General features: G+C 40.6%; 1 protein-coding gene across 4 annotated transcripts; it reads right to left on the bottom strand.

Moving 5' to 3' along the window:
- Positions 1 to 37,337: 37,337 nt before the first annotated feature.
- On the bottom strand, positions 37,338 to 131,819 carry mus312 (mutagen-sensitive 312). Of its 4 annotated transcripts, XM_076198829.1 has the most exons (13): positions 131,441 to 131,817; positions 117,789 to 118,248; positions 117,065 to 117,551; positions 108,976 to 109,167; positions 101,423 to 101,621; positions 96,910 to 97,118; positions 85,815 to 85,982; positions 78,791 to 82,036; positions 74,254 to 74,416; positions 64,087 to 64,252; positions 60,251 to 60,336; positions 37,635 to 37,798; positions 37,338 to 37,483 (listed from the first exon to the last, which is right to left on the bottom strand). In XM_076198829.1, exons 2-13 carry the CDS (start codon positions 117,893 to 117,895, stop codon positions 37,412 to 37,414), a joined length of 5,259 nt encoding a protein of 1,752 aa, XP_076054944.1. In that variant the 5' UTR covers positions 117,896 to 118,248; positions 131,441 to 131,817; the 3' UTR covers positions 37,338 to 37,411. The 4 variants fall into 4 exon arrangements, with proteins under 4 accessions (XP_076054944.1, XP_076054947.1, XP_076054946.1 ...); XM_076198831.1 differs by lacking the exons at positions 37,338 to 37,483; positions 37,635 to 37,798 and adding an exon at positions 40,313 to 40,350 and having other exon boundaries at positions 131,441 to 131,818; XM_076198830.1 differs by lacking the exons at positions 37,338 to 37,483; positions 37,635 to 37,798 and adding an exon at positions 59,155 to 59,266 and having other exon boundaries at positions 131,441 to 131,819.
- Positions 131,820 to 144,179: the final 12,360 nt, after the last annotated feature.

Below are 144,179 nucleotides of genomic sequence, written 5' to 3'. Positions count from 1 at the left end.
CGACACAACTTGAATCTGATAAGAAACCACACCTCATCACCCAACCAGAACTCAATGATCTAGTTCGTGATCTAACACTTACTAAGCAACAGAGTGAACTCCTGGCCTCACGTTTGCAACAATGGCACCTGTTGGGTGAAGAAGCTCGAATTACAGTATTTAGGAAGCGTTCTGCAAATCTACAGGATTTCTTCACTTTGGAAAACAACTTGACTTATTGTAATGATATCAGAGGCCTATTCAGTACCCTTGAGCTGTCCTATGAACCCAATGAGTGGAGGCTATTCATAGATGGATCCCTTTACAGCATAAAAGCAGTTCTGTTGCACATTGGGAACACCATGCCTTCAGTTCCAGTTGCTTACTCAGTCATTTTAAGAGAGACATATGAGAACCTTGCTTTTATTCTAGACCGCATAAGTTACAAAGAGCATGAGTGGTTAATTTGTGCAGACTTGAAAGTAGTAGCCATACTTAATGGGCTACAAACTGGATACACTAAATTTATGTGCTTTCTTTGCAAGTGGGACAGTAGGGCCAGATCAGAACATTATATACGCTCAGAATGGCCATCTCGGGAATCTATGACGCTTGGATGCCATAATGTAATTCATGAGCCACTAGTTAAGAAGGAGAAAATCATTTTGCCACCACTGCATATAAAACTAGGCCTAATGAAGCAATTTACCAAAGCACTGCAACATAACAAGCCATGTTTCCAGTATCTCAAAGGGATCTTCCCTAAAATTAGTGATGCCAAGATTAAAGAGGGTATATTTGTAGGCCCTCAGATTCGCAAGCTTATAAATGATGAGGATCTTTGAGGCGACAATGGATGAACCTGAGCTAGCGGCCTGGCATGCATTCAAAGATGTATGCAAAGGGCTTCTGGGAAAGCACCAAGAGTCCCAGCGAGAGCGTAAAGTGGAGAGGCTAATCAAATGCTACCAAGATCTCGGATGCAATATGTCACTGAAGATACACTTTCTTCATTCTCATCTGTCCTTCTTCCCAGAGAATGCAGCAGATGTGAGTGATGAACATGGAGAGAGGTTCCATCAAGATATAGCGTCAATGGAAAACAGGTACAAGGGAAAATGGAGCCCTGCTATGCTGGCTGACTTCTGTTGGAACCTGAAGCGTGACACGCCTGAGACGTCTTATAAAAGAAGAAGTAAATAATAGATTGTAGGTTAATACATCATATAAAGCTAACAAACATGCCGATTCATTATATATTAATTAAATAAATACAATGAAGACATTTAATCTGACTTTGGGAGCAAAATACATTTATGGAACCTTGGAAATCTCTATTAATTGCATAATTATTAAAACAGCGATTTACAAAAAATTGTGACGTGGCATGAAATTTTTGTTATCAAATTTGAATTCAGCACACTGAACTTCATAATAAAACGCACATGAGAACTATGTTTTTTTCTTAATCCTGAAATTTGTTGTACAGTGTTATTATTGTGAAATTGTATCATACATGTTCCCTTTTATTAAATTTATGTATATATTTATATATACTCATATACATACATACATACATACATACATACATATATATATATATATATATTTCTGGGGCACAGGTTTTCTCTAAGGCAATTCTGGTTGAAATCAACTGCACTAGTTGCTTTAACAATCTTCAAGACTGTATTCTTTAACCTGGAGAATACTTTCCTATTAGCAACTGAGAGGGACAGGAAGTAGTCATTCATGACTCTCAAAAGAATATACACAGTGTATGCCAACTGATATATTTTTGCATAGTAATAGTATTGAACAACTATTGACTCCACCGAAACTATAGTTTTTCGCCTCGTCGTGAGGCGTCTTCAGGGTGAGGACTGCTTTGTATGATGCTCTGCTATATTGAAGGTCTTCCAACGAATAATGACCGCTGGTTGGATGGGCGGGCTTATAAGGCTCAGCCTGCCTAGCTCAGATGGAATACTGGCCTCTCAGCCAATGAGAGGCCAGTATTCCGTCTGAGCTAGGCAGGCTGAGCCTTATAAGCCCGCCCATCCAACCAGCGGTCATTATTCGTTGGAAGACCTTCAATATAGCAGAGCATCATACAAAGCAGTCCTCACCCTGAAGACGCCTCACGACGAGGCGAAAAACTATAGTTTCGGTGGAGTCAATAGTTGTTCAATACTATTACTATGCAAAAATATATCAGTTGGCATACACTGTGTATATTCTTTTGAGAGTCATGAATGACTACTTCCTGTCCCTCTCAGTTGCTAATAGGAAAGTATTCTCCAGGTTAAAGAATACAGTCTTGAAGATTGTTAAAGCAACTAGTGCAGTTGATTTCAACCAGAATATATATATATATATGTATATATACATATATATATATATGTATATATATATACATATATATATATATATACATATATATATATATACAGTATATATATACAATATGTATATATATATATATATATATATATATATATTTAGGGGGGGGAGGGATATGTGTGTTTATGTGAGGGTAATGTGCCTTGTGAATCTGTTATGTAATATTACGTTAATTATTGCACACGTATCCTAGTGGATACGTGTGTTTGTAGGAGGCTAATGTGCCTTGCGAGATCTATAATTCTTATTACGTTAAGTCTTTCACACGTATCCTTCCGTTTTTTTTATTTTTTTTTTATTTTTTTATTTCAGCTAGGGGGAAAGGTTAGGGTCTTAACCAAGAATGGTTTTTAATCGTGGCCACCATTTGTGGTCTTGTATTCTTTTGGTGCTTGTTGGGGGCGGTGGTAATGTGTTGTTTTCTAGAATGGTATCCCAGGCTTTACTCTTATTAATCTTTCGTGTATTGTTTCTAGTTTTGTTGTTTTGTGAAGTTGCTGTGTGGTTTCTAAGTAAGGGGGTTTGTGTTTTAGTATTTTTCGTATTGTTTTATTTTGTAGTTTTTGCATTTTCTTGATGTCTGTAGGTGTGCTTGTGACTGTAATTATAGGAGGGTATTCAAGTTGTGGTCTTGTATAGCTGTATTTGTGTTTTTGTGTTGAGTCCTCGGAAACGTCTTAGTCTGTTTAGTGTGGTTTCTGTTGTTTGTATTCTGTTTTTTATATGTTTTTTGTTCCTTGTGATGTAGGTGAGACCTAGGATGTGTACTTGATTATTGTATGGTATTATGGTGTTGTTAATCTTGATTGGTGGTGGTTGTCGTGTTGAAATGGCTAGGAGTTGGAATTTGTTTGTGTTAGTTGAGATTTTCCATTGTTTTTCGTAGGTGTTTATTTTGTGTATTTCGTGTTGTGCTTTCCTGGCAAGCATTTGTTTTGCTGTGGTGTTTGGGTAGGTGATGATTTGTGTGACATCGTCTGCATATTGTATAGTGTAGCTTCCATGTGATGGTGGAGGGGTGTCTGCCGTGTATAAGTTAAATAGTGTTGGAGAAATGACGCTTCCTTGTGGTACTCCACTATGGAGTGGGAAAGCTGGTCCGATGTATTGATTTATTTTGATTTTTGCTGTTCTGTTGTCGAGGAAGCTACATAGTGTTTTTGTAATGGTGTCAGGAAGTTGTGTTTGTAGTATTTTGTATTTAAGACCTTCGTGCCAAACTTTGTCGAAGGCCTTAGAGATGTCTCGTGATATGATTATGCATGCTTGTTTGTGTCTTTGTGTGTCTGCTATTGTTTCGTATAAGGTGGCGAGTGCGGTGTGTGTTCCCTTGCCAGGAGTGAATCCGTGTTGGTGTGGGTTTAGCATGTCGTGTTCGTGTAGGTGTGCCATTAGTCTGTTTGTAATGATTCTTTCGAATATTTTCCCTGGTGTTTCGAGTAGTGAAATGGGTCTGTAGTTTTGTATTTGTGTTGTGTTTTTGTTTTGTTTTGGTATGAATGTGATTATTGAGTTTTTATTTTTTGTGTGGAAAGTATCCTAGGCTCAGTGTCTCGTTGAATATGTCCCACACGAAAGACTACTTACTAAATTAGCTTTGCATGGAATATGTGGTAGCCTATTAGGTTGGAATAGTAATTGGTTGAATGGTCGAAAACAGAGAGTTGTTTTAAATGGAAAAACTTCTGGATGGAAAAGTGTTGCAAGTGGAGTTCCTCAGGGTTCCGTTCTTGGGCCACTTCTATTCATAGTATATATAAATTATATAGACCATGGACTAAAATCTACTATTTCCAAATTTCCTGATGATACAAAACTGTGCGGAGTGACAAATGATCACTCAAACCAATTAGATATTCAAGAAGATTTAGATCAATTACAGCAATGGTCTGAAAAGTGGATAATGAAATTTAACACAAGTAAATGCAAGGTAATGCACATAGGTAAAAATAACAGTAAGTACGATTACAAGTTATTTGGTAATTCGTTAACAAAAGTGGATAGTGAAAAAGATCTCGGCGTAATTACACAGAACAAAAATTTTTTTTTACTGGAGATGTGTAAAGTGATTTAGACTAATTTGGGTACGCTGATTTCAAAAATCATAACCGTTTTGCTGTATCACGTCAGGATTTTCAGTGACAGAAATATTCCCATTGCCTAGAAGTCAGGATTTCAATGAAATTTACAAAAATTCATTTATACATTTATTTCATCATGAATGCTTCAAAATTATAGAAATTACAAAAAAACTCCACTAGAATGTAATTAAAAATGCTTTAGTTATTTGGCTTTGCGTTTGTGCTGCTCTGTGTCAGTTTCACGATGCAGGAACCAGCAGAAGTCGCCCATCATGTTCGGGTTGTGCCGCCCTTGGTAACGCGTCTCCATGAGTGAAATCTCTTGGTGGAATCGCTCGCCGTGCTCGTCCGAGACAGCTCCCAAGTTGTCAGGGAAGAAGTTCAGGTGCTGGTGTAGGAAATGGATTTTCAGGGACATCCTGGAGCCAAGTTTCCTGAAGGACTCCAGCAGCTGCTGCACTATTTTTTTCATAGTTGTCCGCGCGCTCGTTCCCCAAGAAGTTGTCCGTCACAGCTTTGAAGCTCCTCCACGCTGCCAGCTCTTTGGGGTTTAGAGTTGTCGGAAAAGTTTCGTCCTTCATAATCTGTCGGATTTGGGGTCCAACAAAGACACCAGCCTTGATCTTGGCCTCCGATAAGGTGTTGCCAAACTTCTTGAGGTATAAAAACCCACGCCCATTCAGATCCATTGCCCGTACAAAACTTATCAAGCCGAGCTTTATGTGGAGTGGTGGAAGGAAAATCTTGGCTGGGTCGACAAGGGCGACATGCTTCACGTTGTGTCGACCAGGTACATGCTCCTTTCGCTCTTCCCAATCTTTCTTCGTCCAGTGATTCTTGTCGTCTCTGCTATCCCAGAGACAAAGGAAGCACATGTATTTCGTGTAGCCTGACTGCAGCCCTAACAACAGCGCCACCACTTTCAAGTCTCCGCAGATGTGCCAGTTGAAGTCATTGTACTTGATGGAATCAAGCAGCTGCCGCATAGTCTCATAGGTCTCTGTCATGCCGAACGCGAGAGCCAGTGGGACTGATGGTTTCTCGTTGCCATTGTGGAGCAAAACAGCCTTCAAGCTGTTCTTCCCCGAGTCGATGAAGAGGCGCCAGTCTGCAGGATCGTGATCACACCCAAGTTCTTCCAACAGACCGTTGATGTCACTGCAGAATGTCATCGTGTCTTCCATCTCAAAGAACTCAGCCATGTCTCTGTGACGTGCTCTGAACAAGGATATCTTGGTGTTACGTTCAAGTAGATTCCACTGCTGCAGCCTTGATCCAAGCAGCTCTGCCTTCGCCTTTGACAGCGAGAGATCTCTTACAAGATCATTTAAGTCTCCCTGGTTCAGAAGGTGTGGTTCTTGAGTGTCGGGTTCAAAAGGTTCATCATCACCATCCTCTTCACCACTGCTTACAGCTATGTTCTGATCAGCTGGAGGTGTTGGAACGGGGTTCTCGTCATCATGAGGCACAGGTTTACGAGCAGAGACGCAGTCAGCGTACTTGATGTGGCCTTTATTCTTCTTGTTGAAGCCGGCGATGCTTGTGCAGCAGAAATAACAATCATCATGATGATTCTGCGGCTCACGCCATATCATGGGCACCACAAATGGCATGCTCGCGCGCTTGCCCACCAACCACTGAGTCAAGGCTATGTGGCAGCTTGTGCAGCAGATGTGTGGTGCCCAGCTCTGTTCTTGGTCCCCCACCTTACACCCGAAGTAGTGAAAGTAGGCGGCCTTCATTTTCACTACTGTAGATATACTTCGCCGTTGATCTTTTTTGGTATACCGACCACAGACATAACAGAAGTTGTCAGGATGATTGGTACAGGAACGCCTACTCATCTTTATCTGAAAGAAAGAAATATAACACAAGTTAACAACAATTGTACGAAATAGACATGTTAAAGACATATGCAAATTTCATTGAAATCCTGACTTCTAGGCAATGGGAATATTTCTGTCACTGAAAATCCTGACGTGATACAGCAAAACGGTTATGATTTTTGAAATCAGCGTACCCAAATTAGTCTAAATCACTTTACACATCTCCAGTAATTTTTTTTGTTTTTTTAATTTGTTGTTCAGTGTTATCAGTAACGACCTCAAATCATCCAAGCAGTGTATTTCAGCCTCTGAGAAAGCAAATAAGATTCTGGGACTGATTGCGCGATCTTTTGATTTCAAAAGTCCATCACTCATTAACAAGCTATATAAATCGTTAGTTCGTCCACATTTGGAATATGCTGTTTCTGTATGGTCACCGAATCTCATTAAAGACATTGACAGACTGGAAAAAGTACAACGGCGAGCCACAAAACTGATTCCAAATATCAAAAATAAATCATACGAAAATCGACTAAAACACATGAATCTGTTTTCCCTAAAAAAGCGTAGACTCAGAGGTGACTTGATACAGGTCTTTAAGATTTTAAAGGAAATTGACAACATCAAAAGTGACAAAATTTTCACATTGAATGAGAATCAGACAAGAAACAATGGTCTCAAACTATCCGGAAATAGATTCAATTTGGAAGTAGGTAGAAACAACTTTGCCAACCGTGTAGTAAATGAATGGAATAAACTTCCTGCACAGGTAGTGCAATGTAGTTCAGTTCGAAGCTTTAAGAATCAGTTAGATAAATACCTAAGTAAGATGCTGTAATGATTATAATTTATGTTATATTATTTGCTTTTGTTTTGTTATCATTTGTCTGTCTGATTTTCATTTATTATTAGTTATATGTCAATTTATTATTATTTACTATTTACCTGTTTGTTTATTATTTAACTATACCTATGCATTTATTTATGTATTTTATTTGTTATTTACATTATTATAGTTTTTATTTATTGTTTTATTATTAATATGATTTTTTTTTTTCGCATCCGACCTAGATATGGATCAAAAGGTCTCCTGTCGGCATGCTCCGCCTTTGTAATCCTTTGTAATCCTTTGTGAGTAATTGTTTTGTTATTTTTGGTGTGTGTGCGAGTATTTGTTTAGTGATTCCGGATTCTCCAGGTGTTTTGTTTTTGTGTGTGTTTTATTATGCTTGTGACGTCTTCGAGTTGTAGTGTAGTTGTCGGTGTTTAATCTGTTTAGGTCTATGTTTGTGTATGGTTGTGTGTGATGGAGGTGTTGTGTTATGTGGGCGAGTATTTTTGTTTCGTGGTTTGTGTCAAAGTGCATGTTTTCCTCTGGTGTGATTTGGAATATGTTTTACCATACTTGTCTGAATGCGGTTTCTTTGTTTTTGTCGTCGTGTAATTTGTCGTTGTTGTGTATTATGTATGGCGTGTTGGATCCTAAGAGTTGTTTTATTTTGTTCCAGAATTCTTGTGGTTTTTTGGGGTTGAATTTGATGTTTGATATTATGTTGTTCCATGTGTCTTCGTAATTTTGTTTGCTTTCTTCAAGTATTGGTGTTTGTATTTGTCTGATTGTTTTCATTGTGTGTGGGGTCCAGTTGTTTTCAAGTGTGGCTTTGTTTTTTATGTAGTTTGCCTGCCATATTAGTTGTTTCAGTTTTTTGGATGTCTTGGGTGTAGGGATTTGTTTCTGTCGTGTTATGGGTATGCTTTGTGTGATTGCTTCGTTTATGAGTTTGTACCATATGTTAGTTTATTGTCTATGTAATTTGTGTCTTTTGTTTGGGTATTTGTGTTTTATTTTTCTATGGTTATGTATTCGTTTGTTGTTGATTCTAATATTGTTTTGAATTTTTTCCAATCTGCTTGTTTGTATGATAGCTTGGGTTCTGTGGGGATAATGATGGCTGTGGTGGAAAGTGTGAGGTTGAGAGGTATGTGATCTGAAGATGTTATGTCTCCAGGGTGTATTCTGTATGTAAGGTGGTGGTGTCTGTTGGTGAAAATCAAGTCAGGGTTGCTTGTTCCTAAGGGAGTTATGGTTGTGGGGAAGTCTGGTCCGAGGAAGGTGAGATGGTTTTGTGTTATGAGGTGATGTATGCTTTTTCCTATTTGATTGTTGTATGAGTGGTTTAGTGTTTGGTGTTTTGCGTTGAGGTCTCCTATAATGTATGTTGGTTGTGGTTTTTGTGTAATTTTTAATATGTCTTGTTTTGGTATGTATGGTCTGCGTGGTGGAATGTATAGTGTGGCTATGATAATGGGTTCTCTGTTTGTGTCTATTTCTATTACAAGTGTGTCTTCTTCAAAGTCGTCTAGAAGTTTGTGTTTTATGTTCTTTTTTATGGATATAGCTATGCCTGCATTGTCTTCGTTGTATGTGTTTTTTGTGTATGTGTTGTAGTTAAGTATTTTGACTGCGTGTTTTCCAATGGAATTGAGTAGTAAGATGTCAGGTGAGTGTGTTAGGTAGTAGTTGCTTAGTTCGTGTTGTCTGTGTGTAATCCAGGATCTTACGTTATGTTGCATTATGTGTATGGTGTTCATGTGTGTTTGTTTTATTGACAGTTGACTGTCCAGTGTGGTGTATCTGTTGGTTTTTGTTTACGTGTTTCGTAATATCCTTGTTTTTTTTTCTTGTTTTTTTGTATCTTGCTTCGGTCAGTCTTTGTATGGGTGCTTTGGTCAAGTCTATCAGTCTTTGTTTTATTAGTGTTTCTACTGTTTCTTCTGGTATTTCCTTGGTGTAGATGTATTTGATTTTGCCTGCTTGTAGGAGTGTGTGCGTGTTCTGGTGTATTGTGTCGTCTGTCATGTCATTGGTGTCTGGTGTTATTATTTGTATGGGTACATTTTCTTGTTCAGTTTTCTTTGCTTTGGAGGGTTGTTCTGTTTCCGATGTGTATTCTGAGGTGTGTGGCCTTTTGTTACGTTGTTCTTCTGTTTCCATGTCTTCTTGTTCTGTGTGGGAGTGTTTAGTGTTGTTTATCATGTTATTTATTGCTGTTGGATTGATTACTGTTGGTGGAATGATTACGGTGGGGAGTCCGTTTGCCTTGTAAAATTCGTCTATTGTGTGTTGGTAAGTGCCTGGTATAGCTGCTTCTGTGATGTTTGCGTGAATGATGGCGGTGTTAATGACTGTTAAGTGTTTAAGTGTTATGGGGTTGGGTGTTGGTGTGGATGTAGATTGAGCAGTATTGCCTGAGGTTGCTGTGGCGTATGAGGTGTTTATGTGTGTGGTTAGTTGTTGCTCCTTATTTTCTTGTGTCTTCTTGATGAGTTCCTTCTTGACAGGGCATCTTGCAGCGTATGTGGGATGATTTTGTCCACAGGCGATACATTTCTTGATAGCATTGTGACAATTATTTACTCTATGTTCTGTTGAGCAACATCCAGAGCAGATAGTGTAGGTGTCAGGTCGTGTACATTGTCTGAGTGTATGTTCGTAAGAATAGCATCGGGTGAATTGTGGAATTTGTATGTATATTTCTTGGTTAAGGGCGTGGGGGGGGAATGACTGGCTGAAGATTAAGAGTCCTGTTTCAGTACTACGTTTGACCATAGCTGACGTTTCCATTTTGACTTTCAGGATGCTTCTTGTACTTGGTAGCTTGATGACGTTTGTTACCTTCACGTTGTTGAGTCTCTCGATTTCGTGTTTTATATCTTCTGGGTCTTTCTCGGAGATGTGGTCATCTACCTGCTTGATCACAAAGGTTTTCTTTGCGTTCAGTTCTGGTGGGTCGGTGATTTCCAAACCCTCTTTTGTGAATGCCGTTTTAGAGGATTTTTTGGTGAGCTCTTCGATAGTCGTGTCATCCGCTATGATTGTATGCAGGGGTCCATTGGTGTAAAGTTTGTGTATGTGGATGTTTAAGTTGGTTAGGGTTTTCCAGATTAGGTGTCTTTTACTGGAGCAGGCCGTAGGCCGGCTTTCTCTAATCTTTATCCTGCCCATTACGCCGAAGTACATTGGGCTTTTAAGAGTGTAAGTGTGTTTGGATAAGTGTGTATGTTAACGTTAAGAAAAGAGGAATAAGGAAAAAGGAATATGGTGTAGGGGAGGGGGGTTGCAGGGGTTCGGTCTATTCTCGCGTAATTGAGTGGCTGGCGACGGTTAGGGGAAAGCGGCAGCGTGGGCTGGTACCCGTGTGTCTATTGGTAGCGTTGGAATTGGCTCGGTCGCCTAGTTATCGCGGCCTATGCCGGGTCCGCTATAGGAGCGGGAAACCGGGAGGGGGGTTCCCTTCCCCACCAGTCGACTGAACAAATTTTACAGACCACAGAGGCTATGTTCAGTCGAAAGGGGGGTTATCAAGAGCATAAGCCGTCAGAGCGAGAGGCGAAGAGAATGCCCTTAGCTCGGGTAACGGCGTTGGAGAAATCTTCGTTGGTGCACGTTGGGAGGTAGCGATCACACGTCCTTCCTCGGTGGTGTCCGAATTATCTCTCTATCTCTCTCTGTGAGCCGACGAATTTCTGTTCTGTTAAATTCGGGAGTGAAGCTCCCACGGGCTTTTAGTGTGAGCCCGTTTGGAGGGTGATTAACTTATGAGTGTGTGTGGGCCCAACCACACACACTCGTACATTCACAAGATGTGCATACTCATGTAAATTGCGTATGCACATCCCGGCGAATGCACCCTTCATGATGTATCAGTGTTGGTGTTGCAAGTGATGATGTTACAAGTGAATACTTTAGTGAATGGTGCTAAGTGAAGACATACATACATACATACATACATACATACATATATATATATATATATATATATATATATATATATTTATAGGGGGGGGGCTGACACTCCACCAGCCGACGCAGTTCATAATCGCTTAAGTGGCGGCATAGGCGACGCACAAGACCCTCAGATGTTGTCGGAGGCCCTCTCCTCAGAAAAGCAGTTGCGGGGGCAATGCTGGAGGTAGTGCTTGAGGGTGGCTTCAGGGTGGCTACAGTGGTGGCATCTTCTTTCTGCAGGTGTTGAATCTCTCTTGATTTCCCAGAAACAAAGGTCCTCCAGACGCAGACGGAAGAGAAGAGTTTCCACTTTTCTAGGTGAGCCGACGAATCCCGACCTAGACATTTATTGATCACAAGAAATACATTTTGCCTGGGTCTCTACCCACTACTCTTAGAGTCGTGTCAATTGTTGAAGTGCTGCACGGTCCTGGTCGGTCCCCACGGTCCAGCCGACGTGGTTAGTGTCCTCTGTGTCCGTCGCGTCCCATCCGGTCCAGCCGACGTGGTTAGTTTCCTGCACCCGTCGCGTCCCATCCGGTTGGGCCAAGGCATCATGCGCAGTTACCTAGGTGAAAAAAAGGAGAAGGTATTAGTCCTTTGGCTTAAATTGTGGTGGTGTGTCATAACTCAATATCACAAGTGAGTACAGTTAAGAACCCATCCGTATCCTCTGGGGCTGGCACTTGAAGGAGACGTCCCAGCCGACGTGGTTGGTATCCTTTGCACCCGTCGCGTCTCATCCGGTCGGTTCGAGGCATCCTGCGCAGTTACCTAGGTGAAAAAGAGAAGGCATTAGTCCTTGGCTTAAGTTGGTGATGTATCATAAGTCAAAAATCAGCAAGTGAGTACAGTCAAACCCATCCGTATCATCTGGGGGGCGGCACTTGAAGGAGGCGTCCCAGCTGATACGAGGTAAGTGTCCTTGACAGTCGACGGATGAGTCCCCCGGCCGAGGTCCTGGGGCCCGCACGCAGAAAACTGGTTGCTGGGCAGAGGGCCACATAATGATTTAGCCCGTTTGCCCCCTCCTCTCCACAGTGGATGCAGGCCTCCGGCTGTCCCGTCACCTCCGAGAAACACCGATATCCAAGACGGAGGCGGTGAAGGGTGACTTCCTCTATCCTGGAGAGACGGACTCCAGGGGTCAGCCGCTCACACGCTGTGGCAACTTGGTACCAGCGTGCTGACAGCCTCTGGGCTGCCAGGTTCCTGTGGGTTTGCAGCTCCCTCTTGGCCATCGTTCTCGTTATTTAGCTATACCTATGCATTTATTTATGTATTTTATTTGTTATTTACATTATTATAGTTTTTATTTATGATTTTATTATTATGATTTTTTTTCGCATCCGACCTAGATATGGACCCAAAGGTCTCCTGTCGGCATGCTCCGCCTTTGTAATCCTTTGTAATGGCCAAGATCTCAGTTCGGCTCGGGAGGACAACGATTCCGCCTTCCATGTCCCCTGTGGCCGCTCTTCTGGCCACCCTGTCTGCCGCTTCATTCCCTTGGATGCCGATGTGTCCCGGCACCCAGTTGAGGACGACTGATCTCCCTTGCTGACGGAGGGCCTTGAGCTGAAATAACAACGAGGTCATTAAGTGTTTATGGTCACTGTGATAAATTCTAGATATTAATTGTAATAGAGCTAGACTATCTGTGTGCACAACTACATTATGTTGGTGGGTGTTGAGAGCATGGGTCAATGCTAGACCCACTGCAACACCCTCTGCTTGCGTCGAGCAGCGAGTGCCCAACACCCTTACTCCCTGTTGCACGTCCTTCGTGACAAACGCTGCACCTGCCACGTTGTGTACGGGATCCACGGAGCCGTCTGTGAAATAGACGACGCAGTTTTCCGGGGCGACAGATCTCATTGTGTCCTCCGCATCCGCCCGCAGGCGCGGCAGCGGCGTACCGCGTCGTGACGCCATCACACTGATTCTGGCCGGTGGATTCTCCCAGGGGGGAGACTGCACATAACCTTCCACCGGCACATCCCTCCTCTTCTGAAGGATAAGGTCATGCAGGTGAAGGTCCCTTATGCGGTGTGCAACCCTCGCTGACCACCTCTTCTGCGGGAAGAGATCCGGATCTTGCTGGAGGGCGCTGATTAGCCTTCGCCGCAGGAACGAGTCATGTTCCCTCTGAATGACTCTTATGGCGAAGGCTACCACCAGTCCTGAGATCCTCGCACTGATAGGCAACAGTCTCGCTTCTTGCTGCAAATTGGCGACCAGAGTCCAGCGCGGCGCGCCCAGTATTACGCGCAGCGCCTGGTTCTGTACTGCCTCCAAGCCAGCCAACCGTGTTGCGGATAGACCAGCCAGAGCACTGCTGGCATAGTCTATCACCGCTGACGTAGAATGTCCGGAGGACAGCGCTGTTGGCATCTGTCTCTCTGGTCGCCAAGGACTTCAATACGTTAATCCGGCTGAGGGCCCTTTCCCGGATGTAGGCCACTTCAGTCTGGAAGGACAGCCTGGAGTCAAGCCAGACGCCAAAGTACATGTGCGTGCTGACCCACTCTACCTCATGTCCCTGCAGCAGAAGCCTGTCCCTCGGCGTCACGCTAGTGCCAAAACACGTGGCTTTTTTATATTACCCATAGTTAGCAAGTGTAGTCAGCAAGGACGTCCTAGCGCAAGGCAACTGACCAATCAGGAGCTCGGAAAACTTGCCGGAGACCGGTCGGCATACGACTCGACCTAGGCCTATGTACCGCTAGCTATAGTTGCCAAGCCAAGCATAGTTAGCAAAGACGTTCACACCAAAACTAGACGGACCAATCAGGAGCCCGAAAAGTTAGCATGTTTTATTTATTTATATATATATTTATCTATTTATTCATCTATTTATTGCAAGTATATACAAAAGAAAACTTGCGCGGGTCACAACCCGCTACCTCCTAGGAAGTCTGAAGGACTTTTATAATAAATTACAGTACTAAGAGTGTATGTTCAAGACACACTGCAGGACCTCCAAGGAGTGAGGCGCCATAGTGTTGAGGACATGGTGAGTCGGTCGGATGATACTGACACTAGCTTTACGCTTCAGGAGCTACGGGTCACACACAGGACCAGCTCAGATACGGCACCTGGAGAGGACCTCATCACCTATTCCATGCTGACTCATCTTGGGCTAGCGGGTGACGAGGCACTTCTAAGGGTGATAAACGCGTCTTGGAGGACTGGCAAGCTACCAACAGCCTGGAAGACGGCAATCATAACGCCAATTCCAAAGCCGAAGGAACCTGGTGCTTACCGCCCCATCAGCCTGACATGCTGCATGGGGAAGACAGCGGAGAGGATGGTGCTAAACAGGCTGCTGTGGAAACTGGGCCCAATGCATGAGCATATACATGCTTACTGCAAGGGCACTGGCACAGCAAACAGTATAGCAACACTCCTCAATGCTGTCAGTGGCACACCGTCCATCGTGGTCTTTTTGGATTTGGAAAAGGCGTTTGAGCTGGCCAGTCCACTTGTGATATTGGACACCCTTGCCCGCAAGGGTGTAAAAGGCAAACTGCTTTCTTGGATTGCTGACTATCTCAGTCACCGGTCTGCGAAAGTAAGATTTCAGGGTCACATATCAGAGGCCAGAATGCTGGAGAATGGCACTCCGCAGGGGGTCCTCAGCCCCACTCTGTTCAATGTGCTCGTCTCCAACATTCTGGAACTACCTCTACCAAATGGGTGCAAGGTTATCTCTTATGCAGATGACATTGCGCTCATAATTACTGGGAAACGGCGGTGCTTCAGCAGGGCCCAGCGCTGCTTGAGCACTGTAGCGACGGAGTGTTGCAGGTTAGGGTTAAAGATCTCCCCTACAAAATCGAAGGCCATGGCATTAAGACTCTGGAAAGAGGGGGAACACCTCACCATCCAGGACCTTAGGCTGGACTGGGCTCACAGTTTCAGTACCTAGGGGTCTGGACTGATGAGAGGCTCACCTTTCAGAAGGAACTAGCCTATCTCAAGTAGAGACTGAAGGCAAAAACCACAGTTATAAGAGCAATGACGGGGAAGGCACTTGGTGCCACGCATCAGGTCCTTCACACGTTCTATGTGCAAGCAGTCCGCAGTTTGGTGGACTACGCTGCCCCAGCTCTCATAAATGTGGAGACTGCCAAGCTTGAAGACCTGGAGCTTTGCCAAAATGCCACAGCAAGGATTATCCTAGGAGCTCAACCTTGGACCAAGATTGTTAACCTCCAGATGGAGGCTTCATTGCCTTCATTAACATCACGGATCAGAAGGCTGGAGGTGGACTTTCTTGCCAAGGTAGTCCAGAGCCCCAGAATAACTGAGATGAGTCAGAGCCTTGTGATAGCTCTGGGACGTGTGGATACTCTTATCCATGCCGGTACCTGGCTATCTCAGGCTCGCCAGCGTTCTCCTTGAGAAGGGTAGGGACTCTCCACACCCAGAGTTCAAGCCCCCACCACCATGGCTGTCGATACCTGCAACCTTCGTTGTCACAAAGCTTCCCAGTAAGAAGAAGTTATGTGATCAGGAAAGAGTACGAGCGCAGGCCCTACAAGGCATTCGCGCACTATCGGAACCTGGAATGGCGGTCTATTACACGGATGGCTCCGTAGACCCCAACAGGCCTCGTAGTGCGGGGGCTGCTTTCGTGACAGATGGTTTGACCTTCGGCAGGAGAGTATCTGATCATGCGTCCACTCTCCAAGCTGAGGCCATAGCAGTCCAAGGAGCGTTAGAGCATGCTCTAATATCACGAACTGGTCCTGTGGTGATCCACACGGATTCACAGTCTCTGCTAGGCAGCTTGGAATCGACACAGCCCAGCGACAATGTACGCCTACTGACCTCCATCCTAGCACTCCTGCTGAAGCTGTATCAGCAAGGCAGGAGTGTTACGCTCAACTGGGTGCCGAGCCATATGGGCGTCCCAGGAAATGAGCTAGCTGACGCCGCAGCAGAAGCGGCGCCCCAAAGACCCGAAGTCGATGTTGTCGTCCCTCTCAGCAGAAATCAGTTGCGCCTACGCACCAGGACTCTTAACCAGGTACAACGGTTCCTTCAGCACAGACTGGAGGCAGAGGTGTCAGAAAGGGCGAGGTGGTACAGGGCAGTCACAGGCTACGAGCCCCTTGTACTTCCTCGCTCCACACCTAGAAAGGTGGAAACTCTGCTCTTCCGTCTGCGGCTGGAGGACCGTTGTTTCTGGCAAATCAAGAACAACCCCACGACCGAAGAGAGAAGATGTCAACATTGCCGCCACCCTGAAGCCACCCTTGACCACTACCTCAAGCATTGCCCCGCAACTGCTTTTCTGAGGAGAGGGCCTCCGACAACATCTGAGGGTCTTGTGCGCCGCCTATGCAGCCACTTAAGTCCGTACGAACTGCGTCGGCTGGTGGAGTGTCAGCCCCCCCCCCTTTAAATTCCTTATATTGTGCTTTTGTTTGTATACTCCGTTCATGTCAGGAAGGTTGAATTCACCGGGATGTGCATACGTATTTCACATAGGTATGCACATCCAATAAATGTATGAGTGGGCGCGGCCAAAGCCACACACACGCATACATTGAATCACCCTCCCCCCTTAAAATTATTACACTATTAGCTATACACACATATCCACTGCATACATTGATTATATTAGAAAGGGTGCATTCACCGAGATGTGCATACGTATATCACATACGTATCACATCTTGTGAGTGTATGAGTGTGTGTGGTTAAACCCACACACACTCATAATTTAAAAATCACCCTCCGAACGGGCTCACCCTAAAAGCCCGTGGGAATTTAATTTCCCAATTTCACACACAAGAGTGTATGGTGTCAGCCATCTATCCGTTGCTCTTCTGCCTCTCGGTCTGATGTGTGTCTTGCCTCAGTCCATGCCCTCCGGGATCCCAGGTAAGGATGGCCAGTCGTCCTTGCTGTAAAGAAACAAAGTCATGGTGAGCGGATATGCTTTGTGGCATATAGGTTATATACTCAGTGTATATTCATCAAGGAAAGTAAGAGAAAAAAAAAGTATGGGGAACATTATCTAGGAGGTGACACTTCCATTAGGCGCCGAAGCCGGTATGGGTTGAGCACGCCCAACAGCCTCCTCACTAGACCCTCCGGTGAAGTGGCGGGACCCGCTCGAAGAAATCCAGACGCTGGACAGGTAGCCAGGTCCTTTATAACGAGGGGGACCAAGCCGAGACGAACAGTTCACTCCATAACCAACATAGCGCTCGCAGAGGTCAGACTTCTCTCTCCGCTCCAGCTCACTACCAATCGCCCCTAGCATCGCTCCATACTTACTCGCATCGCTTGAACACAGCAAAACTAATAACTTCAACGATACCAACGCTTCTTCAGTCTCCGTAAGTAGACAAACTCTCAGGGTAAACAAAGACATAAAAGTGCTTAATATCCATTGTTATTCAGTGGTGTACTTTATTTACACAAACATTTCCGAAATCACGTAATCGCTCTCTGTTTTCAGAGTCGTGCTTTCGTAAAAAAGAGAAAAAACACAAACACTTAACTGTACCTGCATCTAGGTCACAGCTAACACATAAGACACTAGTAACAAGCTTTTGGCTTGCTAAAGTCAATACACAATTACACTGCCCCCCTTCTGTACCTTCTTCTCTTAGCGCCTAACAAAAATCGTGTCTACAGTCTTCTCCGAAGGTGCTTTTTCTCTTTTTACTTTTTCCTTTTTCTGACGTGTCTGATTCTCATCTACTGGTTACCGTCAAGCGCCCTCAACATGAGAACTAACTTTCAACTGGTTTTTGTGAAAGTCAACTCGCGCCCGGATGGCGTCTCGCTCATTGACGATGCCAACCAATTAAGCGGTGTGATAGGCAGTGCCCCTGTGCGCTTCGCCCAGACGGAAGGGACTAATATCCTTTTCCATCTAATGGATCAGGAAAGTCTTGACGTCTGTTTTGAGAAAAAGACTGTCGGAAGACTGGAGAAGCTGGGATTCTCTCCCCGAAGGGTCACTCCCACTCATGCTCATGTGAGAGCGTCCATATACGTGGGCAGGATGGTCCTTGACTCGCTAGGAGATAAGGACGCCATTCTGCGTGACTTAAAGGAGAAGAATACGGATGTTGACTTTGTCGACGCCTTCCGGCCTCCGGCCTCTGGCATCGTCAAGATTTCTCTAAAGTCTAAGTCAGATCTAGAGAAAGTTCTTCAGGTAGGACTTAAAATAAGTTTCATGTTTTTACCCCCATCAGAAATCAGAGGGGTAACGGAGCTCAAGGTCAGGCAATGCTTGATCTGCTACTCCTTAAAGCATACATCCCGTTCTTGTCCTTAACTCAAGCTCACTAGGTGTTCCAAGTGTGCTTCCGATGGACATCGCTATAGGGAATGCACAGCCGCGAGACTCAAGTGTCTTCTATGTGGATGAACCCACAGTGCCATCTCCGATTCTTGTCCTGAAAGGAGAAAGGCACCTGACACTACGCAGCCCGCACCACCGTTGGCGAGGTCAATTCCCATCACCCGCTCCCTGATTGCGCAACCCTCTAATCCTCTGCCTCAAGCCAAGACCTCCTCCACTCCCTACTCCTCTTCCGCCACCCCTCCACTCCCTCCTCCTCTTCCGCCACCTCCTCCCCGACCCAAGGCAAAATCCCTCAACCCCCCACCCCCAAACCCAGAACCCACCCAGGTGTAAAGAGGAGGGCGAGCTCCCTGCTGCGGCCCCAGACCAGGAGCCTTCTTGTGCCCACAAGGAGCAGCGGACACAGAGAACGAAGACCAAACGTTCTCGAAAGGATGCGAGCAAGCCCTCTACCTGTACCGGATGCCCTTATACGGTCTCATCTATTATTGGCAGTACCTTAGAAAGGGAAGCAGTCGGTTATCTCCAGTGCCCGTCTGGAGATACAAGATGCAACCAAGCAAGGGATGCTCACGTGCTTGTTCTGAGCATTGTTTACTCAGCAATGCTCATGTCCAAGAGCAAGGAGCAGGTGCAGAAGATGCTGTCGACAGCACTCACTCACCTCGGTTTACCTGCCTTCCCCATTCCGCCGCACATCCTAGAAGTTATTCCCTTTGGTCCCAACCACCCATCCTATCCCCACCCAGCCCCTACCCTTCCCACCACCGCTCCTGTTTTTCCTTCAACCTCCTCCGCCTCCCCCCCCTTCCGTTCCAACCCTCTCTCCCTCCACTCCCCCTTCCCTCTGACTCCTCCTCCTCCTCCTCCACCTCCTCCCCCAAGAAGGCTGCGCAAGAACCTAACCCTAAGCAATCACGCCCCAAGTCCAGGGCATCCAAATACGAATCCTTCCAGCGTAGCAATCGCTCACGCTCCCCAATCCTGAGCCTCGCTCCTCCTCGTCAGAGGCAACCAAAACCTCCTCCGGGCTCCCGCGCTGTGTGGCCATATCACGAGCCAGCTCGACCGGGAAGCCTAAGTTGAACCTGACCAAGCTCACAAAGGAAACGTTGAGAGACATAATCCCCTTCACCAGCACTACTCCTGACACAGTCCAGTCTAACGGTAGTGCATCCTCATCCTCCACCGACAGCGAAATGCTTACCTTCCAAGCCCCTAAGGCTAACTAAATTTCCTTCCAAAATTCCCTCCAACTAGTTGGACTCACTGAAGCCAACTATCCCTATGGATAGACTGGATTTACGTGTGCTCTACCAGAACGTCCGTAACTGGACCCCACAAAGGACCAGCACCTTGTTAGAGATTGCCAGACACGGTCCTGATGCCATATGCTTGACTTCGATGGGTGATCCAGTCCCCGACTCTCTCCCCAAGATCCAAGGCTTCAACACATGGAGTTGGGGTCTTGCTTTGCACTCGGGCGTCTGTATTCTTGTAAGGAAGTCCCTTCAGGCAACAATACTTGATCAATTTCACTATGAGCAGATGCTCGCGATCAAGTTGAGCACTATTCGCGGTCCCATCCTCCCCGTATCCCCTTCCTCCCCTTTATTGACATTGCCAAGGTGATGTCATACAAAGTCCCAACTTTCTTCATTGGCGACTTCAACTGCAGACATGCTGCCTGGAGCCCTGGAACGCACAGCAGCAGCTCAGTGAGTCGGCAAATGCATTCTCTCACTATACTTCACCGGCTGAAGGTCCCAGGTCCGGACTTTCCCACATTCATAGGTCATGGATTGCAGGGTAAGCCCGACCTGGTGTTCTCCAACAGCCGAGCTTTCTTCTCAACTCAACTATCTCACCCGGTGCCCCCACCCTCTCCGACCATATACCCTTAATCCTTCGCATCTCCACCTCACCCATCCTTATCCCCAGTGAGCCTCGGTTACGCTACAGTCAGGCCGACTGGGAAGGTTTCAAAAACACACTTACGACATACACCAACACAAACATGAACAATGCTCCACATGCAGCAATAGAGCAGGAATGGCGCTTACTTACAAAGTTTGTCAAAAACGCTGTAAAAAAGCACATTCCTAGATCAAAGCACCGCAAGTTTGCCACGTTCACAGCTTCTATGCGCACTAACAGACTACGCATTGCACTACAGAACAAATTTACAGACCTATTACAAGCACCCCTAGAGGCCCGTGAGGCTATCCTACAAGACATGCACTGGCTACAGAGGAGCCTGAGGAAGTCCCTCTACATCGATTCACATCGTGAGGAGGAGCAACTGATGGAGGAGTGCTCTGCGCCTCCACCCAAGGTCATCAACCATCTGAACCACTCTGCACACTCCCCCCAACACCAAGCTGATCTTCTGGCGTCAGCATGGAGTGAGGTCTTTAAACCCCATCCTGTGCAAGGACCACATTGCTTTAGCACCTTGCACAATGTTAACCCTCTCATGAATAGATGTAGTGACCTCATTCCCGTCGAGACTATTGATCTCTCTCAGTTAGATGAAGATAATCCCCATATCTGCCCCATCGTTTTGGAGGAGGTAAAGGGGGTTATCTCGGCTTTAAAATTCAAATCCCCAGGCCCTTCAGGCATCGATGCACACCTACTCAAACGTATGCCAGACAACATAACGTCACACATGACGACACTATACAATAGCTCACTAGCCTCTGGGTACTTCCCAAACTTTTCAAGGCCTCCCACACCATTCTCATTCCCAAACCCCAGAAACCCGTCTCCGCCCCCCTTTCATACCGGCCGATCTCCCTTCTGGAGTACTTTGGTAAGGTGTTTGAGCACGTCCTCTTCCGTCGCCTGACCGTGTACCTGGAGACGGAGAATGTGCTGAGGGATTGCCAGTTTGGTTTTCGGCCGGGGCGCGGTGCAGACGACGTCATTTTCATGATCACTCAATGGGTTCAAAGACCGCCATCGGTCGCCCTGGTAAGGCCATTTTGGTTTGTAAGGATGTGGAGAAGGCATTCGATACTGTCTGGCATGAAGGCCTTAAGTACAAATTTTACCTCAATTTCGACTTTGCCCTGCCGTTCACAAGGTTGCTCTGCAGCTACCTGGACGACAGGACAATAAGAATAAAGTGGCGGGGCTGTCTGTCGCAATCTTTTGTGCCGAAGGCTGGAGTACCGCAAGGGTCAGTCCTTGCCCCCACTCTGTACAATCTACATACGAATGACCTGCCAGAGCCAGCTTATCCGCGCAACCGAGCTCTAACTCTTTCGTTTGCGGACGACACTAATCACATTAGCAGACACAAAACGCTGAAGGGAGCTTTACACGTAATGCAAAACATCCTAGACGGGGCACACGCGTGGGAGCAACAGTGGCGCATTAAGACTAACACGTAGAAATACAAAGCTGTATACTTCTGCTGCAAACGAACCAACAGAATAATCACGAACACTCCTCTTAAAATAAACAACACAAACGTCCCAGTGAAAGACCATGCCTGTGTGCAGTGTGCTGGGTAACACACTGGATAGTGGCCTTACCTGGACCCCACACTTCCGCAAACAGGGAGCGAAGGCTAGGGCTGTGCTGGGAAAGCTAAGACGCTTCAAAACTGCAACACTGACCACCAAACGTCGATTGTACCTAGCCCTCATCAGACCGATTCTGTGCCAGTCCCCGGGACTAAGCCAGCTGACATGTCCCACTAACAACTACGACCATCAGAGGGTTCAGAATGCCGGTGTCAAGTTCATCACGGGTTCGCGATGGAGCGACTTCAGAACCGCGGAGTCCCTACACCGAATTTCCAACATCCATCCACTCAACCAACACAAAAACAAACTTCACACGAGACACCTATAAAAACTGTACGGCAGACGCAAACACCTAATACAACATATTACACCTAGACCACATCGTACAGACTACCTGTCAGCTACGCCCCTCCCACGTGCGGTGTACACGATAACTCGTGTATAGCCGCGCTTATCAATAATGCATCCTCTCACCAGCTTTGACTGGTGATAACAGCAATAATAATTATAGTGATAATGATAATCTAATAACAGCAACAACAACAATAATATTAATAATAATAGTAGTAGTAATAATAATAATAATAACAACAACAACAACAACAACAACAACAACAACAATAATAATAATAATAACAATAATAATAATGCATGTAGCCCATTAATTGTCAGGCTATAAGCATACACGTTGGGGGCATCAACCGGCCTCTATGTGTAGAATACACACAAAACCATACCGCAAACAAAACTAACACAACTACATAAACTTTTTCTCCTACTGAAATTATTTTAATTTCTAACTTTCTCTCCTACTACATCTCATTTCAGTTTACCTATCACTAAAATTATTTCCAATTTCTCTATCTTTCCCTAAGACTAAGGATAAGAAGAATGAATATTCCCACGTAACCTAACGGTTACACATTAATTCTAGTCTCCAACCCCAAGTCTCCTGCCCATACCTCCAAAACCACGACACCACGAAATAAATATCCCTAAACGCCCGGTGGCAAAAGCCCTATTTTATTATACACTACAATCTTTTCATTTTCTTACAGACATTCTTCCCCTCCCACAAAAACCGATCCCGCGCGAGCGGGTGGTCTTACCTAGCTAATCCATAATCCATGATCCGTTCACTCCAGGACACGACATCTTCAGCAGCTCTCCTCTCCAAGCAGTACTCCTCTTCAAGCAGCTCTCCACTCCAAGCAGCAGTTCTCTCCAGCAAGCCTCGGGACCAGTTCTCTCCAGCAAGCCTCGGGACCAGTTCTCTCCAGCAAGCCCCCTCGGGACCAGTTCTCTCCAGCAAGCCTCGGGACCATTTCTCTCCAGCAAGCCTCGGGACCAGTTCTCTCCAGCAAGCCTCGGGACCAGTTCTCTCCAGCAAGCCGCCTCGGGACCAGTCCTCTCCAGCAAGCTGCCTCGGGACCAGTTCTCTCCAGCAAGCCCCCTCGGGACCAGTCCTCTCCAGCAAGCCGCCTCGGGACCAGTTCGCTCCAGCAAGCCGCCGGCAAGTCGCCTCATTCCCTCCTGTGGCTCTTCGCTCAAAGCCACGACGCTTGATGAGGCCCTCACTGACCTTCTCCAAACGAGACCTCGTCCGAACCCTCCAAGCCTATTAACCATTAAACCTTAGTGTTAAATGTTAATGTGAGTTTCATTTCCCTAGCTTGTCCGAACCATATCACTACAATACCATCGCAGCTTATCCTTCTAGATATTATCTAGAATATATTTGACCCACGTACAGTTCTCGTATACTATTGTTTTGTATTCTGTCAAAGCTTATCATTCCTTTCATGGTTCTTCATACTTTCATTTCTGAGTTTTGTTGGCTTCTGAGTCCACAAAAATATGAGGGTTCAGATTCTTTTTCTTTTTCTTTTTAATTGTATCTTATGTATCATTGGTCAGGCCTGGATACCTTAAATGTAGTTTTAATGACCAATCATTTAGATATATTACATTTATAGATTCATGATAGTTTATTGGAATTGATTTATATTTCTATATCTTACAATACGAATTAAAAAAAGGGGGAAATAATGAAAATTATACTTGATTTTTTTTAGTGATGAGATCACAGACTTCTGTTCACCATACTCCGTTTATAAATCCTCAGATGCAGTGATATTCTGCTGGGCTGCTAACCTGGCAACTGACCGGTGTCAAAGTCAGACTCATTTACTGGTTCCTTGAAGTGTTAGACATGAATACTCGCATGACGTATTGTATATCAATGCTTTGATAGTACATAAAACATCTTTGCACTATGCAACTATGTATGCTATAGGACTGACCAACTGCACAATTGAAATATTGCTCGGTTTTATTTTCCTTTTATTTTGAAATTTGTCTTTATATATATATATATATATATATATATATATATATATATATATATATATATATATATATATATATATAGTGAAGGAAAGAGTGAAGAAAGATTAGTAAAAGAGGTGTTGAAAGCAGAAGTGGATGGAGTGAACTTAAGGGGATGTCCAAAGATGATATGGATATATGGGGTGAGAGGGGGTTTGAGAAAGAGGACAATGTCTGTTGAACAAGCAAGGGAAAGGGCAGGGGATAGGGGTGGGTGCAATATGGTTGTTTATGGATGATATTTTGACAGCCCGAAGTGGGGACAGGGAGGGTCACTGTGTAAGTGAAGTGGCCCTGATGTGGATGTGTTGTGTCTTGCTGTATTGCTTCCAACCCGGGCAGTGGGCAGGATACAGGGATGGCCCTTCATCCACGAAGAACTAAGAGAGGAACAAGGGTGGTGGATGGGAGTGGAATAGGTGGGGAGGGGTGGATGCATATTTTTGACTTGGCTACCTCCCTTATAATGGGGATGATTATATTTCCTATACTGTCTGCCCAAGCAGTTTCGTCTCCCTGGGGAAAGCCATAGCTGGAACGAGGTTTTATAGATCCCTTATAGAGTATATATTGTGTTGTCGGCGTGCGTTTAGTATGGGTTGAAGTGTTACATCCTGGACAGATATCAAGATCCATTCATCCATCCGGCTCTGGTAACTCAGAAGGGTTAGATGGTAGCTGCACCACAGCCTGGCCAGGTGGACTTTGTCCTATTAGGGCAGAGAGGATTCAGAGGGATGGATGTCAGGAGGTCTGGCATGCAGTAGTGTGTTGTCTTTCAGTCTGTTGATGGAGCAGTGACATGATAATGGATATGCTTCTGGAGGTGGAGGAAGATAAGAGATTATTTGTGTGTGATTGTCACGACCCACCTATGGGCCAAGCTAATCGTGACACGAAAACTATAACTAAATAAATAAGGCCGTGCGCAGCTCGGACGAGTGACAGAGTTCAGGCAGGATATTTAAACTCTTCGTTAAAACTAATTATTTACAATAGTATAATAGGCACAAACAACAGAAATTGACTTAGAATAAAAAAGACAACATACATAAAATATATATGAAAATTTACATGAATTATAAATGGGCATTAAATCAGTTACCAGGTAGAGTAGCTTGGTGTACGCTTGTATGCACCACGTAAGAACAGGTGGGCGAATGAAATCTTGATTATGGTGTAGACGAGTCTTGATTCTGGTTGCTAGAAGTCGCACCAACGGAAAGTCGTCTGGTCCGATCTTCAAGTCTCGGGAACAAATGAGTTGTTTGAGGAGAGGCTGATGCACGATAACTTCTGGTAGGGGAATCTTCTGGTAGTCGGGAACACGTAGGAGATTTGTTGATGTTTCGTAGTCGAGAAATAACAGAATGTAGAGTCGCACTTAGATTCAGTCCAGCAGCAGTCTGGATGATGACTGAAACAAATTGAAAAAAAACAAAAAAAAAAACGATGGCTTTACGCTTTGCGTGGAGATTGCCAATTCACGGGTTCGGTACTTGAAGATTGCTTACTGCAATCATAGAGGTCCAAAGGATTTGTTTAGTTGAGTTGTCGAATCTACGAATGCAGAAAATGTTCTATGTAGATTCAGATGAACCATGGGCATCTGCTTCTTTTCTTGCCATCTCTCTCCGCTATCAGTTTTCTCCGCTTGGATCTCCGCTTTAGTTCTCTCTCTTTGGGGTCTCTCTGCCCGATCTTATATAGCCCAGGAATAAGTGATTAGATTACGTTTCCTGGACGTCAAAACGTATTTAAAGTGGGTAGTTCAGCCACCTCCAACCAATGGAAAAGAAGAGCATGCTTTCGCACCTAATTATGTAACGTTTTCTGAGTTTGGTGTCATCTGACAAAACGTATTTGAAACACGCCCCAACAGACGGCTATTGCGCAATGATTTACTTTAAAACATACATATTATGAAATATATCAAAATTTTCTTTCCACAAGTGTCAATAATAACAATAATAATACACAACACATATTCATGCAAGGCGTGCCTTATAAACACAAACAGGAGACTTTATTCATGCAAGGTTGTGACACAGCACAACCCCAGGACTTTATTCACGCTAGAGACGTGACACCTTCGCCCTTTCAAGTCAATTTAGTGTTGGTGTTCTGCCATGTGGTGTAGTGGGTGGGGTGTGTTTGTGGAGGCTGTGGCAAGCATTTGTGTGTCTCTCATGCCAAGGTGATAACTGACTTTAAGGACATTCGTTAAATTGTGTAGGTGGACTGTAGGTGTTGTATTTGTCTATATATCAAGGGCTTCTTCCCCTTATAAGGGAGGTAGCCAAAGTCAAAGGCATGCACCCACTCTCACTCATTCCACGCCTATCCACCAGCCTTGTTTCCCTCTCATCTTAGCTCCTCATTGATAAAGGGTCATCCCTGACCCCTGTCCACTGCATGGGTCAGAAACAATGCAGCAAGACACAGCATATACACGGGAAGGCCACTTCACTTAATCAATTACCCCCCCCCTGTCCCCTTTGAGCTTTGCAAAAATATCATCTACACACAACCACTACCTTCCTTGCTTGACAGCCATAGAAAAGATAAAAGATGGGGGAGCAAATCTCTTGGGGCTACAACAAAGATTCATCCATACACAACCATTCTCTACTCACCCCTATCCCCTGCCTTCTCCTTTCCTTGCTCAACAGACATTCCCATCTTGCTCAAAGCCCCTTTCATTGTATCCATCAATCTCATTTACAAAGGAATTACAAAGGAAGAGCATGTCGACGGAGACCTTTTGGTCCATAACTTGGTGGAATGCAAAAAAAAACTAAAACAAATACATAGATTATTAGATAATAATGAATAAACAGATAAATAATAATCTATAATAAGGAAGAGCATGTTGACAGGAGACCTTTTGGTTCATAATTTGGTCAGATGCAGAAAAATCATAATACAGTAATAAGTAAAATAAACAAACATATCATGAAAAATAATAAACAAATAATAAATGAAAATTATAAATAATAATTCATCATGAATAATAAACAATAGAGAATAAAACAGATACATGGTAATGTATGAATGAAATTGTAGTGACGCAGCCACAGGCGGTCACACACTTCCCATAGTTGGCAAGAGGTGAATATGAGCTAGCCAATCAGGAGCCAGCAAATGGTTCTCGAGCGGCTAGCGACCTCTCTTGCCAACTACGCTGAGCCGCGAGCGACCCTTAAATAGGGCAGCGGCGGCCAGTCAGAACAGAATAGTAGTAGCCACGGCAGCAGCAACAACATCTCGTCCAGTCTTGTAGCAGTCCCATCGAGCCTCGCCGTCATCAGCCGCCACCGCCTCTGACGTTAGGCTCACCGTCCAGCTACGACTGATCAGATCCACTAAGCAGTGGCTATTACTTGTGGTTGTTTTACCAAAGAGATTAGAATAAGAGACCAAAGTGAATTTCATTTTCCCTGGCTTGTTCGAACCAAACCACTACAAATTGGTGACCCCGGTGAAGGACAACCAGGATTATGGAAAACTCACAAGTGAAACTTCCCAGTTTCTCCCGTGACTTGGAGAGCTGGCTACTTCACACAGAAGCCTATTTAGCCACTCAAGGTGACGTTCCGGACCACCAAGCCTTCGGCGCGTACATCGCCGCTCTACCAACGGACGTCATCGCCCTTGTCCGTAACGCCGTCTCTTCTCCTCCGGAAGAAGGCAAGTGTGCCGCCCTCAAGACTGCCTTTCGGAAGCTATGCGCCAGGCCTGACGACCAGCTCTACCGAGATATCCAGCAGAGCGAACTCGGCGACACCACCCCCTCACAGCTATACACCCGTATGGCCAACCTCAACACCCGGGCAAAGGTGTCATTGCCCAAGGAACTCCTCCGCTCCATTCACCTCTCCAAGATGCCGGACGCCCTCCACTTACACCTGGAAGCTCTAGCCGGCGATAAGGACGACGAACAATACTGCGAAATAGCAGATAGGTTGTTCCAGCGACATACCTCGGTACACAAACCAGTGCATAGTGTTCGTGCAAAGTGTAGTGACAACCCAGGTGTTACTGACCATAGTGCTGTGAGTGAAAACATTCCCATGTCATATAGTGCCAGTGACCAGAGTATGCAGCAGCTACGGCAGGAAGTCGCCGACATGAAGACCTTGCTCAACCACCACCTAGCCCCGCTCCACGACAGGATACTGCCTCCTGTTGGTACCATACCCGCTTCGGAGCCAAGGCGCTCAGATGCACACAACCATGCAGCTGGTCGCGGGGAAACGCCAAACGCGGGGGTCGGTAAGCACTCCTACCCCCGCTAACCATACTCACACCCTCCTCTCAGTGCGTGATCGCCACTCTGGCCTATCTTTCCTGGTAGACACGGGCTCAGCCGTCAGCATCATACCCCCGACGGAAGAACCCAACCACGGTACACGGTGGCCATCCTACGACCTGCTTGCAGCCAACGGTACGCCCATTGCAACGTACGGCAGCCACCACAGCGTCCTGGACCTCCACGATGTCAAGTTCCCTTGGACATTCGTCATAGCAGCGGTCCAGCACCCCATTCTTGGCTACGACTTCCTCCAGCATTACAATATGGTAGTTAGCGCCAAGGATAACTGCTTGTACCACGGCACGACAAGCATACCGGGAACCACCACTAACGCCAAATCCCACCAGATATCGTCCCTCCAGTCCGCTGGCGATTATGTACGCATCCTGCAGGAGTTTCCCCAGCTAACATCGCCAGACAAGACCAACACCACCACCACCCCTCACAACATCATGCACCACATCCAGACATCTGGACCGCCAGTATACAGCAAGCCTCGACGACTTTCCCCAGAGAAGTTGGCCGCTGCCAAACAGGAGTTCCAAGAACTCCTAGACCAGGACATCATCCAACCATCGGAGAGTGCTTGGGCATCACCACTCCACATGGTTCCCAAGCCACCCCCACCGCCCAACCAATGGCGGGCTTGCGGTGACTACCGTCAACTAAACCGCATCACGAAGCCCGACCGCTACCCCATCCCTCACGCTCAAGACTTCCACTTCAAGCTTCACGGGAAGCAGGTCTTCTCCAAAATTGACCTGGTCAGGGCGTTTCATCAAATCCCTGTAGCGCCGGAAGACGTCCAGAAGACAGCCATAGCCACTCCGTTCGGCCTCTTTGAGTGGAAGATGATGGCCTTTGGCCTCCGGAATGCCGCCCAGACGTTCCAGAGGTTCATAGACCATGCCCTCAGAGACTTCGACTTCATCACCGTTTACATCGACGACATCCTCGTAGCCTCCGATACCCACGACCAACACCGCCAACACCTCCGCCTCCTCTTCCGCCGCCTCCAAGATTATGGCCTCCGGGTACATCCGTCCAAGTGTCTCCTCGGAGTTTCATCTCTCGACTTCCTCGGACACCGCATCTCAACAGCAGGTCTGTATCCTCTCCCTCAGAAAGTAGACACAATCCAAGATTTCCCACAGCCAACAACCATCAAGATGCTCCGACGATTCCTAGGAATCGTCAATTATTACCACAGATTCATCCCCAACGCAGCTGCAAAACTCGCTCCCTTGAACGACCTCACCAAGAACCATTCTAAGCGGTCGCTCAAACCTGTGAGATGGTCTTCCGAAGCGACCCAGGCATTCGGGCAAGCCAAGGCGGCAATCGCTGAAGCCGCCCGCTTGTCCTACCCAGTAGCTCACGCGCCCACATTCCTTACCACTGATGCCTCCTCCACAGCAATTGGCGCCGTCCTCCAACAGAAGATCAACGGCCAGCTCCAGCCTATCGCCTTTTTCTCCAAACGTCTGGACCCTCCTCAAATTCGCTACAGCGCCTTTGACAGGGAACTGCTAGCCATAGTCTCGGCTGTCAAGCACTTCCTTTACTTCCTGGAAGGCCGGCCTTTCGTTATCCTTACAGACCACAAGCCACTCGCCCATGCCCTAGACAGAGTCTCCGACCATCACTCCCCAAGAGTCTCCCGGCAGCTGTCCTTCCTCTCCCAATTTGATACTCGCATTGAATACATCAAGGGAGAGGATAACCAGGTAGCCGACGCCTTGTCTAGAATCACCTCCAGCATCCTCCCTAACCACATAGACTACGCACGCATCGCCGCATCTCAGAACAACGACGGTGAACTCCGCCTCCTACGTATGCACGACACCTCATCCCTACAGCTAAGACAGCTTCCCAACAACCCCGTACCATTGTGGTGTGACATCTCCACAGGCAAACCCCGTCCGTACATCCCCGCCTGTCACCGTAAGGACGTCTTCTCCTCCTTCCATGACCACAGTCATCCGGGCATCCGCGCGACACAACGCCTCATCACGGATCGAGTCGTCTGGCCAGGCATCAACAAGGATGTCAGACAATGGACCCGGACCTGCCTCCCCTGCCAGACGGCCAAGGTTACGCGCCACGTCCACGCACCACTCCAGCGTTTTCCTGCACCAACGGCACGTTTCCAGTCAGTTCATGTGGACATTGTGGGCCCCCTTCCGCCTTCTCGCGGCATGCGTTACCTCCTTACGTGTATCGACAGATACACCAGATGGCCAGAAGCGATCCCCCTTCCGGATATATCCGCCGAGACGACCGCCCGTGCTTTCCTCTCTGGATGGGTATCCAGATTCGGCGCACCTCACATCATTGTCACCGATAGGGGCCCCCAGTTCGAATCTGACCTATGGTCCAGCCTCCTCAAGTTCCTTGGCACCAAACGTAACCGGACCACCGCTTACCACCCCCAAGCCAATGGACTCGTGGAACGGTTCCACCGCCAACTGAAGGAGTCGCTGAAGGCACAACCCTCATGCGACTGGGTCGACGCCCTTCCCCTGGTGCTTCTCACGATCCGCGTCACACCTAAGGTCGACAATGACATTTCCCCATCGCAGCTACTTTACGCTGAGAACCTTCGCCTCCCTGGGGAAATTGCCACGCCTGCCGTCGGCGATCCGGATCGTCACGCCCTCCTCCAACTCATCAAGGACACATTCGCCAACACCCGTCCAACACCCCCTCGTCCACCACAACCACAGCCGGAGCACCTTCCCCCGGCCCTGTCTACAAGTGACTACGTCTTCGTCAGGAAAGACTCCACACGAGCTCCTCTTCAGCGCCCATACGACGGCCCCTTCCGAGTCCTCAGCAGATCACCAAAGTACTTCGTGATCAACCGAGGTGCCAAACCGGATAGCGTCTCCATCGACAGGCTCAAGCCGGCCCATCTCCCCATCAATCCCCCTACCAAACCTCCAGGGCCACTACAATACATCTTACAACATGGTCCTAACCCCATCCTCACCACCGAACCAAGTCATTCCTCACCCCCCGAAACACTCTCCCTTCCAAACCAACACTCCCCTCCTGCCCCTGACTCTTCACCATACACAGATCACACGCACACGACAGCGAACCCTTCTCCTTCTCCCACCCCGCAACCACATCCTTCTACAACTGTTCCCGGCACCCCGCAAGATCCTCCCCACCCTACGCCCCCACTCTACCATGCAATGCAACAGCTCTCATCCAACCATATGTCTCCACAGCTCCATACTCAACCGACCCTACCTCGCAAGGCATCTGACTTAGACCACACTACTATTCTTTCGAGCCCCCCTCCATCAAGGCCCTCCTCGCCAGACATGCCCCCTGATGGAATGACCACACGTTTTGGGCGAGTGATACGAAGGCCACACCGATTCAACCACGTCGCGCGCGTCGCTCCCTATCTCCCTCGACGCCCGCTCTCGAAGAGAGGGGGAGTGGTGTAGTGACGCAGCCACAGGCGGTCACACACTTCCCATAGTTGGCAAGAGGTGAATATGAGCTAGCCAATCAGGAGCCAGCAAATGGTTCTCGAGCGGCTAGCGACCTCTCTTGCCAACTACGCTGAGCCGCGAGCGACCCTTAAATAGGGCAGCGGCGGCCAGTCAGAACAGAATAGTAGTAGCCACGGCAGCAGCAACAACATCTCGTCCAGTCTTGTAGCAGTCCCATCGAGCCTCGCCGTCATCAGCCGCCACCGCCTCTGACGTTAGGCTCACCGTCCAGCTACGACTGATCAGATCCACTAAGCAGTGGCTATTACTTGTGGTTGTTTTACCAAAGAGATTAGAATAAGAGACCAAAGTGAATTTCATTTTCCCTGGCTTGTTCGAACCAAACCACTACAAAATCAATAAAATAAATGGCAGGTATTACAACATTTTGCTTAGGTGTTTGTCTAAATGAATCTTAAAAATTTGAACTGTATTAAATTGCACTGCCTCTGCAAGAAGTTTAATTGGTTGTCTCCTAAAGTTCACTCCACCCACCTCTGCCTTCCACACCTCTTTTGCTAATCTTTTTTCATTCATTCTTTCCATGTGTCCAAACCATCTCAATAATCTTTCACCAGCCCTATCTACCATCTTCTATTCCATCCCCACTCTCCTCCTCATCTTTCACTCTATCCAGCCATACTTCTCAGGCACTTCATCTTAAATGCATTTCAACTACTCTTTTCTGTCTCTCTTAACTTCCTAGTCCCCATACAACTTGCTGCCATCCTCTCACCTTGCTTTTATCCATATGTACCTTCAATTTTCTCCTATCGCATACCTTTCCAAACTCTGTCACTGCCTTAATCCCTCCTTTGAACCTACCACAGGAGCAGTGTCGTCTGCAAACAACAGCTGGCTCACCTCTCACTTTTCTCTATCCATCTCCAGTCCCCTCCCACAGCGCCTTCCTGTCTACCCTGTCATAATCCTTCTCTAAATCCATAAAGGCCCAAAAAATCCTTACCTTTTGTCAATGCCTTCTCATTAATCTGCCTTACCACAAAAATCTGATCCACACATCCTCTACCTTTCCTAAACCCACACTGCTCCTCACCAATTATTCTCTGGTCCTCTCCTAGTCCTTTTGATTAAAACTCTCCCAACTACACTCAACATACTGATTCCTCTAAAAATACTACACTTACATTTGTCCCCTTATCCCTTGTATAGCAGAACTATATAGGTACTCCAATCCTCCAGCACTCTACCTTCCCCTAGACACACATTAGCCAACCCATAAAGGCCCAAAAAAATCCTTACCTTTTGTCAATACCTTCTCATAAATCTGCCTTACCACAAAAATCTGATCCACACATCCTCTACCTTTCCTAAACCCACACTGCTCCTCAACAATTATTCTCTGGTCCTCTCCTAGACCTTTTAATTAAAACCCTCCCAACTACACTCAAAATACTGATCCCTCTAAAACTACTACACTTACATTTGCCCCCTTTTCCCTTGTATAGCAGAACTATACAGGTACTCCAATCCTCTACCTTCCCCTTGACACACATTAAACAACCTTATTAGCCAACCCACTATTAATGTACCTCCATTTTCTGACACTCTGTATGACACCCTTCCAACCCAGGTGCCTTACCTCCTCTCATCATTTCTAAAACTCCTACCTCATCTTTTCTTATATCTCTTCCATTTTGCTCTCCCACCATAATTTTCTTAGGCTGGGGCGAGAGTGAGACAGAGTGGCGCATCGGGAGTGGTGGCAAATTCGACTGGGTGCGTGGCGGGCGAGATTTGAATATCGAATTGTCGAGTCTGGCTGTCGAACCTTGAGGGTTGGGTATAAATTAGCTACTGTCGAATTCGCGATAATTCGAATTGCGAACGGTCGAATTGTGGTGACCCCCTGTATTTAAATATCATTCCATTACTATTATCATTAAAATAATTAAAATTTGAAGCATCCCGAAGGGATTTCTCCCTGTCTTCTCCTTTTATGCATGGAGGGATGGAGAGGGCGGGTCGCCGATTAAATGAAGTGGCCTTCCTGTGGATGTGCTGTGTCTTGCAACACTGCTTCTGACCCAGGGCAGTAGACAAGGTGCAGGGATGACCCGTTATCCAGGAGGTGCTAAGATGAGAGGGAGGGTGGAGGGGTGTGGAGTGTATTCAGGGATGGAATGGGTGGGAATGATTTATGCCTTTTCCTTTTTGGCTACCTCCCTTGTAAGGGAAAAAAGCCTTGGTATATGTATGTATGTATGTACTAGTATTATCAATATACAGTATTTAAATATTATTCCATGTGAAGGAGGATAGGGAGGGAAAGATAGCTGCAGTGGGAAATGCTAAGAAAATGACCGTGATGAGTGAGGAAAATGGAGGAGAAATAAGGAAGGATGAAGTAAAGGCAGTTGTTAAGATGATGAAAGCAGGTAAGGCACCTGGTCTGGTTGGATGTCATGCAGAATGTCTAAAAAAAGGAGGTACAGTGATGGTGGACTGGCTGGTGAAGTTATTTAATGTTTGCTGGAGAGAGGGTAGAGTGCCGGAGGACTGGAGGAGTGCCTGTATAGTTCCACTTTACAAGGGAAAAGGGGACAAGTGTGAATGTAGTAGTTTCAGAGGGATTAGCTTGTTAAGTGTAGTTGGGAAGGCTTATGGGAGGATCTTGATTGAGAGGATTAGGAGAGGAACAGAGGGAGTAATTGGTGAGGAGCAGTGTGGATTTAGGATGGGTAGAGGTTGTGTAGATCAGATTTTTGTGGTAAGACAGATATATGAGAAAGCTATAGGAAAGGGGAAGGATGTTTTTTGGGCTTTTATGGATCTGGAAAAGGCTTACGACAGGATAGAGAGAAAGACACTGTGGGAGGTTTTGCGGATATACGGATAGGAGGAAAGCTTCTAGGAGCTGTCAAGAGTTTTTATGAGAGTAGTAGAGCTTGTGTCAGGATTAGAAATGGAGAGAGTGAGTGGTTCAAGGTAAAGGTGGGACTTCATCAGGGATGTGTTATGTCGCCCTGGCTGTTCAACTTGTACATGGATGGGGTAATGCGAGAGGTAAATGCAAGGGTGGTGGGTCAGGGATTGGAGATGGTTAAAGAAAATGGAGAAAAGTGGGAGGTGAGCCAGCTGTTGTTTGCAGACGACACTGCACTTGTGGCAGGATCGGAGGAGGGATTGAGGAAGTTGGTGACAGAGTTTAGGAGAGTATGTGATAGAAGAAAGCTGAAGATAAATGTGGGTAAAATTAAGGTGATGAGATCTTCAAGGGGTGAAAGCAGCAGCAGACTGGAAGTGAGCATTAAGGGAGAGCGACTGGAGGAAGTGGATAGTTTTAGATACTTGGGTGCAAATGTGGCAGCAAAAGGTGCAGTGAAGGTGGAGGTAGAATGTAGATTGAGAGAAGTGAGTAAATGCCTTGGTGGATTAAAAAGTGTAATGAGGAATAGACTTTTGGGAATGGATGCTAAGAGGAGACTGTATGAAGGAGTGATTGTGCCAACAGCACTGTATGGGGCAGAAACATGGAACATAAGAAAAGAAGAGAGAATGAGTTTGAATGTGTTTGAGATGAGGTGTCTGAGAAGTATGATGGGGGTTACTAGGCTAGATAGAGTGAGAAATGAGGAGGTGAGAAGGAAAACAGGGGTGGAAAGGGAGTTGGGAGATAAGGTTGATGAAAGAGTATTAGGATGGTTTGGACACATGGAAAGAATGAGTGAAGAAAGACTAGTAAAAGAGGGATGGAAGGCAGATGTGGAGGGAGTGAACATGAGGGGATGTCCTAGGATGAGGTGGATGGATGGGGTGAAGGGGGGTTTGGGGAAGAGGGGAATGTTGGTTGAGGAAGGACGGGAGAGGACAGAAGACAGGGGTGGATGGAGAATGGTTGTATATGGATGATGTGATGCATGAGGTGGAATGGGAGGTGAGGTAGTATGTGTAAGCAAAATTTGACACAGCCCGAAGGGATTTCTCCCCGTCTTCTCCTTTTATGCATGGGGGGATGGAAAGTGGGGGTCGCCAATTTAATGAAGCGGCCTTACTGTGGATGTGCTGTGTCTTGCGACACTGCTTCTGACCCAGGGCAGTGGACTAGGTGCAGGGATGACCCGTCATCCAGGAGGTGCTAAGATAAGAGGGAGGGTGGAGGGGTGTGGAGTATATTCAGGGATGAAATGGGTGGGAATAATTTTATGCCTTTTCCTTTTTGGCTACCTCCCTTGTAAGGGGGAAAAAGCCTTGGTATATTTATGTATGATTATTCCATTGTATCAATATACCCTGGCAGATATCTGAGCACTCTATAAGGTACATACATACATATACCAAAGCCTTTTCCCCCCTTACAAGGGAGGCAGCAAAAAAACAATGGCATAAAAACAATTCCCACCCATTCCACCCCCAATACACTCCACTCCCCTCCCTCTTATCTTAGCACCTCCTGGATGATGGGTCATCCCTGTATCTTGTCCACTGCCCTGGGTATTTGTTTTAAAACCCCATTTCAGCAATGGCATTCCTCAGTGAGACAGGATTGCTTAGCCACATTAGTCTAGGGAATGACAACGACAATAACAACAGATTGACTGATTGACCACATGGAGTTGCTGGAAACTACCAGCAATTTCTTAAGATGAGTGTTTTTTGGCACTATAGTATGCTTCCCTAACCAATTCAAGGACAATATTAAACATTTATTATAATTCATCTCCTCACTAATATAATAATAATAACACACTTGCTTGGGAGTCTTTGGTGTTTAAGTGTGACATCTGGTATAGTTTAGATAAAAATAGCTCTCTTTTACCAGTGAGACACATGCAATTTGATCCAGGATTTCCAATCTTACAAGTGAGGCACCTGTGCTTTAGAAGTTCCAAATGTAATCTCTACACAGAAAACACAGAATATATTATCCTACACTGCTCTGTTCTCACTTCAGACAAAGACATAAATTCTTTTCACTGAAAGACTTACAAGCAAACCTGCAACTGTGGTCCCATTCCTCAGGGATGCTGATCTACCCAGGAGAAGAAAGCTGGGGCAATGGATTAATGCCTCTCCTAGTAAATGAATTTTTCGTTACATTGTAACAGTTGTGGAAAGATCCCTTAGATTACAAGATGAGCACCCCAGAATGTTTTGTAGACATACATGATCACAAGGAAAAAGTGTTCAATGCTGTTAAATAAAGTCTTCAAGTATCTTATGTACAATATATTTGACAATTTTTTTTAATGTACAACAAACACAGGCAATATTTTAATTTGTTATATTTATTTCTTTCTTTTATGTTTGGAGTTTCTTCTTGTTCGAGTTTTGTTTTGTTTAGTTCTGAATGTAATACACTGCAAAGAAAGAAAAGAATGGTTTAAAAAAAATTATACATAACCAAAAACATGTTTATACATGAGTATACCAAAGGCTCTTTCCCCTTTAAAAAAGGGATGGCCAAACACAATACATTTCATTCTATGAAAAAATTATTAATGACCCAACCTTTTCATCTAAATAATCTAATAAAGTACGCATATTGCACTTGATTCCATTTTCTTTCAAATCTGAATGTAGTTCTTCAATCCAAATGGGTTCATACAACAAAATCTTATTGTGAAGGTCAATGTTGCTCACCAAAAAGTTTGTGATACAACTCTGAATATCATCTGAAAAATAAAAGAGGTATTAACTTCTTATCCTAAAAAACATTACGTGATATATCTTAATATTTTTGTTGTTCTTCAGTTACTGATTAATGTATGTTTAAGTACATAACATCACTGGTAAGGTACTAACAATTTGTAGTGAATTATACATATAAGTGACATGCATTGATACAGTTAATACATCAAAAAATAAGTACAACAAGGGTGTACATACATGCAGTACAACAGTTATGAGCAGGGTAGTAAGAAGTTGGAGTGAATAATTCGTCTCTACCTTATGAAAAATCTGCAAATTTGTGTACCTCCCAAAGTGGAAGCAGCAAATTCACCTAGTTGTATTATACGGGAAGGGAGCTATGCTCGTTGTGACCTGTCTTTGTATCTCTCAGCATCAAGTTTTTTCTTAAAATCTTGTATAGTGTTTGCACACACTGTTTCATTATCTAATTTATTCCATGTATCTATCACTCTGTGTGGGAAGCAGTTCCTTTTTAAATTTCTTCTGTAACTATCTGTTTTTAGTTTCTTTTCGTGTCCTCTCGTTTTACCGTTGTCCCATATTAACAAGTCATCCCTATCTAAAACTTTCATTCCTTTCATTATTCTGTAGATAGTTGGAGGTTAGGTGTGTGAGTGTGTATTTACCTAATTATAATACTAGTATACAGGAAAAGAGCAATGCTCATTATGTCCTGGCTCTTACTTTCCAATTATTATACAGTACATAGTTTCACATTCATGTGTGATTCCAACTTGGGCTATATCCTTAACCTCTAATTATCATATTTAGATTTGAATTCATGTGTTGTCTCAGCTTGGGTTTTGAAACTAAGCCCCCCCTCTCCCCATCCCACCACAACCCCACTCATGAAGCAGTCTGAGTAACCCAAGACAAAATACCACCCCCAAACAGTAATGTGACATTAATAAGCAATTCTCCAAAACTAGTCTTCAAGCCCACTATATGAAAAAAAAGGAAAATAATCAAAGAAATGTGTAAAATCAAACTTGACAAAAATATCAGCCCCTTTTCCATAGAAAAGACACAGGAGGAGCAATAAAGAAACTAAAAAGCTCCACAGCTGAAGGTCCAGACAATATCTCAAACATCCACCTTAAACACCTTGGCCAACTAATAGCTGAACAATAACATCCCAAACATCTGAAAAAAAATAATATAATACCAATTTTGAAACCAAACAAACCACCAGAAAACCCCACATCATACAGACTAATTTAATTATTATCCACAAAATCCAAGATGATGGAAAGATTGGTTGTACAAGTAGTCGTCGACTTACGACCTATGCGACTTATGACTGATCGACTTTACGACCACGAGATGGTGCAATAATATCTAACATTTAATAGAGTAATAGAATTGCAATGTTATGCCTGGCAGTGCAGTACATTACTCCGCACGCTGCGAGACGCGAGTACGATAGTTTTGGCAGGCTGCCGGCAGCGTCAGCATCCCAGCCAGCTAAATATTCTTTCATTTTGTTTGTTTGAAGTAAAATGTTTCCTAATTTTGCATTGCATTTTGTATGTTTTGCAATTAATAAAATATAACAAACTTTTTATGCCTAGGCTAGTTTGTTGTCGATAACAATATGTTCGGTACAGTACTTAAACGAAAAGAATGTGTTTTGTTGAAATAAAAAAAATCCTAATTTTGCCTTACATTTTGTATTTTCATGTTTTGCAATTAATAAAATGTAACAGTATTTTTTTTATGCCTAGTCTGTTGTCGATGACAAAATCTTCGGCACAGCATTTTGTATTTTTATGTTTTGCGATTAATAAAATGTAGCAGTAAACTTTGTTTATGCCTAGTCTGTTGTCGATAACAATATTTTTGGTACAGTACGTAAACGAAAAGAATGTGTTTCGAATTTTTTTTTTTTCCTAATTTTGCTTTACAATGATTTTAATGTAACCAACAAAAAAGGATTTGTAGGTCAAAGATGACAGGACTTTATTCAGTATGCGTAGGCCTAGGCTACGTTTCCTAACGAAAATGATAAAAAGTTAATGTATATTAAACAACGTAGCTCAAAGATAATAAGATTTTATTCAGTATGCATACGTTTCCTAAAGAAAGTCTGATGGTAAAATAATACAAAGGTTAACAAATACAGTATTAAATATCATAGGTCAAAGATGATAGGATTTTATTCAATATGCTTAGGCCTAGGCTACGTTTCCCAAAGAAAATCAGATGAAATTATAAAAAGGTTAAAAATACTATACAACATAGTTCAAAGATGCTAAGATTATTTCAGTATGCTAAATATACAATATATATATATATATATATATATATATATATATATATATATATATATATATTATATAAAGGGTAATATATACTGTATATATATATAGACCGACTTGCGTCCAGATCGACTTACGACCTGTCTGTCGGAACCGAACTCGGTCGTAAGTCGACGACTACCTGTAGTTAGAATCAACCAACCTTCCCCAATCAATGTAGTTTCAAGGAGGGCCACACTACCAGCACTCTGCTCATAAACATTGCACAACATGTACTGGAATGATTCAATAAAAAAGTCACACCGGAGAGAATAGTTATGGTAGACACTGACATAAACAAAGCTTTTGACAAGGTCTAGATACATAGCATTCAAAAAGATTATTAAGACAGATATCCATAACAATAGCATGAAGTGGTTAACCAACTTTATAGCAGGATGACAATGTAGAACCCATAACCATATCTCAGGTACAAAAAGACTATACAATAGAGTCCCTAATGGTGCAATACTTTCACCGTTACTGTTCAACCTTTTCTTGAAGTAGAACTAAACATCAAGGTTCTCTCATATGCAGATAAATTGACAATAATAACCCAGCCCAGTACATATCATTCAATGTCAGATGAGGCAGCTGTCCTCCTACTGGTACCATGTAACCCAGTACTAACTACTATGTGGTCAGACCATTGGTAACTAAACTGGCTCCTACACTGGTCACCTACCAATGTGAAGGGTGTGTTGGACACCCAGATGGATAAAAAAGAAAACCATCACAAGGGCAAATGAACTTTTTGATTCAATAGCCACTAAACACCATTATGGGTCATTAACCCACATGTATGCTGTGTGTGGTATCCCTGGAGGGCCTGAATATATGAGTCCTGGAGGCTGAGTGATGTCCCAGTGCTGTGGTTGTACTCAGGTGTCCCCCTAGAAGCAACACACCTCTTTGGTCCTCTATTTAGGCCAGAACAAGTGGCCCCTCTTGTCTTGGAGTAGCTAATCAGCTGGGCTGCCTGCCTCAAATCTTTGGATAGGTATGCCCAGAGTCTAGCAACTACTGCCTGGGCCAACACTGTACAGTCCATGGCTGTCTCCCCTAGTGTCAAGGTGGTGTATTTACCTAGTTGTATTATACAGGAAGGGAGCTATGCTTGTGGTGACCCGTCTTTGTATCTCTCAGCATCAAGTTTTTTCTTAAAATCTTGTATAGTGTTTGCACACACTATTTCATTGTCTAATTTATTCCATGTATCTATCACTCTGTGTGGGAAGCTGTTCCTTTTTAAATTTCTTCTGTAACTATCTTTTTTTTAGTTTCTTTTCGTGTCCTCTTGTTTTACCGTTGTCCCATATTAACAAGTCATCTCTACCTAAAACTTCCATCCCTTTCATTATTCTGTAGATAGTCAGCAGGTCAACTCTTTCTCTTCTCTGTTCCAAAGTTGGTAGTTCTAATTTGGACAGTCTTTGCTCATATGTTAGTTCGGAAAGAGTTGGTGCAGTTTGGTTTTTGCTCTTTGTAACCTTTCTAGTTTTTTAATGTTCTTTTTGGTACTGGGTGTCCAGAGTGCTGCTGCGTACTTGAGTTTTGGCCTTATAAGTGTAGTTAGGATTTTCTTTATCATTTCTTCGTCCAAATAGGCAAACGCCACTTTGATTGATCTCAATAAATTGTAGGTTTCTCTGAATATTTTGTTAATATGCTTCTCTGGTGTCATGTCCTTGCCAATCATCACTCCAAGATCTTTCTCTGAGTTTACTTTTTTCACCTTTTCTTCAACAATTTTGTAATCTTTTGATATTCTGTTTTTACTCTTTCCAAACTCCATTATACTACATTTTTTTATATTGAATTTTACTTCCCACTTTTGGGTCCAATTCCAGATCTTATCCAAAATATTGTTGCAATGAGTTGCAGTCTTCCTCCGTTTTTATCTTCTAAAGTATCTTTGCATCATCTGCAAAGAAATTCATATAACACTCTACACCTTCATCATGTCATTAATGTATATGGCAAACATGATCGGGGCCAGTACTGATCCCTGCGGGACACTGCTTTTCATTTCTTCCTAGTTTGAGAATTTTCCTCCCCCATGACCACTAGGTTAACATGTATACTCAAATCCAAGAAAATGGTAAAAATTGAGAGGTGAGCCAGTTGTTGTTTGCTGATAACACTGCATTTGTGGCAGGGTCAGAGGGAGGATTATGGGAGTTAGTGACGGAGTTTGGGAAGGTATGTGATAGGAGAAATTTGAAGGTAAATGTGGGTAAAAGTAAAGTGGTGAGATGTACAAGGGAGAGTATGGCAGAGAGTTGGAAGTAAGTCTTAAAGGAGAGAGGCTGGAGGAAGTGGAGAGGTATTTAGGGTCACATGTGGCAGGAAAGGGAGGTGTGTAGGTAAATTGTAGATTGAGAGAAGCAAGTAAATGACTTTGGGGACTAAAAAGTGTCATGAGAAATAAGCATTTGGGACTGCATGCAAAGACGAGATTATATGAAGAGGTGATTGTGCTGCTGACACTGTATGGGGTGGAGACTTGGAATCTGAGAGAGGCAGAGAGAAGTTTAAATGTGTTCAAAATTTAATGTCTGAGAAGTATGGCAGGGGTTACAAGGTTGGAAAGCATGAGAAATAAGGTGAGGAGGAGAGTGGGGGTGGAAAAGGAGATGGCAGATAGGGTTGATTTGGACACATGGAGAAAAAAAGAAGTGTGGAAAGCAGAAGTGTGGAAAGCAGAGGCAGAGGTGGATAGAGTGAACTTGAAGGGATGACTGAGGATGAGATGGACAGATGGGGTGAAAGGGGCTTTGAGCAAGAGGGAATGTCTGTTGAGCATGGGAGAAGGCAATAGATACAGGTGAGGGGAAAATGGCTATGTACAGATGATACTGTAATGCAAGGAAGGGAGAGGGCTGATGGTAGGGTGGGTGTTAGTAGGGAGTGTTTATGTGTGAATGATATTTTGATGCATCCCAAAGGAATTTCTCCTTGTTTTCTCTGTTTTTTAAAAGAAGGGACTGAGAGACTGTGAGAGTGGGGGGGAGAGAGAAAGAGAAGGGGTCACCAATTAAGTAAAGTAGCCTTGCTGTGGATGTGCTGTGTCTTGCTCTGTTGCTTCTGACCCAGGGCAGTGGGGAGGATACAGGGATGACCTATCATCCACAAGGAGATAAGATAAAAAGGAGGTAAGGGTGGTGGATGGGAGTGGCATAGATGAGAGTGGGTGCATGTCTTTTGACTTGGCTACCTCCCTTGTAAGGGAAAAAAGCCATTGGTGTATATGTATATGGATAGAAATCCTACTCTCCCCTAATTGGGCTTGGTGGCAGGTGGGGGCTTGGGAGGGTGAATGGTAGATATATGTACATGGCAGCCATATTTGACACTTATGGTGGGGGTGGGCTTACAACCTATCCCTGTCAAAATCACCAAGCCTACTGTGCAGGGTGCCTGGGTTTTGCAAATGAGACATAAACATGTTGCGCCAGGCCCAGGGTGAACCTTTTGCAGGCTATCTGTGTGGGGGTCTGGAACCTTCTTTCTCTCTTCCAGGATGACCAACTACTCTTTCATTGGAGGAGCTCAGGAAGCTCAGATTGGATATAGTGGCTCTCTGAGGTCAGATGATCAGACAGTGGCAAGATCAGTAATGAGGGTTACATCTTCTGGTTGGGCTGAACCGATGGGACCCACCTTGCAGGAGTAGCTGTCAGCAAATCAAGCCAACTACAACATGCTATTATAAAGGTTACTCTGACTGATGAGCATATGATACTAGTGAGGCTAAAGCACACCTTATACTACATCTCTTTTATTGCAGTATATGCTCCTACTGAGGTGTATGAACCTGAAGAGAAAGATGTTCTATGTCAAGCTTGAATCTATAATTGACCAGTTCCTGCCACAAGACACACTTGTTATTTTAGGAGATTTCAATGTGGTTACTGGTACGGACAGAGTTGGCTATGAAGTAAGTAATGGCCTCTATGGCTCTGGAATCAGGAACATTAACAATTCTGTCTTGAACTTTGCAAATTCCAAAAGGTTGAGGATTGCTGGCTTCTGGTTCCAGAGATGTGAGTCACCCTGATGAGCATCATAAAGTAGTGCCATAGGAGTGGTCAAGGAGACTCATCATATACTTCTTAGTACTTGATGGAAGATGCTCTAGAACTGCAGGGTTTATTGGAATGCTGAATTCTTTAGGACTGATCACAGACTTATGGTCACCACACTCAAACTGCATATCAAGTCCACAAGAATCCTGAGATGTAACCCACTTAGGTTTCATCTAGAAAAACTCAGGGATAAGGCATGTGCCCCAGAGTATGTAGTAGTAATCTCCAATCAGTTTGAAGTACTTGGCACTTGGGGACCATGGAGAACTGTGGGACACCTTTATACATGAAACTCTGAAAGCTGCTGAGGAATGCCTTGGAGAGCATTCAAGGTTATGGAATTGTGTGGCATCAAAGGAGACACTGTAGAGTACAGAGTTAAGCTGTGTTGCCAGAATGGCTGGGGACCTGGATCAATACAGGACTCTGAAATTGTAGATTAGAGATCTCATGAGGTTGGACAATGAGAGGTATGTCAGGGGTATTGCTGAAGATGTTAAGGGCTATTCTAATGAAAAATTACCCCAGGCCTTCTTACTAAGTCCTGAAGAAACTGCTCCAAATTTGTGACCTAATGGAACATTGTCTAAACAGCTAATGGTGAACTAGTGTACCCCCTTTGCTGAATACTTTGAGCAGTTGGTCATTGGTAACCCTCTAAACGGAGAGCCTCTTGATGGTGTTTGAGTGGCAATTGCTGATCCACCTATAGACAAATCTCTGCCCTCTCTGACACAAGTCAAAGTTGTACGTTGAAGAGTAGAAAAGCAGATGGCATCTGCAATATCAGTGTGGAGTTGCTGAAAGATGGTGGTGAGGCCATGATCTATGGGTTGCATGCAGTACTGTCTGTTGTCTAGCAGTCTAGTACCATTCCCTCTGAGTGGAAAAAGGATATGGTCATCCCTATCTGGAAGGGGAAAAGGGACTGGCAGGACTGCAACAATTACTGTGCTATTACAATGCTCAGTGTGCCATGAAAAGTGTTTGCCCATCTGCTGCTAACACTAGTTCATTCACATCTGCTAAAGTTTCAGAGGCCTGGGACAGAGACTGCTTTAAGTATGGAGGGGGCTTGTCTAGTTTTTTTCATGTTAATTCAGGAGTGAGACAAGGGTGTGTCCTCTCCTCAACACTTTTCAGCAGTGTGAGCAAAAACAATACAAGAATTTAAGAAAAAAGTAGATGCTGAGATATACAAAGATGGGTCACTATGAGCATACTCTCTTCCCGTATAATACAACTTGGTAAATACATAGACTGGGTATTGGACAGAGTTGTTGATCAATGTCATTGGAGAATATCTACTGACAACACTAAAGTCAATGATATTGCCTTTGCTGATGATGCTGTACTTCTTGTAGAGTTGTTGAAAGTTGTAGTCCTTGAGTCACTGCACAAGAGGCAAGATTGCTTAGACTTCAGGTCTCCTGGAGCAAGACCAAGGTCCAGGCATTTGGAGGCTTACTGGATAACAGTTCAGTCTATCCGTGCATGTGGCAAGGTCATTGAGATCTTGGAAAGCTTCACATAGCTTGGTAGTGCAGTGCATAACAACAGACAGTTATGTCAGGAAGTCCTTTGAAGAATTGGCATTGCCCATGGTGTTGCAGTCACTCTCGACCAGAGTATATGGCATCAATATTTATGCAGGGCTAATATCTGAATCTTCGTCACTTGTGTTCCCTGTCTTGATGAATGGCTGTGAGACATGGACAGTGAATGCTGGCTTGAAGAGGCATCTCAATGTCTTTGGTACCAAATGCCTCCAAAGAATCACCAGATATCTTTGGAATGACTTTGTACCAAACTGGAGACTATATTGTGAGACTCAGTCTAGGCCAGTTACCATCATAGTTAGTGATCATCAACTCTGGTTATATTGGTATGTGGCACATTTCCCTGACAGTGATCCCACTCACAGGATTGTCTCCACAAGAAATGGAGGAGACGAACCTGTCAAGAGCTGTTTGGAGTGGGAAGAGTGGGTGCATGAGAGTTGCCCAGAGAGACTGTGAGCAAAGCAACACACTCCTTGGCATATGCTCCAAATTGATGATGATGATAACAGTAATACAAAATAGCGGCAAAGAACAGCCAAGACTACTTGTACAAACTGGAACAGTTCCTCAGAAAAAACAGAATGGATGCTATGCTCCAGACACCAACAGTAACAGTGCTCACTTCAGATAAACATATATATATATATATATATATATATATATATATATATAAATATATACACACACACACACTTCAACGAACGGATGGCTTAGAGGACGTTCTGAAGAAAAAGTGAAATTTCGTTGATCCCAAAGCAAAGGAAGTACCGTATATACTCGTCTATAGGTCGATCTCGTGTAAAGGTCGACCCCCCCATTTTTGGCAAAAAATCTGGGATTTTCCATATACCTCATGTATAGGTCGAGTGGCTTGTTTTTGTTTTGGTGCTGTAAGCATTCCACTGTCTTAATGCTTTGAAGTGGCGTGGCTTGCCTGGTATAGCAATTGATTATTATGGTTTTTCACTTCATTAATTCTGATGTATTTTGGTGTACAGTAAACTTTCACTTATCCGAACTCCAAGGGGGATTAGAAATGTCCGATTAACCGAAATGTTCGGTTAATCCGACTTTGTATTTTTCATTCCTGTAGAGTTTTATGCGGTAATGTCGTCTGCAATATTCGTACCTGTAAACTTAACATACACATGGAAATGCTTATAATAGTTCATAAACATATTCTATAGAGTATAAACAGCCGATCAGGTGTAAACATGGAGTGTGCTGCCACCGTGTGAGCACTTGGTGAAGCTTGCGGGTGGCGCTGGGGTGGCGGAAGAGGCGGCGGGCTGTTTGAATGTTCGGTTGAGATCCAAATACGTTCGGTTGAAGCGATGGCTACCGTATTGAGAAAATGTTCGGTTAATGCGATTATTCGGTTAAAACGCGTTCGGATAAGCACGAGTTTACTGTATGTTTTTTCAAGTTCACTGATTTTGATATCTAATAAGTTTCACTGAAGTTGCCATTTCAGCAGAGTGAAAAACTTGAACAGATTACCAAGTTGTTGTTTTTTCATGAAAGTAGCAGTTGCCGACAAGACTGACGAATTAAACACCATATGAGGACGGAGCCTTTATTTGTTCGACGTTTCGCTTATTACAGCCTTTTCAAGTACAAGTTGAGATACATATGCTTGAGATTAAATAAGGGGAAAGGAGAGAACGGGGAGAGAAAAGAAGTAGGGGGAAGGGAGAGGGGGATTGAACACTGGGAAAGGTTGAGAATGCTGGCCCAAACGTCCGTGGGCAAAATGTTCACAAAGGGTGGTTTAAAAAAAAAAAAAAAAAAAAAAAAAAAAAAAAAAAAAAAAAAAAAAAAAAAATTGCTGGCCATGGGTATTAGGGGAATTATGTGGGGCAAGATGTTGAACATGCCCCTATTTTGTTCAATAGTGTTCGTTCCTTGAATGATCGCTGCTTCTAAACACTTCCTGCGGATTTTGTCTGGTTCTCGTATGAACAGCTCTGCATTCTTCCAGTCCATAAGATGGTTTTCCTTGTTTCTATGTGTCACACATGCATTGGTGGTGACATCATGCCTGACGTCGGAACGGTGTTCACGTATTCGTGTATTCAGGTTGCATGACGTTTCTCCGATGTAAACTTTATCACATCCTGATCACGGAATACGATAAACACCAGCTTTGGTGCCCGGTGTTTGGTTGTTGTGTATTTTCGTCTTCGTGATGTCTTTTATCGTCCTGCTTGTCTGGCACACTACTTCCAAATTGGTGGTTCTTAAAATATGGTTGGCAACACGAGACGTCTTGTGCAGCAGGACAGCACAACAAGACGTCTCGTGTTGCCAACCAGCGATGTTGCTACCCACCTGACACATATTTTAAGAACCACCAATTTGGAAGTAGTGTGCCAGACAAGCAGGACGATAAAAGACATCACGAAGACGAAAATACACAACAACCAAACACCGGGCACCAAAGCCGGTGTTTATCGTATTCCGTATGGGGTTACCGTATCTAGAAGAAGTTTCACATGTTTTGGTACGTACCGTGTATTTTATGTCCCCATTGTTTACTGGTAGTAACTAGTAGGTAAATATTTTGATTTCTGAACCTAAAGAAAAGGTAAGAGTTCTTCCTAGCCTAAGAAGGATATAAGCATGAAGAATGTCACATATGGGAACAATACAGTAGAGATGATTATGATAGAAGTAGAAGATAGAGATAAGAAGAGCAGAAAATTTGTAATAAACTATGTGCCCCCAAAAACAGCCTCGTGGGAAGAGAATGAACATAAAAGCATGTTAGAAGACACAAGAATAACACTAAACAAGATAATGGAAGATGAAGAATAGTTATGATGGGCGACTATAATTGCAAAGAAATATGCTGGGAAGAGATGACCGTAAAGGATGGAGAAGACTCATGGGGAAGTGTTCTACTTGAGATGATTACTGACCACACAATGATACAATGGATCCAAGAGAACACTAGGTATAGAAATGAAGAAGAACCATCGAGACTAGACCTAATATTCACATCAGAACCTGAAATAGTGGAAAAGATAGAATACCAGGCACCAATGGGCAAAAGTGACCACATATTGATAGAACTAGAACTAAATGAGAAAAAATACATAAAAAAAATGAACAATATAGAAAAGGAAGATTGATGTATGAAAAAGCAAACTTTGATAAATTAAGAGAATTCTTCCAAAATGAAAACTGGGAAAGAATACACAAAGAAGATACAACAGTAGAAGAGAAATGGAATATTTTGACAAAAATCTATAAAAAGGGAGTAGAAAAGTATGTCCCAAGACAAAAACAAGAAAAAGAATATATAAAGTGCTGGTACAAGAAAAGTTGTAGGGAGATAAAAGACAAAAGAGACAAAGCTTGGGCTAAATGGAAAAAAAACAAAAGACCAGAAAAATGGAAAATATATACTTGTTATAGAAATGAATATGTACAAGCGTGCAGAGAGGAAAAGAGAAAATATGAAAAAGATGTCATAGAAAAATGTAAAGATCAACCAAAACTATTCTACAGATTTGTAAACAACAAACTGAAAAACAAACAAGATTTGGAGAAATTAAGACAAGGAGGAATTGAATACACAGAGGAAATTGAAATGGCGGAAATTATGAACGAACATTTTAAATCTGTGTTTACAAGGGAGAACATACAACCTGAAGAGATTGAATGGAAAGAGAAAGTCCCCCCTATGAAAGAAATAGAAGTAACAAAGAATGAAATATTGAAACACTTGAGTAATCTTGATGTCAGAAAATCGCATGGATCAGATGAAATAGCAAACTGGATTTTGAAAGAATGCAGGAATGAACTGGCAGACATAATACATAGCATAATAAACAGTTCCTTGAAAGAAGGTAAAGTTCCAGAAGATTGGAAAAAAAGCAAATATAGTACCTATATATAAAGGAGGAAATAAAGAAGACCCTAACAACTATAGGCCAGTCTCTCTAACAAGTACAATAGCAAAAATTTGTGAAAGAATTGTAAAAAATAGATGGGTAAAATATTTAGAAAAAAACAACGTGCTAAATCCAAGACAATTTGGATTCAGACAAGGACGATCATGCATCACCAATTTAATATGTTTCTATTCAAGGCTAATAGATATAATACAAGAAAGAGATGGATGGGCTGATTGTGCATTTCTAGACCTAAAAAAAGCTTTTGACAAAGTACCACATAAAAAGTTGCTTAAGAAATTAGAAACTGAAGGAGGAATACAGGGCAAACTACTAAATTGGATGGAAGACTTTTTGCAAGAAAGAAAAATGAGAGTAGTGATAAGAGACCAACACTCAAACTGGGATGAAGTAATAAGCGGTGTTCCACAAGGAACGGTCCTGGCCCCAATAATGTTTGCTATATATATTAATGATATGGAGGAAGGAATTGAAAGCTATATGAGCTTCTTTGCAGATGATGCAAAACTATTGAAAAAAGTGAACATGGAAGAAGATTGTGAATCACTACAGAGAGATCTAAACAAAGTACAGTAATGGAGTAGGAAGTGGGAAATGGAGTTCAATACAAAGAAGTGTAGTATAATGGAATTTGGAAAAAGTAAAAACAGAATAACAGGATCATATAAATTGGGAGAAGAAGGAATAAAAAAAGTAGAATATGAAAAGGACCTGGGAGTCATTGTTATGAGTAATATGTCACCTGAGAAACATATAAATAAGATTTTTGGAGAAACCTATAATTTAATAAGAACAATCAAAGTTGCATTTACATATCTGGATGAAGAAATGGTGAAGAAAATTCTAATCACCCTGATAAGACCAAGATTGGAATATGCAGCAACGATATGGTCACCAAGTACAAAAAAATGTATAAAAAAAACTTGAAAGAATACAAAGAGCAATTACAAAATTGGCACATACACTCACAAAACTATCATATGAAGAGAGACTAGCAAAACTTGAACTACAGACACTAGAGCAAAGAAGAGAGAGAGGAGATTTGATAACTATTTACAGAATCATGAAAGGCATAGAAATTACTGATAAAGAGAATCTGATAAAATGGGATGATAGAAATACAAGAGGACATGGAAATAAAATAAAAAAGGACAGCTATAGAAGAGACCTGAAAAAGAACAGCTTTCCTCACAGAGTAATAGACAGTTGGAACAAGTTAGATGAGAAAGTGGTGTGTGCAAAAACAATACATGAAGTTAAAAATAGTTTAGATAAAATGAGATATGAAAACGGGACACCACAAGCATAGCTCCCCTTCCCGTAAAATACAACTAGGTAAATACACACACACTTTCGTTGGATGGACGGCGAGAATTGGAATTCCGAAGAAAAAGGAAAAGCTACGTAGATCTCAAAGTCAAGGAAGTACCTTATTGTATTTATAGGGAAGGGGAAAGCTCGTGGTGGTGGGAAAGTGATAAAAAAGGAGAAGGGGAGGGATTATTGAGGGAAATGAAAGGAAATGAGAAAGAGGGGGACATGGTCCAGGAGGCCAGGCATCTTGTAAACAAAAGACGGACTGATGATGATGATTTCGGTGATGACGGGATCAACAAAAATGTAAAGATTAGAAATATAGATAAGAGCAGCACAGTGGAAGGTGATGATAATAGTTTCCAGGGATTTAAAGAGGGTGGGGGGATACCAACCTCCCCCAATTAGCAAGACTAGAGGAAAAACTTAATAAAATGACCCGAGCATTGGGAAAATACGTTCGGTAACATAGCCAAGATTGCGCAGAGAGTTGAAAGATTGGAAGAACTAGAGAAGGCGAACAAAAACTTAACTTTAGAAATAGAAGAATTAAAAAGACAGTTAAAAGAAATTAAAGAGAATGAGGAATTAAAGAGGAATAATAAAGACAATAAAGAGGCCATAGCAAAGGAAGCACAGGGCTGGAAAAAAAATCCAAGAAAACAGTAAAGTTCCATTTACTGACATAATTAAGCAACAAATGAAAGAACAAACTGAAGACTCAAGTTATTAAAGTGATGAGACAGAAGGAGAATATAGTAAGAGACTTAGAAGACAAAAAGAAATGTATAATTATATTAGGAATGGAAGAGAAATTTAACCAAAATAGAACCACAAGAATTAAAGAGGAAAAAAAAAAAGTAAACAGTTTATTAGAATTAGTTCAGGAAGATGAACCTGAAATAATGAAACAAATTGAAGAGATGTTTAGACTCGGAAAATATAGTACAGATAAGACCAGACCAATTAAGATTAAATTCAGGTCACAAACAACAGCAGAGAATATCTTAGCAAAAACAGGGAAGCTAGCAGCAAGTGAACAATATAAAAAGGTATGGATAAAAAGAGAAATGAATAAAGAGGAGAGGAAGAAAAAATGAAAAGGCAAGAACCTAAAGAAAAAAACGAGAACAGAATGGAGTCAGAAAAAGAAGAATTTTATTGGAGAGTAGTGAATATGAAAGTGAGGAAATGGACCATAACAGAAAAAAAAAAATATATATACAATGGAAATAACAGAAAGTTAAGAGTGTCCTACACAAATATAGATGGATTAATAACAGGACTGAATGAAATGAACGAGTATCTGAAGGAAAAAGAACCGGACATAATGGGAATTGTAGAGACAAAATTAAAAGTTCCACTACCACCCAACAGCGTAGGACACAATGCATATAATTATTGGATTAGAAACAGAGAGATAAAACAAGGGGCTGGAGTTATGTTCCTGACTAAGAAGGATATAAACGTGAAGAGTGTCACATATGGAAAGAATAGAGTAGAGATGATTATGATAGAAGTAGAAGATAGAGATAAAAAGAGCAGAAATTTTGTAATAAACTACGTGCCCCCAAAAACAGCCTCGTGGGAAGAGAGTGAACATAAATGTGTGTTAGAAGACACAAGAATAACATTAAACAAGATAATGGAAGATGGAGGAAGAATAGTTATGATGGGCAACTTTAATTCCATAGAAGTCTGCTGGGAAGAGATGACAGTAAAGGGTGGAGAAGACTCATGGGGAAATGTTCTACTTCAGATGATTATTGACCACACAATGATACAATGGATCCAAGAGAACACTAGGTATAGAAATGAAGAAGAACCATCGAGACTAGACCTAATAATCACATCAGAACCTGAAATAGTGGAAAAGATAGAATACCAGGCACCAATAAGTAAAAGTGACCACATATTGATAGAACTAGAACTAAATGAAGAAAAATACATGAAAAGAAATGAACAATATAGAAAAGGAAGATAGATGTATGAAAAAACAAATTTTGATAAAATAAGAGAATTCTTCCAAAATGAAAACTGGAAAAGAATATACAAAGAAGATACAACAGAAGAGAAATGGAATATTTTGACAAAAATTTATAAAAAAGGAGTGGAAAAGTATGTCGCAAGACAAAAACAAGAAAAAGAATATGTAAACTGCTGGTGCAACAAAAGTTGTAAGGAGTTAAAAGACAAAAGAGATAAAGCTTGGACCAAATCGAAGAAAGACAAAAGACCTGAAAAATGGAAAATATATACTAGTTATAGAAATGAATGTACAAGTGTGCAGAGACGAAAAAAGAAAATATGAAAAAGATGTCATAGAAAAATGTAAGGTTCAACCAAAACTATTCTACAGATTTGTAAACAACAAACTGAAAAACAAACGAGAATTAGAGAAATTACGACAAGGAGGAGTTGAATACACAGAGGAAATAGAAATGGCAGAAATTATGAACAAGCATTTTAAATCGGTGTTTACAAGGGAGAACATACAACCTGGAGAGATTGAATGGGAAGAGAAAGTCCCCCCTATGAAAGAAATAGAAGTAACAAAGTATGAAATAATGAAACACTTGAGTAATCTTGATGTCAGAAAATCGCATGGATCAGATGAAATAGCAAACTGGATTTTGAAAGAATGCAAGAATGAACTGGCAGACAAAATACAAAGCATAATAAACAGGTCCTTGAAAGAAGGAAAAGTTCCAAAAGATTGGAAAAAAGCAAATATAGTACCTATATATAAAGGAGGAAATAAAGAGGACCCTACAAACTATAGACCAGTCTCTCTAACAAGTACAATAGCAAAAATTTGTGAAAGAATTATCAAAAGTAGATGGGTAAAGTATTTAGAAAAAAAAAAAAAACATACTAAATCCAAGGCAGTTTGGATTCAGACAAGGACGATCATGCGTCACCAATTTAATATGTTTCTATTCAAGGCTAATAGATAATACAAGAAAGAGATGGATGGGCTGATTGTGCATTTCTAGACCTAAAAAAAGCTTTTGACAAAGTACCAAATAAGAAGTTACTTAAGAAATTAGAAACTGAAGGAGGAATACAGGGCAAACTGCTTAAATGGATGGAAGACTTTTTGCAAGAAAGAAAAATGAGAGTAGTGATAAGAGACAAACACTCTAACTGGGATGAAGTAATAAGCGGTGTTCCCCAAGGAACAGTTTTGCCCCCAATAATGTTTGCTATATATATTAATGATATGGATAAAGAAATTGAAAGTTACATGAGCTTCTTTGTTTTTGTTAAAAAAAGTGAACACGGAAGAAGATTGTGAGTCACTACAGAGTGATCTCAATAAAGTATGGGAATGGAGTAGGAAGTGGGAGATGGAGTTCAATACCAAAAAGTGTAGTATAATGGAATTTGGAAAAAACAAAAACAAAAAAAGAATAACAGGATCATATAAATTGGAAGAAGGAATAAAAAAGTAGAAAATGAGAAGGACCTGGGAGTCATTATTATGAATAATATGTCACCTGAGAAACATATAAATAAGATTTTTGGAGAAACTTATGATTTAATAAGAACAATCAAAGTGGCATTTACATACCTGGATGAAGAAATGGTGAAGAAAATATTAATCACTTTGATAAGACCAAGATTGGAATATGCAGCAATGATGTGGTCACCAAATACAAAAAAATGTATAAAAAAACTTGAAAGAATACAAAGAGCAATTACAAAATTGGCACCAACACTCTCAAAACTATCATATGAAGAGAGACTAGCAAAACTTGAGCTACAGACACTAGAGCAAAGAAGAGAGAGAGGAGATTTGATAACTATTTACAGAATTATGAAAGGCATAGAAATTATTGATAGAGAGGATCTAATAAAATGGGATGAAAGAAATGCAAGAGGACATGGAAAGAAAATCAAGAAAGACAGCTATAGAAAAGATCTGAAAAAGAACAGCTTTCCTCAGAGTGATAGACATTTGGAACAAGTTAGATGAGAAAGTAGTGTGTGCAAAAACAATACATGAAGTTAAAAATAGTTTAGATAAAATGAGATATGAAGACGGGACACCAAGAGCATAGCTTCCCTTCCCATAAAATACAACCAGGTAAATACACCAAGGGCTTTTTCCCCCTTGCAATGGAGGTAGCCAAAGTTATCCCCACATACTCCACTCCCATTCACCACCTCTCCCTCTCTCTTGGCTCCTCCTGGCTGATGGGTCATCCCAGCACCTCGCTCACTGCCCTGGGTCAGAATATTCAGCAAGACATAGCATAACCACAGCAATTCCACTTCATTTAATCGGCAACTCCCCTCATGCAGAAAAAGAGAAAATGGAGAGAAATCCCTTTGGGCTGTGTCAAAACGTCGTTCACACATCCTCACCTCTCCCATCCCCCATCCACTCCCCTCCATGCATCACAGCATCATCCATACACAACCATTCTCCAGTCACCCCTATCTTCTGTCTTCTCTCTTCCTTCTTCAACAGACATTCACCTCTTTCCCAATGCCCTCTTTACTCCATCCATCCATCTCATCCTTGGTCGTCCCCTCATGTTCACTCCCTCCATCTCTGCCTTCCACACCTCTTTTATTAATATATCTTCACTCATTCTTTCCATGTGTCCAAACCTGTGAGTTCTGAGCTGACTCATATGACGATTAATTCTAATGTGGAACTAACGCAGGCAGTAGGAGCATAGAATTGCTCCTGGAGGCTGTGGCAGTTTGGCTTGGCATTTTCATTATTGTCTTTTTATTTTAATGATGGTCATTCTCTGGGCTTCAAAGGTTTCTGCAGCTTCATGGATGGTGGTCCTCCATTGATTGCAGTTTGATGCTTCTGTGAGCTTTAACAGCTTAAGTCAGTGACTTTTAGGATTTTGTTAAACTGATTTTTGATCCTGCATTTTGGGCAGCCCACTGGTCTATTTCCAGTACAGAGCTCTATACAGGGTCTGATGAGGTAGTCTGTCAGGGTCCATGTGATGAACATGCCCCACTCAGCATAGGTGGTGTTTTATGATGAGGCTTTTGAGGCTGTGACTAGTTGCCTGATTGAGCACTTCAATGTTTGGGAACTGATGCTGAGTATAGTGTGAATCTTTCTTTGATGAAACCTTTCTAGCTTCTTGATGTCTTGACTGTAGATCATCCAGGTTTTGCAGCCATACAGAAGAGTGGATAGAACAACTGCTTGTTGCACCACAATCTTAGTTTGGCACTGCAGGTTGAGGTTACTGAATACTCTGATGGCAAGTTTTCCATAGGCTGCATGTGTTTACCAAATTATAGTATACAGGAAAGGAGCAACACTTGTTGGGTCCCATCTCCTATTCTCTAACTTTCTAACATACTTAGACTCAAATTCATGTATGGTTTGAACTTTATCTATATCTTTGATTTTCAAATATCATATTTAGATTTGAACTATATGGAAAACTGTATATCTTCACATCCTTTTGACATGTGGTCTTTCTTAATTTACTTCCATGACCTCTTAAAGCCCTCCATCTTTAATCAGGAGATCTCTTATATCAATGCAATCTATCCCCTTTCATGATCTGAACACTGTAATCATGTCAACTCTTTCTCTTCGATCTTTCAAAATTGGTAGACCCAGTACTTTTAGTCTTTCCTCATGTAGTTTATCTGCCAGGCTGGGGACTAGTTTGGTTGCTGTCCTTTGTATTCTCTCAATCTTGCTTATATCTTTCACTCTGTGTGGGGACCATACTACTGATGCATATTCCAATCTTGGACATATCAGGGTTTCAATGAGTTTTTTCATCATCTCTTCATCCATATAATGGAATACCACTTTAATCTTCTGCAGTAGTCCATATGTCTCTCCCACAATCCTGTTGATATGTCTGTCAGGTGACAGGTTGTCTTTTATCAACACCCCCAATTTTTTCTCCTCCGTTGAGACTAGACCTATTATTCACATTTGAGCCTGAAATTGTGCACAAAATGTATTACAAGACACCAATTGGGAAGAGTGACCACATACTAATAGAGTTCGAACTTAAAGAACAAAATGATGTGAGAAGAAATAAGAAACATAGAGAAGGAAGATTAATGTACAACAAAATGAACTTTGCAAAATTTATAAAAAACTTCAAAATGCAAACTAGGAAAAATTTTCAAATGAAGAAACAAAGATGGAAGAGAAATGTAAAATTTTTAAAGAAAAATACAAGGAGGGAACAGACAAATATGTATAACAAAAAGTGTAGTGATGCTAAAGACAGATGAGACAAAGCCTGGAAAAGATGGGGGGAAAAAAATAAGACCAAATGGCAAATATATATCAAACTGAGAAATGAATACATAGATAAATGTAGGGAGGAAAAAAGAAACTACGAAAAAGACATAATAGATAAATGTAAGGACCAACCTAAACTATTTTACAGATATACAAATGATAAACTAAAGACAAACACGAAATAGTGAAACTGCACGAAGGAAATAAAGAATATATAGATGATGTAGAAATGGCTGAAGTTATGATCAGGCATTTTAGGTCTGTATTTACAATTGAAAGCTCACAAATTTGGGATGAAGGACAATGAGGAAGATCCCCCGAAATGAAAGAAATAACGGTGACACAGAAAGAAATAAGGGACCAAATAAAATACCTTGACATTAGAAAGTTTCACGGGCCCGATGGAATTGCAAATTGGATATTGAGAGAATGTATAGATGAACTAATGGGCATAATACACAAGATAATTGACTTCTCACTCAAAGAAGGAAAAGTACCACAAGCTTGGAAAAATGCAAATATTGTACCAATATACAAAGGAGGAGACAGAAAATCCTTCAAACTATAGATCGGTATCCCTGACAATCACAGAATTAAACACTTGGAAGAGAACAATATACTAAATCCTAAATCTTTTTATTTTAGAAGTGGAAGATCATGTACCATAAACTTATTATGCTTTTACTCAAGATTAATAGAAATAATACAAGAAAGAGACGGATGGGCAGATTGTGATTTCTTGGGACTTAAAAAAAGGCTTCTGACAAAGGACCACACAAAAAGCTACTAAGGAAAATTGAAATAATAGGTGGAATACAAGGAAAGTTATTGGAATGGATGAAAGATTTCTTGAATGGAAGGAAAATGAGGGTGGTACTTTGAGACAAGAACTCAAATTGGGAAGATATGATAAGTGGAGTCCCTCAAGGCTCTGTATTGGCTCCAATAATGTTTGCTATTTATATAAATGATATGGATGAAGGTGTGGAATGTCATATGAACTTCTTTGCAGATGATGCGAAACTACTCAAGAGAGTGAGTTCAGAGAAAGACTGCAAATCTTTCCAAGAAGACCTAGACAAAGTCTGGAAATGGAGTCAGAAGTGTTAAATGAACTTCGACATAAAGAAATGTAGCATAATGGAATTTGGAAAAAGCAAAAATAGAATATCATGTCAATATAAAATTGGTACAAAGGAAGTAAAAAAAACAAAAAAAATTGGAAAGGGACCTAGGAGTAACTATCTCAAATGACATGACACCAGACAAACTTGTCAATAAATTAGAGAACCTTTCAACTTATTAAGATAAATGAAAGTGGCCTTTGATTGATTACATGGATGGAGAAATGGTTAAGAAAATACAAGTTACACTGATAAGACCAAAATTGAAATATGCTGCAACACTATGGTCACCTAGTTCCAAAAAAAAATACATAAACTAGAAAGAATTCAAAGAGCAATGACAAAGATGGCGCCAACACTCTCCAATTTGACATACGAACAAAGATTGGATAAACTAAATCTACCAACCCTGGAACAAAGAAGAGTAAGAGGTGATTTGCTAACCATCTACAGAATTATGAAAGGGATGGAAATTCTTGATAGAGATGAATTACTAAAGTGGGACAGAAGACAAACAAGAGGGCACAAGGAAACTTAACCCCTTCAATACGGGCCACATCGCACGTCTGGCAGCATTAGCTGCCAGACGTGCGATGTTGCGTCATAATACTCGCATTATAAAAAATAAAGTCACTGCTCTATCACTTGTTCTCTTTCACCCGTGAATTTTAATAACCATAGAAAATATGATGAAGCCAGTTTACAGAGTATGGGGGTCATGCAGGTACGACTACAATAAATATAATCAAGACGTCGACGTCGGCATCCTTGCGTACCCACTTGCTCCTCATGACGCCTACGTAGGCGTCACCGTATGGAAGGGGTTAAGAAGGACAGTTACAGAAGAGATCTGAAAAAGAATAGCTTCCCACACAGAGTGGTAGATATCTGGAACAAAGTGAATGAGGAAACAGTGAGTACTAAAACTATACATGACTTTAAGAACAAACTGGATGCGGAAAGATACAAAAGCGGGCACTTCAAGCATAAAATATAACTAGGTAAATACATACACTTACACATATATATAATCATAAAATACATCCACACCCAATCAGAAAACAAGTTCTTCAAGAGAGACCACCAATATCCATACATCACCAAATCCCCCATAACATCAGTCAGACTGGAAAATGCAAGAACCATACTAGCATGCTTGTGTTCAGAACACCATCCCACTCAAAGACTACCAGTGCACAATAGGTCTGGCCACAAACTCAAACTATCCCACATGCAACTACACTTAGGACACTGAGCATGTTATCTTACACTGTCTCACACTAACCTTATACAACAACGCAAAATTTCATGCAAGAGTGACTGATATGCCTGTCTGTTGACCGTTGCTAGTTATTAGGGATTCATGGGTCTCATGCAAGAGAGACATGGGGCAACATATTGAGTGACTGACAGACAATACCATGTTATCTAATTACAATGGATTACAAAGGAACAACATGCTGACAGGAGACCTTTTGGTCTATAACTAGGTAAGATGGGGAAAAATAATTGAAGTAGATAAATGAATAAAATAAATAATGATAAATAATAAACAAACAGAAAAAATAACAATAATTTATAATAATGCATAAAAAAAAAAATAATAACAAAATAAAAAAGGCGGGCATTACAACATATTTCTTAGGTGGACAAGGTGCAGGGATGACCCGTCATCCAGGAGGTGCTAAGATGAGAGGGAGGGTGGAAGGGTGTGGAGTGTATTCAGGGATGGAATGGGTGGGAATGATTTTATGCCTTTTCCTTTTTGGCTACCTCCCTTGTAAGGGAGAAAAAGCCTTGGTATATGTATATGTAGTTATCTAAATTAATCTTAAAACTTTGAACTGCACTACATTGCACTCCCTCTGTTACCTTTCTGTGTAGGAGAGTTGGAATCTTGTTCATTGCAGCCTGCCAACATGGTTTCTTCTGCACATTCAAATTCTGAACCCTCAGAACTGTAAAAAGATAACATAATTTCTAAATCAATTAGCAAAGTTAAATGAAAAATCATTATCTTTTTGGGGTGTTAATGAATTTTCTTTTATAGACATACACATATTCAAAACAGATTGATGTGCTGCAAGAGAGGGATGGATGGATGGATGGATGGACTGTGCCTCAATCTTGAGATGATTTATGACAAACTACCTCAGTCATCTTATGTGGAAACTAAAGTATATTAGAGGACTGAAGTAAATTACTCAAATGGATGAAAGTGTTTTGAAGGTAATGTATTTCAGGACATTAGTAAAGTACAAGATATCAGGATGGTGAGCAGTGGGCAGCAGAGTCCCACAAGGTTCAGCACTTGAGTCAATAATGTTTCTTTTCTATGTTAATGACATGATATGTGTTTTGCTGTCCAATTGGTGAGAAATGTGGCTGTAGATTTGGTTGGGGCTATTTTGAGTCTATTTGTAGTGAACCAGGTATTGAGTATATAGAGGTATAGTTGTAGTATTTCTGGAGCTTTGACTGCGTTATGGTGTGTATGTGTAATTGCTATTTTGTCTGCATAAGAAGAGATTTGTATTTCTGAGGTGTTGGGTGTCATGTATGAACATATTAAATATTTTGGGGGATAGAACTGAGCACTGTGGTACTCCTTTCTTAAAATTGCTGGTGTGTGATCATTGGTCATTACATGACACATAGACATTTCTACCAGGCAGATAATTGGCCAGCCATCTTTTGGTATTATTGTGCATGTCTGTGTTATATGTTTTTGGCATAACAATTCATTCATGTCATTCAAACAACATATCACAAAAATATGGACTAAATGCACACCTAGACTTAATGCCCTCAGATCAATTGAGCTATGATGAGAGGGAGGAAAGGGTGGTGGATGGGAGTGAAATGGATGGGAGTGGGTATGTGACTTTTGACTCGGCTACCTCCCTTGCAAGAAAAAAAGAAAGAAAAAAAAATCCTTGGTATTACAGAAACATCATTTGGACAAAACAAAGAAACTAATACTACAGTATACAAACAATTCATATCCTCAGTGATGAATTATGTAGGCCTCTAATCTCATTAAGACACACTCCCAACACACTTCATACCATATAAAACAAAGCCCTAAAGACAATTCCAGGCTGCACAAGTACAACACCTACAGACCCCTTTACACCATGAAACAAAAGTCCTCAAAGTCAAAGGATCACATTGGCATGAGAGGCACACAAACACTTCCAGCAGCCTCCATAAACACAGCTCACTCACTACACTTCATAGCAATACCCGCACATGCCAAGAAACATCAAAATAACACCTAAACACCTATATCACACAATCTCTCTCATCTTCTTCCACAACACACACAGTTATAGAAGGCATGAAAAAAACAGCTTTCCCTACAAAATGAGGGATGTATGGAACATACTAGACAAAACAATAGTGTGTGCAAAAACAATACAAGAATCTAAGAGTAAATTAGATATGGTGAGATACAGAGATGGGACACCATGAGCATAGCTCCCCTTCCTGTAAGATACAACTAGGTAGGTAGGTAGGTAGGTAGGTAGGTAGGTAGGTAAGAAGAAGAAGAAGAAGATATATATATATATATATATATATAATATATATATATATATATATATATATATATATAGTATATGGATAGAGTGAGAAGTGAGGAGGTGAGGAGTGGTGGAAAAAGAGATGGCAGATGTGGTTGATGAGAGAGTATTGGGATGGTTTGGACAAATGGAGAGAATGAAGAAAGATTAGTAAGAGGTGTAGATTACTGAAGTGAGTGGAGTGAATTTGAGGGGATGCTGAGGATGAGATGGATGGATGGGGTGAAAGGGGCATTGAGCAAGGAAGGGAGAAGGCAGGAGATTGGGGTGAGTTGGCTGTGTATAGATGATACTGTGATGCAAGGAAGGGAGGGGGCAGGGGATGGGAGTGGGTGGGGAGTGGTTATGTGCAAATATTTTGATGCGGTTTGAAGGAATTCTTCCCTGTCTTCTCTTTTTCTGCATGAGGGGGTCGTTGATTAAATGTAGTAGCCTTGCTTTGGATGTGCTGTGCCTTCCTGCATTGCTTCTGACCCAGGGCAGCAGGCAGATACAGGGATGACCCGTCACCCATGAGGAGCTAAGATGAGAAGGAGGAAAGGGTAGTGGATGGGAGTGAAATGGATGGGAGTGGGTATGTGACTTTTGACTTGGCTACCTCCCTTTTAAGGATACATACATACATACATATACCAAGGGTTTTTCCTCCTTCCAAGGGAGGTAGCCAAAAAGGGAAAGGCATAAAAACACTCCCACCCATTTTATCCCTAAATACACTCCACACCCCTCCCACCCTCCCTCTCATCTGAGCACCTCCTGGATGACGGGTCATCCCTGCACCCTGCCCACCGCCCTGGGTCAGAAGCAGTGTCACAAGACACAGCACATCCACAGCAAGGCCGCTTCATTTAATCGGCGACCCCCCCTCTCCGTCCCCCCTTGCATATAAGGAGAGGACGGGGAGAAATCCCTTCGGGCTGCGTCAAAATTTACTCACACATACTACCCCACCCCCACCCCACATACTTCCTAAACCCTCTATGCACTCATTTAAATCTATCCAAAAGGCCTCCCTTTCTTCCACGCTCTTCTCACTGCCAGGCCCATATGCACTTACAAAGACCCACATCTCCTTTCCCAGTTTCACCTTCATCCACATTATCCTTGAGGAAACCTCCTTCCACTCCACTACCTGTTTACCTATCTCCTCACTTACTAGAATAGCCACCCCTTCCCTCCCTTGCCCTCTCTTCACTCCTGATAACCTCCCACTTACACTCCCAAACTTACACTCACCCTTCCCTTTCAACTTAGTTTCACTCAAAGCCAACACATCCATCTTTCTTCTCACAAACATACTACCTATCTCTTCCCTTTTACTCTCATCTGTACCACATCCACGCACATTAAAAGACCCTTTTAAGGATAAGAAAAAGAAAAAACTTTGGTATTTAGATGGATAGATATATGTATACCTAGGTCTTCTAATCCAACACTTGCCAAGTGCCACTTGTGTGGATGTTTGGGCCCAGGACATGAACCCAATTCAGGAACTGGCCCAGGACATAAACCACTACCAATTTCCTAAGTGGTTTTATGTCCTGGGCCTAAATGTCCGCATAAGTGGTGGTTGACGAGTATTGGATTAAGAGACCTAGGTGTATAGCATAAAGTGGGGGAATAGACTAGGGGTGGAAAGTGAGCAGGCAGAGTGGGCTGATGAAAGATTACTGGGATGATTTAGGCACATGGAAAGAATGAGTGAAAAAAGATGAACAAAAATAGAGTGGAAAGCAGAGGTGGATGGAGTGAACTTGAGAGGATGACTGAGGATGATATGGATTGATGGGGTGTAAGGGGCTTTGAGTAGGACAGGGAGAAGGCAGGGGATAGGGATAAGTGGAGAATGGTTGTGTATGGATATTTTGATGTAACCTGAAGGAATTTCTCCCCATCTCTATTTTCCACATGAAGGGATGAGGAGAGAGGGTTGCTGTTTCAGTGAAGAGACCTTGCTGTGGATATACTGTGTCTTGCTGCACTGCTTCTGACCTGGGCAGTAGATAGGAGACGGGTGATCCTTCATCCACAAGGAGCTAATATAAGTGAAATAGGTGGGAGTATACGGGGGGACAAAGCCCTTGGTATATACAGTAGATAGGTAGATATAACTTAAAGACATACCTGTTGCTAGATGCCTGAGATGAATTCAGTTCATTTTCACTACTTGGTGAAGGGCAGTGCACTTTTTCCTTAGCTTGAGTCTTGGCTTTTGACTTCTTTGAGTTATTTGAACCTTTCTTAATTTTTGAACCAGCTGTAACTTTCTTCCAATTCTTTTTTGACTGACCTGTAAAATACAAATTTCAAGGAAAATGAAACACACAATTCACAAATGTACATATAAATGTACACATACATACCCACTCAAAGAATCCATGATCTGTCCAAGACTGTAATATGTGTCAGTGGTTTGGTCTCCACAATGATTAAGGATATAAGCAAGATCAAGGGAATACAATTACATTATTCAGGTCAATAAAGGGTATCTAGACTACATTGACAGATCTCTTGATTAATATGAGGGCTTGAAGAGGTCATAAGAAAAAATTAAGGAAAACTACCATATTTTTCGGACCATAAGGCGCGGGCAAAATCCTTAAAACTGGCCAAAATCAGGTGGTGTGCCTTATTGTGAGGTGCGCCTTATGTGTGGCTTCAGTGCAAAAAAATGCCTCGGACAGTGACGTACTATTTTTACACGTTTTGTAGCTAGCCTGCCGACGGCGACAGTGCATAGGCCTAGCAAAAGTTACAACCAAGTTATAACCAAGATGCATGTATCTTGACAAGAAAATTGCGAAAACTTCGACAGTTTTCGTGTCCATGCCACCGCATTCATTCACGATATCATGGCTATGACATGATAGCGTCCACAACGCAGACAGCCATTTTGCATTGGTCTAGTCTCGCTCCACTCAGACTGTAGTCATTTGGGTATTTTTTTAGTTTCGACCATGGGCGCAATATACCAATAGAAAATTAATGATTAATTTTGTAAATTAAAATGTATCAACATAATATGCAATTTTGTGGGCGGAAATGAAAATAAAAAATACCTTGCTATAAGCAAATATGCTAATGAACGAAGTCGGTAGCATAGGATCGGGACGCCATCTTGTCGTCTGTCAATTGACGGCCTCGGTACTTCCAACAGTACCTCACCAGGTATATTTTCTTGAAGGAATGTTATGGAGCGGAGATACATGCATTCCTTCAAGCTGCAAGAACTTTGTAAACCCCGCAAGCTGAGAGAGTGGTTGAAAAGCCCGCCAACGTCTCTCACAATGACAACAACAAGGACGAGCTGGATGACATTTAATTTGCAGGTAATGATTTAGGTTAGGTTAGGTTAGACGAATTTATCATCCTTTCATTTCTTCGACGTCGGCATCTATCATAACAAACATGGTGTACCATTCATCCGACACGACATCGTTACTTACGAAATCTGTTTTAGCACCTTTTTTGTTTTTTAATTCCACTCACAAAATTGCATATTACGTTGATACATTATAATTTACAAAATTAATAATTAATTTTCTATTGCTATATTGCGCCCATGGTCGAAACTAAAAATTTACCTTCATTTGTAATCCTGTGTTTTTAAGAGAATAGAGAATTCCGGGAATAAAACTGCTAATGTTGGTTTTATTCCCCTCAATTCCCGTAATGTGTTTATGTTGTTTTTTAGGGGGATTGGCAGGGCAGGCCGTCCATGGAGGTGGTCTGATTTCACTGAACCCCCCCCCCAAAAAAAAAAAAAAAAAAAAAAAAAAATCAATTATTTTTTTAATTTTGCTAAATCCCAACCGATTTTTCTCATTCAACAACGAAAATGTTCAGTTCTGAATGCACTCACATATGCATGATTATCCGATGACGAGACCAGGTGCGCCTTATGGTCAGGCATCTATCCTTATGTAAGGACGGGGAATAGCAAATTACAGGTGCACCTTATGGTCCGAAAAATACGGTATATGTCTAAAAGATATGAAGAAATACAGTTTTCCATATAGATGTATAAATACTTGGAATAGCTTAGAAGGTGATACAACCCAAACTGGAACAATACATTAATTTAAATATGAAAAGTGGAAACTAAGGACATACGACTATGTTGTAACTACCCGGTACATTAATTTAAGGTTAGGTATGGTAAATTGGAGAGTAAGAGATGGGAACCAATGAGTGTTGCTCCTTTCCTGTATACTATCTATTTATATACCAAGGGCTTTTTCCCCCCTTACAAGGGAGATAGCCATCCTTTCCTCCCTCTCATCTTAGCTCTTCATGGATAATGGGTCATCCCTGTATCTTGCCCACTGCTATGGGTCAGAAGCAATGTAGTAAGACACAGTACAACTACAACAGAGTCACTTCACTAAATTGGCAACCCCACTCTGATCCCTTCATGAAAAGAAGAAGAAGAAGACAGGGAGAAATCCCTTTGGGTTGTGTCAAAATATCATTCACACATAACCACTCCCTACTTTCCCCCCTATCTCCTGCCTCCTCCCTTCCTTAAGTCACAATATCATCTATAAACAGTCATTCTCCACTGAACCCTATCTCCTACCTTCTCCATTCCTTGCTCAACACCCTTTTCACTCCATCTATCCGTCTCATCCTTGGTTGTTCCCTCAAGTTCATTCCATCCACCTCTGCCTTTCACATATCCTTTACTAATCTTTCTTCATTCATTCTTTCCATGTGTGACTCCAAACCCAATACTCTTTCATCGACCCTATCTGCCAACCCCACTCTCCTCATTTTTCACTCTATCCAACCTTGTAACCCCTACCATACTTCTCAGACATTTCATCTCTGCCTCTCTTAAAGCTTACTCGATAGTGATTGATGTGCTGCAAGAGAAAGAGGGGTGGGTGGACTGTGTGCACCTTGACCTAGAGAAAGCATTTGATAAAGCATCTCACATTGGCTTACCGTATATACCTAAATAACAGTCGAGTTTTTTATTTGCCATTTTTAAGGCTGAATTTAAGAGGTTGACATTAATGTGGATACTACTTTTTTGGGAATTAAATTCATGTCTAATCTGGGTCAAATTTTTTATTAGCAAAAGCCTAATTTATGTATAAATCATTAAACAACAAAAATATGAAGATTAATGGTGATTTTGGGAAAACAATAAGATTTCAGTTGAATGTCTATGTTACACAAGTGTATGCCTTGTGTCTTCCAGCATTTTAGAATGGTCACTCTATTTCCAAGAACATGCTTTCAGGGGCACATAGATCACCACAAATTTTTTATTTTTCATGTCACTATTTTCAACTCTTATCATGATCAATTCGACAATATTTTCTCCTGTGATCTTCATCACATTTAAGCCCTTCTTCATCAAAAACATGACTCCTCTACCCTGTTTTTCCTCTCTGTTTTTATCCAGTGATTATATAATCTTAGTCCAACACTTTGGTGGTTGTGGACCTTCTAATTTCATCTCCACAATTCTCATTATATCTGGTTTTTCTGCAGACAGATAATCATTTAATTCAACTAATCATGAAATCAGACCATCTATGTTGGTAAAGTTACTTTTATTTTTTTTTTCCTCCTTGTTTTCTGCTGCCTGCATTTCCTTTCCTTTGATATACTGTTTTCTCAGCCTCACATCCAGCACTAAAAAAAAAAAAAAAATCGGTCTCTGATCCTTCTCATTTTTCTTTCATTAGCTTAATTTCCTCGTGTCTTGTCTCTCTCTTTTTCCTCATTGCTCATTTCCTTTCTTATCCATATACTTTTGTAGTTTTCACTTTTTGCCAACTTTCCTGTTTTTGCTAATACTTCTGCTATCATTTGTGACAGTTTAATTTTTAGAGGTAGATCATTTTCTTTTGAGTACTGTCCTTCTCTATGCATTTCTATTTCCTTTCTATTTCTTGCCCCTCATCTTGTACTTGCTATTTTTCTCCTCTTTTTCTCTTAAGTGCCTAACTAAACTGTGTTCTTCCTTTATACCATATAACACTATGCACTTCTTTTTTTCTTGTCTACTGTGTCTCTGGCCCAATTTTCTTTTTCTTTGATTACTTTAATAAATATTTCACATTTTCTTGTACTTGGTGTTGGACAATTTCTTTAAATGCTATTTTTTGGTTCTCCTGATCTAATTTTCATTGGTTTTTAATTTTTTGAAGATCCGTCTCCCTCACACCATCTCCAACTTTCTTGGTCACCACTTTAATTTGTTCATTTACCTTTCTTTTTAAAGCCTCATTTTTGCTAGTATCTTCATTTTTCATCCTTTCATTTTATTTTTTACTTTGATTAGTTCTTTTTTTTAGGTCACTTACCTATTCATTTCTGCATCTTGTTTTTTTTATTATTCACTTCTTTATACATTGCAAGGTATTACTCTCTTAATTCCATGAAATATTTCTATACCTTATCTCCCTTCCTAATTCTATACTTATGTGTTCATTGGTATAGGTGGAAGATTGTTGTACATGTTTGAGTAGTAAACTGCTGGGGTGTTTTTCTTATGTTCAGGTGGTGGTGCTTTTGTGATGTAATGAGATGGGTGGGTGCTGTTTAGAGTTTTGGAATTAATTGTGTACACATAATTTTCATAACATGGTGAATAAATCAATGAAGATGACAGAAATTAACACACAGACAAATTCAATAATGTTCAGATAAGGAAAATTATAAAATTGGCAGAAGCTTAGGAAATAAATTTGAATGAGAAACAAACAACAGAGGACCAAGTTTTAATAGTGATATAATAGAAGGATCCATAGGAGGAAAGAGGGAGGAAAAGAATGAAAAATATTAGAAACAACCCACACATATATAGATTGATATCTGCAAAATCAGAGCTTAACATAAGAACATAAGAATGAAGGAGACTGCAAGATACTACAAGGCCTACACTAGGCAGTTCCATGTCCATTACTATCATCCTTATCCATAAATTATCTAACCCTCTTAAATGATTGTTAGTTTCAGTGCTCACTACATGATTATTGAGTCAAGTTCACTTGTTAGCCACTCTATTGGTAAACTAGTTTTTGCCTATGACTAAAGGAGAAAGAACCAGACATAATGTGATTTGCTGAACCCAAACTTGCTGAAACCAAACTCAATAGAAATACTGATGTTCAGATGATTGATGGAAAATATGACATATGTAAGATGTACATAAGAAAAAAAAATGTAGGTGAGGTGATGATGGCAATGAAAACAAGCATCAAGGTGAAGCAGAAGTGAGAAAAGGAATAGCCAACAGAAGGGATGGGGGATGGGATTAGGAGTCCTACTACCTGTAGCCCCAAAAGGGGACATTCCTAAAAAAGAAAGAAAAGGCATAAGAGGGTCTGGGAGTTTTCCAACCAGTACCCTAAGGTTTGGGTCTTTTAATGTGCGTGGATGTGGTACAGATGAGAGTAAAAGGGAAGAGACAGGTAGTATGTTTGTGAGAAGAAAGATGGATGTACTGGCTTTGAGTGAAACTAAAAATGAAAGGAAAGGGCAAACTGTGAAGTTTGGGAGTGTAGCTGGGAGGTACTCAGGAGTGAAGAGGGGATGAGGGAGAGAAGGTGTGGCAAAACTAGTAAGTTAAGAGATAAGTAAGCGGGGTATGGCGGTGCGGAATGAGGTGTCAACAAGGTTTGATGAGGATGAAGGTGAAGCTGGGAAAGGAGATGTGTGGTTTTTGTAAGAGCGTAAGTACATGGTAGTGAGAAGAACATAGAAGGAAAGGGAGGCATTATGGGTAAGATATAAATTGTGCATTTAGAGGGGATTAGGGAGAAATGTCAATGTTAGTTGGTATAGGGAGACCTAAATTGTCTAGGGTAGGAAATGAACCCATTGACAGAGTGATTTGGGAAGTATTGGAGTTTGCGGTAAAAATCGTAGTGGAGAACTGAATGGTGATGGGTTATGCAAGAGAGTTGATGATAGCAAATACAGTGTTTAAGAAATAAAGTCAAGCATAAGTACACATGGAGAGGGTGGTGGATGGAAAGGTGACAGACAGAGGCATTAATGGACCTATATAGTTGGTGACCAGGAGTATGGTAGGAAGAGTTAAGGATGTACCAAGTATGGAAGAGAGTGGTGAGGTGGAAATAAGAAAGTGGGGAGAATAGGGAGTTTGTTAATGAAGGTGAAAATGAAGAAAAAGAGTAGAGGAAAGGATAGAGTAGAACTAGGAGGAATGAAATGGTTCAAGGAGGGAGTCATAAGGTGTGAAAGATGTGTGGAAAGGGTAGAACAAGGAAGTTGTGAGTTGAGGGGACATAGGATGGATGGGGAATAAGAGGTAAAGAAGGAAAGAGGAAGAGGAGAGAGGATGATTTGGAAAGATAAATTTTGGAAGTTTTAGAGGGAAGAGGAGGTTAGTAAGGAAAAGGTGTGTAATGGGAAGGATGGAGATGATAATTAGAATTTGTGGGAGGTAAGTGAAAGAAAATGAGGAAAGGAGGTGATAATGAGGAGAGAGGGGAAAATCAGTGGAGTGGAAAGATAAGAAGGTAAGGGGGTTGGATGTTAAAATGATGAAAGGAGGTCTGAAAAGGAGGACTGGCTGGTGACGTTATTATAATAAAAATAATAAGGTTTATTCTAATTAAACATTACAAAAAGTGATTAAAGAAAAAAAGAAAAATTAATATATAAGCAAAATATTATGTGCACAATAGATGGGATAGCACTGTTTTTGTAGTAGGTGCCAGAGGACTGGAGGAGTGCCTGTATAGTTCTGCTTTACAAAGGAAAGGGGGACAAGTGTGAGTGTAGTAGTTACAGAGGGATTAGCTTGTTGAGTGTAGTTGGGAAGGCTTATGGGAGGGTCTTGATTGATAGGATTAGGAGAGGAAGAGAGGGAGTAATTGGTGAGGAACAGTGTGGTTTTTGGACAGGTAGGGGATGTGTAGATCAGATTTTTGTGGTATAAGACAGATATGTGAGAAAGCTATAGGAAAAGGTAAGGATGTTTTTTTGGGCTTTTATGGATCTGGAAAAGGCTTACAACAGGGTAGACAGGAAGGCACTGTGGCAGGTACTGCAGATATATGGGATAGGAGGAAAGCTATTAAGAGCAGTCAAGAGTTTTTATGAGAGTAGTAGAGCTTGCGTTAGGATTAGAAACGGAGAGAGTGAATGGTTTGAGGTAAAAATGGGACTTCGTCAGGGATGTTATGTCGCCCTGGCTGTTCAATCTCTACATGGATGGGGTGGTGCGAGAGGTGAATGCAAGGGGTCAGGGGTTGGAGATGATTAAAGAAAATTGAGAAAAGTGGGAGGTGAGCCAGTTGTTGTTTGCTGACGACACTGCACTTGTAGCAGGATCAGAGGAGGGATTGAGGAAGTTAGTGACAGGGTTTGAGAACGGTGTGGGGGGGGGGGGGGGGGGGTAGAGAAAGAAGGAAGCTGAACATAAATGTGGGCCAAAAGTAAAGTGATGAGGATGTACAAGGGTATGAGAGTGGACATTAGGCTAGGTAGGTGAGCATTAAGGGTGAGAAAACCCCCCCTGGGAGGAAGTGGATTAGTTTCAGATAACTTGGGTGCGAATGTGACAGGTTAAGAAAAAAGGGAGGATAGGGTCTCAGGAGAAGTGGGGGTGGAGGTAGAAGTAGATTTGAGAGAAGCGAGTAAGTAATGCCCTGGTGGATTAAAAAGTGTAATGAGAAAATAGAGCATCCTGGGAATGGATGCTGATGAGGAGGTTATGTGAAGGAGGTGATTGTGCCAACAGCAATGTACGGGGCAGAAGAAACATGGAACATGAGAGAGGAAGAGAGGAGTTTGAATGTGTTTGAGATTGATGAAAATTGTCAGAGAAGTATGATAAGGGTTACTAGGCTAGATATAAGAGTGAGAGGAAGAATGAGGAGGTGCAGGAGGAGAACAGGGGTGGAAAAGGAGCTGGGAGATAGGGTTGAATGAAAGAGTATTAGGATGGTTTGGGAACACTTGGAAAGAATGAGTGAAGAAAAGATTAGTAAAAGAGGTGTGGAAGGAGTGAATATGAGGGGGGTGTCCTAGGATGAGATGGATGGAAGGGGTGTAAAGGGGCTTTACAAAAGAGAGGAAATGTCTGTAGAGGGAAGGACAGGAAGAGGACAGAAGATAGGGGTGAATGCGAGAAAGGGTTGTGATATAGATGAAGGATGTGATGCATGAGGGGGATGTGGGTGGTGGATGCGGGGGTGAGGATGTGATCGCGATGAGAGGGGAGTGGGTTGGGGGGTGGAGGGTGGAGGAAGTATGTATGAGGATAAAATTTTATGAACGCAGCCAAAAGGGATTTCTTCCCCGTCCTTCTCCTTTCCTGCATGCGAGGGGGGGGGGGGAGGGGGGGGAGGGGGGGGGGGGGGGGGTGGGGGGGGGGGGGGGGGGGGGGGGGGGGTGGGGGGGGGGTGGGGGGGGGGGGGGGGGGGGGGGGGAGGGGGGGGGGGTGGATGGGGTGGGGGCGGGGGGGGGGGTGGGGGGGGGGGGGGGTGGTGGGGTGGGGGACGGAGGGGGGGGGGGGTCGCCGAATTTATGAAGCGGCCTTGCTGTGGATGTGCTGTGTCTTGCGACACTGCTTCTGACCCAGGGCAGTGGACAGGATGCAGGGATGACCCATCATCCAGGAGGTGCTAAGATAGGAGGGAGGGAGGAGGGTGGAGGGGAGTGGAATATATGGGAAACGAAATGGGTGGGAGTGATTTCTATGCCTTTTTCTTTTTGGCTACCCCCCGTGTAAGGGGGAAAAAGCCTTTGGTATATGTATGTACAAGTCAGTGGGGTGGGGTGAAAAAACGAGATATTGGAGTGGTTTACATGCCTCTAAAAACAAGAGCAGACAATGAAACTGAGTACAAAGAATTAATAAATAACACAGCCAATCAACTGGAAAGAATCACAGAAAAAAAGAACATAATTAATGGGCAACTTTAATTCAGAGGTAATATGGGAAGAATGGGATATAGAAGTGAGGAATCCTGGGGCAACATACCGTATTTTTCGGACCATAAGGCGCTTCGTACCATAAGGCGCACCCGTAATTTGCTATTCCCTGTCCTTACATAAGGCGCACCTGACCATAAGGCACACCTGGTCTCGTCATCGGATAATCATGCATATGTGAGTGCATTCAGAACAACATTTTCGTTGTTGAATGAGAAAAATCGGTTGGGATTTCGCAAAATTACAAAAATAAATTATATATATTTTTATTTTGGTCAGTGAAATCAGACCACCTCCATGGACGGTTTGCCCTGCCAATACTCCTAAAAAACAACAAACACGTTACGGGAATTGTGGGGAATAAAACCAACATTAGCAGTTTTATTCCCGGAATTCTCTATTCACTTAAAAACACAAGATTACAAATGAAGGTAAATTTTTAGTTTCGACCATGGGCGCAATATAGCAATAGAAAATTAATTATTAATTTTGTAAATTATAATGTATCAACGTAATACGCAATTTTGTGAGCGGAAATAAAAAACAAAAAATGTGCTGAAACAGATTTCGTAAGTAACGAAGTCGTGTTGGACGAATGGTACACCATGTTTGTTATGATAGATGCCGACTTTGAAGATATGAAAGGGTGATAAATTCGTCTAACCTAACCTAACCTGTGTTTAATAAATCATTACCTGCAAATTAAATGTCATCCGGCTCGTCCTCGTTGTCGTCGTCGTGAGAGACGTTGGCGTCCCGATCCTATGCTACTGACTTCGTTCATTAGCATATTTGCTTGTAGCAAGGTATTTTTTATTTTCATTTCTGCTCACAAAATTGCATATTACGTTAATACATTTTAATTTACAAAATTAATAATTATTTTTATATTGCTATATTGCGCCCATGATCGAAAAAAAAAAAAAAATACCCAAATGACTACAGTGTGAGTGGAGCGAGACTAGACCAATGCAAAATGGCTGTCTGTGTTGTGGACGCTATCATGTCATAGCCATGATAGCGTGAATGAATGCTGTGGCATGGACCCGAACACTGTCGAAGTTTTCGCAATTTTCTTGTCAAGATACATGCATCTTGGTCATAACTTGGTTGTAACTTTTGCTAGGCCTATCATGCACTGTCGCTGTCGGCAGGCTAGCAACTAAACGTGTCAAAATAGTACGTCACTATCTGAGGCATTTTTTTGCACTGAAGCCACACATAAGGCGCACCACACGATAAGGCGCACCACCCGATTTTGGCCGATTTTAAGGATTTTTCCCGCGCCTTATGGTCTGAAAAATACGGTACTATTAAACATAAAAATGGACCTTCTCCCAATCTACATAAAAAAAAAGTATTTACCATTATTCACTGTCTTGTCAGTAGCCTTTCCTGGTGTCTCAATATAACTTGTATCAGGTTCACTATCTGTCACTAATGGGTGAGTTTTTTCATAAATATGGTTCAATAATAAAACAGCTTTTCTTTTACTAATGGGACGAATTCCATACTTACTTAGTTGCTTCTGAAAAGAAAAATACAGTTATCTACTTTTGTAATAGGTACATGAAAAAATATTGCTTCAACAATATAAAATTGGTACAAAGGAAGTTATAAAAGTAAACTCAGAAAGGAACCTAGGAGTAATTATCTCAAATGACATGACACCAGATAAACATGTTAACAAAATTGTTAGAGAAACGTATTACTTAATAAGATCAATGAAAGTGGCCTTTGACTACATGGATGACCAAAATTGGAATATACAGCATCTCTATGAACACCTAGTACGAGAGAGAGAGAGAGAGAGAGAGAGAGAGAGAGAGAGAGAGAGAGAGAGAGCGAGAGAAAAAAAAATAAACTGGAAAGAATTCAAAGAGTAATGACAAAGATGGCACCAACACTTTGCAATTTGACATACGAACAAAGACTGGACAAACTAAACTTATCAACCCTTGGATTTAATAATTATCTACAGAATTATGAAAAGGATAGAAATTCTTGATAGGGATGACTTACTGAAATGGAACAGAAAAAAATAAAAGAGTACACGAGAAGAAATGATGACAAAATTCATCAAAACCATGATACATCCAAGACTGGAATATGCGTCAGTGGTATGGTCCCCACACAGAGTGAAGGATATAAGCAAGATCGACAGAATATAAAAGGCAGCAACCAAATTGGTCCCCAGCCTAACAGATAAATCATATGACGAAAGACTAAAAGCACTGGGTCAGCCAACTTTGAAAGATTGAAGAGAAAGAGGGAAATGGTTACATTATTCAGGTCACTAAAGGGGATAGATTGCATTGACAGAAGAGATCTCCTGATTAAGGGTGGGAGAGCTTTAAGAAGGTATGGGAACATATTATGAAAGAACTTCTACTCAAGATCAATAGACACAATACAAGAAAGAGATGGGTGGGCGGACTGTGCTTTTCTGGACCTGCAAAAGGCATTCGATAAGGTACCACATACGAAACTTATAAAGAAGATAGAGTCAAAAAGGCATCAGAGGAAAATTATTGGAATGGATGAAAGACTTCCTGATTGGAAGGAAAATGAGAGTTGTAATTAGAGAAAAATTCCCCAACTGGGAAGAAGTAAAAAGCGGTGTCCCGCAAGGATCAGTGCTGGCCCTGATCATGTTTGCTGTATACATTAATGACATGAATGAAGGTGTGGAGTGCTATATGAATTTCTTTGCAGATGATGCAAAATTACTTAAGAAGGTAAAAAGTGAAGAGGACTGCAACTCATTACAACAAGATCTGGACACGATCTGGAATTGGACTCAAAAGTGGGAAGTAAAATTTAATATAAAGAAATGCAGTATAATGGAAGTTGAAAAGAGTAAAAACAGAATATCAAAAGACTACAGAATTGGGGAAAAAAGTAAAAAAGCAAACTGAAAAAGATCTTGGAGTGATGATTGGAAAGGACATGAAACCAGATAAGCATATAAATAAAATATTCGGAGAAATCTACAATTTATTGAGGTCAATCAAAGTGGCATTTGTTTATTTGGATGAAGAAATGATAAAGAAAATACTAACTACACTAATAAGACCAAAACTTGAGTAGGCAGCATCACTTTGGACACCCAGTACCAAAAAGAATATTAAGAAATTAGAAAGAATACAAAGAGCGACAACCAAACTTACACCAACTCTCGCCGAACTAACATATGAGCAAAGACTGTCTAAATTGAATCTACCAACTTTGGAACAGAGAAGAGAAAGAGGAGATTTGCTGACTATATACAGAATAATGGAAGGAATGGAAGTTTTAGACAGGAAAGACTTGTTAGCGTGGGACAACAGTAAAATGAGACACGGAAAAAAACTGAAAAAGGACAGTTATAGAAGAAACTTGAAAAGGAACAGCTTCCCACACAGAGCGATAAATACATGGAAACAACGAAACAGTATGTGCAAACACTATACAAGATTTTAAGATAAAACTTGATGCAGAGAGATACAAAGACGGGTCACCACGAGCATAGCTCCCTTCCCGTATATTTAGTCCAAGCTCAAACAACACATGAATTCAAATCTAATTATGATAATTGGAAATCAAGGATTAAGTTGAAACTAAATGAATTCGAGGATAGGTAAGATAAATTGGAGAGTAGGAGATGGGACTCAACAAGTGTTACTTCTTTCCTGTATACTACAATTAGGTAAATACCACCAGTAACCACAGAACACTTCTCATAACATTAGACATTAGTAAAGCTTTTGATGCTATCCCCCGCCACAACCTAACAAATAAAATATATAACACAGACATGCACAATAACACCAAAAGATGGCTGGCCAATTATCTGGCAGGTGGGAATGCTTACGTGTCATATAATGGCCAATCATCGCACATCAGAAACATTAAGAATGGAGTACCACAGGGCTCAGTTCTACCCCCCACACTATCTAATCTATACATGCATGACTTACCCACACCAGACAACTCAGAAATGCAAATCTCTTCCTACGCAGATGACATAACAATCACATGCACACATCGTAACACAGACAAAGCTGCGGAAATAATCTAGCCATACCTTGATACACTCAACACATGGTTCATCACAAACAGACTCAAAATAGCTCCAACCAAATCTACAGCAACACTTCTCACCAACTGGACAATAGAACACAAATACATACCTCATCTCTACATCAACAACACTCTATTACCACACACAAACACACCAAAAATTCTTGGTGTAACATACGATACATCCATGTCTTTCAAACAACACATCACAAACATAAAAAACAAATGCACACCTAGACTTAACGCACTTAAGTCAATCACTGGAACGACATTTGGACAAAACAAAGAAACTAATATAACAATATACAAACAATGCATACGCTCAGTGTTGAATTATACGAGTCCTGCATGGGCTCCTAATCTCAGTGAGACACACCACAACACCCTTCAAATCATACAAAACAAAGCCCTAAAAACAATTACAGGCTGCACAAATACAACACCAACAGACCATTTACACCATGAAACAAAAGTCCTCAAAGTCAAGGACCACCTCGACATGAGAGGCACACAAACACTTGCCGCAGCCACCACAAACACATCACACCCACTACACTACATAGCAGAACACCCACACACACCAAGAAACATTAAAACAACACCCAAAGACCTTTATTACGCACAAATACTCTCTTCTCTTCCTCCACATCCACCAAATACCAGCCTCCGGAAACATATTCATAATCATATCACTCACCGCTCCATTAACACACTGAAAGACAACACACTGCTGCATGCCAGACCCCCTGATATCCACCCTTCTGAATCCTCTCTCCCACGAAAGGACAGAGTCCACTTGGCCAGACTGCGATGCAGCCACCACCCAGCACTTCTAAGCTACCAGAAGAGGCTGGATGACTGCATTGTGAACAGCTGCCCAGGATGTAACACTTCACCCCATACCATACAACACATAATGGAAGACTGCATTATACACAATCATGCATGCAAACAACACAACATACACTCTATAAAGGATTTGTGGGAAAACCCAGTTTCGGCTGTAGCATTCCTTGGGGAGACGGGACTGCTCGGACAGACAGTCTAGGGAACGACAACAACAACAACAACCACACAAAGACATATGCAGACCCAGATATAAAACAAGCTCTTTAAGACAGATCAAACCCAATACCCATGCCTTCATTTAAAAGACAAAAGGGGAGAACATCAGTCTGATTAATATGATAATTCAACATATTTACTTAAATTTATTATCAGACTTACTAAGGATTGTGAAGATAGGTTTTTGATAGGTTGTGATAATATAGTGGGAGATCAAAGAAACTTATTCTTAGTTACTGGATTCTGTCTGTTGCCTCCAAAATCTGTTACACTGAGGACTGAGTGTACTCCACCAACTATCCCCCCCCCCCACCAATGACATCAGCCCCAAAGAAAAAACTCTCTCAAGAGAAAGAATAAGCAGACTTGCACACCTGCTTGCAGGACATCATCCAACTCTAAGACATTTCCAACATCAACTAGGCCTGACCGCAGTATCAAACTACCCTAAATGCACCCATCACACAGAGGACACTTAACACATTGTACACTGCCCCACACTATCCTCAAACAATAATACAATATTTTTTTCTGGAGTGACTTATGGGCCTGTCCAAGGGCTGTTGCTATTACTTCGGAGCAGTGAGTCTCCTACAAGAGATACCAGGGACAACATATATATATATATATAAAACACATACCACAGGCACTTTTCCCTTTGTATGGAGATGATCCAGTCAAAGCACACACTTCAAAAACAAATAAACACCCTTTAACCATTCCTTCTACTTTCACTATTATAATATCATCAAACACACCTGTGATAAAGCATTACCTTGAGCTCAGGAGATAACATTTCTTTGTAGTTAGGCAATGGAGTTACATCCACTTTTTTTTTCTTTTTAACTTGTGGGGTATCAGGAGCTTCATTTTTCTCTTCAACAAAGTTATGATTAATTTTTTTTATGCTCTCCTGTTCCACATTTCTAGTTTTGCTGATAGGTAATACGGTTTCTACATCCTTAATCTTGCTGCTACTTGACACTATTTCTTTGTTACCTTCATCCCATGTCATATCCATTTTACTTATCCAGCCCTCATAATCATTAAGTTCTTTTGTTATCTGAACAAGTGTGTCATTACTACATGGTGGTCCACAAACTTTCAAATCACAATTTATATTACCATTACTGTCTGAATCTGGGCTGTCATCACTGCAAATATTCTCAGAACGAGGACTTTCAGAGGTTCTGAATTTTTTAGATCTAAAATGACTTGGAGACTCTGCTTCATACTGCTCAATTTTGGATTTCTGGAACTTCTCACAAACTGATTCTGAAGCCTTTGGTGACACTTGAGCATTCAGGTCTGAAGCTGCTTCTAGTTCATGGATTTCATCATCGGACTCTTTTTCAAACTTGTTTTCATTGTTTACAAATGTCTTCTCAGAAATTGGAGAGCATACAATATCTGCATCATATCCTACATTATCAAAATCATCCCATACCTTATTAATATATGACTGGTTCATATTTTCATTACTTTCACTAACTTGTGGAGAGACAATTCTTTCCTCTGGAGTGTTCATAGACATCTCTTTGTCTACTAATCCTGGTGAATGTGGTTTGGTAATAAAAGAATCACCTGGACTTTTAATGATATGCAAATATTTCCCCTCCATACCTCCTTTACTATCTTGCTTCTCTGGAGTATGAAGGCCACATTTCAAACCCTTTTCAGCAATTCTTTTTTTCTTAACAACAGATAAAAGTTCACACACACCATCCATTTTTTCAGGAGTTTTCAACTCCTCACTGGTCTTACACAATCCTTCTGCATCCTTTTTTTCATTTTCTTTACCAATTAAACCACTTAAACTAGGTTCTGGTGTATCACAATTAGTGTCTGGCATGACTGCTTTATGATCTACTTTCTTTGTTACTTTGGTATGAGTAACTGAATCTTCATCTTCCCTTATTTCCTTTCCAATAGTACATTCAGATACATACTTTTCAGTTACATACTGGTCCTTATTAGAATTCGTATGTGCTGCATAATTTTCCCAATTTTCTTGAAATAACGGTTTACTGATAGCATTCATATCATAGCATCCCTTTGTTCTTTTTTGAAATCTCCTTATAGGGGACTTAGTAAGTGAACTGCAAATATTCCTTTCAAATAAACATTTAGGACTTAGGTTTGATTTTGGTGATGCTATGAGTGGAAATGTTAATGGAGATTTTCTAGGTGTAGAAATAAAGCTGACATCACTTCCTACAGGAGATTTTTGGGGTGTTGAAATAAAGCTAACATTATCATCTGCTAGAACATTTTCATTAAAAAGATCTGGTGATCGAGTTCCATTACAATCAGTGTTACTGATACTAAAACATGTTCTACTAAGAGATTTTCTTTTATCTAAAGATGGGTTAGAAGCATCAAACACAACAGTTTCTAGTGAGGACTGACTACCATCAATACTTCTTTTTCCTTCCTTTAATTTTGGACTGCAGAGTTCAGAAGACTTACAATCATCTTCATTTTCTGGACTTGCTGGAGAGGTATGAGAAAGCTCTTTCTTTGGAGAATCTATGTACAGCTTCTGTAAATATTCTACAAGATCTTGGCATTTATATTTGAGTGCCAAATCAAACACATCCACCCAATGTAAATCTTCCTTGCTACTCAAGGAACACTGCCCAGTATATAAGAAAGACAGAAATTCAAGTGCCCCCTCATATGAGCAGTCTTCCCAGTTAACGAATCCTTGGCTTTTATGAGCTTCTTCATACAGCACTGAACACCTCACAAGCAATACAAGAAAATGTGCTGGAATTTCAATGCTCTGAGTTTTAATTCTGACATCACTACACTTACCACTTGCTAAGAGATTAGCCCAACTTTGCACAAATTTTATATTTAAAGATTTTTTGTTGGGTAAGTCAGGGTCAGGTATTTTCTCAGAAATTATCTTTTGAGATACACTACTACAAGCTTCAGTTCTCATAACCTTACAACACTTTGTTGAGACTTTTTCACATTCAACTTCAACATCATAAACACTACTATCTTTTTTATCAGTTGTTTTCCTATCTTTCGATGACAATTGACTAAGATGATTTCCACAATAACCATTCATAAAAACCCCCTTTTCACCCAATACACTATTCAATCCATCAAAGTCATTCAAAGTATTTCCCTTTTCAGGATAATTTTTATGAGTATTATAATCAATTTCAACTCCTTCTTCTGAGCATTTTGCTTCTGCACACTCATCATTTTTGTCTGATCCTTTTTCATTCTCCTTTTTGTCAATTTTGTATCCCTTCCATTCATGCAATTTTTGTTTAGGTATTTCTTTAGCCAAGAGGCAAGTTTTGTTTTCTTTACTGACATGCCCCTTTAGCAGAGAATCAGTATAATTTTCTTTATCACAAAGCAAATCTTTACCCAATAATACATCATGCTGACCTTCAAAATTCTCTACATCTTTGGACAATGGAATATCCTGAGTTTCATCAGATGACTGACTCTTTTTCATCTCATTTTTTTCATTTGAAGTTTGTGATTCTTGTGACAAGGTAGTAGTATGAGGAACATTTCCTTCATCATTATTTTGAACTGGTGAGTCACTGATATCTATCATTTCAATATCATCTTTTTCTTTTCCTGGTGACATACTTTCTGAATGTTTAATTCCTGCTTCCTTTGTATCTATGTATGAGGTATTTAACATCTCTGAACATTCTCTGTCAGTGCCACCAAATAATGACCCTTCACATTTACTGGATTCAGGCTTACAAAAAGTATCAGTTTTCTCCAATTCCTTCTGCACATTATCATGCTCAATCCAAAATCCACTTGCAGCTTCCATGGATTCATAATTTTGATCATCCAATGCTTCCCCTTCTGTGATCTGAAATGTATCCAGTTTTTCTGCAATTGTCATTTCAAATTTGTTTTGGGAAGAAAGTAATTCAGCAAGAGCTAACTGTGTGCAATGAGTTCCATTCTCAGATAAATCCAAGTTTGCTTTGCCAACTTCTTCCATGTCCTGGTCTTCTGATTCAGAATCAGAACTCTAATAAAGAAAAGAAGACAAAAATATATTAGTCAATGCCAAATAAAAGCAATTACCAATAAGAACAATTAAATATACATACCTGAATCTTAAAATTGGATAACTTAAAATTTTTCAGATGTAATGATTTGAAGAAATATGGCTCAATACACCAGAAGTGCTTTGGAAGAGGAAAATGAGTATAATTAAAAGTGAAACAGGTGGAAAGTGGAAAGGAAAATTAAGGAGGATGGAAAGTGGTGTGTGATGAAGGAAAATGGAAAACTTACAGATTTTCAAGAGAGGAAATGAAATCCATCAATCAATCTCTTGTCTTAGGTCTCTCTTGCAGGAGACTCACAGCTTCTATGTAAGACTTTGGCCACAAAGCAAGTCCATAAGTCACCCTGGTAAGAAATAATTTTTTGTTTTCTACGGATTACCTTAGGTATGGTTCACTGTAGCATAAGGTACTCTGTCTCTTCTGTGCAGGGGGTGCAGCTAGAGCAGTTTGATTCTGTGGCCAGGCATTGATACTATTCTAATGCTGGATAGGATCTTGAACACAAGCATGCCAATGGGGTTTTTATTTCTCTAGAGAGGGTGGTTGTTGGAGTGTTAAGTTTGATGGTTTGTCTTGGAAGACATTTAGTGATCTGAGTGTGTATGTGTTTTATGTGGAAGTATTGTGTGGTACAGGTAGTAAGTTCTTATATACAAGTAGAAGTTGTTGTTGTTGTTGTCGTTCCCTAGACTGTCTGTCCGAGCAGTCCCGTCTCCCCAAGGAATGCCATAGCCGAAACAGGGTTTTCCCACAAATCCTTTATAGAGCGTATGTTGTGTTGTTTGCGTGCATGATTGTGTATAATGCAGTCTTCCATTATGTGTTGTATGGTATGGGGTGAAGTGTTACATCCTGGGCAGCTGTTCACAATGCGGTCATCCAGCCTCTTCTGGTAGCTTAGCAACCACCAAATACCAGCCTCCAGAAACATATTCATAATCATATCACTCACCGCTCCATTAACACACTGAAAGACAACACACTGCTGCATGCCAGACCCCCTGATATCCACCCTTCTGAATCCTCTCTCCCACGAAAGGACAGAGTCCACTTGGCCAGACTGCGGTGCGGTCACCACCCAGCACGAGTAGAAGTTGTGGTTACTGCTACTGTTTTTTTGTTTTGTTTTTTAATTCAAGTTCAGCTGCTGATACTCGTGTAATATAATGAGATGGTTGAGTGGTGTTTAGGGTTCTAGTGTAGAACTTAGTACTGTACTTAATATTTTCATGAGACTCTATAGGAGGATTTTAGTTTTAGTGTGTACGCGTCCTATAAGGGTGGTTTTGGTACATCCTGTTATTACTCTCAATGCTGTATTTTGTATAGTTTGTACAATTTTGCTGACTGTTGGGAACCATGCTGTGGGAGTGTAGTCAAGGGCAATTCTGCTTCTCTTGGTATTCCAATGAAAAAGATAACTTTAATCTTGGTTTGCTTAGACTGGAATATACAGGGGACTTATGACAGGTACCTGCATGTGGTGGTCCTGCATGATAGGCATTGAAGCTGCCCATTTTCAAAACCCATCAACCCCTTCACCTCCATCAGGAGGTAAAGCCCTGAGAGGCTGACATTTGGTCTCTGTTCTGGGTCCAAGATCTCTATCAATCACTTTGGTATGATGACATCTTTGTAGGCATCATGCACGAGTGGGTATACAAGGATGCTGCCATGGATGTCTTGATGGGTAAAAGCCGACAAGAGCCATCAACAGCCGACAAGAGCTGACAACAGGCCCAAAAATGCCGACAAATGACTGTATTGCTAATAAAATAACTTGTTTTCAATTCTAGTGTTATATTTCATTGCTGTACGAAGATTTGACACATTTGAATGAACAGATCTTGTAATATATCAAGTTTAGATTGCCGACAACACACTGGACTTGTCGGCCACCATCTTAGCTGGGTCTCACTAATTACTGACCAAAACAGCCCATAACCGACCAAACCCGACTAAGGACAGTAAATTCGTAGCTATGGTTGGTAATTTTACAGAGGCTAAAAACGTAACTTCTCTTTGATCAAAGTACATAAAAATTACACATTTTAAAGAAAATAGTTCAAATAATGCAACCATATGCTAATTTTTTACAGTATTCGTAGCTGTGGTTGGTTATTTTGCAGAAGCTAAAAACATAACTTCTCTTTGATCAAATTCCATGAAAATCACACATTTTAAAGAAAATAGTTCAAATAATTCAGCTATATGCAATCTATTACACTAATAACATAATAGTAAGAAACTTAATAGAGTGTAGTTTGAACCATACCACCAGTGATCATATATGGCTGGCAGGCTGGACGGTATTCGTAGCTGTGGTTGTTAATATTGGAGACGCTAAAAACATAAGTTCTCTTTGATCAAATTACATGAAAATCACACATTTTAAAGAAAATAGTTCAAATAATGCAACCATATGCTATTTTTTACATAAAATTGTGCATTTGAGCAAAAACCGTCCTTGGTCGGGTTTGGTCGGTTATGGTCTGTTTTGGTCGGTAATTAGTGAGACCCAGCTAAGGTGGCGGCCGACAAGTCCAGTGTGTTGTCGGCAAACTAAACTTGATATATTACAAGATCTGTTCATTCAAATGTGCCAAATCTTCGTACAGCAATAAAATATAACACAAAGAATTGAAAACAAGTTATTTTATTAGCAATACAGTTATTTGTTGGAATTTTTTGGCCTGTTGTCGGCTCTTGTTGGCTTTTACCATGACCGGTCTTGATTATATATATATTTTTGTAGTTGTACACGAGTTACCCCTAGATTCTGTGAACTAATTTGATCACATTTTCTGTGTTTATTATAATTCAGTGAAAGAGAACAAGTAATACAGCAGTGACTTTATATTCTATAATGCGAGTAGTGTGATGAATTGTACATATGGCAGCCGATGCTGCATGTGAGAATCTGACTTGTACTGAAATGGTTAACTTCAATGGTATTTCTTGAACTTTTTCGAACATGGGGAGTGACGACTGATTTGCTTTCCTCTTCTTACCACTTTCAGCCAGTGACACAGGGACAGTCCTACATGGTTACAACACAGACAACAGTCTAATGTTTCTTCACAGAGAGATTTATGGGAGGTTCAGAGGACTGTTGCCAGCCATTGTGAAGCTGTGGGTTTTCCAACAAGTGAGGCTTGAGGCAAAAATTGATTGACTGATTGGAATTTACAGTAGTGGTGTGATCATCACACCAGACATAAAAAAGATAAAATACAAATTATTCTAGAGCTGGCTGATAAGACATATGAGGAAAGACTGGAAAAACTAGGAATTCTTACTTTGAAACAGCAAAGAGAGGTGATGCAATACTATCTATATCAGAAAAAGAAATAGAAAAAAATGGACAAAGAAGATCTGTTGGCATGGGATGAAAGAACAAGAGGTCATAGTAAGAAATTTAGATAGACTGCCTTAGCATAGCTTTCCACCTAGATGCATAAATTTAAGGAAGAGATTATAAAGCCATCTAAGAATTTTATTCAAAAGTTTGATAAATGGAGATAAAGAGATGAGATCACATGAGCCAAGCTCCACCCATATATGCTACAACAAGGTTTATACTTCACAAAGAATGATGAACATTTTGTTTGTCTTCCCCATTGAAAAATGACCAGGAATAATGGCAAGTTATCATTCCACTATCACAGGCTATCTTCAAATGAAAGACATACACAACAATAACCCTCCAAAATAAGGGTGGTTTCTTTTTCTTACCACAGTCATTTTGGTTGTATTCAATCTTCCTGGGATCTGTGAAAGTCTTTTGAAGAGTCTTCCTACCACTAACTGCTTTGGCTTGATAAAATCTTGTAAATCAGGAACAAAATAACTTTCTAGTTCTTCTTCTGCAGTTTGATTAGATACATCCCACAGACTTGAATGCTGAATTAACAAGAAAAGAAGGGAAAAATTTTGATAAAATTCTCATGACATGCATCTACAAGTTAAAATATGAGACACAGATACAGATAATTTTACATAAAATACAAGGCTACTATGTACTAATTCTGCAAGAACTCTGGGCATATGTCAAAAGAAAACTTCCTTAGAACTCTATCTATATCTATATTCCAAGGGCTTTTCCCCTCTTACAAGGTGGGTAGCAAGTTAAAAAGCACACACCCACTCCCATCCACCACCTTTTCTTCCCTCTCATCTTAATTTGTCATGGATGATGGGTCATCCCTGTATCCCACCCACTGCTCTGGGTCAGAAGCAGTGTAGCAAGACACAGTACATTCCACAAGGCTGCTTTATTTAATCAATGATCCCCTCCTTCACCATACCCTCATGCAGAATAAGAGAAGATGAAGAGAAATCCTTTTGGGCTGTGTCAATATATCATTTATACATAACCCCTCCCATCATCTCCCTCCCTTGTATGACATTATCATCTGTACACAGCCATTCTCCACTCACCCTTACCTCCTGCCCTTTCCTCCCTCTCATCTTAGCTCCTCATGGATGATGGGTCATCCCTGTATCCTGCCCACTACCTTGGGTAAGAAGCAATGTAGCAAGCCACACTACATCCACAACAAGGCTGCTCCATTTAACCAACGAGCACCCCTCCCTCTCCATACCCTCATGAAGAAAGAGAGAAGATGGGGAGAAATCCCTTTGGGCTGCGTCAAAATATCATTCATCCATAACTACTCCCTACCCCACCAATCCCACTCCCTTGCATCACATTATCATCTATACACAGCCATTCTCCACTTACTCCTATCGCCTGCCTTCTCCCTTCCTTACTCAACATTCTCCTCTTACTCGTTGCCTTTCACCCCATCCATCCATCTTATCCTCGATCATCCCCTCCACCTCTGCCTTCAAAATATCATTCCTGCCTTCTCCCTTCCTTACTCAACATTCTCCTCTTACTCACTGCCTTTCACCCCATCCATCCATCTTATCCTCGATCATCCCCTCCACCTCTGCCTTCCACTAATCTTTCTTCACTCATGCTTTTTATGTGTCCAATCCATCCCAATACTCTCTCATCAGTCCTATCTGCCATCTCCTTTTCTATCCCCACTCACCTTCTTGTTTCTCACTCTATCCAACCTAATAGCCCCTGACATTTCATCTCAAACACATTTAAATTTCTCCTCTCTGCCTCTCTAACTTCCAAGTCTCTGCCCCATACAATGCTGTTATCACCCCTTTATATGTCCTCTCTGCATCCATTCCCAAATGCCTATTTCTTATAAGACTTTTTAATCCCCCAATGCATTTACACTGGGGTCTTGCAATTCTACAAGGGTTAGGGTGGTTTTTGAAGTGTTGAAATGCAAATCATCTCCATCTTAGCAGTTTTTCTACAAAGATGGAAGCAATTTATCATTTGAAAAAAATCACATTTTGACACCTTGAAAACAGCCCTAAACTTGTCAAATTGTGAGACCCCAGGGTACTTATTTCTCTCAGTCTACAGTTTACCTCTACTCCTCCCTTTCCTGCCACATGTGACCCCAAATACTTAAAACTATCCACTTCCTCCAGCCTCTCTCCTTTAAGACTTACATCACTCACTGCCATCCTCTTCCTTTATATCTCATTACTTTATTCTTACCCACATTTACCTTTAACTTTCTATTGTATACATTCCCAAATCCTGACACTAACTCCATCAATCCCTCTGACCCTAACACAAGCACAGTGTTATCAGCAAACAACTGGTTCACCTTCCACTTTCTCCATTTTCTTTAACCATCCCCAGTCCCCTGCCCATTACCCTTGCATTCACCTTCCACACTGCCCTGGCCATGTACACATTGAACAGCCATAGCAACATGATACATTCCTGATGCAGTCCCACCTTTTCCTCAAACCACATGCTCTCTCCATTTCCAAATCTAACACAAGCTCTTCTACCCTCATAAGAACTCTTGACTGTTCTTAACAGATTTCCCCTAGTCCCACATATCTGCAAAACCTTCCACAGTGCCTTCCTGTCTACCCTGTCAAAAGGCTTTTCCAAATCCATAAAGGCCCAAAAAACATCCTTACATTTTGCTAAAGCTTTCTCATATATGTCTTACCACAAAAATCTGATTCCCACAACCCCTACTTTTCCTAAACAAATACACTCAACATACTAATCCCTATGGAACAACTACACACATTTGTTCCCTTTTCCCCTGTAGGTGGTACTATACAGGCACTCCTTCAGCACTCTACCCTCCCTTGGGCACATATTAAACAACTTCACTAGCCAATCCACTATTACTGTACCTCCCTTCTTTAGACACTCCACATACCACCCATCTAACCCAGGTGCCTTACCTGCTCTCATCATTTTCAAAACTACTTGTACCTCATCTTTTCTTATTTCTTCTCCATTTTCGTCTCCCATCAAAGCCATTTTTTTCTAGCACCTCCCACTGCTACCACCAATCCCTCCCTATCCTCCTCCACATTCAACAGCTCTCTATAATACTCTGTAGATCTTCCCCTTACTGCTTCCTCTTCAGTTAACATCTGTAAATCTGTGTCTTTTACCTTTTCTTCTCTCCTAGACTCAGCTCCCCTTCCTCTCTTAACCTCCTTCCAAAACATCTTTTTATTACTTTCAAACTTTTCTGTCATATTCCTACCACATTTTACATCTATTCTCCTTTTTGTCTTCTTTATCTTATGTTTTGCTTCTCTTCTTTTTTTCTTTGTACTTCTTGAATGTTTCTTTTTTAGGGAAAATAGATTCATATGTTTCAGTTGGTTTTCGTATGATTTATTTCTGATATTTGGAATCAGTTTTGTGGCTTGCCATTGTACTTTTTCCAATCTGTCAATGTCTTTATGAGATTCAGTGACCATATGGATACAGCATATTCCAAATGGGGATGAACTAACAATTTATAAAGCATGATCTATATATATATATACATACATACATATACCAAGGCTTTTTCCCTCTTACAAGGGAGGTAGCCAAAAAGGAAAAGGCATAAAATCATTCCCACCCATTCCATCCCTCAATACACTCCACACCCCTCCACCCTCCCTCTTATCTTAGCACCTCCTGGATGACGGGTCATCCCTGCACCTTGTCCACTGTCCTGGGTCAGAAGCAGTGTCGCCAGACACAGCACATCCACAGCAAGGCTGCTTCATTAAATCGGCGACCCCCCTCTCCGTCCCCCCATGCATAAAAGGAGAAGACGGGGAGAAATCCCTTTGGGCTGCGTCAAATTTTGCTCACACATACTACCTCACCCCCCATCCCCCCGCCCATTCCATCTCATGCATCACAACATCATCCATATACAACCATTCTCCATTCACCCCTGTCTTCTGTCCTCTCTTGTCCTTCCTCAACAGACATTCACCTCTTCCTCAAAGCCTCCTTCACCCCATCCATCCACCTCATCCTAGGATGTCCCCTCATGTTCACGCCCTTCACATCTGCCTTCCATACCTCTTTTACTAGTCTTTCTTCACTCATTCTTTCCATGTGTCCAAACCATCCTAATACTCTTTCATCAACCCTATCTCCCAACTCCCTTTCCACCCCCATTCTTCTCCTCATCTCCTCAAAAAAGTATATATATATACTTGACTTTCTTTCCTAAACACTGTGTTGGCTATCATCAACTCTCTAAACACATCTTCATCATCAATTCTCCACTATGGTTTTTACCTGGTACTCCACACTTCCCAACAATTCTGTCCATTGGTTCATCCTCTACTCTAGCACTGAGATCTCCCAATACTACTACATTGACATTTCTCTCTAAGCACTCACTTAAATCTATCCAAAAATCCTCCCTTTCCTCGATACTCTTCTCACTACCTGGTCCATATACACTTACAATAACTGACAAAATATATTATATAATTATATCCTCACTTAAAGAAGGAAAAGTACCATTGGACTGGAAAAAAGCAAACATTGTACCAATTTATAAGGGAGGTGATAAGGAAGATCCATCTAACTACAGACCGGTCTCACTAACAAGCACAATAGCAAAAATTTGTGAAAGAGTGATCAAAAACAGATGGGTTAAATACCTGGAAGAAAAATCTATACTGAACCCAAATCAATTTGGATTTAGACAAGGGAGATCCTGTACAACAAATCTGATCTGCTTTTACTCAAGATTAGTAGACATAATACAAGAAAGAGATGGATGGGCAGACTGTGCTTTTCTGGACCTGCAAAAGGCATTTGATAAGGTACCTCATAGGAAACTAATAAATAAGATAGAGTCAAAAGGTGGCATCAGAGGAAAATTATTGGAATGGATGAAAGACTTCCTGATTGGGAGGAAAATGAGAGTTGTAATTAGAGAAAAATTCTCCAACTGGGAAGAAGTAAAAAGCGGTGTCCCACAAGGATCAGTACTGGCCCCGATCATGTTCGCTGTATACATTAATGACATGAATGAAGGCGTGGAGTGCTATATAATTTTTTTTGCAGATGATGCAAAATTACTTAAGAAGGTAAAAACGGAAGAGGACTGCAACTCATTGCAACAAGATCTGGACACAATATGGAATTGGACTCAAAAGTGGGAAGTAAAATTCAATATTAAGAAATGCAGTATAATGGAATTTGGAAAGAGTAGAAACAGAATATCAAAAGATTACAGAATTGGGAGAAAAAAAAAAAAAAAAAAAAAAAAAAAAAAACTATGAAAAAGACCTTAGAGTAATGATTGGAAAGGACATGAAACCAGATAAGCATATAAATAAGATGTTCGGAGAAACCTATAACTTATTGAGAGCAATCAAAGTGGCATTTACTTATATGGACGAAGAAATGATAAGGAAAATACTACATACATATACCAAGGCTTTTTCCTCCTTACTAAGGAGGTAGCCAAAAAGGAAAAGGCACAAAATCATTCCCACCCATTCCATCCCTGAAAACACTCCACACCCCTCCACCCTCCCTCCCATCTTAGCACCTCCTAGATGACGGGTCATCCCTGCACCCTGTCCACTGCCCTGGGTCAGAAGCAGTGTCGCAAGACACAGCACATCCACAGCAAGGCTGCTTCATTAAATTGGCGACCCCCCCTCTCCGTCCCCCCATATAAAGGTGAGGACGGGGAGAAATCCCTTCGGGCAGCGTCAAAATTTTGCTCACACACACTACACTAATAAGACCAAAACTTGAGTACACAGCATCACTTTGGACACCCAGTACCAAAAAGAATATTAAGAAACTAGAAAGATTACAAAGAGCGACAACCAAACTAGCACCAACACTCGCCGAACTAACATATGAGCGAAGACTATCCAAATTGAACCTACCAACTCTGGAACAAAGAAGAGAAAGAGGAGATTTGCTAACTATCTACAGAATAATGAAAGGAATGGAAGTTTTAGACAGGAACGACCTATTAGTGTGGGAAAACGGTAAAACAAGAGGACACGGAAAAAAATTGAAAAAGGATAGTTATAGAAAAAACTTGAAAAGGAACAGTTTCCCACACAGAGCGATAAATACATGGAACAAATTAGACAATAAAACAGTATGTGCTAACACTATACAAGATTTTAAGATAAAACTTGATGCGGAGAGATACAAAAACGGGTCACCACGAGCATAGCTCCCCTCCCGTATATTACAACTAGGTAAATACATCTCCCTTCCCAGTTTCACCTTCATCCACAGCAATCTTGAAGAAACCTCCTTCCACTCCACCACATGATTACCTATCTCCTCACAAGTAGAGTCATCCCTTCCCTTCCTCCTCCTCTCCTCACTCCTGACATCCTCTCCACTATTAATCCAAACTCAAAATCACCCTTCCTTTTCAACTGTTCCACTTAATGCCAATACATCCATCTTCCTACTCACAAACATACTGCCCATTTTTTCTCTTTTACTTTCATCTGTACCACACCCATGCACATTAAAAGACCCAAACCTTAGGGTTCTGGGCAGAGAACTTTTCCCAGACCCTCTTATGCCTTGACTTCTAGTAGGAATATACCCCTTAGGATTACAGAGGGCAGGATGCCAAGTCCCATCACTCTCTCTGTTTTAGCCGCCTTTCATGACCTGAGTGGGAAAATTTGGTGGCAGTATTATTTCTTCCTCCTATCATGGGACAAAGGCATAAATGGAAATATATACTCAAAAAAAGTGGTACATGACAGCATTAAGAGAGGGGGGACAGTATAATGAAGGGAAAGTTGCAGTACAGTAAAGTAACATAATTTCTCTTTGAATAGATATTTCCTCTATCACAGACAAAATGAAGTGTGGCTATGGTCTGTAGGGGCACCCCACATAGCCTCTATAGTATTGTCTGCATGTTACTGAGCAAAATATACCACACAATAATGTGCAGGCAAAACCCCTGATGGGAAAAATAAACAAAATAAACAGTAAACATGAATCTGTAATACATTCCTTAACATAATAGAACATCAGAATATCAACCTTCATGTGATGGGATATGGACAGCCCTTGACCCCAGAGATGCTCATATGGGATTGATGATCAAATAAGTTTTACTTGTGTATGACGTGTGGTGTCAATTGGGGCATGTTTGACTGAGGTGAGTGCTTTTCCCCTTACAAGGTGGGTGGCAAGCAAAGGCATGCACCCAACCTTCACCCATCCCACACCTGTCCAAGAACCATTTGTTGTCCCTTTTATCTTAGCTCCTTGTGAAAGAAGTCATTCCTATCTCCTGCCCAGTACTTGGTGACCCTCCCCACTTATCCACTCAAGAATCTATATATATATATATATATATATATATATATATATATATACCAAAGGCTTGAGTGAGGTTGCTACTCAAGAATACAAAGCAGGTAATAAATCCATTTGGGCTGTGTCAATTTGTCATCCATTCACAACCTCTCTCCAATCACACCAATCTTTAGCTCTCCCTTCCCTGCTTGACAGACCTTCCCCTTACACCCAAGGCCCACTCTCCCATCTGTACATCCCATTCTCAGTCTTCCCATTACATTCACTACATCTATGCCTTCCACACTCTTTTGCTAGTTTTTCTTCACTCATTCTTTATTTGTGCCCAAACCATTCCAGTATTTGTTGATCAACTCTATGTGCCAACCCTCTTTCCATCCACTCTCTGATTTACCTCTGCATTTCTCATTCTACTGATATTCAAACTCCACCATACTTCGCAAATACATTTAAACTCCTTTCTGCCTCCCTGAAAATCCAAGTCTCAGCCCCAGTGTTGTATGCAAATCACAACTCATACAGCCCTGTCTTTGCATTCATCCCCAAATACCTATTTTTCATGACCTTTTTCATTCCAACTTGCATGTTATTCTATAATTCACCTCCACCTTAATTTCTCTATTCCCTGCTACAAGTGACCCATATTACTTAAAATTCTTATCTTTCTTCAGCCCTTCTCCTAGACTTACCTCCAACTCACTATAAACCCCTCTCCCCTTGTTCATCTCATCACCTTACTTTCAGATTTCTCTTCATTACCATATCACCTCTCCCTCCTTCAATGTGGGTGTTCCCAGTTTTTCCAGTTCCTCCTATATTCTACCAGCCATGCTTGGGATCATTTTGGTTGTTAATCTTTTTATTATATTTTTTCAAGAGAGAACTGTTAGTGTTTCTTGTTTGAGAATCATGGGGAGGGCCAATACATACTTCATAGCCAACTGTCTGTGCCAGTAATCACAAAGATGGTACCCAAAACAACAAGTGTGTCTCATTGTGGTCACTGGTCCAATATATTCAACCTTGGCATAATAAAATATCCTTTTCTTCAATTTCATGTGCCTCGGTGGGAGCACATACTGCAATAACAGAGATGAAGCACAAGGTGTGCTTCAGCCTCATCTATATATTCTCATCAACAAGAGTGTACTGTGGTTGGCTAAATATACTTAAAGCTACTCCCACGAAATTGGACCCTATATCTGTAGCTCATCCAGAAGCAGGTATAACCCTCACTATAGATATCACAACTGTTTGGTCTTCTCATCTAGGAGAGAGCCATTATATCCAATCTAAACTTCCTGAGCTACACCCATAAAAAATATTTTTATCATCCACGTGCCTTCACAGAAAGTCCACTGGAGGTTCACCCCAGGCCTACCTTGATGTGTTTGTGCCTTATTTGCAACATTCCAGCAATCAACACAGTAGGCTTGGTGATTTAGACAGGGGCAGGTTGCAAGTCCATCCCCACCATAAGCATCATGTATAGGTGCCATAAATATATAGTCTAAGATTTGCCCTTCCATGATCCCACCCACAACTATGCCCAATGAAGGGAGACTAGGATTTAATTATACATCTTAACCCAATATTACTTGGGGTTGTGAGAGAATATATGCATCCACCACCTTGGCACTAGGGGAGACAGCTCCAGAATGTGCAGTATTGACGCAAGTGTTTAGCGGCTTGACTCAGGGCATATCTAACTCAAAGTTTCAAGTCATGCAACCCAGCTGCCTCTCAAGGGCCACTTGTCCTGGCCTGAATAGAGGACCAAAGAAGCAAGCTGCTATTCCCAGGAGGTACCTCAGTGCAACCACAGCATTGGGACATCACTCAGTCGGCTCTGCAGGGATACCATGCATAACCAACACAAATGTTTGTGACTCATAATGGGGTTGGATGGTCACTGCTTCACAGAGTTCATCTGCCCATTCAATAGCTTTCTTTTGTCTCTAGACATCCAACACACCTTCCTGACTGGGAAAAGACCAGTGAGGGTGCTGGTTTAGTCACCAACAGTTTGACCATGTAGAACTACACTTGCGATCCTCTAATCCACCAAAACAGTTCTCTCCCTTAGACACATATTAAATTATCTCACCAGCCATTCCATTATAATCACTCTACCTGTTGTCAAACACTGCACATGACAACCATCTAACCCATGTGCCTTCCAGCTTTCAACTCTTTCTATGTTATCTGTATCTCCTTTTTCTCTGTAGCTCTGTTATTTTTCTCTCCTATCAGTCACCATCCCAGCATCATCTACTCTATATTCAACAATTCCTTGAAAGATTCTGCTCATCTTTCTGTCAGTCTTCACTTCCACTAAAAACTGTCCATCTCCTCCCTTTACCTTTTCCTCTCTACCCAACTCACCTCCCTGTACTTCTTTCAGTTCCTTACAAAATATATATTTTTAAAATTCTCAGTCAAACTCATACCCAATCTCATATTAGGTTTTCTCCTAACCACCCTCATCTTGTTTTGCCTCTAACCTCCCTCATCTTGTTTTGTCTCTAACCTTTTTACTCTCATATGCTTCCTTGTTTCTTCTCTGCAACCATTTCTTATATATGTACACTTTTTTCTGCTACCAGTGCCCTCACCTTTTCATTCAACATTCACTGCTTTTCCTGTTGCTTCCACCCATTCTCTTCATTACATGCATTATCTTAGCACATTTCAGTACTTTTTCCTTGAAATGCATTCATTCTTCCTCTACTTCCACTCTTTCACTACATTCCATAACTCAGTTTTCCCTAATATTTTTCCTCTTTCCCTTTCATTCAACTAATATTTTTCAGCATCTCTCTTCCTCTATCCTTTCTCTTTTCACCACTTTACTTCCACTATGAACCTCTCTTCCACAAGGTGATAATCAGACATTCCACTGCTGTCTCCCCAAAACACATTCATATGTGCACTCTTGAGATTACTGTGTGATCCATTAAAACTCAACTACCCTCCCACCAACCACCTTAGCCCAAGTGCACTTGTTTCTTTTCATTCTTAAACACTAGTCGTTACCATCATTTCTCTTTAAATACATACATACATATACATATACCAAGGCTTTTTCCCCCTTACAAGGGAGGTAGCCAAAAAGAAAAAGGCATAAAATCATTCCCACCCATTCCATCCCTCAATACACTCCACACCCCTCCACCCTCCCTCTTATCTTAGCACCTCCTTGATGACAGGTCATCCCTGCATCTTGTCCACTGCCCTGGGTCAGAAGCAGTGTCGCCAGACACAGCACATCCACAGCAAGGCCGCTTCATTAAATCGGTGACCCCCCCTCTCCGTCCCCCCTTGCATAAAAGGAGAAGATGGGGAGAAATCCCTTCAGGCTGCGTCAAATTTTGCTCACACATACTACCTCACCCATTCCACCTCATGCATCACAACATCATCAATATACAACCATTCTCCATTCACCCCTATCTTCTGTCCTCTCCCATCCTTCCTCAACAGACATTCCCCTCTTCCCCAAAGCCCCCTTCACCCCATCCATCCACCTCATCCTAGGACGTCCCCTCATGTTCACTCCCTCCACATCTGCCTTCCATACCTCTTTTACTAGTCTTTCTTCACTCATTCTTACACATCTCCAAAATCTCTTTGCTTTCACTCCTTCCTGACACACCTTACCTCCTTTCTACTCCATTTACTGGCTCATCTCCTACTCTAGCTCTTAGATCTCCCAACACCATTACATTCACATTTCTCACAAAACTCATTTAAACCATTCTAAAACACCTCTCCCTTCACCTTTCTCAATACCAGGAATATAGGCGCTTATGAATGCCCATAACTCACAACCCTATCTCATGTTCATCCACATCATCCTCAATGACCTTTTCACAAATATACTCTCTTCCCTTTGTTCTTGTCTGTCCCATATTCACACACATTCAAGGACCCAATTCCTGGGGTTCTAGTAGGAGTTTTCCTCCCAGACCCCCTTTTGCCTTGACTCTATGCAGAAGAAAAATACAGAGAATAGGGCTCCTAATTTCCTTACTCTGACACATTTAGTGCCCTACATCATGCATGGGAACAAGGTGGTGGTATTCTTCTCCCCCCTCCCCATCACAAAGGGAAAATTATAGCATAACAATATACCTCATCATGAAATCTTGATAAAGCCTTTGATTTCAATTTCTGTCTCTTCTTAGATTCACCACTTGCGTTCCATGTGCATTCCTCAGTAACAGATAGAATTGTGGCCACCTTCTCACTGATTATGTGCTGTCTCTTCCTGGGGCTGTACAATGCAAGGACTTTCCCTTTTCTTGTTGCCTGAGCACCTTTACGTCCAGTTGTGCCTTTTCCTGTTTTTAAAAAGGGGATTATAAGTACATGTCAATCAATCAATTATTGCCTCGAGTTTCACTGAGTATAAAATGCACAGCCCCACAGTAGCTGGCAACAGTCCTCAGAACCTCCCACAGATCTCTCTGGGAAGAAACTTTGGACTACTGTTTGTGTTGTATCAGTGTGGGACTGTTTTTATGTCACCAGCTCAAAGTGGTAGGGAGAGGAGAGCAGTTGCTGATTGTCAGCTCTCCATGTGTGAAAAAGTGTAAGAAATACAGTTTAAGTTGGTCTTTTGGGCTTTATCTCACCAGTAGTAGTTGTTGCAGGCCACTTGGAAGCCATCATGTTATGTATTACTCTCATAAAAGCAACAGTGAACATGAATTAGTAACACAAAACACAGACACTGATATGGATTGTGAATCACTACAAAGAGACCTAAACAAGGTTTGGAAATGGAGCAAAAAGTGGGAATTAGACTTCAACATAAAGAAATGTAGCATAATGGAGTTTGGAAAAGTAAAAAAAGAATATCATAACAATATAAGATTGGAGCAAAGGAAATAAAGAAACCAGGATCTGAAAAAGACCTGGGAGTAATTATCTCAAATGACATGCCCCCTGATAAAACAGATAAAATTGTCAGAGAATCTTACAACTTGCTAAGATCAATAAAGATAGCTTTTACCTATTTAGATGAAGAAATGGTTAAAAAAAAATACTAGTCACACTAATAAGACCTAGACTATGCTGTGACACTATGGTCACCCAGTACCAAAAAGAATATAAAGAAAAGTGAACAAATCCAGACAGCAGCCACAAAAATGACCCCAACACTTTCAAACCTGTCATATGAGGAAAGACTAGCTAAATTGATATTAACCGACTTTGGAACAAATAAGAGAAAGAGTTGACCTGCTTACAATTTACAAAATCATGAAAGGCACAAAAGTCCTTGATAGAGAGGATTTACTAAATTGGGATAAATGAAATACAAGGGGACATGATAAGAAACTCAAAAAGGATAGTTATAGAAGAGACCTGGAGAGAGAGAGAGAGAGAGAGAGAGAGAGAGAGAGAGAGAGAGAGAGAGAGAGAGAGAGAGAGAGAGAGAGAGAGAGAGAGAGAGAGAGAGAGAGAGAGAGAGAAAAAAAAAAGTTTTCCACATAGAATTGTGGATATCTGGAACAAACTGGCTAAAACAATAGTGTGTGCAATAACTATACATGAATTTAAGAGTAAACTAGACACTGTGAGATACAAAGACAGGACACCATGAGCATAGCTCCCCTTCCTGTAAGATGCAACTAGGTAAATACAGATAAAATTTGTGAAAATTTTATAAAAAGTAGATGGATATGGAAATGGAGTCAGAAGTGGGACGTGGACTTCAACATTAAATATGTAATAAAAGGATATCAGGAAAATATAAAATTGGTGAAAAAGAAGTAATGAAAGCAGGATCTGAAAACAACCTGGGAGTGATCACAAAAAATATGTCCCCTGACAAACATAGAAACAAAATTGTTGGCAAAACCTATAACTTGCTAAGATTAATATAAGTGGCTTTTACTTACTTGGATGACGAAATGGTAAAGAAAATATTAGTCACACTGATAAGGCCTAAATTGGAGTATGTAGCGACTCTACGGTCACCTAGTACAAAAAAGAATATAAGGAAAATTGAGAGAATCCAGAGAGCAACTTTGAAGATGGCCCCGACACTATAAAAAATGTTACATGAAGAAAGACTGTCAAAACTAGAACTACCAACTCTGGAACAAAGAAGAGAAAGAGGTGACTTGTTGACCATCTACAGAATTATGTGAGGTGTAGAAGTCCTTGATAGAGATGACTTACTAAATTGGGATAAGAGAAATACAAGACATGGAAAGAAACTAAAAAAGGACAGTTATAGAAGAGACCTGGAGAGAGAGAGAGGGGAGAGAGAGAGAGAGAGAGAGAGAGAGAGAGAGAGAGAGAGAGAGAGAGAGAGAGAAAAAAAAATCTATATACATAAAAAAATATTTTTCTCTAAACCTTCCAACCTCTAAATATTTTTCTCTAAACCTTCCAACCTCCTACACCGGAAATACTAACTGCGGGGGACACATCTGACTCAGACTCAGAGAATCTTTACGAAATATTACCAAGAGAATCTTTACGAAATAACGCTAAGAGAATCTTTACGAAATATTGCCAAGAGAATCTATATACATAAAAACGGAATTACGGAATTCTGACAAAAGAATCTTTACGAAATATTAATGAGAAAATGTTTACGAAATATTGCCAAGAGAATCTTTACCAAATGTTAACAAGAGAATCTTTACGAAATATTACCAAGAGAATCTTTACGAAATATTGCTAAGAGAATCTTTACGAAATATTGCCAAGAGAATCTATATACGTCATGTCACGTTGCTTTCTGAGCTCCTAACAGAACTTCACGAAAATAAGGAGATAAATAAATAAATACACAAATAAATAAACAGTATTCAAACGTCTATACAAGTTTAATCATAGGTTACATGAAGATAATCAAACGTCTATAAATGTTTATTGTGACATGACATAAACGATTCAAAAATCTTTATTGCCTTTATGATTGACCTAACGAAAAAGAGAAGGAGAGAGAGAGAGAGAAAGAGCGAGAGAATTTGACGACAACGTCGGGAGACTTTGACGACTCCTTTTGGAGACTGAAGGCTCCTTTAGGAGATTTTGAAGACTCCTTCGTAATACTTCAAAGTTGAATAACCGTGGAATTTCCGCGGGTCCTATGTGACATAACATAAACGATTAAAAAAATGTTTTGCCTTTATGATTGACCTAACGAGAAAGAAAGAAAGAGAGAGAGAGAGAGAGAGAGAGAGAGAGAGAGAGAGAGAGAGAGAGAGAGAGAGACACGACGGGAGAATTTGACGTCGGGAGACTTTGACGACTACTTCTGGAGACTGGAGACTCCTTCGGGAGATTTTGAAGACTCCTTTGTAATATGTTACGAAATAGCAAATATTATAGGTACTCTGATGAAGAGTACGATCTCATAATATATTTCTACGGAGAAATTAAAGAGGAAGAATCGGAAAAGTTTATGAAACATTATTTTGCAGAATACAAGAATTTTACTATGAGTGGGGGTAAAAGCCGTCTCGAGGAATACCAAAAATATTACATCGATCGGAAATACAATGATTATATAAAAAAATCGCAAACTCAAGGAAAAACGTTTTTTTTAAAAGGGTTAGAGAAGCCCATACAGTCAGAAAAAACGCTATTGTGACATGACATAATCGATTCAAAAATCTTTATTGCCTTTATGATTGACCTAACGAAAAAGAGAAGGAGAGAGAGAGAGAAAGAGAGAGAGAGAGAGAGAGAGAGAGAGAGAAAGAACGAGAGAATTTGACGACAACGTCGGGAGACTTTGACGACTCCTTTTGGAGACTGAAGGCTCCTTTAGGAGATTTTGAAGACTCCTTCGTAATACTTCAAAGTTGAATAACTGTGGAATTTCCGCGGGTCCTATGTGACATAACATAAATGATTAAAAAAATGTATTGCCTTTATGATTGACCTAACGCAAACATTTTGGTACATTAAAACTGCCCGTAGGGCAGGGCGCGAAGGCCAAGCACACCTGGCAAAGCCAGGTCCAGGTGCTTGTAAATAAATAAAATAAAATCCCCACAGAGTGATGGATGTATGGAACATACTAGAAGAAACAATAGTGTGTACAAAAACAATACAAGAATTTAAGAGCATATTAGATATGGCAAGGTACAGAGATGGGATACCATGAGCATAGCTCCCCTTCCTGTAAGATACAACTAAGTAAATACAGCTAGATAACTACAGGCCGAGGGAGTAAACACAATTGAATAAAGAGTGGGAATGAGTTTTGATGGGTGGCCGATGGAGTATGGGTGGCGCTGCAACTGCAGTGGATTTGTTTAGTTTGGTGATCCTATAATCAAGTGCCTACATTGAAAAATTAGCAAGTGTTATCAATTCAAAAGGATCATATAGATGAAATATAGGATATCAAACTGTCAAATAGTGAGGGAAACCTGTACATCTAGTGTCATCCACAAAGAACAGCTGATTCACAATCCATGTCCCTCTATTTTCACTCATCAACTTCAAACCCCTGCCTAAAATTCTTTCTTTCATCTCTTTCAATGCTCTTTGTATCACCTCTTTTGTTGTATCATTATCATTCTTCTTTCATATCCCATTGCCACAATCATAGCCTATCTATCCATCTCACTTACCATCACATACATTACCTATAGTTTAATAAATTCTACTTTACCTTTCTCAATCTTATTATATGGCAAAAGAAGTTGTGTCTTTCTGTCCTCTTCCACTATGTTGGAAAGACCCATGTCTACTAACTGCTCTTCCATGACAAATCTCTTGTGGTCTTCTTCCTGGGCCAATGATGATGAGAGTGCAATGGCCATCTGGAACTCTGGATCGTTGGTGCCACCCTTCTTATACTTACTTTTGGGCTGAAAAAGATTCACACAATATATTAACAGGGGTCTATCTATCTATATACCAAAGACTTCTCCCTATAAGGGAGGTGGAAAGGTTAATGGCTCAATAAAAATTCATTAAAACATAAAGATCAATAACTAGAAAAAAATAACCATTCATCTATCTATTCACCAATAGGTATTTTCTCCCTTTATACATAGAAAGCACTGGTGGGGATTGGCATGGGATAACACAAGGTATCTGCACAAAAATCTCCAACAGTGACATTTGTGAAATATGGCCACATATCCCAATCAAGTGGTGGTAAGATATACAAGATTTGTACACAGGTCTGAAGACTAATGCACCAATAAGTTTTCACACAATATCTTGTCATGTCAGAGTGAAATACATTTTCATTTGGGTATGGGGGGGTGGGGAGATTCACCCTGGGCACCAAACAGGCTGCCAAATAAGATGAAAATTCTCAACAGTGCAAGGAAAGCAAGAGGCCTGGGTTGTATTGAGTGGGAGGGGGAGCACTTGTGATTGCCCAAAATGATCTCTGTGCAGTGTTGAAAGTATTTATAGCTAGAAAATACAAGGGAATCCTGGCAGATCAGGGGAAAATGGTGACAATTTTTATTCAAATGTTGACATAAACGCAGAGCCTTCTGGAGGTGCTATACCAAAACTAAATGTAAATAGAGGTTTTGAGACCCCAAGGGGTATTGGTAGTTCTTGGTTTGGTAAGTACGAAAGAAGAAATTTGAGTCGAATCATAGACATGGAAAGAGAGTTGAATATAAAAAGAAACTCGTGGAAGAGGGAATTCATGGAACTAAGGAAAGAGATTGTGATTTTAAGGAAAGACTATTTTGAAGTCAACAAAGAGGTATGTGAACTAAAGAAAAAGAATTCTGAAATAAATATGAACTAAGTGAATTAAAAAAAGAACTATTCAAGGTTAAATGTGAAGATGATAAGATGAAAAACAATGATATTACCAATAGTGAGAATTTAAAAAAAGGGGTAAATCACAAAATACAGGCAATGTCTGAAAGAATTGAAGAAAATTTAGGTGAGGAAAATTTACAGATGATTAAGAAATAGAATGAAAACAGAGAAAATGAAGAGATAGCTTTTAAAGAAATAGTACAAAAACAGATGCATGAAAATGCAAAGGACACAATTATTCAGGTAATCAAACAAAAAGCAAATTAGGTAAGAGATACAGTGGATAGAAAAAAGTGTATTGTAGTATATGGACTTAAGGAAAAACATGGTTAGGTACTTGAGAGAAAAAGAAAAGAAATGGCAAAAACAATTCTAAAAGAAGTACAAGACCGATGACTGAAGCAGGAAAAGAAATAGAGGAAGTATATGAATGGGTCAATATTCTATAGAAATCGACCCTTAAAGATAAAACTAAGATCACAAATGGTAGCAGAAGACATACTGGCAAAATCAGGTAAGTTAGCAAAGAGTGAACATTACAACAATATATGGAGTAAAAGAGAAGACACTAAGAGATGAAGCTAAAAAAAAAAAAAAAAAAATGTGAAAAGAACTGAGACCGAAAGCAAGGAGTTCTATTGGAGAGTCTTAGACATGAGGCTGAGAAAATGGTACACCAAGTGCCTATACTAATATAGATTAATCTTAGGATTAAGTGAACTACATGATTACCTGTCTGAAGAAAAAACTGACATAATGAGAATTGTGGAGACAAAATTAAGAGGTCCATTATCACCAAATAGTGTTGGACATGGGTTACATAATTATTGGATTAAAAACAGAATTGAGAAACATGGTGAAGGAATCATGTTTTTGGCCAAGAAAAACATAAATGTGATGAAGGTTACAGAGGGTAAAAAAAGGTGTGGAAATGATCAAGATAAAAATTGAAGACTGTGACATGAAAAGTAGAACGTTTGTGGTGATTTATGTACCCCCTAAAATGGGTGCTTGGAAAGAGAGCGAGCATGCAAAAATGTTAGAAGATATAAGGCATTCATTAATGAGATGCTGAAGGATGGAGGAACTTGGTATAACATACAGGTATATGTTACCTTGGGTGATGGTGACATAGGGAAATTGATGCACGGTTTTGCTGTATAGTTCATTCTAGTAGATATGTGTCGTGACGTGGTCCCCAAGTGGGGGACCAACCGTAAAGGCCTAGTGACACACTACAGACTGACTGACTGAATTGTCACACTAATAAGGCCTAGACTGGAGTATGCTGCAACACTATGGTCACCCAGTACCAAAAAGAATATAAAGAAAAGTGAATGAATCCAGACAGCAGCCATAAAAATGGTATACTAAGACTGCAGGGCAGGACTTGTAGTGATCGATTTAAATAGGAAAAATTTAGGTTTATGAAGGAACCAAGCAAGAATTGGTTTACCAACAGATTGGTTAATAAATGGAATAGACTTGGTAACTATGTCGTGAGTGCTGAAACATTGGGTTGTTTTAAGAGAAGATTACATAACTTTATTGATAGGGATGATAGGTTGTAATGGACATGGAACTGCCTAGTGCAGGTCTTATGGCCTCTTGCATTCACCCTAATATTGTGTTCTCCAATTGTGAAAAAGTGTAAGAAATATAGTTGTAGCTGATAAACTGATACCTGAGCTCAGTCTGAAGACTGAGTGCCAACCCTTCAGGGCTGCACCTTCTGATGGAGGTGAAGGGGTTGATGGGTTCTGAAAATGGGCAGCTTCAATGTCTATCTAGCAGGACCACCACATGCAGGTCAAAACATACTATCTATATGTCTGTATACAAAAAAGACTTCTCCCTCAAGCTGCAGTCACATGTGGTGACTTTACTTGCTGCTACAAGCAGCAGTGACTACCTGCCACACGACGGTCACTGCTACTGAGACAGTCACATGGGAAGATTACTCACCACTATGGTATATGTCAAGTGTTTGTATCTAATGATGTCATCCATTGACCACTTCAAAACATGTTTGTCATATGTCACATGTGGGAAAACATACAGACTTGGTGGTGGTCACTGCATGGTCACATAAAGCAACTATGGATCTACTAGTAGCCACAAATAGGTCATGTATTTACCTAATTGTAGTATACAGGATAGGAGTAATGTTCATTGGGTCTCATCCCCCATTCTCACCTTCTCACCAGACGCCTGGTAGGCTAGTGCCTGTCAGCCACTGAGTCCCGATGAACAATTTTCCTCCATTCTTGTCGGTTCGCAAAGGTCTCTTCTCTCTCAATTTCAGTCAGGCTACTTCCCCTCGCTGCCAGTGCTTCCCCAACTCCTTCAACCCATCTCTTCCTTGGTCTTCCCACAGGTCTTCTTCCTTGAGGTCTATACTCCAGATATTTTCTTGGTAACTGGTTCTCGTTCATTCTTTGCCCATGTCCATACCATCTTAGCTTGCTTCTCTCCACCATCTCCAAAATTGATACAACTCCCAGCTCTCTTCTTATATCATCATTCTTCAACCTGTCTCTCCTAGTCACTCCTTTAATCATTCTCAGCACCCTCATCTCTGCAGCCTGTATCTTTGATCTTGTTCTGCTTGTCAATGTCCAGGTTTCTGATCCATAAGTCAGTATAGGTCTTAATATGGTGTTGTATATTGTTGTTTTACATTTTCTGGGGATATTTTTGTCTTTCAGTAGTGGATATAGCATGCTTATATTTGAATTGTATTTACATATTCTATTGTTTAGTTCTATGTCCTGTCTATTTTCTTTTTCAAAACAAACTCCAAGATACTTAAAGTTGGTTACCTGCTTTAATCTCTCACTCCCCACCTCCACTTCCACATTTCTTCTACCAACATACATAACTTCAGTTTTGTTTACATTTATTTTCATTTCCCTTGTTCTCAGTGTATTTTCCCATCTGTTTATTGCATTCTGTAGTTGTTGTTCATTGTCAGTGATAACTGCTATATCATCTGTATAAGCAAATGTGATTTCATTGTCGTCATAGCATATTTCTTTCATACATCTGTCCATATATATAATAAAGAGCAGCGGCGATATGACACCACCCTGCCTCACACCTGTTCTCACTTCGAACCATTCGCTCTCCATATCTCTTCCTCTAACTTTACTCATTGTCTCATGTAATATGCTTTTTATTGCCCTTTTTAGTTTACCAGGTATTCCATACTCTTCAAGTCCCAATGCTTCCCACAGTTTCTTCCTAGGTACCCTGTCAAAAGCTTTCTCCATATCAATGAATACAGCATATTTATCCTTATTCCATTCCCAGTCTTTTTCCAGAAGTAGCTTCATAGCAAATATAAGATCTACTGTTCCTTTTCCAGGCCTAAAGCCATGTTGCCACTTCCCAATTTTTCCCTCTACCAGTCCTCCGAGTCTCTGTTCCAGCACTCTTTCATAAATTTTTCCAGCGTGTGAAAGCAGAGATATACCTCTATAGTTTTCACATCTTGTTTTATCTCCCTTCTTATATATTGGGCACACTACAGCTCTCCTCCAGTCATCTGGGATCCTCCCCTCCTCCCATGCTATGTTGAAAATTCTCCTTAGCCATGTCACTCCCACATCATCCAGTGCTTTAAATATTTCACTTGGGATTCCATCTTCACCTGTTGCCTTTCCATTTTTCATTTCCTTAATTGCATTAATCCCCCATTCTCTATCTTTTTTCTTTATCATACCTTGACTTAAAATCTTGTATAGTTCCAACTTAATATACATCCTTGATTTCCAATTATCATATTTAGATTTGAACTTGTGTATTGTTTGAGATTGGACTATATCACTTCCTAAGCTCTTCCAAGTATTTATACATACATACATACATATACCAAGGCTTTTTCCCTCTTACAAGGGAGGTAGCCAAAAAGGAAAAGGCATAAAATCATTCCCACCCATTCCATCCCTCAATACACTCCACACCCCTCCACCCTCCCTCTTATCTTAGCACCTCCTGGATGACGGGTCATCCCTGCACCTTGTCCACTGCCCTGGGTCAGAAGCAGTGTCGCAAGACACAGCACATCCACAGCAAGGCCGCTTCATTAAATCGGCGACCCCCCCTCTCCGTCCCCCCATGCATAAAAGGAGAAGACGGGGAGAAATCCCATTGGGCTGCGTCAAATTTTGCTCACACATACTACCTCACCCCCCATCCCCCTGCCCATTCCACCTCATGCATCACATCATCTATATACAACCATTCTCCATTCACCCATCTTCTGTCCTCTCCCGTCCTTCCTCAACAGACATTCCCCTCTTCCCCAAAGCCCCCTTCACCCCATCCATCCACCTCATCCTAGGACGTCCCCTCATGTTCACTCCCTCCACATCTGCCTTCCATACCTCTTTTACTAGTCTTTCTTCACTCATTCTTTCCATGTGTCCAAACCATCCTAATACTCTTTCATCAACCCTATCCCCTATAGTGACCAAGTATTTATGCATATGGAAAATTCTACTTCTTCACATCCTTCAGACATGTGGTCTTTCTTAATTTATTCCCATGACTTCTTACAGCCCTCCCATCTTTAATCAGATATCTTCTGTCAATGCAATCTATCCCCTATAGTGACCTGAATACTCTAATTATATCACCTTTTTCTCTTCAATCCTTCAAAGTTGGTAGACCCTGTGCTACTACCATCCCTCCCTCACACCACGAGCATCATGATGCAAAATATTCATAAAAATCCTTAATTCTAATTTTCTATGGCTTTCTATGTGAAATATGAATGCACCATTGTGTTCAGGAGTTGTTTATATAAGAGAACAAATGTTTTATTCTACACTTATCATAATTGCTGTAAACACTGCTTATAAGTAAAGATGAGTATAAACCGATTATTTCTTTTCCTTGACTTCAACTCCACGTAATTACTTAGTTTCTTACTCTATCGAATTTTGAAATGTTTGTTGTAGTTGTAGAATGACTGTTCTTTCTAACGATATAAACAAAATTTTCCTATCTTATCAACAAAGTGGAGAAATATAATATTTTCTGAAGGAGGTGAGGCATTTGCATGTCACAGGAACCTGTGTGGACCAGTAGTCTGCAGGACTACCAACTTTAAGAAGCTGCACAGCAGAAATCGAATGTAATTTCTCATTGGAATGGAGTACAGGTGACTACCAGTAACAGCTACTGCAGTAGCAGCAAGTAAAGTTGCCTTGTGTGACTGTGGCTTTATAAGGGCAGTAGCCAACTAAAGAATGCACCCTTCCCACTCCCATCCATTACTCTTTTGTTTCATTTCTACCTTAGCTCCTTATAGATGAAGGATCATCCCTGCCACCCTGTCCACTGCCTGGGTCAGAAGCAATGCAGTAAAACAGAGCATATCCACAGCAGGGCCCATAACCTTATCTTGTTTATCCCCACCACTACATTTCCATGGCAAACATCTCATCTTATCCTCTCATGCAAAAATAGAGAAGATGAGAAACCCCTTTGGGCTGCATAAATTTACTGTCCATTAACAACCATTCTCCACTCATACCTATCTCTTGTCCTCTCCCTTCCCTGCTCAATAAACATTCCCCTTTTACTCAAGGCCCTCTTCACCCTATTCATTCAGTCTTCCCCTCAAGTTCAATCCATCCACCTCTGCCTTCCACACCTCTTTCCTCACTAGTTTTTTCAGTGTGCCCAAACTATCCAAGTATTCTTCCATCAACTCCATCTGCCAACTCTCATTTCCACACTTGCTCTCCTCTTTACCTTTTCATTTCTCATTCTATCCATCTTTGTAACCCTCACCATGCATCTCAAACTCCTTTCAATTTTTCCTGTCCGCCTCCTTCACATTCTAAGTCCCTGCTTCATACAGTGTTGTAGGCACAATTACATTTTTGCATTCATCTCCAGATACTTATTTCTCATGACAATTCATCCCCCTCCCACCCAAGACATTTATTTGCTTCCCTCACTTTACAGTTCACTTCAATCCCCATTCATCCATTCCCTGCTATGTGACCCTATTTAAAACTATCCACTTCCTCTAGCCTCTCTTAACCCATTCCATACCCAACCAAAAAGGCAAAAACTCATTTGCTGTCCCTTCCCTTGTTACTGAAGGAATGATGATTCTGTACTACTATTCCTCCTGTGCTCTCCTTGAACCTATTCTTTGCCATTTCTATAACTCTACCTCTTCCTTTTCTGAACCATCACCCTGTGGTGGCTGTGTCCCATGTATGTTGCCACATCAACTAATTGGAATAGCACAGGGACTCAGGATCCTCCACTATATATTCTTCTATGAAAAGTCAAGTCAAGGCAATCATAAATAGATTTGGAAAATTCAAGTGATTTATCAATATTCTTATAATATAGAGTGGGACTTCAGTGACAGATTACTGTATATGCAATAACAGAAATACTTACTTTGCATGATTGTACTGGTGGTACTGTAGCCTCTTTTTGCAATTTGGCTAGGTGTGTTGGTAGCCCAAGGGATTTCCTTTCCAATGTTTGCTTTTTATAAAGACTAACAACTTGAAGAGCCTGCTCCTGTGTTATTCCATGTTCTGCTGAACAGGTGTCTATGTGTTCTTTTGACACTTTTTCATCATTCACCTGGGTTAGAATGAGAATATAGTTTATTCTAATAATGTCCACAACACAATACTAATGTTATAAGTATAACTGAAAGTAATGACAACAGCACAACTATCAACATTAAATGTTGAATTATTTTACCATGCTTCCAGATGTCGGGTATAGTGTTGTGTGAATAGCTGTAGTTTGCAATGTTTGTGAGTGTGTGTATACCTTGTGGTCCAATGTGTTTTAGGTGGATGTTGCTTATGTTATCAGGGCCACAGGCAGATGAGTGCTTGAGATTATGCATTATGAGTTTTGTCTGACTGTCTATGAAGGGTGTATAGTCTGAGTCTGTGGGGAAGTCTTTCTTACGTCGAATGGTGCGTCGGTCGTCAGGGTGAGATGTAAGATGGCTCGTCTGTGCAAAATGACGTATGAGTGCGTTTGCTTGTTGTCTGTTTGAGGGTAGATTATCTGTTGTTGTGATTATTGCTTGGGGAGACGGGACTGCTCGGACAAACAGTCTAGGGAACGACAACAACAACAACAACAACATTAAATGTTGAATTAGTTTCACTCCAACAACAGATAGCAATTGTCCTTGAGCTCTCCCCCAGAAACATCATATTGGAATGGAAGAAGGATTTTCAGAAGTACCGATATGAGGATGGTTTGGACACATGGAAAGAATGAGTGAAGAAAGACTAGTAAAAGAGGTATGGAAGGCAGATGTGGAGGGAGTGAACATGAGGGGACGTCCTAGGATGAGGTGGATGGATGGGGTGAAGGGGGCTTTGGGGAAGAGGGGAATGTCTGTTGAGGAAGGACGGGAGAGGACAGAAGACAGGGATGAATGGAGAATGGTTGTATATGGATGATGTTGTGATGCATGGGGTGGAATGGGTGGGGGGGATGGGGGGTGAGGTAGTATGTGTGAGCAATTTATGACGCAGCCCAAAGGGATTTCTCACCCGTCTTCTCCTTTATGCATGGGGGGACGGAGAGGGGGAGTCGCTGATTTAATGAAGCGGCCTTGCTGTGGATGTGCTGTGTCTTGCGACACTGCTTCTGACCCAGGGCAGTGGACAAGGTGCAGGGATGACCCGTCATCCAGGAGGTGCTAAGATGAGAGGGAGGGTGGAGGGGTGTGGAGTGTATTGCAGGGATGGAATGGGTGGGAATGATTTTTTTTATGCCTTTTCCTTTTTGGCTACCTCCCTTGTAAGGGGGAAAAAGCCTTGGTATATGTATGTATGTACTGATATGTGAGGACAGTAATAAAGAATGATATGTCAGGATGGAGGATGGTGACTTGAGGAGTGCCATAAGGGTAAGTAATGGCACCCATAACTTTCTTTATCTATATAAACAACAAAATGGAAAGAATGACAGGTTACTCTAACATATTTGCAGACTATGTAAAGGCCATAACAAGAAAAAAAAAATGCAGAAAAGATGCAAGATGCTACAAAAAGATCTAGACAACACATATGACTGGAGCCATGAGTGGAATATTAATTTCAATGTAAAAAAAAAAAAAATGCAGTTTTGGAAATTGGCTAAAGCTTAAAAAAAAAAAAAAAAAAAAAAAAAAACTACCAATGAATTACAGTAATCCCTTCTATATCTATATATGCCCAAACTGTACACTCTTACATCCATCATTTTTCTCCATCCCAATCAGAATTATATCCTTAAAATATTGCCATAACCATAACTTTCTGTGGTTCTTGGACCTTATAATCATGGTACTTTACTTGCCTGTGGCTTGGGATTTACAGCCACAGTTTCAAATTACTCACCTGCTGGCATCATGCACTAACCACTACTATGTTTGTAGCCACAGGTCTTGTTTTATTGCCACCATGTAAGAATCATATATGCACTGTTTCTCACTGACACTATGTGACCCATTTTGTGGTGGTTCCCTACCCTACCTCCTGGAGGACTTACCATTTCTCACTGCTTGGTGTTTGTGTGCATTACCATGACCCCACCTTCATCCAAGAAGAGAAGCAGAATATTACCCAGCCTGAGGAAGCAGGGGATAATTACCAAGATGAAAGTCAGGTGGATGATTCCCCATAATTTTTTGGGAGTACAATATGCCTTCCTTTATCCTGCAAGCCTTCTAGAGAGTTAACAGCAAGATCATCCAGTACCAGGCAGATTTTGGCAAGATGGAGAGAGAGAGGAACCATTAGATCAAGATCAAGATATCCAAGAATGAGAGCACAAAAACAAGAAGAGAAGAAAATGTTTTTGAAAAAAGTAGAATCAACAATTGCATGGGTGAAAAACATATGTATGCCTTGTTTGGGTATTCATGTATGTATGTAGAATTCACAAATGAGGCACAGGGAAGGTATTGCTATGTTGAAAGTAGGTAGAACTGCAAGCAGCGAAAAATATATTAAAGTATGAGGTTAATCACAACAACTCAGATCGTAACCTTTATGTGTCTAAAAAGAAGAGTTACTTTGAGAGTGCATCATCCACCAGTGTAGAAAAAGGCAAATAAAATGCAGATTTATACGCCAGTCAAAGAGGTGTGAGGTGTATGATGAAGGAGTGGAAGGACGAATGTATATAATGTGCAAAAATTACTGAAGGTATTGAATTTGAGGAAACCCACATGGCCACATGGGACTCAAACTGGATATTCATAGAATATCAGGAACAACTAGCAGAATACATGAACTTTTCGTGTGTTCATTACAAGGAGGCTAGGTGCTAAATCATCAGAAACTGGTTAATATTAACCACTTCAATACGGGGACTTAAATCTCGGGCAGCAGCCGAAATGCCAGCCGCAAGTAACCCGTCCCCCTCTCCCCTATCATACCAAATATCGCATCCTCCCCCTCCACCTACCACCCACCACTCCTGATATATCGATCGTTCTCTCTTTCACCCGCGAATTTTTGAAAACCACAGAGAATGGTTTTCGATTACAAGGGCGCATTTGGGAGGAAATGTAAAAACACAGGGGAGTATCAATACAAAATTACTGAATAATTGAATTTGAGGAAACCCCGATATGGCAGCGTCAAACTACTATCCCTCATAGACGCCTACGTGTGCGGCAGGCACCGTATGGAAGGGTTAAAATATTTATCTATATTCCACGGGCTCCTTCCATCATAAAATATGGGAGGTAGCCAAGTCAAAGGCACACACCCACCCTCACCCATTCCATTCCCATCCTTGTTTCCCTCTTATCTTAGCTCCTTGAGGATGAAGGGTCATCCCTGTCTCCTGCCCACTTCCTAGGTTAGAAGCAATGCAGCAAGACACAGCACATCTACACTTACATGGTGACCCCCCCCCCTCCCTGTCCCTTCATGCAGAAAATAGAAATGACGGGGAGAAATCCCTTCAGGCTGGATCAAAATATCATCCAAACACAACCATCCTCTGCTCACACCTATCCCCTACCTTGCTCAACAGACATTCCCCTCTTGCTCAAAGCCCCTTTCACCCCATCTATCCCCAGTCATACCCTCACATTTACTCCATCCACTTCTGCTTTCCAAAATGTTTTTGCTAATCTTTCTTTACTCATTCTTTCCATGTGTCCAAACCATCCAAATAATCTTTAATCATCCCTATCTACCAGCTACCTCTCCATCCCCCACTCTCCTCCTCACCTCCCAATTTCACCAGTATATAAAGTTGGTGACAGGGCAGTCCCTCTTACAGACCAGAGTGTTAGCTTTAATGTGTGAAAGAATTGTGAAAGACAAGTGATCAAAGTACCTATATTTAGAAAAGGAAATGTTCTGATGGAAAACCAACTCAGCTCTAAAGAAAGATCATGTTTCCAGTTGGTTAACTGTGCTCCAACAGAGGAATGGTTGGGTGAACTGCATTTACTTGGACATGGTGAAAGGGTTTGATAAGGTACCTCGCAGAAAACCATTATGGAAACTGGAACAAACTGATCTTAAAGGGAATTTACTGGAATGGGTGACCTTCTGAAGTTGGATTAAGGAGGACAGTTGTGAAGAATGAGATGCCTAGATGGTCAGCAGTATTAGCACCAGTGATGTTCTTGATATATGTTTATGACATCATGGGCAATTTGATTATGATAATTTGTTTGTGATGAAAATATCATGAGAAAAGTAAGTAATGTAGAGAATTGTAGGTTATTAAAAGATCTGGGTAGAGTATATGGGTGGAGCGAGGAATGGATAATGAGAGAGAGAGAGAGAGAGAGAGAGAGAGAGAGAGAGAGGAAGGAGAGGGACAAGAAGAGGAGGGAGGAGAGAGGGGAGAGGAGGGAGGAGAGAGAAAGAGAGAGGAGAGGAGGAGAGGGAGAGAGGAGAAAAGAGGGAGGGGAGATGAGAGAGAGAGAAGGAGAGGAGGAGAGGGAGAGAGGAGGGAGGAGAGAGCAGGGAGGAGGAGAGAGAGGGAGGAGGGAGGAGAGAGCAGGGAGGAGGATGAGGAGGGAGGAGAGAGCAGGGAGGAGAGAGCAGGGAGGAGGGAGGAGGGAGGAGAGAGCAGGGAGGAGAGGAGGGATAAGGGAGGAGAGAGGAGGGAGGAGAGAAGAGGGAGGAGAGAAGAGGGAGGAGAGAGGAGAGATGAGAGAGTGAGGTGGGTTAGACAGAGTGAGAAAGAGGGAGGAGAGTTAGAGAGAGAAAGAGGGAGATAGAGATAAATATAGATATAGAGAGGAGAGAAAAAAGGGAGAGAGAGAGGGAAGAGAGGAGGAGAGGGAGGGAGGTGAGGAGGGGACGAGGGAGGGAGAGAGAGGAGAGAGAGAGGGAGAAGGAGGAGGAGAGAAAGAGAAGAGAATAGAGATAGAGAGGAGAGAAAAAAGGGAGAGAGGGAGAGATGGGGAAGAGAGACAGAGGAGAGAGGGGAGAGGGAGAGTAGGAGAGAGAGAAGGAGAGAGAAGAGGGGAGAGAGGAGGGAGGAGAGAGGAAAGAGAAGGAGAGAGGGAGAAGGGAGGGGAGGAGAGAGAACAAGGAGAAGAGAGGAGAGAGGAGAAGAGGAGAGAAGGGAGTTGAATAAAAAAATAGAGAAGTGAAAGAGGACAAAGAGAGACAGAGAATTGAAGATAGTTAAGGAACTAATAAGAATGAACAGGTAAGTCATCAATTTTCGTTCGAAGCTTTAAGAATCATTTAGATAGAATGCTTTTTAATGATTTTATTTAATTATCTTATATTATTTGTTTTTGTATTTGTTATCATTTGTCTGTCTGATTTTTATTTATTTATATGCATATTTTTTATTTATGTTTAGTTTATTTATTTTACATAGTTTTTATTTATTATTTTAAGTAATAATATGATTTTTTATTTAATATCATTTTTTTGACTATACACCTAGATATAAGTCTCCTGTCGGCATGCTCCGCCTTTGTAATCCTTTGATAGAGAGAGGAGAGAAGGGAGAGAAGAGAAGAGAAAGAGGAGAGAGAGAGAAAAGAGAAAGAGGGGAGAGAGTGGGGGAAAGGGAGGGAGGGAGGAAAAGAAAGAAAGAGAAAGAGAGAGAGAGAGAGAGAGAGAGAGAGAGAGAGGAGAGAGGGAGGAGAGAGGTGAGATGAGATTAGAGAGGAGAGTGAGAAAAGGAGCGAGGAGTGGGGAGAGGAGAGAGAGAGGAGGGAGGAGAGAGGAGGGAGGAGAGAGGAGGGAGGAGAGAGGAGGGAGGAGAAGCATATCCATAACTTATCACTCACTGCTCCATCAACAAACTGAAAGACAATACACTGTTGCATGCCAGACCCCCTGATATCCATCCCTCTGAATTTTCTTTCACCCATAAAGAGAGTCCACCTGGCCAGATTGTGATGTGGCCACCATCCAGCCCTTCTAAGCTACCAGAAAAGGCTGGATGACTGCATTGCAGATAACTGTCTAGGATGCAACACTTCACCCCATACTATACAACACATTATGGAAGACACAATCACAATCACACATGCCAATAACACAATACTCACTCTAAAAGATTTGTGGGGAAACCCCTTTCTAGACATGGCATTCCTCAGGGAGACAGGACTAGTCAGCCAGGCAGTCTTGGGAATGACAACAGCAGCCCTTCAACATCCTTACCTCTATCTGAATTAGCAGTCCTGAGAGGCTGCCATTCAGTCTCTAGACTGGACCCAATATCTCTCTCTCAACTTCAACTCTATTTCTTCCACCTTTTCAATTGAGATGAGCTGACAACCATCAACAGTTCTCCTACTACCATAAGCTAATAACATAGGAACAGTCCTTCACTTACACACACAGTTCCAACACTGCTTCAAAGGGAGGTCTATGGAAGGCACCAAGGACCATTGTTAGCCATTATGGGGCTGCAGATTTCCAGTCAGTAAAAGTTTATATAATAATCACTGTCATCATCCATGAGGAACAAAGATGAGAGGGGGTAGAAGCCCTTGGTATATAGACAGATCATCCAGTTTATTCATTACTTTGTTTTCTCCTTTCAGATTTTCATATGATTTTTTTCAATTGACCAACTTCTATTTCCTGAATTATATAGAATGATTTATGTCTTGCAACCTGTATTCATGTGATGTGACCAATATATTAATACACTGGAGTCTTGAAATTCAACAGGGTTAGGATGGTTTTCGAGGTGTCGAAATGCAAATTTTCAAAACACAAATCACTTACATATTAGCAGGCAAACTGTCTGCTAAGATGAAGGTGTCATGTTTTAAATAATTGTATTTCAATGCCTTGAAAACTGCCCTAACCTTGTTGAATTCTGAGATCCCATTTTATTCAGATTTCTAAACATCTATTTCTATATACTGAGAGATTTTTCCCCCTTACAAGGGAGATAGCCAAGTCAGAGGCATGTACCTATTCCCACCCATTTCACCCCTCCCATCTTAGCTCCTCATGGGTGATGGGTCATCCCTGCATCTGCCAACTGCCCTGGGTCAAACACAATGCAGCAAAACAGAGTACATTCACAGCAAGGCCACTTCACTTAATCATACATGATCAACATCCTCAGTTAAATCCTTGTAATTTGGGAGGGTGTACCACCATTTCTTCCTACTTACAACTTGGACATGATTTTCACTCATTTCATCACAATGGAAGCCCTCAAAACTCTATATGTTTTCTATCAATTATCTAAATAAAGGTGCATGTCAGTGTGCATTTGTTTTGAACCATGGTTTTCTGATTTCACATTTACCTAAAGTTCTGTTAGTTCTCATACCATGAATACATTCACTTTTATGTTTTTAAATAAGCTGCCATTTCACTTTTCCTTCACTGTATTCAAAACAGGTGTTTGATAAAGTGTGATAGGTATATCAATAATGTAGAGAGGAAGTAATGTGCAGGTAAAGCAGAGAGCCTGCATTGCAAAAAAGCTGTCTTGGAAGGTAGACCAGTGTTGGGATAGTTTGGGGACATGTCAAAAACAAATGAAAATAACTTGTGAAGAGTGGAAAACAGACATGGAACAATCACAAGGGAAAGACCTAGAATTATATGAACAGATTGTGTGAAAAGAGCTTTCAATAAATACATTATGTCATGAAAAGATCTTTGGATACATATGGTACATCAACTGAGTAGGAGAGTGCAAGAGATAGCAATGTGTGGGGAGATTGTGAGTGAATGAATGGATTATGTAACCCAAAGATGTGAGGTGGGAGGTCACCTTATTGTGATGCAATAATTATAAACTAACTTTGGCTTTCAAGCCTTGCAGCTAAGCTGTGCCTTGTTACATTGTATTTGACCTCAGCTGTGGGGCAGGAGCAGGTGACTCTCCTTCCCCAAGGTGATAGTAGTAGTGTGAAAGGGTCTTCTGGTGTGTGTGTGTGTATACTTTGACTTGGCCATCCCCTTTACAAGATGGGCCGCAACTCTGTGCTTGTTGTCTAGCCTAGGAATAATTTCTTACATTTATGTCAAGAAACTTAGATACTGGATAAACAAACCTCAAGACAGATAGGGCATTGAAAAATATCCTCAACTTGATCCTCATTACTCCTTCCTGGTGTTTCACTACTAGGATGACCTGCGGCTAGTTTTGTACCACGTTTAAACTTTTGAATGCAGTCTTTGAAATGTGATGTAAATATATCAGTAGGTACTACAAGTTTACAACACAAACAGAGTTTTTCTGATGGTGAGCTCAATGACTGTTCTAATTCTTTTAAGTCTTCTTGTAGATCAATATCATGTTCCTTGGCTGCTTCAAACTGAGATAAAATTTCAATGTCATCATCACTTTCTTTGTGTGTGCTACATTCTGTATCACAAGCTTCACTGAGAGTCACTTCATCTGTACAAATTTTAGTCTTGTGCTTCCCTTTATCTTTACTTTGACCATAAACTGGAACTTTATTCTTCCTGGGCCTTCCTCGTGCCTTTGATGGCCTAGAAGAATTTCGATCCTGTTTGGCTCTTTTGAGTACTGGAAGCCTGACAATAATAAGATAAAAATGAAAATATATGTACAATCATACATACAGACTCATACTGTTTCCAATGCAATTTCCAGAAGTATTGCATTCAATTCTATTTGTAAAATAATGGAGAAAATCATAGCAATTATTCTTTTCAATTTTTATTATAGTTCACATATCGACATAAAGGAGTACATACCAACTACCAATAATTTCCTTGAAAATTCAAATAAAATAAACATGTTATGCATACCTGAAAACAGTTCCTTCATCTTCAAAATCATCTGCAGCATCCAAGATACTAAAAGAGCCTCCCACTTTCCTCTTCTGGGCAGAAAGCTTAAGTCTGCTTCCACTCATATCCACAACATTAATGTTAGTAACACTACAAGCACATGATAAGTCTCATTTCTTCTTTCAAATCTTCTAGTATATACATACAGCTCCCTTAAGTTCACAGGCAGAATAATATCTGGCATAACATATTTATATAATCTATAAATTGCTCTAACATCACTTAAAAACACAATGATAATGCAGTGTCTTTTATGAATCAATCACCCTGGGTTGATGTATCTTCCTGTTCCCTCAATGATGAAGATTTAAAAGCAAAGCCTTCCATGATCAACAACTTTCTTGCTCTTTCCTCTTCGGTGGGTTGGAATAATTCCTTACGACTCTTCTTCTGGAACAGCTCCATACAGGGAATAAATCTGAAAAGATTAAATATTATGAAAAGTGGCTCTTATAGCATCAAAACTAAAGAGGTTCTGACTTCAATTAACCTATTCCATACATGTAGCACTTATCCTTTTATTATGACAGCCATCAGGCTATTCTATTTATCTCCATGGTATGCCCTATATACTGAAGGGGGTTGACTGAAATTGTAATATATTTCATGAATAAGGAATATGACATTATTCTCCTAGGCACCATGGTAATTCAAGAGTTCAATTTTATATACAGGTAGTCGTCGACTTACGACATATGCGACTTACGACTGATCGACTTTACGACCACCAGATGGTGCAATAATATCTAACATTTAATAGAGTAATAGAATTGCAATGTTATGCATGGCAGTGCAGTACATTACTCCGCACGCTGCGAGACGCGAGTACGATAGTTTTGACAGGCTGCCGGCAGCGTCAGCATCCCAGCCAGCTAAATATTCTTTCATTTTGTTTGAAGTAAAATGTTTCCTAATTTTGTATTGCATTTTGTATGTTTTGCAATTAATAAAATATAACAAACTTTTTATGCCTAGGCTAGTTTGTTGTCGATTACAATATGTTCGGTACAGTACTTAAACGAAAAGAATGTGTTTTGTTGAAATAAAAAAATCCTAATTTTGCCTATACATTTTGTATTTTCATGGTTTTGCAATTAATAAAACGTAACAGTATTTTTTTATGCCTAGTCTGTTTGTCGATGACCATGTTCTGTACACATTTGTATTTTTTATGTTTTGCGATTAATAAAATGTACAGTAAACTTTGTTTAAATAACTGCCTAGTCTGTTGTTCGATTCAACAATATTTTTGGTACAAGTAACGTAAAGAAAAGAATGTAATTTCGAAATATTTTTTTTTCCTAATTTGCTTTACAATGATTTTAAGGTAGAACCAACAAAAAAGTGTTGGGATAGTTGTAGGTCAAAGCAAATGAACAGGACCTTATTCAGTATGCGTAGCCAGGCTACGTTTTCCTACAAGAAAATGATAAAAAGATGATACTAAACAACGTAGTGTGAAAAGATTTCAATAATGCATTTATGTCCTAAAGAATGCATCGTTTGGATACAAATAATCAACTGAGTAAAATAATGCAAGAGATAACAATGTATTAAATATCATAGAGTCAAAGATGATAGGATTTTATTTCAATATGCTTAGGTGGGATACGTTTCCCAAAGAAAATCAGATGAAATTATAAAAAAGGTTAAAAATAGCAGCTAGTTCAAAGATGCTAAGATTATTATTTTGACTCAGTATGCTAAATATACAAGGTATACTATATATATATATTATATAAAAAGGGTAATATATACTGGTGTTATATATATAGACCGACTTGCTCCAGATCGACTTACGACCTGTCTGTCGGAACCGAACTCGGTCGTAAGTCGACGACGACTACCTGTATATATGTCAAGAATATTATACTGGATATATAAAACCTATATATATATATATATGTATGTATAATATATATATATATATATATATGTACAACGCTGAATGGGTCCCAGTGAATATATTTACATTTATCAACCACAATTCATTTTAATTCTAAGCCATCAACATTGAGAAACTCGAGGAGGCCATCATGTAGAAATTGAAATGTGGTATAGCCAAGGACTCAAACCTGCAGTAGCATGTGACAAGTCATTATCATTTGTCATGTGCTAGTGCAGGTTCGAGTCCTTGGCTGTACTACATTTCAATTTCTACATGTTGGCCTCCTCGAGTTTCTCGATGTTGATGGCTTAGAATTAAAGCGAATTGTGATTGATATATGGGTATATATATATTTTTTTTTGTAGAAGCATTGCATTTCCCAAATGTTGCACATCCCACATGTACATTTCTTCACACTTTCTATGTGGAATGAAATCTGTGGTTCTGCAAAAATATTTTAAGTAACATCTGCCTTAAGTTCCAACTGGGAACTTGCAGCTCCACAACAGCCAACAAAAATTCTCAAGCCTTCGTATAGATTTCTCCTGAAGGAAATATTCCACTATCAACTGTATTTTATTCACTTAGTTGTAATACAGGATGAACTCTATGCTTGTGGAGTTTCCTCTTTGTGCTTCCATCAGTCACGCTCTGCTTAAAATTTATGTTTTCTGACTAGACTATTTTTTTTTTCATATTCATGAATCAATGCATCTGCACAGAAAACTGTATTACTTAATATCCTTCAAATACCTTGCCTTTTCAATTTCTTTCCATATTCTCTGGTTTTTCTTCTGTCCTCTGCAAAGAAGTCTTCTTTGTTGATTATGACCACTCCTTTTATAGTTTTAACAACTGCAATATCACCTCTCTTTTGTTCTTTCTTTTAATATCAGCAATTACAGCTTAACTAGCCTTTCTTTATATTTTTTGTCAGCTAGGCTAGAAACCATCTTGGTTATTGCTCTTTATATTCTTGATACATTCATTTTAACCTTCCTATCTTCTTGCATTAAAAATAACATAATTCTGTAGATAAGAAAAAACACAGGACATATGGAGTGACAAAGTGACAATAAAAACAGCTTTCAACTAGGCACCTAGACACATACTATCCAAAAAGTTCATTTAAACAGATATTCATAAAAATAACAAGTAGTTAACCAATTTTATAGCAGGAAAACAAAATTTTTACACTGAATGACAATCCGATAAGAAATAATGGTCTCAAACTGTCAGGAAATAGATTTAATTGGGAAGAGGGTAGAAACAACTTCGCCAACTTGTAGTTAATGAATGGAATAAACTTCCTGTAGATGCAGTGCAATGTAGTCCAGTTCGAAGCTTTAAGACTCATTTAGATAAACATCTAAACAAGATGCTGTAATGACTGTCATTTATTTTATATTATTTGTTTATTTGTTTGCCATTATTTGTCTGTTTGTTTATCATTTGCTTGGTTTTCATTTATTATTATTTATCTGTCAATTTATTATTATTTACCTATACCTATGCATTTATCTATTCTATTTATTATTATTCATATTATATTTTTCATTTATTTATCATTATATATATGTATATATATATATATATATACAGTGGCCGCGAAAAGTTTGGGCGCAAAATTATAGGCGCCCCAACTTTCCCCTAAACTCAAAACATGCGAAAAATACAACTTTCCACCCAAACTTTTCGCTATTTTTCAATGCTAGCGTTTGTACCCGTATTTAGCCGAGACAATACACACTATTTGGCAACTCGACTTTAGGGACGCACTCGATGTCACATGGAGTCAGATTCTAAACATTTCTCACGGAGATAGAATTGCAATGTTATGCGGTGGTCCTCTGTTTTTGTGCCTTGATATCTCCGTAATGGGAAGTGGTAAAGAGCTGGAAAGAGACACAGTTGTTTACAATCATAACTCTCTATAAGGAGGGTTATAAGTGTAAAGATATTGCTACTTGTGTGGGAATTGGAGTGCGTCAGTGCAAAAGTGGACCAAGAAAATTTCGAGATGAAGAAAGTGACATCATTCGTACTCCAAAGCATCGCTCTGGTCGCCAAGGAAGATATCAAATCGTACTTCTACGGTTCTAACTGCCTCCTACGGTTATCAGGAGGCAGTTAGAACCGTAGAAGTACGATTTGATATCTTCCTTGGCCGACCAGAGCGATGCTTTGGAGTACGAATGATGTCACTTCCTTTGTCTCGAAATTTCTTGGTCCACTTTTGCACTTGACGCACTCCAATTCCCACACGAGTAGCAATATCTTTACACTTATAACCCTCCTTATAGAGGGTTATGATTGTAACAACTGTGTCTCTTTCCAGCTCTTTACCACTTCCCATTACGGAGATATCAAGGCACAAAAACAGAGACCACCACAAAAAAAAGACTACTCTCCGTGAGAGATGTTTAGAATCTGACTCCATGTGACATCGAGTGCGCCTAAACAGAGTTGCCAAATAGTGTGTATTGTCTCGGCTAAATACGGGTACAAATGCTAGCATTGAAAAATAGCGAAAAGTTTGGGTGGAAAGTTGTATTTTTCGCATGTTTTGAGTTTAGGGGAAAGTTGGGGCGCCTATAATTTTGCGCCCAAACTTTTCGCGGCTACTGTATATATATATATATATGTATATATACATTTACACTGAATGGTTCCCAGTGATCAATTAATATATTTTTTCAACCACAAATAACTTTTAATTCCATGCCATCGCAGTTGAGACTGAAGAATCGCTCGATGGAGGCATTCGTTGGAAATTGAAACGTGGACCAGCCGAGGATTCGAACCCAGCTAACCCACATTGGTTTAAGTCACTGTAACTTTGTTATGGGTTAGCTGGGTTCGAATCCTCGGCTCGTCCACGTTTCAATTTCCAACGAATGCCTCCATCGAGCGATTCTTCAGTCTCGACTGCGATGGCATGGAATTAAAAGTGATTTGTGGTTGAAAAAAGATATACCTGTGTATATGTATATATATATATATATATATATATATATATATGTGTATATATATATATATATAAAATATATATATATAAATATATATATGTACATATATATATATATATATATATATGTTGAGGAGAGAGGCCATCTTTTAGATTTATTTTTCATTTGACACTGTAACAATGGTGGATAAAGCAAAACCGAAAGCAAGGACAATCTCACTTATATCTTGTCCTTCTTCGTAACTTTTTATTACTTTTAATTTGCACTCCAATGTCAAGGTTATATGTTGCTTTTTCTTGAGAGGCTCCACAGAGGGTGATTATGATGCTAATGGGCACTTGGGAGGCATGACAAAAAGTATATAAGTTAAAAAAATGACAAGTAATGAAAACATGACAATAGTGGTGACTGGTGCAGACTGGGAATGAGTCTGTTAAGTCAGTTTATTTGAACAAAGTGAGAGTGTAGTTACTTTCCTCGCCATATGCAAGACTGGTTTGTGTGGTAAACTTGATTCTATACATTATCTTAATAAATTTTTCATCCTTCTTTTCATACCATCAAAGCATACATCTTTTTTGTAGTGAAAACTGTTCTCACTTTTTCTTTTTGTACCTTCAAGTCTTTGTATATGTGAGTTTCACATACTGTATAGGAGACTCCCTATAATTATGACTTACGTAATGCCAACTTATGGGGGTTTAATGTATATATGATTGGGGGATAGGTGTTAAAGGCAGTTAAGTGTTTTTACAAGAGTAGAGTTTGTGTTGGCATTGGAAATGGAGAGAATGGGTGGTTCATGGTGAAAGTGGGGCTGCATCATGTTGCCATGGCTGTTCAATGTGTACATCGATGGTGTTGTACGGGAGGTAAATGCAAGGATGAAGGGCAGGGGATTGAAGATGACTGGAGATGGTGGTGGGAAGTGGGAGGTGAGCCTGTTGTTGTATGCAGATGACTTTGTGGTTGTGGCAGGGTCTGAGGAGGGTCTATGGCAGTGATGGAGCTTGAGAAGGTACAATACTGTATGTGACAGTAGAAAGTTGAAGATAAATGTGGGTAAAAGTAAGGTGATGAGATGTACAAGGGGAGGGGGTGGCGACAAATTGGAAGTAAGTCTTAAAGGAGAGAGGCTGGAGGAAATAGATAATTTTAAGTATTTGGGGTCACATGTGGCAGGAAATGGAGGAGTGGGGGTGGGAGTAAACTGTAGAGTGATGGAAGCAAGTAAATGTCTTGGGGGCATTAAAAAGTGTCATGAGAAATAGATAACTGGGAATGAATGCTAAGAGAAGATTATATAAAGGGGTTACTATGCTTAATATACTGTATGGGGTGGAGCCTTGGAATTTCAGAAAGGCAGAAAGAAGTCTTTGAGATGTAGTGTCTGAGAAGTATGGTGGGGGGTTACAGAGTTGGATAGAGTGAAAAATGAGAAAGGAGAAGCCTTTGAGATGAAGTGTCTGAGAAGTATGGTGGGGGTTACAAGAATGGATAGAGTGAAAAATGAGGTGAAGAGGGGAGCAGGGGTAAGAAGGGAGCTGGCAGATAGGGCTGATGAAAGATTATTGGGATGGTTTAGGCACATGGAAAGAATGAGTGAAGAAAGATTTACAAAAAGTGTGGAAAGCAGAGGTGGATGAAGTGAACTTGAGGAGACAACCGAGGATGAGATGGATGGATGGTGAAAAAGGAGCTTTGAGCAACAGGGAAATATCTGTTGAGTAGGGGAGAAAGGATACGTGGAAAGAGGTTGTGTATGGATATTTTGATAAAGATCTGTCTTCTATTTTCCACATGAGGGGACGAGGAGGGGGGTCACTATGTAAATGAAGTGGCCCTGTTATGGGTGTACTGTGTCTTGCTGCATTGTTTCTGACCCTGGCAGTGGGCAGGTGACAAGGATGACCCTTGATCTATGAGGAGCTAAGATGACAGTGAAAAAAAGGGTGGGGATGAGAGTGAGATGAACAGGAGTGGGTGTGTGCCTTGGCTGGCTACTTCCCTTAAAGGGGAGAAAAGTCACTTTGTATAGAAAGATATCTCCAGCAGAGTTGATTTTAAAGGGGAAAGGAAACATCACTGGGTACAGGAAGGGGAATGCACTGATCAATCCCTTGCCCTGGTCTGTCTTGCAGAAGTCCTGCAACCTTCATGTAATTGTTAACAGCCTCATGTTGGGACCATAGGTCACTCAGGGAAGGTGTACTGTTGTCTAGGGACTATTAGTGTAGTATGAAGCACTGTAGTATGAGGTGTTCTGTGTCCTCTCTGTGGTGGTTGTATCTGGGGCCGTTTGAATCTATGGCTAGGCTTATTCTGTTTTTATACTGTTTTCATGCTGGATGGTGTCCTGAGCACAGTATGGCTCTTATAAGGTGTGGGATTTTTTTTTTTTTTTTTTTTTTTTTGTTTTTCCCTATGGGCCTTATATCTAGAGATTGTTTGTTTTAGAGTATTGAAGTTTGGTGGTCAGTGTGTCTTGAAGGAGGAAGAATGGAAGGGGTGTTTGTTTAGATAAATTCTGGAATGTGTATGGGGTGTGTTTTTTTGTTGTTTGAGGATATTTTATGTGGTACAGGTGGTAAGTTCTTATAAATGTTTGTATAGCATGCTGCAGGTGTAGTTTTTTCATTGTGTTGTGTTGGTGGTGCTTATGAAATGTATGAAGGGTGTGTGCTATCTAAGATTCTGGTTCAGCAACTGGGTGTTTCCTATGTGTGTTTTCTAAATATTGGTGGAGAGCATATTTTGGTTTCCCCTTCTTCTGTATTCTTTCTTCTTCTTCTTCCTTCATTTCTTTCTTCTTCTTTCCCTTTGGTTTCTTCTGCAAAATGCAAGGTGTACAAACAGTCGAGTGGTTGTTGGTTTTAAAAAAAAAAAAAATAAAAAAAAAAACCCTATACACAGTACTTTTTGAGGTGGGTATCTTCTATTTCATTCCATTTTAATCATCTACCTGGGAGATAGGGTGGATGAAAGAGTATTAGGATGGTTTGGACACATGGAAAGAATGAGTGAAGAAAGACTAGTAAAGGAGGTATGGAAGGCAGATGTGGAGGGAGTGAACATGAGGGGACGTCCTAGGATGAGATGGATGGATGGGGTGAAGGGGGCTTTGGGGAAGAGGGGGATGTCGGTTGGGGAGGGACGGGAGAGGACAGAAGACAGGGGTGAATGGAGAATGGTTGTATATGGAAAATGTTTGTGTATAAGCATGAGGTTGGATTGTGACGGGTGAATGGGGGTGAGGTAGTGTTGTGGTGAGCAAAAATTTTGAAAACAAGCATCCAAATGCCCAATAGGGATTTATCCCCGTCCCTCCCACCCCTTCATTCCTATCTCCTTTCCTTTTCTCATTCCTTTCTTTCTCCTATCTCCTCATTTTCTGCTGTCCTTCCTCTTCTCCTCACACCCTTCTTTCTCTATTTTCTCGTTCACTTTCCTTTTTATCTTCATTTCTTTCTCCCTCTCTATCTTCCATTTATCCCCATCTTCCATTTTCTCCTTCCAATCTTTTCGTTTTCTTTCACCTTTCCTTACTTATTCCCTTCTTTTTCCCCCTTATTCATTTCTCTCCTCTATCTTTCTTCTTCTTTCTCCACCGTCCCACCACTTCCCCCGCTCCTTGATATGGGGGTATGGGGATGGGGGTTGGGTGGTGGTATGGTGGGGGGGACGGAGAGGGGGGGGGTGGGGGGGAGGGTGGCGGGGGAGGGAGGGGTGGTCAAAAAAAACGCCCAAAAAGTACAAAACGAATTTGATGGAACGTAGCGGTCGGGCGGCCCTTGCTGTGGATAGCTGTGTGTCCTGCTGCGGAGTACGTGCTTTCCTCGGCCTCGGCGGTGCTGCTGGCGGAGGGCTGTGCGGGGGCGGCGGGGGGCGCTAAGCTGGCTTCTGACACTCAGGGCGGATGGACAGGGTGCAAAGGGGTGGTTGTGTGGCCCGTACAACTCTAGGATTGGTAACAAAAGACTGGGAGTGTGAGGGAGGGTGGAGGGGTTGAAAGTGTTTTCCGGGATGAAAAAATGTGGGAGTGTTTTTGTGCCTTGTTTGCCTATGTATGGTCCTTTTTTTTTGAGCTACCCCCCCCCCTGTAGGGGGAGAAGGAGCCTTGGTATAATTATGTACCTATTTAACAATATATATTTTCATACCCCATAATTAAAAGTTCTATTTGTAGTCATCCCCACCACAAACCTAACCTCCAAAACAAAAAAAAACGAATCAAAATATTAACAAAATAATCCCACAACCTCCATTTCTGCCTTGACTTTTCATAAAAGGAATGTACTAGTGGAGGATTTTTCATAAAATCTCTCACATCTAATTCCATCAATTTAGAATTTATAACACAAAGAAAAACAAAAAACCATATGGTGGGGCAAGAATTTCTTTCCTTTTAACTACAGACCCCACCCACCACACATCATGATAAAAAAGTGACATAGAGGTAAATTACAAAGTTCAAGAGGGAAACAAAGCAAACGTAGGGAACAAGTTGTAGTACTATAAAATAAAACACATCATAATTCATTCTCTTGATGAGTACATTTACAAACATTTTGAACTCTTAATGTATATGAATAATCTGTGGCTCTGGTCTGTAGGGAAATCTCAAAACAGCCCTTAATGTACTGGTTGCATATTACAACACTGTATGGGGCACAGACTTGGAATGTAAGGGAGGCAGAAAGGAGGAGTTTCAATATGTTTTCGATGAAGTGTTTAACCTCTTCCATACGATGATGCCTATGTAGGGGTCATGAGGCATAAGTGGGTAATGAGGATACCAGCATTGGCATCTTGATTATACTTATTTTGTGGTTGTAGCTGAGTGACCCCTGCATTCTATGAACAGGCTTGATCACGTTTTCTGTGTATTACTCGGAGTGAAAGGGAACGAGTAAATCAGCAGTGATTTTATATTTTATAATACAAGTATTGTGATGCATCATTGATATCATCCAGGCAGCATCCAATAATGGTTGTAAGAGCAGAATCTGACTTGTATTGAAAGAGCAGAAAAGGTAAAAGGGGCAGATGGACAGAATCTTAAGTAGAGGAGGAGGGATGAGGTGGTAAAGGGAAGAATGGCCGGCGATATGCTATAGAAGCTGATTGAATGTGGAAGAGAATAGGGGAGGGATTGGTGGTGGGAGTGGCAGGCACATAAACTAAAGAAAAATGATGGAATAGAGAGGAAAATGGAGGAAGAAAATAAGAAAAAGATGAGGTGCAAGTAGCTCTGAAAATGATAGATAACAGCGATACAGTAATGGTGGACCTGGCCTAGTGAAGTTGTTCACAATGCGTGTCTAACAGAAGGGTAGGAGTGTCGGAGGACTGGCCTGTATAGTTCCACTTTACAAGAGAAAAGGGGAACAATAATGGTGATTGTAGTAGTCTTCTGGGGATCACTTTCCCTTGAAAGTAGTTGGGAAGGCTTATGCGGAGGGTATTTAATTGAAAGGAATAGGAAAGGTACAGGTGGAGTAACTGGTGAGGAAAAACAGTGTGGGTTTTAGGAAGAGATATGGGGTTTGCATGGATCAAGATGTTTTTTTTTTTTTTGGTAAGATAGATATACGAGAAAGCTTTAGGAAAAGGTAAGGATGTGTTTTGGGTTTTTATGGATTTGGAATGGGATGAAGGGAGCAATGAACAAGAGGGGAATGTCTGTTGAAGAAGGAAGGGAGCAGGCAGGAGATAGGAATGAATGGAGAATGTGTATGGATGATGTCTCCTTAATAATAAGTTGAAGATATTAAATTGTTTCCGCCTTTCAATGTAGTTACCTTGTCTTTGTTGTTTAGTATATCATCATTGAAGTGTGTGTAATTTGAATTTCAATTTTTTGTAGGTGTGTATTCTTAGCACTCCTCATTTCGAATTTAGGGATGTTATGGTGCGGGCATGAAAATGCACACCTTAAAAGACAAGCATTGGAATGATATTTTGACACAGCTTGAAAGGATTTCTCCCCATCTTCTCCTTTTTGGCATGAGAGGACGGAGAGAGTAGGGGGTCGCAAATTAAGTGAAGCGGCCTTGCTGTGGTTGTACTGTCTCTTGCTGCATTGTATTTGACCCCGGGCAGTCGGTGGATGCAGGGATGACCTGTCATCTAAGAGGAGCTGAGATGGGAGGGGTGGAGGGGATGGTGGGAGTGAAATGGGTGGGAATAGGTATGTGCCTCTGAATTGGCTACCTCCCTTGTAAAGGGGAAAAAAGCTCTCAGTATATAGATAGATTGATAAGGAGAGAAATGAGGAAGTGAGGCTAAGAGCAGGGGCTGAAAGAAAATTGGTAGATCAGGTTGATCAAAGAATTCTGGGATAGTTTGGGCACACAGAAAGAATGAGTAAAGAAAAAATAGCAAAAAAAGTGTGGAAGGCACAAATGGATGGAGTGAACTTGAAGGGAAGACTGAGAATGGGGTGGATGGGGTGAAGAGGGCCTTGGGTACAAGCGTAATATCTGTCAAGAATGAAAGGAGAGTGCAATGGATAGGTGTGTCGAGAGTGATTGTAAACGGATGATACACTGACATGACCCAAAGCTTCTTATCTACTCTGTAAAATGAGGGAGGAGGGCCACCATATAATGAAGTAGTGAGGATAAATCAGCTTTGGGTGGTAGACTCTGCTGTGGACATGCTGTATTTTATTGCATTGCTTCTGACCCAGGCAGTGGGGTGGGGACAGGGATGGTCCTTTATCCACAAAAAGCTAAGAGAAAAGGGACAACAAATGGTGTCTGATGGGTGTGGGATGGATGACAGGTGGATGTATAATTTTGCTGGCCACCTTCTTTATAAGAGGAAGAAAAGGCTTTTTGATACATATATATATATATATATATATATATATATATATATATATATATATATATATATATATATATATATATATATATATATATGTGTGTGTGTTTGTGTGTGCATATCTATCATTTTGGTAAAATATCTGCCAAAGTCCTTCACTTATCAGATGTCAATGTTTTATACTGTGATTCATGCAAATCTAATATTAATTTCTACTGCAAATCACAATTTATTTTTTGTGCCCTCTCCCCAAAGTTGATGGAAAAATTAGCAAATGTCGGTAGAATTAACACCACTACTGGTGTTAGTAATTTATTCTGTCATGTTTAGCACCAGCAGGAGCAAATTATGTTGCTGTAAAACATAACTAATTCCTAAAATACTATAAAACACATGCTTTCCTTTTCTCTCTGCAATCGTTATTTATGTGGATGACCAGGGGAATCTGCATATATTATTTACATTACATGGTATCTTTTTAGAAGTGCACACCTCCATGATATAACAATAGAAAATTAAATACTGATTTTGTCAATTCTAATACATCAATGCAATTTATGTTTTTCTTGGTGGAAATCAATAATAAAAAAAAATTCCTAAAAGCAAATACTCTACCTAACAGAACTGCAATGATAGGTTTCAGACACCATCTGTCCAGTCCTGTCAATGTCAGTTTGACAACAGTGCTGACGTTGTGTACCAGGTGTTCTCCTCCAAGTGATATCACCACACTACACATTTTTAAAACAGTGCTACAGTCTCACTTTCATGCTTTTCTTCAAGCTATGAAATTCCTCTACACCCTAGAGTGCAGACGCAGATTTTTTAGTGTCAGATGTATTGACCTCTGGAACTCTGTCTGATGATGCTGTTAGCTGTGACTCAATTACATCTTTCAAAAAACACCTTCACATACAGTTGGGCCAAACACTCTTTCAATATGTTGATTAATCATTACCCAGATATTCATTCCTAGCTGTCTACTTTCTGTGCACATGGCACACAACTCAGCCTTTTACCCTGTACTTTTCTGTCCTGATGTATAGTATACTGAACAAGGGCTGGCATGCCAGCATGATGTGGGCTATCCCTGTATACCTGAAGCTTATCTCTCTCGAGCAATATGCTGGTCTAGAATGGGGTAGCCAACCAGGTGAGTAAACCAGGTGAGTACACCCTGCAGTCCAATCCAATGCCAAAACCAACCGTCAACATCCTTGACGACAACAACGACCCTGATGACCTTTAGAATTACAAGTACAGCATTACTAAATACAGATTAGGTTAGGTAGGTTAGATAAGATGAATTTATCATACTTTAATTTCTTTGACCTCCACATCTATCAAAACAAAGATGGCGTCTCAAACAGTCGTTGCGGCTCTGTTCATTAATGTATCACTTTTAACAACTTTTTCTTTTATTAATTTCTGCCAAGAACAACATATTATGTTTATGTATTATAATTTATAAAAATTAATGCATAATTCCTATTGCTATATTGCATAATGTGCACTTTAAAAAAATTCCGAATTAGGTTAGGTAAAGCTAAAGTTTGATTATGTTAGGTACAATTGTGATATTCTCCACCGCAGCCCCTGCCAGGAGAAAAAAAAAAAAAAAAGCGCTACTGACGTTACTAATAATTTGCAGTACTTATATATAGGGTTCAAAATACTCAGAATGATAATATCTATCCAACAATATAGATATGAATTGAATCTATGAATTGGCAAATAATTTTATATTTATCCAAAATTGATATTAATATTTAGGCCTAGCCCTAGGACACTCAAGTCTGGCATTATTACCTGGGGATTTCGAAATTACACAACTAATAATTTGAAGAGCACAATCATAAAAACTCACTTCCACAAATATAGACATGTATACATTTACTTTTTATAGTAACATAGTTCATACGTACTGAAGTCCAAGTAAAATTAGGGCACTTCCTCCAATAATTCCGAGAGCACCGTAGTGCCTAAACTTCTGTGCTGCAGTTCCTTTTAGACGTCTGTTATAGTATGGGTCACCTGATGCCATATCTTTATCAGATTTGGCTGGTTCCTACTGATATTTCTGGCAACTACAATCGAATAGCATTTGCAGGTAATAATAGTCAAAGTAGCCTTACTACATCCCGCTCTTATTAACCCGCTTAATTCAAACAAGTAAACATACGACAGTTTAGAGGACTTACTAAAACAGTGCAATACACTTGTACATAAGAAATGAATGAAAATTAAAAACAAATAAAGAAACCAATAAACTAATAAATTAATAAATTGTCCATATGTTACAGCTTATGTTAGCGTCTTTATCGAGATGTAAATTATTAATTGTCTTACATGCGAGAGAGAGAGAGAGAGAGAGAGAGAAACGTTCTTACTGCGATAGTCATTTCGGCAGAGGTATGCATTTTCATCGTCACTCCTGGTAAAAATAATATTCTTCACGTTTTCTGACGATCCCATGCAAAATGAAAAAAAAAAAAAAAAAAAATATATATATATATATATATGTGTATATATATATATATATAAATATATATATATATATATATATATGTATGTATATATATATGCGTAAATAACCACTAGGAAAAGTAAACTAACGAAGCAGAGCAGAGCAGAGCGCTTCGTTGTATCTGCACTGAAGATGTAATTACACGAAAGCGCTCTGCTTCGTTAGTTTACTTTTCCTAGTGGTTATTTACGCATTTGTGAACACACGCTCCTAGTGTTTTTATTGCATATATATATATATATATATATATATATATATATATATGTATATATATATATATATATATATATATATATATATATATAATAAAATAAAATCAGCCATCCTGAGTCCACTGCTGAACCAAGGCCTCCTTCATAGCATTCCATGAATCATGCAACCGTGCCATCCTCTGCCACGTCACTCCTCAAACTCCTCGATCTCGTCTCTCCACTTCCTGTCTGGTCTCCCTCTTCCACGCTTCCTATCTCGCGGCGTCCACTCAGTAACACACTTGCTCCATCGCTCATCAGTCGTTCGCACCAACTTACCTGCCCAATTCCACTTCCTCTCTTTTACTGTCTCTATAATATCTTTCACTCTATTCTGCTCTCTCACCCAACTTGCTCTCTTTCGGTCTTTCAGTGTTATTACCAACATTGATCTCTCTATTCTCCACTGTGCATTCCTTAGCTTTGTTTCCATCGCCCTCGTCAGCTTCCAAGTCTCACACCCGTAGATTATTGCTGGGAGAATGCATTGATTGTAAACTTTACGCTTCAAACATAAAGGCAGAGAGTCTCTCAGGATTTTATTATACTTACCAAACACTTTCCAACCAATTGTAATGCGTCTTTTTATTTGATTATTATGACCTTTCGTCACTTTCACCATCTGGCCTAAATAATTATACTCTTCAACTTCCTCAAGACTCTCATCATCAATTACAATCTCTTTGCTTTGAACTTTCGTGTTGAGCATTACTTTGGTTTTACTCTTATTAGTTTTTAAACCTACTTTGAGACTTTCCTTGTTTAGATCGCTCAGCATATCTAGCAAGTCTTCTGCTCTTTCTGAAATAAGAATGATGTCACCCGCAAATCTTAGGTGATTCAAATATTCGCCATTAATCTTCAAACCTTTCTTTTCCCGACTCAACCTTCTAAAAATATTTTCTAAACAAGCTGTAAATAGATTGGGTGAAATTGTATCGCCTTCCCGTACACCTTTCTCGATCTTGATCATTTCTGTATCTTTATGTAGTCGAACTATAGCGGTACCTTTCGCATAAATCTTTTATAAAACTCTTACGATCTGTTCGTTTGTACCCTGTTTGCGTAGCGAGTTTAGTACTGCTATTTGTTCTACCGAGTCAAAGGCCTTCTTGTAATCTACAAAAGCTAAACACAGAGGTATATTGTATTCTGTCGTTTTCTCGATTAGTTGGTTTTTCGCCTGCAAATGGTCTAGTTTAATATCCGTTTCTAAAGCCTGCCTGTTCTCTCGGTTGATTTCCATCTAAAACTTGACATAGTCTATTTGTAAAGATCTTGGAGAATAGTTTATATACGTTTGATAGCAAGCTTATCGGTCGATAGTTACTAAAGTCCTTCTGGTCTCCTTTTTTAAGAAGCAAAATCACTATAGCATTGCACCACGCATCAGGAACGCTTTCTTGACGTAAGCACTGGGTGTACAACTGAGCTAATTTAACATGAACTATTTCACCTGCGTCTTTCAACAGATCTATTGATATACTATCTTCCCTGATGCTTTTCCACGTTCCATAGTTTTTAGAGCAAATTCTACTTCTTCCTTTGTAATCTCTGGTACACTACTAACGTCTATACATGAATTTACTGACTCAGCTACGGTTTTCGACGAGTAAAGCTCTTGGTAAAATTCTTCTACTCTTTTTACCATTCTCTCTCTCTCTCTCTCTCTCTCTCTCTCTCTCTCTCTCTCTCTCTCTCTCTCTCTCTCTCTCTCTCTCTCTCTCTCTCTCTCTCTCTCTCTCTCTCTCTCTCTCTCTCTCTCTCTCTCTCTCTCTCTCTCTCTCTCTCTCTCTCTCTCTCTCTCTCTCTCTCTCTCTCTCTATCTATATATATATATATATATATATATATATATATATATATATATATACACGGTGTACTATTAATTGTCTTATATGAGAAAAATACGTTTGTACTGCAATAGTCATTTTGGCAGAGGTATGAATTTTCATCGTCACTCCGGGTAAGAATAATATTCTTCACATTTTCCGATTATCCCATGCTATACACTGCAATATATATATGTATATATATATGTGTATATATATATGTGTATATATATGTGTATATATATGTATATATATATATATATATGTGTGTATATATATATTACAAAGGATTACAAAGGCGGAGCATGCCGACAGGAAACCTTTTGATCCATATCTAGGTCGGATGCGAAAAAAAATCATATTGATAATGAAATAATAAATAAAAACTATGATAATGTAAATAACAAATAAAATGCATAAATAAATGCATAGGTATAGTTAAATAATAAACAAACAGGTAAATAGTAAATAATAATAAATTGACATATAACTAATAATAAATGAAAATCAGACATACAAATGATAACAAAACAAAAACAAATAATATAAGATAGATTATAATCATTACAGCATCTTAGGTATTTATCTAAATGATTCGAAAAGCTTCGAACTGAACTACATTGCACTACCTATGCAGGAAGTTTATTCCATTCATTAACTACACGGTTGGCAAAGTTGTTTCTACCTACTTCCAAATTGAATCTATTTCCGGACAGTTTGAGACCATTGTCTGATTCTCATTCAATGTGAAAATTTTGTCACTTTTGATGTTGTCAATTCCCTTTAAAATCTTAAAGACCTGTATCAAGTCACCTCTGAGTCTACGCTTTTTTAGGGAAAACAGATGCATGTGCTTTAGTCGATTTTCGTATGATTTATTTTTGATATTTGGAATCAGTTTTGTGGCTCGCCGTTGTACTTTTTCCAGTCTGTCAATGTCTTATGAGATTCGGTGACCATACGGAAACAGCATATTCCAAATGTGGACGAACTAACGATTTATATAGCTTGTTAATGAGTGATGGACTTTTGAAATCAAAAGATCGCGCAATCAGTCCCAGAATCTTATTTGCTTTCTCAGAGGCTGAAATACACTGCTTGGATGATTTGAGGTCGTTACTGATAATTACGCCGAGATCTTTTTCACTATCCACTTTTGTTAACGAATTTCCAAATAACTTGTAATCGTACTTACTGTTATTTTTACCTATGTGCATTACCTTGCATTTACTTGTGTTAAATTTCATTAGCCACTTTTCAGACCATTGCTGTAATTGATCTAAATCTTCTTGAATATCTAATTGGTTTGAGTGATCATTTGCCACTCCGCACAGTTTTGTATCATCACCAAATTTGGAAACAGTAGATTTTAGTTCATGGTCTATATCATTTATATATACTATGAATAGAAGTGGCCCAAGAACGAAACCCTGAGGAACCCCACTTGCAACACTTTTCAATCCAGAAGTTTTTCCATTTAAAACAACTCTCTGTTTTCGACCATTCAACCAATTACTAGTCCAACCTAATAGGCTACCACTTATTCCATGCAAAGCTAATTTAGTAAGTAGTCTTTCATGTGGGACGGTATCAAAAGCTTTTGCAAAGTCTAGATATATTAAATCTATATTGTTTCTGTTGTCATAATTCGAGATAACTGTGTTGTAGAATTCGAGTAAGTTAGTCACGCAAGAACGTTTCCGTCTGAAACCATGCTGGCTATCATTTATCATACGGTTACTTTCTAAATGATGTTCGATAGCATCTCTGATGATAGTTTCCATTATTTTTCCTACGATTGAAGTCAAACTTATAGGCCTATAGTTATTTGGTTTCTTTGTGTCACCTTTTTTGAATATGGGAGAAACGTTAGCTAGCTTCCATTCTCTTGGGACATCTCCGGATATGATGGATTTCTTGAAAATAATTTCTAATGGAACAACAATCTCATTTTTCATTTCCTTTAAGATTCTTGGATGCCAACCGTCAGACCCTGGTGTTTTATTAACTTTGAGTTTGTCTATACACCTTTTAATTTTTTCTTTTGTTATATTTACCGTAGTGAGTAAGTTTACCCCAGACTTTTCACAGGTTTCAGTTTGGAATTCACTTTGAGGTGTTTCGTTTACGAATACCGAGCTAAAATAATTGTTTAAGATATTACACATTCCTTCATTTGAATATTCAAGTTGACCGTCAGCAGATAATAGTGGGCCAATGTGATTCCTAACAACCTTTTTATCTCTAATGTAACTATAGAATTCTTTTGGATTCTCTTTGGATTTATCAGCGATGTTCATTTCGTATTGTCGTTTTCTTTTTCTTATTGTCTTTTTTAAATCTCTCTGTATCGATACATAACTTTCATAGTCATTAGATGCACCCGAGCACTTATATTTCTTATAAGCCTGTCTCTTTTTAGCAATACTTTTTCAGTTTCTTTGTCGAGCCACTTTGGGCGAGCCTGATTTGGGGGACGTCTGTCCTTAAAAGGAATGTAAGTTTGAATCATCTTAGTGAGCGTAAAGTTTGAATTATCTTAGTGAGATATATACACATATATATATATATATATATATATATATATATATATATATATATATATATATATACACACACACACACCCACACACACACTTCAGGGTATGGACTGCTTTGATGACGTTCTGAAGAAAAGTGACGTATGTGTTTCCAAATGCCAAGAGAAGTGCATAGTTTTTGTGCTGGTGGGGGGGGAAATTGCTCGTGGGGAGTAGTGGGAAAGTAGGGAAAGAGGAAAAGGGGAGGGATTACTGAGGGAAATGGAAGGAAATGAGGAGGGAGTAGACTTGGCCCAGCCAGACAAGCGAAAGGTAAACAAAAGACTGAGTGAGGATGAAATGTCTAATAAAAATGTAAAGATTAGAAGTATAGAGAGCAGCAATACAGTATAAAGTGACGATAATATTTTCCAGGGATTTAAAGAGGGTGGGGGACAAAACCCCCCCCCCCCCGACTGATAAGACTAGAGGAGAGAGTTGATAAGGTGATCGAGGACTTGGAGCGTAAGTTAGGTAACGTAGACTCCATTTTCCAGAGAATTGAAAGGTTGGAACAACTAGAGAAGGCTAACAGAAACTTAACTGAAGAAATAGAGGACCTAAAAAGACAGTTAGGAAATGTAAAGGAGGAGAATGAGAAATTGAAGAAGAATAGTAATGAAAACAGAGAGAAAATAGCTACAGAAGCTAAAAATTGGAGAATAACTCAAGAAGGGAATAAGGTTTCATTCACTGACATAGTCAAACAGCAATTGAAAAAACATAATGAAGACTCAGTTATTAAAGTGATGAGACAGAAGGAGAATATAGTAAGAGAATTAGCTGACAAAAAGAAATGTATAATTATATTAGGAATGGAAGAGAAACATAACCCAGATAGAACCGCAAGAATCAAGGAGGAAAATGAAAGAGTAAGCAGTTTATTAAAATTAGTCCAGGAAGATGAACCAGAAATTATAAAGGAAATTGAGGAAAAATTCAGACTCGGAAAATATAGTACAGATAAGACCAGACCAATTAAGATTAAATTCAGGTCACAAACAACGGCAGAGAAAATTCTATCCAAGACAGGGAAACTAGCAACAAATGATCAATATAAAAAGGTATGGATAAAAAGAGAAATGAATAAGGAGGAAAGAGAGGCAGAAAAGCAGAAAAGAATTGAAGCTAAGGCAAAAAACGAGGAAAGAACGGAGTCAGAGAAAGAGAGATTCTATTGGAGAGTAGTGAACATGAAAATAAAGCAGTTCGACATACTAAAGAAAAACATAAGGGAAACAGAGAATACAATGGAAGTGGCAGAAAACTAAGAGTGTCTTACACAAATATAGATGGATTGATAACAGGATTGAATGAACTGAATGATTATTTGAAAGAAAAAGAACCGGACATAATGGGAATTGTAGAAACAAAATTAAAAGGCCCACTACCACCCAACAGTGTAGGACATGATACATACAATTATTGGATTAGAAACAGAGAGAAAAAACAAGGGGGTGGAGTTATGTTCCTGACTAAGAAGGATATAAACGTGAAAGGTGTCATATATGGAAAGAATACAGTAGAGATTATTATGATAGAAGTGGAAGACCGAGATAAGAAGAGCAGAAAATTTGTGATCAATTATGTGCCTCCGAAAACAGCCTCATGGGAGGAGAGTGAACATAAAAGTATGTTAGAGGACACAAAGATAGCATTAACTAAAATAATGGAAGACGGAGGAAGAATAGTTATGATGGGCGACTTTAATTGCAAAGAAATCTGCTGGGAAGAAATGACAGTAAAGAGTGGTGATGACTCATGGGGAAATGCTCTACTTGAGATGATTACTGACCATTTAATGACACAATGGATACAAGAGAACACTAGGTATAGAAATGAAGAAGAACCATCGAGGCTAGACTTAATAATTACATCTGAACCTAGAATAGTGGACAAGATTGAATATAAAACACCAATAGGTAAAAGTGACCACATATTGATTGAACTGGAACTTAATGAAGAAAAATATATGAAAAGAAATGAACAATATAGAAAAGGAAGAATGATGTATGAAAAAACAAACTTTGATAAAATAAGAGAATTCTTCCAACAAGAAAACTGGGAAGAAATATACAAAGAAGAAACAACAGTGGAAGAGAAATGGAATATTTTGACAAAAATTTACAAAAAAGGAGTGGAAAAGTATGTCCCAAGACAAAAACAAGAAAAAGAATATGTAAAATGCTGGTACAAAAGTTGTAGGGAGTTAAAAGACAAAAGAGACAAAGCCTGGACCAGATGGAAAAAAGACAGAAGACCTGAAAAATGGAAAATATATACTGGTTATAGAAATGAATATGTACAAAAGTGCAGAGAGGAAAAAAGAAAATATGAAAAAGATGTTATAGAAAAGTGTAAAGATCAACCAAAACTATTCTACAGATTTGTAAACAATAAACTGAAAAACAAACAAGACTTAGAGAAATTAAGACAAGGAGGAGTTGAATACACTGAGGAAATGGAAATGGCAGAAATTATGAACAAACATTTTAAATCAGTGTTTACAAGGGAAAATATACAACCTGAAGAGATTGAGTGGAAGGAAAAAGTCCCCCCTATGGAAGAAATAGAAGTAACAAAGAATGAAATATTGACACACTTGGGTAATTTTGATGTCAGAAAATCGCATGGGCCAGATGAAATAGCAAACTGGATTCTGAAAGAATGCAGGAATGAACTGGCAGACAAAATACATAGCATAATAAGCAGTTCCTTAAAAGAAGGAAAAGTTCCAGAAGATTGGAAAAAAGCAAATATAGTACCTATATATAAAGGAGGAAATAAAGAAGAACCTACCAACTATAGACCAGTCTCTCTAACAAGTACAATAGCAAAAATATGTGAAAGAATTATCAAAAGTAGATGGGTAAAATACTTGGAAAAAAAACAACGTACTAAATCCAAGGCAATTTGGATTCAGACAAGGACGATCATGCGTCACCAATTTAATATGTTTCTATTCAAGGCTAATAGATATAATACAAGAAAGAGATGGATGGGCTGATTGTGCATTTCTAGACCTAAAAAAAGCTTTTGACAAAGTACCACATAAGAAGTTGCTTAAGAAATTAGAATATGAAGGAGGAATACAAGGTAAATTGCTAAATTGGATGGAAGACTTTTTGCAAGAAAGAAAAATGAGAGTAGTGATAAGAGATCAGCACTCAAAATGGAATGAAGTAATAAGCGGTGTCCCGCAGGGAACAGTTCTGGCCCCAATAATGTTTGCTATATATATTAATGATATGGATGAAGGAATTGAAAGCTATATGAGCTTCTTTGCAGATGATGCAAAACTACTGAAAAGAGTGAAAACTGAAGAAGATTGTGAAACACTACAGAGAGATCTAAATAAAGTACAAGAATGGAGTAGGAAGTGGGAGATGGAGTTCAATACAAAAAAGTGTAGTATAATGGAATTTGGAAAAAGCAAAAACAGAATAACAGGATCATATAATTTGGGAGAAGAAGGAATAAAAAAAGTAGAAAATGAGAAGGACCTGGGAGTCATCGTTATGAATAATATGTCACCTGAGAAACATATAAATAAGATTTTTTGGAGAAACTTATAATTTAATAAGAACAATCAAAGTGGCATTTACATACCTGGATGAAGAAATGGTGAGGAAAATCCTAATCACCCTGATAAGACCAAGATTGGAATATGCAGCAACGATTATGGTCACCAAGTACAAAAAAATGTATAAAAAAACTTGAAAGAATACAAAGAGCAATTACAAAACTGGCACCAACACTCTCAAAACTATCATATGAAGAGAGACTACAAAAACTTAAACTACAGACACTAGAGCAAAGAAGAGAGAGAGGAGATTTGATAGCTATTTACAGAATCATGAAAGGCATAGAAATTACTGATAGAGAGAATCTGATAAAATGGGATGACAGAAATACAAGAGGACACGGAAAGAAAATAAAAAAAGACAGCTATAGAAGAGATTTTAAAAAGAACAGCTTTCCTCACAGAGCAATAGACAGTTGGAACAAGTTAGATGAGAAAGTGGTGTGTGCAAAAACAATACATGAATTTAAAAATAGTTTAGATAAAATGAGATATGAAGACGGGATCCCACGAGCATAGCTCCCCTTCCCGTAAAATACAACTAGGTAAATACAACTAGGTAAATACACACACACACACACACACACACACACACACACACACACACACACACACACACACACACACACACACACACACATATATATATATATATATATATATATATATATATATATATATATATATACTGTGTACTATATACGATGTACTAAACAACAAAGACAAGACAACTGCATCGAAAGGCATAAACAATTCAATGTCTCCCACTTATTATTAAGGAGACAGGTAGGTCTCCTGTAATATTCACATGTTAAAGAAAAAAGACATCTCTGTTTAGTGTGTCGTGATTCAATTCCAACAGTATGAAAAAAGTGCTCGCCTAGCAGTCACGGAGAAAATTTAGGCGAGTACTTTTTTGCTCGCCTGCGTTTTTTTTTTTTTTTTTTTTTTTTGAGGATAAGGACTGCTATTCACACATAAGCACCCCTTACACAACAGTACCATCCATACACTGTCATTCTCCACTCGTCCCTATCTCCTGCCTGCTCTCTTCCTTGTTTAACAGACATTCGCCTCCTGCTCAGTGCCCCCTTCATCCCATCCATCCATCTCATCCTCAGTCGTCCCCTCAAGTTCACTCCCCGCACCTCCGCCTTCCACACTTTTTTTTTTTTTTTTACTAATCTTTCAGCACTCAATCTTTCCATGTGTCCAAACCATCCCAACAATCTTTCATCAGTTCTACCATCTCCTTTTCCACCCCCACTCTCCTCACCTCCTTGTTTCTCACTCTATCAAACCTAGTAACTCCTACCACACTTCTCAGACATTTCATCTCAAATATGCTTAAACTTTTCCTTTCTGCCTCTCTTAAATTCCAAGTCTCTGCTCCATACAATGCCGTTTGGACGATCACCCCTTCATACAATCTCCTCTTTGCATCCATTCCCAGTTGCCTATTTCTCATAACACTTTTTAATCTCCCAAGGCATTTACTTGCTTCTCTCAATCTACAATTTGCCTCTACCTCCACTCCTGCCTTCCCTGCCACATGTGACCCCAAATACCTAAAGCTATCCACTTCCTCCATCTTCTCTCCTTTAAGACTTTCTTCCAACTCACTGCCATCCTTTACCCTTGTACATTTCATCACCTTACTTTTACCCACTTTTACCTTCAACTTTCTCCTATTGCGTATCTTCTGTCACTAACTTAATCCTTTTTTTGATCCTGTCACAAGTGCAGTGTTGTCAGTAAACAACTGACTCACCTCCCACTTCTCTCCATTTTCTTTAACCCTCGTCAGTCCCCTACCCATTACCCTTGCCTTTACCTCACGCACCACCCCATCTATGTTCACATTGAATAGTTATGGCAGCATGACACATCCTTGATGCAGTCCCACCTTTACCTCAAACCACTCACTCTATCCATTTCCCATTCTAACATAGGGTCTACTACTCTCATAAACACTCTAGACTGCTCTTAATAGCTTTCCCCCAATCCTATATATCTGCAAAACCTCCCACAGTGCCTTCCTATCTACCATGTCATAAGCCTTTTCTAAATCCATAAAAACCCAAAATACATCCTTACCTTTTCCTAAAGCTTTCTCGTATATCTATCTTACCACAAAAATCTGATCCATGCAACCCCTATCTTTCCTAAACCCACACTGTTCCTCACCAGTTACTCCATCTGTACCTTTCCTATTCCTTTCAATTAAAACCCTCCCATAAGCCTTCCCAACTACTTTCAAGAAAGTGATCCCCCTGAAACTACTACAATCACAATTGTCCCCTTTTCCCTTGTAAAGTGGAACTATACAGGCAGTCCTCCGACACTCTACCCTCTGTTAGACACACATTAAACAACTCACTAGCCAGTCCACTATTACTGTACCTCCTTTCTTCAGACACTGCATGACACTCATCTAACCTTGGTGCCTTACCTGTTCGCATCATTTTCAGAGCTACTTGCACCTCATCTTTCTTATTTCTCCTCCATTTTCCTCTCCTTTTACCATCATTTTCTTAGTGCCTACCACTCCCACCACTAATCCCTCCCTATTCTCCTCCACATTCAACAGCTCTATAGCATACTCCGCCCATCTTCCCTTTACCGCCTCCTCCTCTACTAAGATCTGTCCATCTGCACCTTTTACCTTTTCTTAACCTCTTCAATACAAGTCAGATTCTCTTACACATTATTGGATACCTGATGTACAATGATGCATCACAATACTTGCATTATTAAATATAAAATCACTGCTGATTTACTCGTTCCCTTTCACGCCTAGTAATAATAAGCACAGAAAACGTGATCAAGCCTGTTCATAGAATGCAGGGGTACCTCAGCTACAACTACAAAGTAAATCTAATTAGGATGCCAACGCTCAGTGACCTCAGTCTGCTCAGTGACATCAACTTGAGAGCTCAGTCTGCTCAGTGTCCTCAGCTTGAGAACTCGTCTTCTGCCGAGACACCAGCTAGCACGTCTTAAGTTTATTACTTCTTGTGAAGTTTATATCTTCGAATAGTGACTAGTGATTGTGTTGCGTTTTTGTAATTGTATACGTATATAAGATAAAGTGTAGTGTTCTAGCAATTTAGAATCAAACAGTGGTCTCTTATTGTACTCCAAAGGTAAGAGTACAAGGTATAAGGAAAGCAGAATAAGCTTCGTATATTTAGTTTATTTAGTGACCGCTTTTATTATTATTATTTTTCTCTTTGCCGTTTGTATTGTCGAAGGAGGAGCGAAATGGCTTGTGAAGGTTGTGTAAACGTGGAGGACCGTTTCAGGAAGTGTGAGGAGGAAATTCGTCTTCTCAAGAGTGCGCTCTATGAGAAGAGTGAATCCTTCCCACAGCCCTAAGAGCGTACAACCTCTTCTACTTTTGCCACTGCTGTGAGCGAGTGGCGTCCGTGGGGTCCCATTTGTCGAGCCCGCGTTCGGTAGGCGGGTGCCCTGCGGAGCAACCGCTGGCTCTAGCCAATCGTTTTGTTCTGCTGGATGATGATGTGGCTGGAAATCGGGAGTTCATGGTGGTGGGGGACTCCATGGTGCGAGGCTATGACGACATCCTGCAGCGGAAGACTAAACGATGTTGCAAGCTTGTATGTCAACCGGGCCGTGGGATCGCCGATTGTACCCAGACCATCAGGGAGCAAAGGCGGACGAACACGCTTACGATTGTTCATACGGGAATTAACGATATGGGTAGGGTGAGATCAGAGGAACTTGTTCGGAATTACAAGGTCCTTCTTCAGGAGATATAGGAGTGTGTGAGCCGTCACGTAGTCTGTGGGATCCTTCCGAGGATCTACGCTGGCACGTGTTGGAACAGTAGAGCCATATGGATCAATGAGAGGATATCACGATTGTGCAC

The sequence above is a fragment of the Oratosquilla oratoria genome, chromosome 15 (genome assembly GCF_046742065.1).
Source record: "Oratosquilla oratoria isolate Oo_2021 chromosome 15, ASM4674206v1, whole genome shotgun sequence".
NCBI lineage: Eukaryota > Metazoa > Arthropoda > Malacostraca > Stomatopoda > Squillidae > Oratosquilla > Oratosquilla oratoria.
Note: the sequence above shows the minus strand (reverse complement) of the source record. Positions and strands in the feature narration are given on the sequence as shown.

What these genes read in the sequence shown, in the direction of transcription:
- mus312 (XM_076198829.1), bottom strand. Translation starts at nt 117,895, where the DNA reads ATGAGTGGAAGCAGACTTAAGCTTTCTGCCCAGAAGAGGAAAGTGGGA. An exon ending in TCTCAGGCATCTAGCAACAG is followed by an intron (nt 60,337 to 64,086) that starts GTATGTCTTTAA and finishes ATCTTTTTACAG; the next exon opens with TTCTGAGGGTTCAGAATTTG. An exon ending in CAACTCTCCTACACAGAAAG is followed by an intron (nt 37,799 to 60,250) that starts GTAACAGAGGGA and finishes TTTATTTTTCAG; the next exon opens with ATGATATTCAGAGTTGTATC.